At 52.0% G+C, this 143,087-nt stretch overlaps 3 protein-coding genes across 20 annotated transcripts; 2 read left to right on the forward strand and 1 right to left on the reverse strand.

Moving 5' to 3' along the window:
* The first annotated feature begins 4,800 nt into the window (after positions 1-4,800).
* LOC105695213 (CUGBP Elav-like family member 2) lies at positions 4,801-103,240 on the forward strand. 16 transcript variants are annotated; one of them, XM_023432075.1, is made up of 16 exons: positions 4,801-5,002; positions 19,135-19,479; positions 20,419-20,984; positions 68,577-68,746; positions 76,173-76,255; positions 79,726-79,774; positions 90,479-90,684; positions 91,536-91,667; positions 91,947-92,229; positions 92,393-92,485; positions 92,985-93,026; positions 93,978-94,100; positions 94,290-94,337; positions 94,812-95,057; positions 95,230-95,380; positions 96,384-103,240. In XM_023432075.1, exons 3-15 carry the CDS (start codon positions 20,713-20,715, stop codon positions 95,355-95,357), a joined length of 1,875 nt encoding a protein of 624 aa, XP_023287843.1. In that variant the 5' UTR covers positions 4,801-5,002; positions 19,135-19,479; positions 20,419-20,712; the 3' UTR covers positions 95,358-95,380; positions 96,384-103,240. The 16 variants fall into 16 exon arrangements, with proteins under 16 accessions (XP_023287843.1, XP_023287847.1, XP_023287838.1 ...); XM_023432079.1 differs by having other exon boundaries at positions 92,985-93,014; XM_023432070.1 differs by having other exon boundaries at positions 4,803-5,002; positions 92,976-93,026.
* LOC105694574 (KIF1-binding protein homolog) lies at positions 95,303-108,027 on the forward strand. The gene is made up of 8 exons (XM_012415402.1): positions 95,303-95,384; positions 103,661-103,718; positions 105,492-105,730; positions 105,942-106,484; positions 106,589-106,684; positions 106,765-107,153; positions 107,285-107,519; positions 107,679-108,027. The coding sequence occupies exons 3-8, from the start codon at positions 105,507-105,509 to the stop codon at positions 108,025-108,027; spliced, it is 1,836 nt and encodes a 611-aa protein (XP_012270825.1). The 5' UTR covers positions 95,303-95,384; positions 103,661-103,718; positions 105,492-105,506.
* On the reverse strand, positions 103,015-105,462 carry LOC105695229. 3 transcript variants are annotated; one of them, XM_012416608.1, is made up of 4 exons: positions 105,117-105,462; positions 104,416-104,529; positions 104,168-104,304; positions 103,015-104,066 (listed from the first exon to the last, which is right to left on the reverse strand). In XM_012416608.1, the coding sequence occupies exons 2-4, from the start codon at positions 104,513-104,515 to the stop codon at positions 103,470-103,472; spliced, it is 834 nt and encodes a 277-aa protein (XP_012272031.1). In that variant the 5' UTR covers positions 104,516-104,529; positions 105,117-105,462; the 3' UTR covers positions 103,015-103,469. The 3 variants fall into 3 exon arrangements, with proteins under 3 accessions (XP_012272031.1, XP_012272023.1, XP_023287853.1); XM_012416600.1 differs by having other exon boundaries at positions 104,416-104,656; XM_023432085.1 differs by having other exon boundaries at positions 104,416-104,656; positions 104,756-105,462.
* Positions 108,028-143,087: the final 35,060 nt, after the last annotated feature.

A 143,087-nucleotide genomic window follows, 5' to 3' on the forward strand; every position in this document is an offset into this window, starting at 1 on the left:
GCGATAAACCTCCCTCGGCGGATGTTTAACGAGTGCCCCGCGGTCGGTGAAGCGGAGACCGGAATACGAATATCCGACGATATTTACCGGGATGGGCGCGTCCTCGCGGGGGCAAGGCCGACGTCCGCGCCGTTCGCGTAACGGCGATACGTTATTCCTCGGACACGTAACCACGCTCCGTTACATTATTTACCATCCCTCTCTCGTTCCTCCGGGTCCGAATATGCTCCGTTGACCGCTCTCCCTGTATATTTAAGAGCGTACCTCGGAGGTCCGAGGGCCTTGGGCCTCCAGAGACTCAACGATCTCCGGGCATTAAAGACCGATTTCCTGAGCGAATGCCTCCCGGGGTGCCGAGTTGCGGCCGTTCCTGTCCGGGCGCGACGTAGGTCGCCCGTCGAGGAGGGGCGCGTCCCTACTGTATTAAACGCGTTTCATTACGCTCGTACAATAATGGGGAAATTAGCCTTTACGGGGGAACCGGCGCGATTAATTCCCGCATGACGGTCCGCGTATATCTCGTTAAATGGAATCGCGCGCGTTTGGCGGGCGATTCGGCGATCGGAGCTTATCGTCTCGCTCCGTTACGACTCGAATCCGGCGTGAAATTCGCCGAGGCGGGCGGCAGCCGTTCGCGCGTCCTCCTAAAAACGCGAAAGTGCATTTTGAAAGGATTCAAAGAGCGGATCCCCGCTCGAACGAGGCGACCCACGACCCGCCATAAAGCGGAGCCGCCCGCGGAATCGGCCGGGCGGGTCCCGCTCTCCCGTTTGTCCCTCTTCCCGGGACGAAGACGCCGACCGTCCCGTGGACGGCCCACAACGTGAACGGGGAGGCTACCGGCGAGGTCCTTTACGCCCACGAAATTTCATTTCTTGGAAAGGAATTTTAAAAACGTCGAAAGAAATTTTTAAACGTCTAAAATTTTATGGATGTCAGGACTTTCGCCCTTTAAAGTCACTTTAAAGTATTGTCAAAGCTCGAGTCGCGGTTAAACGGCGGTCCCCGAGGGACGACCGGCCGCGTTCGCTGTTCCTCCTCGGTATCCTGCCCGTCGATTCGCAGCGGAAACCGCGCGGCCCACTTCTCCCGGAATTTCGACCCCGCGGAACGACGCCGAGGGGGCGGACACCGTCTTCCTCGTACTCGAGTTACAGAAATATGGCGACGTCCGACGTACGACTCGAGACACCGCGGGCAAGACAGGGCGGAGGGGCCGCGGAGGGATAAAACGGAGGCTCGGGGGCACCGAGTAAATATAAGCGAGAGGCGAGACTTGGCAGCTCGAGCCGAGCTCTCCACCTACGCTCCATCCATTACCGGGACCGAACAGGTGTGCGTATTATTGCCGGGAGTCGGCCGCGGAATCTGCGGTCCCGCTCCTCCCCCGCTCGCCTTAATTCGCTGCGCGCATTCCGCACCCCGCGCCCCGGAATGCCGAGTTCGCTCCTTCGGAGGCGAAAAGTGCCGATTCCGGCGCGGGTCCTCCGTCTCGGACCCGGAGACCCCCCCGATTTCGAGTTCTTTTGCCGCGCGTATATACTTTGTTCCTCCACCGAGATACTTCGGTTGCCACGACCTCCTGGGGTTATCCCAATTCTGGTTTTCCTGACCATTCTTTTATGTCCGTGCGTGGTCCGAGTCGCGGACGATTAGTCGATACGACCTCCTCGAAGGCGTCCGAGCGGTCCTCCCCGCGTCGAGAAACTTTTGCCATTAAATACTAATTTGGCGCCAGCGGTACGTCCGGACGGTATCGGGGTTTTCGCGGAAGGAAAGGGGAAAAGGGGATACCCGGGTTCGCGAAACGCGAGCCAATCCCGGCCTCCTATTCTCCGGGGAACTCGTCTCGATCTCTCGGCCAATGGCGGGCAATTAGCCTCCCAATGCCAAAAGCCGTTCCTCCCGGGCAAAAGTCTCGTCCTGTTTTTTAATTATCTCAAGAGTGAACGAATTTAAGAGGAAAGGAGAGCAGCGAAACGCATCGTCGGAACGCCGATCGACTTAAATACTTAATACCTCGCCACCAATTACCCGAAAAGCTGATTATCCCGAGCGGGGAACGGCGTCCGGAACGGCTGACGGGAATTCGACGCGGTTTCCGCTCGGCGATCGTTCGCCGCGTCTTTGTCCCGGGGGATTAAATATTAACGATCGGCAGCGCTCGTTCGATTATCGCCCCCCGATCGATACCTTCTCGCCCCCTTTCCGAGCCGACTGGCAAATATGGCGCGTCCACGAGGAAAGGTCGCCGATATCGCGACCGTGCCGATTCGACAGCGCGGCCTGTTCCCGCGTTGAAACCGTTGCGTCATTAACACTCGAAATATGGCCCTTCCGGAGCGGAAAGCGTTGCACGGAATGCCGAACGGAATGCGGCGTTCCCGTTTACGCGTGCTCGAGGAGTCGACCGACAAAACGTGCCCGAAGCTCGCGATCCGTCACGGCCAAACGGGGACGGAATCGACGTCGCCGCCGACTCCCTTCGCGATACCAATCGAAACGTTCCATCTTTCTCAAAACTCCGGAGGAAGGAGGGCGGCAGAAAGAGGGGCGAATAAACATTTGTTTTCGAAAAATGAAATTTCACGAGTTTCGAGACCTTCGTTAGGACCTCCGTAATCGCGCGTTAGAGAACCCCATTATTCGGTGCGTCCAGTCTGGAGAGAGTCTTAGAATATGTAGACGTTTTGATATATACGGTATGACCCTTTCGTATCACCTTAAGGCCATCAAAGCGGTCGTTAGCGGTAAATCGATGTCATTCGGTTAGAGGGGTAGGTGCGTCGGTCGATACCAGGAGGGGTGGTTTAAGTCGGTCCGGTGCCGCGGTAATAAATATCGACCCTGGACTCGGCCACGTGGTGCTCGAGGAAGTACGGTCACCCGAGACCCGGTCGTTCGGATGGCCAAGGGGCGAGGTACGCATCGCCCGACCAACCCTTCCGCCTCCGACGGGGTTGGTTACGGCGCGTTTGGATCGATATCTTTATCGGGAGGAGAGCCGCCTTCGCCCAGCTGTCCGGTGCCGATGACAGGGACGACCGTGACAGTGAGGAAGACGCCGACAAAGGGGTGCCTCGGCGATAGTCGATGCCGACGAGTCATTGAGGTGATGGGAAAGCGTCATATATGTATATAAAAAAGTCTATGTATTTAGAAAACACCCACGAAATTTGAATCGTTTAAAAATTTGTTCATTGACATTTTACCAATTTGTTATTAAAAGTGAAATTTCATGGGCGTCAGGACCTTCCTTCCAGCCTCCATTATTCACGGTATAAAGTTTGAAACGATTCGATACCCTCGGTTCGGATAAAAGTTTCACGAACGATCGACCCCTTGTATTTCGCATCCCCTTAAAAGGAGCCGCAATGACGCCGCCGACTCGAAAGAAAAAACGACGGGGACGCGTTATCGCAGTCGCGCCGAAACTCCGCGACAACTGCGCGAGACGGTGCGTCCTAATTTCCGCGCGCGGGTCCGTTCGTTTACTCCGAGATTCGCGAATGCCTCTTTTAATTTCCATGGAAAGCTCGAAGCAACGCGCAGACCCTCGTGGCGCGATTCTTGCTTCCCGCTCCGCTCGTTCCCTTATCGGAAAGGAGACGCGAAACCGTTTTCACGAGGATCATCGTTTTCCCCTATCCCGTATAGACCGCGTCTGCCGCGCAGGCAGGAAAAGCTCGACTCGAATGCGGGAAAATTGGATTTCAGTAGCGGAGGAGAGGGCTCGGCGGAGAGTACCGTGCGTGAAAAAAGAGTCGCTCTTTTCGAGAACGCTCCTCGCTATCGATGCGCTCGCGTCTCTTTTCCATTTGCGTTGCCACGGTCGGTCGATGCGGAAACCGATTCGATTTCCGCGACGGAGACAACGGCCGGTCGTCGCCTTCGCGCGATCCGCGGCGTGCGTCGTCGACGACGCGGCCAGGCCGAGTCGATTCGCCGCCGCGGCACATTTTCCGGAGGTAATGCGGAAATGTCCGCGGCAACTCGACTCGTCCCTCTTTTACGAGAGAAACGTTGCGAAAGTGCATCGATTTACGATTGACACCTCCCATTCTCCTCCGACAGCCACATTTTTCCTTCGGTCGATTCCTTGTCGCGGCTGAATCGGGCGCCTCGAATATCCGCGTCGGAAACTCGCGAGGGAAATGAAAAAGAAAAAAAAATAACCGTGAGAGCGAGGGCATAACGACTCCTTTCCGCGAATCCGCCGCGGTCAAACCGCGTTTGTTGACCCGGACCGGAAGCAAGCCACCCCGAATGGAACGCGCCCGGCATTGCCGATCCATTTTCTCCGATTGCGGCTATCCGGGCCCGGGTGATTCGACCGCGTGGAAATTACTTCCGAAAGACTCGAAGGGCTTCCGCCGGATCCGCGCGTTTTTGTTGTCGGAAGAAACGCGATTTCCCCCGCGGCGTGCCGGCGTCCCGTAATCCCTCCTCGTATTTAAATCGCGGGAAAAGCCGCAAGGGTGCGCACCCTCCGCGGTCGTCGCGCGGCCGAAAAACTCTTATTGAAATGCATTCTCGTGCACGGGCTCCCCGCGGCCCGTCCGTTCCGGTCCGGTTTGGCCGGGGCCGGGCCCGCACGTGCTCGCGGCCGGCGGGCAACCTCGAAGGTTGCCCAGGAGCGCGGCCGGGTCGGGGTGGCCGGCGGCTCGGGGTCGCGGTGGTGGGGCGGCGGGTGGCGGCGGGCGGCGGCGGGCGGCCGCGGGCGGCCGCGAGGCGCCGCTCGGGCTCCCCGTCCTCAGTCGACGTAGAACCGCCGTGGCGTGTGCGCGCGTCCGCTTTCCCTCTCGCGGTCGGTCGGTCGCCGCTCGCTCGCGCGCCCACCCGTTCGCCGGTCCCGGGGGTGGCGTCGGACGCGACCGGACGCCCCGGGGAGGCGCGAGGACCAGTGCGCGAATCGAGGACCGAGGTCGGCGGGGGCCCGTCGAGACGCTCCCGGGCATGCCGAGCGACCCCTCTCTGGATTATGCCTCCTCGTCGTCGGTAGGTACGTACCCGATGGAGACACCGACAGGACCGAAGGGATATTCGCTTGGAAATCGGTGAAAATGATTTCCTTTCTTGAGACCCGACTGCTTTTGGTTTCATCCGGAGACGGCTATGCGAATCGGTAACGAGCAACGTTCGGCCGTACAATTGCGACATCGTTCGGTGGTTTCCTACGATTTTTAGTCATTTCCACGTGATTTCACGTGATTTCACGTGATTTCACGCCATTTCGAGCGTTAAAATACACGATTTCCTGAGCGAATACTCCCCGGACCGGACCCCGGCGCGCCACTTGTTTACGTCGAGCCCGCGAAGGTCGAGGAAGTCGATCGGCGCTCCTTCTTCTCCCGACTCCCCTTTCCGAGAACACGGACTCGACCGCGTCGGCACTCCGAGCACGAGACATTCTTTCCCCGCAAAAAGGCAGGTCGGGGAGAACGGAGTAAACGGTGATTATTATATTTCGGCCGCGGGAGTCGTCGCATCGGGGTGGTACGCGATTCGTTGATTCGCGACGCCGGCGGACCTCGTTCGATCGGTTGACCCGAGTCGAGCGTCCGAAACGTTCACGATTCTCGGGAAACCGCGCGTGACCACGACGTAAAACGCGGACGTACGCTGATATCGCGGAAAATCGGTCCTCCCGGAACCGCGCGTCCATCTCCGAACGCGAGTCTCGTCGAAAATTCTTTAAAAGCAAATTTGACGCAGCCGGGAATAACGTTTGAAGCAAATTTGCCGGGGTTTCGAGTGGCGTGTACGTTTCGCATCCGGCACCGCGTACCGGTTACCCCGGGCCACGTTAAATGGGAGCATCCCGCTATTTGTGCCGCGATTAAAAAGGGCAGAGGCGAATTTAAACGTCCGTGCGGTTTTTTTTCGCGTCGGCGGTATCGAATTTTTTTCGGCCGCGACTTCGCCCGGGAACCACGGTTACGAGGGCGTCAAATGTAATTAAAGACTCGGGGTATTTTGCATGCCGCGAGGGAAGATCCGGATATTTCTGCCGCGCTGAGAGAGCGTAACCTCGAACGCGTCGCCGTCGGCTAGACGCGGGAAATCGGTTGCGTTCCCGCCGCGCCGGCGTCCGGTGGTCCAAGGTGCATTTTTGAAGCGTTAAAAATATTATATACATATATATTTGCCGAATTTATATTTTAAGTTTTTTTTTGTGTCTGCATTTGCTACACAAATTCACATATATATATGTACATATAGAGAAGAGGGTATTATTTTAACATCGATTTGCGCTAGTCATATTTACCGAAACTTTATATTTATTTATTCGGTGCACCCAGTCTGGGGAAAAGTTTAATAAATATTTGTAAGACTCGATATATATGGAATGGCCCCTTCGTATCACCTCGACGTTGCGTTTTGGTCCACCGTGCGGAGGGAGCCGCGCGGTTTGTTTACTCGCGGTCGGCGATATCGCGCGGCGGCCGATCGCCGGTGGCGGTTAATCGGCGACGTCGATAAAAGCGCCGCGCTCCCGGTCCCCGATATCTCGAAGGCAAAAGGACTCGCGAGCGATCGGCCGCGTCGCGCCCCCTTTACATAATATCTATTACCGGCGACGGCGCACGGTCGATCGCGCGCGCGGACGTCGCATCGGCCTTCTTTTTCAGCTCGGCGCGCCGCTCGTAAAAACCGCGCCGCGACTCGTTGCCGCTCGTTAGGCGACGCAGCGGCCGACTCGCGTAACTCCGCGCCGCGTTTCCGTGCTCGGAAGCGGGCGTCCACTCTCCGGGGCGCCGCTATGTTTAGCAGGAAGTACCGAAATAAAGCGGGAACCCGAGACTCGGGATATTCGGCCGCGCGTATCCGGCTTCCCGGGTTTGCTCCGGGATTTCTCTCGGTCGCGAGTCGTTCGACGAAACCGTCGACTGTCCCGAGTGCTCGCGGGTTCCGGATGCGGTCCCGCGTCGCCGCGGGCAGGGTTCAGCCGACTCGAGTCGTTTCATCGAAATCATCGGTCTTAATCGACTGACTTTTATTTTTTCAAACGACCCTCGTATGTTCTCGAAGGAGTTGATTTAAATAATTGCGAGATTTAAAAAATCGTGATTTTAACGACGATGTAATGACCCTGGTCGCGAGGAGGGATCGGGGAATCCGGGGACGCACGCGTGCTCGCACACGTGCCCGACAACTGTGCCAAACTGGCGGCCGACTGCCGCCACGACCCTCTCCGTAGTTTCCGGGATTTCGAGCGAGGTTTTACATCTAGGCGAGTTTTCCGCGGACGATGCGCGTCCCCGCGCCGAGTATTTGCCCCCTCCCCCCGGATGTGGGGGTTTCGCGTCCCGCGCGACGCCGGAAAGCTCGGGGCCGACGTCATAAATAGCGAGGTTGTCCCGGGGACGCAAAGCCCAGACGCCGGATCTCCGTCCGCCCGTCCGCCCGTCCGTCCGAGGGTGCGTTGAATAACCGCTGGACCGCGGCGTTTCCCCCGCGTCCCGCCCCTCCGACACGCGCGAGGACACGTAAACCGGACGCGTTTCCGTGTCGTCCGTTTATCGCATCTCGTTCCCGCGACGTCGCGCCCTCCGTCGATTCCACCCCCGGCGAATTCGGACGCGGGGTCGCCGTCGTCGACGGCAAAGGAGAGAGGTGGCCGCGTCGCGACGCAGGGCGGGGGAGGGCTCGTTCCGCCCTGCTTAGCAAGCGAGTGCTCTCCCGTCCGCGGATATTTCCGCGGATGCCGAGGGGCGCCTCCCGGCACCGCCTGCCCTCCGCGATCTCTCCCCGGGGATACGCCGAGAGAAAAGAACTCATCGAACCGGAGAAATATTTGAACGTTGCCAAAGAATTATTTTGGTAACTGGGAATAATTATTTGAGTGGAATAAATTGTTACGGCTCCGCGGAAACGTTGCATCCTGGTGGTTCGAATTTATTTGAGGGACATTCCTCGAATTAACCAGATATTCCATTGGGAATCTTCGAAGAAATATTTCTTTGACTCGATTAAATTTTTCTCTCGGTGCTCCGTCTTCCCGTGGGAGGGTATTCGCGTTCGTCCCTGTATAAAAAGGAGCCGAATCGGACGTGAGTAAATCGACGTTAAGAGCGAGTCGCGAGTCCGCGGAACTCGAGACGGCCGCTTATCGCGACGAGTCGTGCCGACGTCGACGCTTTCGCGTGGGAAGCCTCCTTTTCCCGTCACCTGACGTCGCGACGCCGCTCTTTCGCGGCCTCTCCGCCTCTTCTGGCACCGGAGGTCGCCGCGACGTCGACGACGCGATATCGCGAGACCCCGCTTGCCCCAAGATTCCGCCGTTCCCGATGGTAAATTACGAGGAGCGTCCGCGTTATCGGCGCGAGATACGCCCTTCGGCGTCGCGTCTCGAATTCGATGCCGTCGGTCCACCGTAACAAGACTCGCGCCGACTCGATATCGTAGGTAAATGCCGGACGGTGCCGGGGGTATTTCTCGACCGTTGCTTAAAGCGGCAGCCGCGTCGCGACGCTCCGTCCTACGTTATTACGACCATGGAGCGTATTAAGCACCACCGCCGGCGCACCTGTTTACCTTTTAACAAAGCCGAGCTACTACCGTTACCGATAAAAGCTGCTTCTGGGACTCGAGAGTCGAGCTCGTGCGACCAACTCTCGCATAAGAAATTGACAGTTTTGAGGATGACTTTTAAACGTCGTCCACTGACGCGACTTCGTAACGATGCGAATCCATTCGTATGAAAAAAAAAAAAATCCGTTTGAACTCGAGAATGGGAGTCCTGGGCGTCGTAATTCCGCATCGGCCGGCGACTCCCGGGTCCCGTTCGCGCTCCAGAAGCTCTCCTCGCCCCCGGGCGACCGACCCCATACTCTTCGCGCCCGTCCGAACGATTCGAAGGATCTATTTCGGCCCCGAGTTCCCGGAGGGGGCGACGACGTAAAAATACCGCGGAGATACCGTCGACGACCTCGCCGCCTCGCGACGTCGCGATCTCCGCTCTAGCCGTTTAATCGACGCGCCTGATATTTACCGCGCCGTTCCGCGCGCGGAGCGGGACGGACGGAACGATACGAGGAACACGTGTTCCTACTCGGTCCTACATGAACGCGACGAGCCGCGACGGGTTCTACGTCGTTTCCCCTTATCGATGGTCGAAGGAATCGAGATCCCGGGAAGGTCGATGCGATGCCTGGGTCGGCGAGCTCTTCGGGACGTCCTCGTAAACGCGGACGTGCCATTATTTTTTCAAACGGCGACGGGTCATTATTCAAATATAAATGCATTTGCATTTGAATGCGTTCTCGGGGAGCGCGAGTACGACCGGAGAACGAGTCGATCAATCGACGGCCGCGGGTCGAGACGAGGAGTTGTGCAAGCTGGAGAGCGGGACTCCGAAGTGGTTTAAAAAAAAAAAAATTGTTTTTCAATCGGGGCGAGAGATTGGGCCCGGCTAACTGGCGCCGTTTTCGGGTTAAGGAGGTACGCGCGGTTAAGATGGGAGCTCCTTGTCGCTTTGACGAGGGAAGTTTCGAGCTCGTTATAAATATTGACCGTTTGCCGTGGAGCAATGGTTCCGACGCAACTCTAATGGATTACGTATCGATCTTTGCGGGTCCGAGTCGAGCGGGAACGCACTTAGTTAAGATATTACTCGGTTCGGTGGATATCGGAGTGGAACGAAAGTTCGGGGAAACTTGCACGCTTCTTGTCAGAGTTTGACATTCGAGGGAGGCTTTCTCGGACGTTATGAAAACTTTGTTATTTCGCTGTAATCTGTACTCGGAGTCTTAAAAACTTTGTACTCAGACCGTGGGAGAGACGCGTTACGCGAAACGACGTAACTTATTTCACCGTCGGATTCCATTACTTGTTAACTTTTATTTCAATGGACCGCGGAGCAAGGCCCGGTCGTCTCCCCGAGATAACGAAAAATGTGTCGAATGCGACTTCGGTCGGTTTTCCTTTCGCTCCCGACGAGCACGCGAAAGTCGATCGAACGAACTCGAGAATCGGGTCCCTGGTCGCGAATCGATAAAGGGACGGGCGCGATGGGTCGATCGAGTCCGGTCGGAAGTGGCCGGTATCCCGCGGTGGAAGAGAGTCGGGCAATTAATTTAACGACCGGGATATAGTTCGGTCCGGGAATTAAGAGGGAAAAGTCCATTAATGAATGCGAACGAAACGCCCGTCGTTAATTTCCTTTATAGATTCGATCATTACCACTTTACGACCGGCCGAGTCGATGGCTCTCCGCGAATCGGCCGGCGCCTCCTCCGAGACCTCCGTATTTCCTTCTTTGAGCCGTAATTTTCCATCGGGGAATGTGCGAACCTGCGTAAATTGGCATACTCCAATCGTTTCTCCTCGTTTTTCTTGGTTTGGTTAGGTCGTCGCGACGCGGGGCCTCGGATAACGCGCTTCTCCCGTGCAGGTAGGTAGGCACAAAGAGCGCGGATTCCGCAACGACGGCCGCGCGGACAGAAATATTGCTCGGTATAAATGTCACAGTCGCGCGTGTCACTCGCACGTAAAAGGCATTCGTTACGAAGGTTCGCGTCATCGCTGTCCGAGCTCTCTCGACGGCGAGCGGATCTCGAGGATCGCCCTCGCCGTTTCTTCCCCGACGAGAGAGAATCGTCCGTTGCAACTCGGACCGATTTAGTCGATTGATCGATCCGCTCGACGTCGTCGGTCTCATCGAATCACTGACCCACTTATTGCATCGACCACCGGTGACCGTCCACTTGTGACCAATAACTGCTCGCCGGTCGAGGGAAGGAGCAGCGGCCACTCCGCGATCGACGTCTCGGCGATGCGTTCGAATCGTTAAGGACGTTCCATATATATCGCAACGTCAAAATGGAGGACCTAACGAAGGTCTTGAAACCCAAGAAAATTCATTTTACGAAAAAAAGAAATTTGTCCACGGGTCTAGTCTGGAACAAATAGAAATCTTTTTTTTTTTTTATTTTGACATTTGACGAGCGCATTTTTTCTTGGGGCTTCCATAATCACGGGGTGAAGTTTCAAATCATTCGTTGCACTCGGTTTGGAGAGAAGTTTTATAAATATTTTGACGTTTCGGTATATATAGAATAACCCCTTCGTACACCTCACGAGCACGGAAGAGAGCTGCCGGGCCCGTTGCGATTTCGCATGCACCGAGAGTACCACCCGAGCCGTTCATTGTCCGATCGTAGCTCCGATATTCAAATATGTAGAGTACACACGAATTAATGGAGCGAAACGCATACACGCGTCATTCGAAGCGGGTCTGCCTGGCTCTCGAGAGCGAAAGTTACCGAGATCGACCGACGACCGGGTCGCCCCGGTCTTTCTCTCTCCGTGTCTCTTGTCCTCTCTCAACAAGTAGCTGGACCGAGCCCAAGCTGCGCTCTTTCGTCCGGGCGTCCCGTTTCCGGCAGTCGCGTCTTATTTCTCCTCCCCCGATTCCGGAATCCATTTCCGCCGAGTTTATCCCGCGGACGCCCGAGATTTACGGGCGTCGTCCTTCGGGACCTTGACGCAGGGTTGACAAAAATCACGATTTTTTAAAGATAAGAGTCAGTTGATTAAAATCGGCGCGACTCCACTTGGCCGTCGCGTTCCGGGGGAGCCGACGGGACGTCCCTTCGATCGAACGCGGAATCGCGAACCGCGGTTTTCCTATCCGGGTTCCGGCGTTCCCCCTTCCTCGGTGCTCGACGAAGACGACCCCCGGGTCAAAGGGATTCCTCGTTACGGCGAAAACGAAGTCGCCGGCGCGGACGCGATCCGCATCGCTCCGAAGGTCTCGCCGGTCCTCGAGCGGGCGCACTCGGGATTCCGCTCGTTTTTCCGTGCATCGCCGGCATGCCCCCGACGCGGGACCGCGCGTTTCCCGGAGGGCTATCGACCGCGCGGGCCGCGCGGGCCGCGCGTTTACGCCGGGGGAAGGGGGGGTCGCGCGAATTCGATTACCTCTCCTTGCCCGCGTCCCGGAGGACGCGCCATCGGGAACGCCGAGAGACGAAAGGCCCGGATCCCGGAATTCCGGACGAGCCGCGTCCGCGTGGTCCCGCGAGCGTCTCGGATGACCCGGTCGACGGTGGGCCGAATTTGGCAGGCTGCCCCTTCCGCGTGCACGGGTCGTTAATCCGCCGACGGCCGTCCGCGACTCGCATTCCGCTCCAAGGTAATCCGAAGCCGATGCGGCCGCGTAGGTCGGGGTCGACCCGCGGCTGTAACAATATCTTTTAATCTCGCGGTTTTCTGGCGATACTTTCTCCGAGACATCTTGCGAGTTTCCTCCTTCGTGGGGTGGCACCCCCGCGCGGGAGACGTTGAGCCAAAGCCAAGTTAGCCGGTTAACTCGGCGAAACGACGGTAGCGAGTTGGCGCGGGGGATTAGCTCCGGTCGCCGACTAATTTCGTTCTTTCGTTAATTGACGCGCTCGCGGTTCCGTCGTCGCGGAGGGGAGAACGGCGCGTTTCCGGAATCGCCCGGGAATGCGCGCTCGGCATTTTGAATTATTCGCTCCCGCGAGTACACCGGGCTTTGATGGCGCCGGCTAAAGTTCGACCGCGTTGCGGCCGTTAAATCATGCATCGTTTTGCGCGGCTCTCCCGCCCGGTGGTCGTGGCAATTACGTTGGATATCGTTATTATTGGCGAGTATCGCGAGAACGGAGGGCGAGGCGGCGATTTATCGTGAATTCGCGGAGGATGCCGCGTCAAGACGCGTTTACCGACTGGGGCGCGCCAATTAGCGGCTGGAATGACCGATTATCGGCCGACAAGACTAATTTCTGATCGAACCGGGTCGCATTGTCGGCGACGCACAATGCGGTATCGACCGACGTCGCCCTCCGAGGGGTCGAGGCCTTTCGATAGCTCGAAATCGATCGGCCACGGGATGGTCGACGAATTTTTCCCTCGGCCTTCGCGTCGCGCCTAGCGATGGGCAAAACTGCGAGGCCGAGACCAAAGGGGCACGATGGTCTTGGTCCTGGCCTTGCAGAAGGCGAGAGACCGTGACCGATTTTGCTCGTCGCTGGTCGCTCCTTCGAGAGCGCCACCGATTTCGACCCTCCTCGACGTCTCTCGTCGAGGTTCAAAAGGTTTCCGGTCCGCGGATGACAAAGGTGGAATCGTCGACGCGACCGCGAGTCAAAGAACGTTCCCTCGCTCGGGGGACGTAAATTTAAAAGAGCGGCGAGCGTTTCGCCCGTAGATCCGTTCCGCGGCGGACGGGAGATCTCGGACTCGGCCCCGGAGGCGACGAGCAACGATCGAGCGGCAAACCGTCCCGAGTCGATTCTCGATCCTCCTCGCGACCGCACCGCGGTGTGCAGTTAGCTCGTATAAACCTAAATACTCCTCAATGGAGCGTACCGAGGAAACTACCGCGCGGGAGTGAACGCATTAGCGAATTGGCGTTTCCTGCCGTAGCAATCACGGTAATGCATCGGCACGGCACGGCACGGGGCGGCGTCTACGATACCGAAAGTATCCTCCACTCCACTCGCGGAACCGACCGCGTAAACGCCTCCCCGCGATTAACGACTGCACCCCGTTCTGGACGGTTCGTCGAGATCGTCGCGATTCCCTCGCTCGAGGGACGGACGCGACCGCGGCGGGTACCGGGTTTGGGCGGGCCGGCGAAATTGAAATTGCCCGTTTCGTCGAGGCGAGGTTTCGTTTTCGACCTTTTACGAAACCGAACACCCCGGCCCGAGATCGATCGTCGCGATTTCCGTCCTCTCTTCTCGACGGGCGACGGAGGCGGGGTGTTTTTCGCTCCTTCCAGTGGATCCGTGCACGTGGTCGCGGAAATAGCGGGGAAGCGATACGCGCCCTTGGACGCCTCGCCGTCTTATCGGCGGCGTGACGTAAGGCGCGCGGTTCCCGGTTCACCTTAATCGACGGAGGTTAACCTCGACACGGCCGTTTCTTTCCGCGTGACCCGCGCGGATCGAACGTCGAGCGGCCCGTTAGCGCGATTTCGTCGGTTGGTCGCGACTTTTCCGCGCGGTTTATGTAATCGAGCGATAATTGCGGCCGCTCGTCCGAAGGCCTCTCCGCGTCCGTCGTGGAATTACGGGTACTTTGCTCGTGCCCGAGGTAAGTCCACCGGTCGACCTTCGCGGGCTATCGATGACGCCTCGATAGCTCGATTCCAATTCGTTCCGGGTCGACGGAGCTCTCCCGTTTCGCCGGAGAGCGCAAAGGAAGCCCGGACGGCGTGCGTCGGAAACGTGCCGCGAAGATCTCACGGGAGGGCCGCTTGTGTGTAAAACTCGGACCTCGGACCTCGGACCGCGGACCGCGTCCTCGGGCGAAGGTCTCGTGCCTCTTCGCGCGCGTGTTATTGGATTTGTTTGGAACTTTTCAAATCCGAGCCAGCGACTGCCGAGAAGAGACCGAGAAGTCCGAGCCAAGTTCTTCGCGGGAGAGAACTCCCCGGTTATCGTCGACAACCCATTAAGGTCGATTGACGCCCGTCCGATCCGTATCCGGTCCGATCGATTCGGCAAAATTGGTGCCACGTTTTGTCCCGGAAACCTTATCACCGGTGCCATCCTTTGCCGCAAGAGCGATCGTCTTTTTTTTTTTTCCGCGCGAATACGGAACCGATACCGATCGGACGTGGGTAAATCTGTCTTTAACCGGTCGTTGTTTTCGAGGGATCCGAAAGGTATTTACCCGTCGTCGCGATTTCGCCCCCCGGGCGAGCAGCCGTCGGGGCTCGGCGGATTTCTTCGGACCGGATACCCGGAAGTGGGTCATCGATCCGGATGTAGGTTATAGGTTACACGGGTATCGCGGTCCCATCGGTAAAACCGCGTACGGCGATTCGGTGCTCGACGGAGTCGAGCTCGGATCGTGATACGTTTTATTGCCCCCGGCTCCGTTGCAATTTCAACTTCGTCGAGCCTTTCGGATCTTTCGCCGAGTCGCAACGTGTCGGGATCCCTCCCGTCGTCCTCGTCGTCCTCGTCGTTCGACCCGGGAATCGATCGCCGATCGACGCCGCTTCGTCGGCGGAACCTCCGCGGTAGTCGGATACCCTCCGCGCGCCAGCGATTCATTAATTTCTCTTTTGATCTTTAATTATGAGGAGCCCTCGAGCGAAGGAATTTGCCAACGAGCGAAACGCTTAACGAGGGACGGACGTTTTGTCGGAGTCGCGCGGACAGGAAGTGCCGCGAGGCGTTTCTTGGGCCCTCGGTTTCCGTTTTCAGCGTCGAGCGGACGGCCGCGCCGAATTCCCTCGACACCGACGCAGTTTATTTCCCGATCGCCTCTCGGATTCGATCGTTGCTTCGTTAGTCCGCCTCGTTCGGCCCGGAGACAACGGTTCCCCCGTGCGTATCTCGTATTCATGGGAGGAAGAGGTTCCGAGCTCGGGAGGAATTTGCATTTATTGGGTTTGCCTCGTACTCGGTGAAAAGTTCTTATTTAAAAAAGACGGAGAATCGGATTTAGCTGGCGTGTCGGGGAACGATGACGATCCGACCCGCTGTTTTCGGGACTCGTAATAAATGACCGCCAACTCCGGCGGCCATAGAAATCTGACGAGGCCGGCCGAAAGCGACTTCCGGGGAATCGCGCACGAAACGTCGAGGTCCGAGAGGTCGTTCGCTCGGAAGATCGCGGACGTTACCGCTGGAAATCGAAGGGACGTTTTTTTTCGAACCGGAGACCGAAAGGGGGCCACGTCGCTCTTTGGGAAAAATGGCGACGATCTCGCGAATCGTCCGCGAACCGCGTCGGGCTAATGCAGCCCTTAAAAGTAATCACGGGCGATAAAGGCGATTCTCGGGGTTCCATCTCGGGGGGACGGCAGTCGCCGCAAAGGAAACCGTAGATTTTTCTTTCCGCGAAGTTTGCCCTTTATCGTCGCAGGCGCAGGGAGACGCCGACGTCGAGATCCAGCGGAGCCGAAAAGTCCCCTAGGACAATGGCTCTTTTACGAGGTCGGGACACTTAAGGAGCATCGTTGCGACTCGGCTCGTTTTCCTGGTTCAACTCTTGCAGTCACGGCTATCCCAGGGTATCCGCGGCTCGCGGAGAAAGACGGACCGACCGCGAGGAGGGCGGGGGTGCCTTTGCGTCGCCCTCGTCGACCCGACAAGAGGTCTCCCCGGATGGCCGCGGCCATCGAGGTTCGACTCGACTTCCCCTGGGTGCTCCCGACCTTTTTCCCGGCTTCTAGACGGGACGGACGCGTCGTCGAAGGCAACGTCGGAAACTTTTTCCCACCAAAGTCCCCGACGGTGCCACCCGGTCGGCGGTGCTCATTGAAATTTCATTCACTTTGCCGGCAGTCGATGCCGCCCTCTCGGAAGGGTCGCCATTGTCCATCGGTCATCCTCCGGATATTTTCGAGTGACTCCCGATATGGATTGCTTTCCGCCCGAAAGTAACGACCGCGATATTAAAGCGTTATGAAAGCGTCATATATATGAAAACTCTTCTCGAAACTCGGTACATGCTCCCGCGTTAACGTTTAAAATTATTCATTCCACCCAGGGCGACTTTTTATCCGCGCGAAAGGCTTGAGGACATTAGCGGATGAAATAGTCGAGATGGCGAACTCGTCGGCAAATAATGGAATACTCGAGTGTGCTCCGGTCGCGAGGGAAGTTGCCGGGGGGGAAGTGGAGATATAATTGAGCAATCCTGTGATTGAAGGTCCCGCAGCAATCCCCGCGGAGAGCACGACCTCTCCCTCCGTGTACCGTCCTTCCAGGAAAGTCCCCTGAATTCCCGAAGGATACATTCTTTATTTATCGGTCGCTTTTCCCTTGATTTCAGGACTTTCGTCCATGTCGAAAGGACTCGTCTTCTCGCGGAATGACGTCGCTTTCCCCGGAAAATCGGACACGGCGACGCGAACGTTCGAGTTGCGAGCAGTTTACTTTTCCGCCGTTCTCGTGAATCTCAATCAACGGAGTAGAGTTGCTCCAATGATACTTTTATTTTATCGTCGATATCATAAAAATGTTTCCGGGCAAACATTTAGCTGGCCCATTTTCAATTGATTACGTTTGTCGAAGCGAGTCAAATTTCTTATTACGACTGTCGATTCTCTTTTCGCACGCGGGAACTTTCCGTCGCCTCGAGTTTAATTCTCGACCGACAAAGTCGAGTCGCCTCTTCGGCGACCGATGTCCACCCTGTCGCATCGTCGCGCCTTCACGGTTTCGCGCCCGCGGAGACGGGTACGACGCCCGTCGGGTCGCGTCGGCACCGCGTCCGTTCGTAACCGACACCGGATTATAAATGTCGGCGGTGCCACTCGCAATAATTACGCCTTGAGTCTCGTAATTAATATTTCAGCGGCGACGTAACGCCCGGTGGCGAGAGTCTCGCGACGGCGGCAGCTGCGCGGCCCCGTTCGTTATTAGGAAAATTGCGCGAGCTAATTGACTAATTAGCGATTAGTAATGGAAGCCGTTCATCCCCGGATGCATTGATGGATTACAGTTTCCGGTCCGCTGCGGAGCCCCGTTCGCGATACCGGAAGCGACCGGACCTCATCGATCGAGGCCGCAATTGTCGAGCGCGTGCCGAGCGCATGCGACGTCTTTATACCCCAAGAAGTAAAATTTCATTAAACCGAAGAAATATTTTGTTAAAATGAAAGATACTTAAAAGTCATTTCCCACATTTTTTTTCTTCAACCGCTCGGTCGGAGCCTCGCGCCGTCGGGGATACTCGGCGCGAAATTACGTTTCAAATGGAAGGTGTTCAGCTCCATCCACGCCGAAGCACTCGACGTTGCGCTTTCGGGGCATTTTTTTTTGCCTGCATTTTCGATGGCTTCCAAAGGCCCTTCGTCCTGGGTTTACCCTTCTTTGCGATCCGTTTCTACCCCTCCGAGCATTAATTGCCAACGGAGACGGGGCGAGCGGACTCGAATGCTAATTATTCGACCATACGTCGGAAATGAAAGCGGGGCTTCGACGCGACTTAATTAGCGGTTATAATTAAGAATGGAATAAATAACGCAAAACAAACTCGAGCGTCGCGCGGCTCGCCCATTCCGCCCTTCCTTAAACCGCGAATTAACGCGTTACGGCTCGGTAATGGTTAAATAAGACGTTTCCCTGATACGGGAGCTATTTTCAATAAGTGCTCGGATTCGTAGAATAAATGACCCTCCCTGCATTTTTTTCAATTCATTTTATAGGAGAGCAGGAAAAAACATAAAAGCTCCGGAGCGATCTCCCCGTTAGAACGAGGTTCGATCGCCGAACGCGACCATTGATCGGAGGGTATCGAAGAGGGCACAAAGAGTTACCGGTCCCGGACTCGAATCCGAGGGGGTGGCGGGGAAGCGCGGAAATGCAACGAGGGTAAAACGGCGATATTAAAGCGATTCGATTGCCATCGATAAGGGCCGGGGATGAAAGCCGAGAGGGATGGAAGAAACGTACAAGAGGGCGTTTAAGTTTTTAATGAAATTCCGGAAAACGCAAGAGGTAGCGCCGATAATACGCGAAAGTCGTCGGGCAATTCCCCCGTAGAATGGCTTATTGAGAAATTCCGTTCCGACCTTGCGTTACCGCGAAAACCTGCTTACGTAGCGCCGTCTAATAAGAGAACCGATTTAACCCTTCCGATACGCGCACGCGGAAAAGTAATTCACGATCGTAGCAAGAAATTTTACACGAGTCAACTATCCTACCATTAAACGGGCCAATTTATTTGATTTCGAGTACCTCATTTTTCTCGGTGCGAGGAATCGAGCAAGTCCTTCGGGCGCCTCTCGGCGGCGCCGCGAGCGTCCCGGCGCGCGCGCGAGAAAGAGAGAGGAAGAGAGGGAGAGAGGGAGAGAGAGAGGGGCTCGGCCGTGTCTCCGGCCGCATCGTATTTTGATACTCCCGGCGTTCCCCGAATTTGCTTTCGAGTCCCTCTTGTTGCGAGCCCGGCGTTGGTGTAACGTTCAGTTAGGCCAAGTAAATAGTGGCCTGCCAGCTAGATGGATTCTACCGAACAATGCCGCTTTGTCGGCCCGTCGGCCGCTCGTTTCGAGCGGGCAAACAAGTGGTGCGCTTAGTTATGCAATAACGATATTCTCCATTTGCACTTTGCCATTTACTCCGTTTACTCCATTTGCTCCATTTACTCCTGACGGCTCCGGCCGCGAGTCTCGCCTTCTAAGAGCCACTTTCCTTGCAGATAGCCGAGGACCCGCCCGACGCCCGGCCAGGACCATGACGAGGAGGGGGTCGCGGAAATAACGAGCAGCTCCGCTCGCGAGGAGGTACGACCTCGACCCGGCTTGGTCCGAACGTCCCTTCGCCCGATCTCGCGTCGACTCGAAGGGGGTTTCGCCTGACCTTAAAGGTCCTATATAAGATGGATGAGTGCGCGGCGCCCGGCAGGTGTGCGGGAGGGGACTCGCATCGATAAGGCTTATCGGAAGATACGCGGTCTCCAAGGGAACGACTCGATTAGGTTCCAGTTGAGTTCAGGTGTCGTTCCGTGAGGTCCGAGTTTTCCGGTTCCGACGTTCCAGCCTAGGTAAGAATCGGGGCGCGTCCACGCGTCGTCGGGTTCGACTCCGCCTTTGACGGCATCGGGGGGAAAGAATGGCCGTATCCCGCGAAATCGTCTCGGAGAGAAACGGAGGAAGGGGAGCTTTTGACTCGTCCGAGGGGCGCCGGAGGGTGACGCGCGGGATCGTCGGGCAAACTCTCGAGCGCTAATCGCCGCGTCGTCTCGAGTTTTTAATTTGACGCTTTAGAGAGCAAAGCGGCTAACTGCGAGGGGCGAGGGCCGGCGACCTCCCCTGGAGAGGGTGGAGGGCTCCGTCCTCGCGGCGAGCTTTCGGCCCACCGGAAGGCTCGGGGTTAAGGGTCGCGGCGTCTCGTTGGGGCAATCGTTCCCGCAGAGAAAGAAAAAATCAATCGGGAACGTTGCCCTTTGCCGGAAGCGCAAATTTCCTTTTTTCCGGCTGGGAGGACAGGGAAGGCCCGTCTCGGGATCCGCGCCTTCGGGAGTTTCCCGGCGAGACGGGACCGGGAGCGAGCCCTGAGCCACGCACATGCTACAAGTTTCTAATTAAACTCCAACTTTTAATTGACTCGATCCAAAGGTGGCTGCTTCTCCGGGGAGGGGCCCGATCCTTTGTGTCGCTCGTTCCCGCCGCGCGACTCCGGATTTTCCGCCGAGAAAGCTACAAGGGAGCTTGCGCGTCCCGACGAGCCACCTCGTCCGCATCTAGCAACGCGTTTGACGCATCCGGGGGCGCGTCCCGACGAGGTCGAGTCCGGTTGTTCGCATCCCCTTAACGGGCTACGTTCGCTCGGTGGACCGATAGAGTCGACTTTGAAAAAATACTTTTATTCGGTTATGCCCCCTTTTACCTACGCTCGTTCGGACCGAGCCGAGGCCCTCCCTAACCCCCCGCTGATCCGACGAAGGCGAAGAGGTCGATAACGAGAACTCTGCTTCCCGTAGCCACGGAAGAAGCGACTCCGGGCCGCCGGCGCCAACCCGAGGGACGGAAGCTGCGGAGTGCCCGCGAGTGTCGGGGAGTCTCGGGTCTCGGGACTCGCCTCGGGTTCCGAACTGGTCCGGGATTCCGGGAGTGTCGGCAGTGGTTCGCGAGTCTCGGACGGCTCCTTCGTGGCTAAGTCGGCGTTTGGGGGTTGACGCCTTCAAACCCCCTGAGGCTCGGCAATCCTGTCTTCCGCAAGCGTGATCGAGGCTCGGCCAATCGAGTACCGGCAGTCGTTCTCCGGGAGGGCTCCCATGAAAATGCTCCAGTCGCTAAACGCTCTAGCGAGCAAGGTCTCGCCGAGCTCGCCGACCGACAGCAATGCCAACAAGGTGCACATGCGGAACAACAACAGCGTCTCGCTCCATCCTCACCCGTATACCAAGCAGCGGCAGCGCCAGCAGCAGCAGCAGCAGCAGCAGCAGCAGCAGCAGCAGCAACAGCCGCAGCAACAGCACCAGCAGCAGCAGCAGCAGCTGCTGCTGTCCTCCCCGCAGCCCGCCAATGGCGACCAGAAGGAGAACACGTGAGTCCCTGCCTTACTTAAACCGGACATTTCTTCGGACGTATTTTTGGTCGCAGGATGTGTACTCGCGATGCATATTTCTTTCAATCGATCAACGTTTTTTCTCGGCTCCGGCCTGAAAACCATTCTAACGTCTCTCCCGCTCGAGGAATCCACTCTTGGCTCTCCCCAATGTTTTCTAAACGAACTTTCGAGCGCGTTTATCGTCGCCCCGCGAGTTCCACTTATCTTATCTCGGGTAAACGCGAGATACGGAATTTTATCGGCCGAAGCTCGACTCCGTCGGTGCCTTCCGAGATTAAATTCTCGACGGTGCAGGTGACTCGGTTAAGGTGAAGCGAAACCTCAAACCTCCCTCAAATCTAGCAACTCGAATACACTTTTTTTTAATGGTATTGGACCGAACTCGAAACTAATTCGATACAGCTGTCGATATAAATGCGAACGTCGGGAAACTAGGTATTTATGGAAGGCTCTTTTTTCTTTTGATCGATGAAATTTTTCCACGTCGTTCGCTTCACCTTAAATTCAGTCCGCGTGCCGGGAGGTGCTCGTCTTCTCGTTAGACGAGGCCGCGAAGGATGAGAAAAATCCGGGGGATGCGGAAACGCAAAATCCCGGCGAGCACGCGACTTCGGCACTCCGACCGAGCGCAAGGGGAGCACGTACCACCTACCGTCGTCCAAATTGTACCTTGACGGCGCACGGGCACGACCGACGCCGGAGACGGCGACGACGTTCGACGCCTCCTCGAATCTCGACCCATCCCCGTCCGCGCGACGTCGTCGGATTCGCGAAAGATACGATCTCGGTTGCGCCCGCCGAGTCTCGCCGGATACCTTGAGAAATCAATTTTCACGGAACCAAAGAAATATTTATTTTGGTTCCATGACATTTTTTTTCTCAGTGCAAGGATTTCCAGCGATTCCGACTCCCTTCCATGTAATTTCGAGCGTTAAAATCCATGATTTACCGAGGGAATAACGTCGCCTTTTTCGCTCAGTGGCAGGAAAATCGATGGCTCCTCTGGCCTCGGTTCGCCCGAAATCGGGAGCGCGCCGTGCACGAGTCGGTCGTGCTCTCGACTTCCCCCAAGTGCAAGTTCAGGCCGAACTTGAACCAAACTTGAACCGAACTCTCCCGAGCCAGCGCGTGTCGCTTATCGCGAATCGAACCTCAAAGAGCCCGGAAGAGCTCCCTGGAGCGGCGGTCGGTCCGACGCGATTGATCAAAATCGAAATATATCTTTGATACCGGTGAAAGAAACATCTCTTTGGTTCGGTGTATCTTTGTTCTCGGGGTAGTTTTCATTTCTAGTATCTAGTATCTCTCTCTTCCTATTCCGCGTATGCCCGAGCAGGGCTCGGACAAACCGCCGAACGCGAACTTCGCGAGGCGGCCAAGTTTTGACTCCCCTGAAATTGCTCGCTCGTGCGGTCGGGACGGTCGGGACGGTCGAGACACCCTGGGAAAGACGGGAACCGAGCGACGCGTCGGACCGTCCCGGAAAGTCAACAAGAGGAAAGTGTCCGAACAAACAGCGAATCGGGCGGCCCGCGCCTTCGGTGCCGAAATCCCTCTCGAGGAAATCGACTCGACGACGTCCGGGGAGAGTTCGAAAATTCTCGGCAACTGGAAGTCGAAGAAGGTAGCTGGGAAACGTACCGAACGTTCCCGAGAATATCGTGAATTTATGAAAACGTTAATTATAGGGTTTTATTTACTTCGTATAACTTCCCGAGAGTTTCGTGCAGTCCGTCGCAAATATTAAAATTTTCAGAATTTCTCGGAAAAAAAAACGACGGAGAAATGACCGACGAGTTGCCTGGAATTTTTCATCGTTCCCGAGGTAACTTATCGCGTTTAGAACTCTATATACAGGCCGCGAAAAGATCAAGGCGTCGCCTCGAGTGGGTCGTCGGAAAAACGCCCGGTCGACGCTTTTCCTCGGCATCGCGAGCGAATTTCCCCCTTCTTCCTGGTCAATGTTTAATGCAAGTTTATTTGCGCCGCGCGCCGAAGTGGCCCTCCCATCGGTACTCTTTCCAATTATTTCGAGCGCGCAAACACGTGATACCGTTTCGCAAATATTTGCGCGAGACAATTTCATCGCACGGATTACCCGGGGAAACAAAAAAAGGAAAATAGAGAGGTCCGATCCGGTTCTATGGACGGTGGATCGATTCGAATAGACGGTAACGTTGACGTACGGTAATCGAAGCGTGTCCGCGATCTGACGAAAAATATTTGACGTGCGATTTAATTGAATAATCTCGATGGTTACATCGGTACGGCGGGTACGCCCGTTCGAACCGCCGACATGTATTTATTTTATCGGCAGATCGAGGGAAGGAAAGTACGTACACGCAGGAAAACGAGAGAAATTCTACTTGCTTTTGGACCACCGTGGTCCGGTACGCGCGCGAAGGGCCGAATTTTTCGATCGCCATGGATCGAAGGGAAGGGGTCCGTAATCGGTCGGCGGCGGCGCCGGTGTCACTCGCTCCGGCGTGATGGATCGAGCGGAAAGTTCTCCGCCTTGATGGGCGCGACTGCGCGCGGCAACTCCGAGTCTGCCGGATAATTATGAGCGATTGGCTCGTTCGGTTCCGACGCTTACCCTCTTACGGCGTTCGAGGGTGGGAAAGTAGCTGACGACGTCGCGGGACGGGGACGCCACTCGGAGGGGACGACCGCTCGAGGGTGCGCGCTGATGCAGCTTCAAAAACTAATCGGGTCGAGGTCTCCGCTGCTCTCGGCGATTGCGAGGGTTCGTGGATTTGCGGATTTGCGGACTCGCGAATTCGTCGATCGGCGACGGTATCGCAATTTCCGCGCGGGGACAAATAAATGGCCAAAAGTACGCAACGATTTGCCAAAACGCGCCGCCATTCCGCGAGTTACGTAAACGGTCGACGCGTGGAATCGAAACCTGTGAAAATATCCAGGGCGCGGAGACCCCGCATCCGAAAATGACATCGGGCGGAAAATTCATCCCCTGCGGACGGTGACCGATAAATAAGGAGGCATCACCGGGGGATCGCCGTTAAATCCGAGTTCCCCCCCTTCAGGGTTTTCGGGAAAACTCGGGATCTCCGAATCCCGGAAACCCGTTCGATGAGTAATAACGCGCATTTGGATCGGAACGGCTCCCCCGCCTTCGCCCCGCCGCGGCCGTGCGGTCTTCCCTGGAAAAGCATTCCGCCACCCCCGCATTCGGGGTCCCGCGCACATTAGCATGTTATTGGGGGGTTGTTTACCCCAAGTTAATCACCACCTCTGCCGGCTGACGTCGCAATCACTCCAGGACCGGACGAATTTACCCCAACTTTATAAGCCGTCCGTTTCTTCCCCGGTCCTCTCGAACTCGGAAGAAAAATTCTACGGCGACAAACTTCTTTTCTCGGAGCACCGACCATTCGATCTCGCGAAGGAGAGGTCGCGTGTCGCGGAGATTTAAAAATCGTCGAGCATTCCCCGGGAGGTTTGTTCGAGAAGAAGGGAGTTAATTAAACGAATAAATAATATGACAAAGCCCGAGCACCGAAGCGGAGAGGCCTAGTATCCCGTCTGACCCCTTCCCACCACCTTTGTCTCCCGGGCAATTGATCCCTCTCTTTCACCCTCCGGTTTCTTTTTTTTTCTTCTTTTCTCCCTTTCTCTTCCTCCCTCCCCGCCTACGTTTCCAGCAATCGTCGATTCCTAAAGGTGCAAATTACGCGCCGAGGGCCGCGTTTATCGACGGTTCGGGTCGCGGATCGCCCTTCGGGCCGGAACGACTAATAACGGGATGCGTCGCGGCCGGGCCGCTCGTTTGCATATCCGTCCGTGCACGGAAAAGGAACTCGGGGGGTGAAATTACGGATCGGCGTCGCGTCGTGACGCGGAGGCACGCAATTCGAGAAACCGCAAAAGTCGCCCGCTTCAAAGGCCGCGGCGGAAGGATCGGAGGGCGATAAAAAATCTCGAATCGCTCCCCTTACCCCTACTTTCGGGTCATGGATCGGGGGAGGCGTCGACGGGCGGTGAGCACGCGAAATCGCGAAAGCAGCCGCCGACTCTCCGACGCCGTCGCGGGGAAAAAAAGACATTTGCACTTTTGGCAAAGGACGCTCGCAGGGGGAACAAGAAATTTTACTTTGCGAGGCAAATGCCAATATATACAGAAAAGACCTGAAAAACAAATTCACTAAGCATACGTAACGTTTTATATAGCACACGTAATGTTTTTGTCGCTCTAAAATTGCGCTTTGGACCGCCGCGCGTATCGCGAATCCGAACGCGGGTGGGAAAGAGCGAACCATGGAGCGCGCGCGGCTCCGCGTAAATCATTAGCCTTATCGGGTTCATCCAGTTCGTATTTCCGCTTTATCCGCCGGGCCGAACGGCTCGTTCGTTAAAAACAAAACGGCCGAAAAATACCGGCGAAACAATGGCCGATTCGACGGCGGGACGCGGCGTCGAGGACGACCTTCCGTTTAATTATCTGCGCGCGGCGAATCTCCGCGCGGAATCGCCGCTTCGACCGGGAGAGGCTCGTTTTTCCTTCGGCCGGCGACGTTTCGAGAATACGCGAATTTTGTTTACGGATGGTCCGGTCCAATACCCTTAAAAAAGTGTCTTATTGGAATCGGCCAATTTGGGGCGGAGTTTCGGTTCACCGTAAAGATCGAGAGGCTGAAAAAATTCCGCGTCGCGACGCCCGCGCGAGAAAGGACGACGACGTATCGGAGGAACGATCGCGACTCGGAGGAGCGACCGACTGCCCCGCGCGATATTTCACGATAAGAACGTCGCGGGCCGGAAGAATGTAAAGAGCGCGGGATAAATGTCCGCTAAGGGAAATATAACGACGACGCTTTCCTTTCGCGCCCTCTCTCTCGCCCTCGGCGAAGGGAGCGACCCGTCGTTTATTCGTGTCGCTGCTTAAAGCTTAGCTTTAAAGGTACCCCGGAGAGACCTTTGGAAGAATTACATCCCGGGCAGGGACAAAGCCCGCAACGGCGCCGCGGCGCGGGAGGACGCGCGACGCCGACCAACGTCGGACGAGTTCTGCTCAGGGTTGGGTAATTTTGTGTTTTTCGTGCTTTTATTTTTCGAGAATAATAAATTCATTTGGCGCTCGCGTTCAAGATCATTTCGATTTAACCCCGTTTAATATCAAACTTCTACCTGGATTTATTATTTTCTCGTCAGAAATAGAAGGGCGTAATTCCCTTCGCGCTCGCGGAGAAAAGTAGAGACGTTGCAATAGACGGGCAGAAAATCACGCGTTATATCCGTCCAACTCCGGTCTCGGGCCAGGACCGGCGGAATCCGCAGCGACGAACCGGGGGCGGTCATCCGGATCCGCTCCTAACGAGGTTCGAGATCCGTAACGAGCGGCCGACTCGGCCGCGAGCGATGACGCGCGGAAATCGACACCCTTCGTTCCGTGCCGGCCGGGACGCCGCCGTTGCCGGGGACGATGACGCCCCCGCGGGTGGACGCGGCCGACAACCCCGCGCGGAAAGGGCGCCGTCCTTCTTCCCTCGTCGCCGAAGCGGCTCGAGAGTCGCGGAAAACAACGGGCCGCGTCCGCTCGTTACTCGCAATTAGACTCGGGGCAGTCGCGTTTCCGCCCTCCGCTCGACGGAACGCGTGCCGTTCCGCGTCGGCACGCGAGGTCGAAGGTCGCCGAGACGGTAGACGCGTCCCGCCGTCGACGACCGCGTGCTCGTCCTCCCTCTCGCGTGCGAGGCCCGGAATCGTTACGTGGAAAAGTTTACTCCAAGAACTGCATGCACGACTTCGTGACCGGAGACGTCGTTCCCTTGTCAGCCTCCTTCGCTTTCAGCCGAGCCGGGCCGTTCCTTTTCCACGTTTCGCAATAATTCTCTTCCGTGTCGTTTCGTTTTTGCCGGGAGGATCCAAGGACGCACGTAGGGGCGACCCTTACACGCAGGACCCGCGACCGGCCGCGACCGGCCGCGACGCGGACGGCGCATCTTTCCATCGGAGATTGCATCTTCCGCGATTAATCTTACTAAACGACGCGTTAACGGTCGCGTGTCGACTCGTAAGATTAACTATAATTGATGCATTTTCTACCGGAACGAAGCGTCGCTCGCGCCCCGCACCGGCGACGGTTCATTTTTCCCCGTCCGCGGAATCGCGGGTCGCGGTTCACGCCGGACGCCGCGCGGTGATCCTAGGCACATTTTGAAAGCGTAACAAATATTACATATGCTCAGCGAATTGGCATATCGGAAACGTAAAATTCTGTACGATTACGAAGGCAAGCGCCAAATGAATTATTCCTTAAACTCCTTCGCACGGTCTAGGGGCAACTCGCGACTCGCCGGCGAGCCTTCCGTTAAGCGCTCCTTCGGTATCGGATTTCTGCATTGTTGACAGCGGCGCGCGCGATACGGCTTATCGCTCGCTCGGAGCTAGCCGATACCACCTTTGATAAATCCTGTATACCTCGCGGTGGCGGCGTCGCCGAAGAACGCGGCGGCCGCTCTTTCCCGTCTCTCGCTTTGACTTTGCCCGGCCGGATTCCCGCCCGGCGAACCGGAGACCCGCGCGCGGACGAAAACCTCCGGATCGGGTTCCGCCGCCTTCCGAGAACGGATTTTTGTCCCGCGCGACCGCCCTCGAGAGGCTTATCGGGGACGGAATTTCTTTGGGGAGCGCGGAGGAGCGCCGACGATCGAGGAGCTTTTCTCTGTCCAAACGATATAGGAAGTTCTTGCCGCGCAAGCGTAGCGAGCAAATTAATTCTAATCGAACCGAAATTAATTGTCATAATTCCAAAGAATCCTTGCGTCCCATTTATTCGAGTTGGTTCGAGTGAAATAATTATTTCTTGGATCGAGAAAATATTTCCTTTCTCGGAGTACGAGCTCTGCGGACTCGGGAGACGACTCGACGACCGGCCTCGCGTCCTCGAATCGATCGATATCGTTTCGCTTCCAAAATGGGTCGAGAGGACGCAATCGTGGCTATTATAACGGCGCTCCGCGTCCCAATCGTTTGTAGTCGAGGCTCGGCCAAGTTTCGATATATCACGGGGAGTCCGAGGTAGGGGAGGCCGGCCAGAAGCCGCTGCCAACGTTGCCCCCTCTCGACGGCGGGTGCCGGCTTAATTAAGAATTAATAGCGCGCTCTTCTCCTACGAATTAGCGTACTTCCACCGCGGACGCGACGTGCGTTTCCCGGAGATACCCTCTATTTTCGAGCGGCCACCCCCGGCCGCGCCGATTCGCGACGGCGCCCGACGACCGCGAAATTGCGGACAAATTCGAGGATACTCGGTTTCAGAGAGAGAACGGCGACGCGCGGTTCGACAAAAAGGCGAGGAGCGTTCCTTCCGAGTTCGGCTGATTTTTATTTTTATTTTTTATCGATTTCTCTGTTCGCGCCGTCATCCCGGAAAACTAAAAATTAAACTTAGCTTAAGGGGGTACGAACGGAGAGTCCGTTTAAATCGTGTAGACATTTAAAAAAATCGTGGTTTAAAAAACAGGGGTCTTTTATTTTTCTTTTAATGTAATAATGATTTTTATCGACCCTGGTTCGCGAACCGCCCAACTTCGTCGACGGAGGCGGAGCGTTTCTTTTTCCGGCGGGGTCGTTCCCCGAGTTCGAACCCGGCGCCCTTGTAACGCGTGTCAAAGGGTTGCGGGCACGCATTACGCGTCGGGAACCTGCCAGACGCCTCGAAGTTTCGAATTAATCGGCGGCCGAAGTTTGGTAAACTCGGAGCGGAAGGGAGAAATCGGGGCGTCTAGTTCCCGGGGAAGGCGACGACGAGCGTCTTCCGGGTCCTTGAGTCCTGGCGAAACGCGTCCCCGAGTCGAACTCGATTAAAATCGAAAGGAAAAACGTCCGAGAAAGCGCCGACGCCGACGCATCTTCCACCGCGACCTCGCCAATACCGTTTCGCTTGACGTTTAAACGCAACCGCGTTTTGCCCGGAACCGGTAATTAACGAGTGGGAAATTTTACCTCGATATTAATTATCCACCGCCCACAAAACGCGCACGGTTACCTCGGTAGACGGCCGGAAAGTGCATTTCGGCATGACGCGGGTCGGCGGTAAACAACCCTTCGATCGAAACGTTCGTTTTTAGGGGCGGGCTTTACGAAACGATCGCAAACGATCTAGCCACTTTTCCGCGCGTCATTAATGAAACTTTTCCCCGAATTGGGGGTACCGAATCGTTTCGAACTTTGCAACGGGAATACTCAGACTACAAGGAAGGCCCTGACCCCTGTGAAATTGCCTTCGTGCGAGCGATGCGCAACGTTTTACGCGCGATGTATAATTGAGTCGCGATCGCTCGAATAACGCGCAACCGGGTGCACCGGAAAGGCGGAGAAGTGCCTTCTTACGGCGAGGGCAAGGTAATAAATGCAATAGAGACGACCCCCTTTCTCGTTCGCTCCGCGCTCACCCGACGCCGTCCCGCCGGCTGAAATATTCACGCAAACGGCTGGAAACGCTACGGGTCCACCCGTCGTTGGACTCGCGCATCGCCCGGCTGGAAAACAAAACACAAAACTTAATTTTTTAAAACAAAATTTCTTTTTTGTCCGGGACATATACACATTTTATTTTCCAAAAAATGAAATTTCGCGAGGGTCGAGACCTTCGTTAGGACCTCCATAATCACGCGTTAAAGTTTGCGGCTCCTCGCCAAGACGGAATCGAATTGCGGTTTAAAACGTTTTCCGCGAAGGATTATATTTAAGCTCAATGGCCGCAGCGGCGGGTCGACGACGGTAATACATTAATCGGTGGACAGAGCTCGAAAGGCTAACGGGGATCGAGTCATTTGATCGCGATTCGATTACTTGGCACGACGTCGACGCACCCCGCGGTGCTTTAATTACTTGGGCAATTAAACAATTTGCCGCGAAATCGACGCGTTCGCGACCGCGAAATGTTTGTCCGGTCGCATAATTTAACGTCAAAGGGATAGTTTACTCTCATCACTTATCGACACACCGGATCGTTTACCCTGACGGTTTGATAAATCCGCGTCTTTAATCCGCGTACCAAGTGATCGGGGTAAACCGAGCCAAAGGAATCACCGGGTCCTTTCCGAAAATATGGCGGGGCGAAGGAAATCGCGGAGTTCCCGATCGCGGGACGTTGAGATATTTAGCGGGCGGGGCTCGATACGAGTCGACGGAAAAATCGCAACGAGTTAAGGGGGTTGGCGGTTCGCCAGCCGCGTCACGCGTTATAGCGTTCCGTCATCCGGCCGGGCTAACCGGGATGCATTTGGTCATCGCGAACAAAGCCGCCGTGTCACCTTCCGTTATTTACCGCCGGCGTTTTTGCCAATAACGCGTTTAATCGAGTAGTGCATTACCCGGGTAGACGGTAAATTTCCCGGATACGGGGAGTCGGATTTCGGCCGCCCCTCTGGTCGCTCGCGGAGGTTTCCCGCCTCCCGAGATCGGCCGCGTCGGTCTCGAGAGGAATCGGCGAGACGTCGACGACGAGGTTGCGCAATCGGCACGCGACCTACCCGGAGGACGGTCCGCAGAGCTGCCGATTCCGCTCGACGAGTGACGTCTTCTAAAGTTAGAAGAACCTGGCCAGCCGAGGTGCGAATCGGAATGGCGATGTCGCAAGCGGGATTAAAATAAATGGTGATTTCTTTTATAAAATAAAAAATCGCGATTAAAGTCGCGCGGATTTTATTTGTGATTTTAATCATGATTTAAACCGGCTCAATCCCAGTCGCGAGACGGATGGATCGATGCGCTCCGAGGAACCGCGTCTCTCACCAGCGGAAAACGAGAGGTGGGGCTCAAGGAGAAATCCCTTCTTTCTTCGAGGGGGGTCGACTCGGGCCGGCAAGGGTGCGACAACGAGCTCGCGCTGCGCGGCACAATTTAATAATTGAAATAATAGGCGCCACGAGGCAAGAAGGCAATACCGACACCGGAGAGACCGGCGAGGGGAGTCAAGGGTGAACGGAAGAGGAGAGGGACCCGGTGCTCCACCTTGGCTACCTAAGTGGAAAGTAACGACCGGTGGTTGCATTAATGCTATCACCGGAGTCCAACAAAGGGGGCCGGCGTCCCTCGGCTCTCTTGGCGCCCTTGACGCCCCTCCACCCCCATTCGGAGACTTCCGCGCCGCCATTCGTGCCCGCGTATCTTGGTCTTCCGCGAGCTCCGCCATTGCGTCCCCGTTCGACGACGTTTCTCGCGGATCCCGGACGCGGGGATCGATAAGGGATTTTTTAATACTTTTTATCCACCGCAACGGCGACGGCGGGAGGGGCGGCGTAAATTTGGCAACGGGGGAAAGCGGCGAATGCGGGAAACGGGCATACGCGCGTATTTATCCCTTTCCCCGTGCACGGGGGCGCGTGTCGATCATTTCGGACTATCGGTTCGTATCTCTGCCGGTCGTTCCGCCACGTTTTCGCGTCGCTGACGCGTGAGGCTCCGCGGCGATAAGATAACGCCCGCCTGCGCCGCGTTATCGGTCGCGCAATGGAGCGACGTCCTTTTTGGCAGGGCGCGTCGCGCATCCGCGTCGTCCCTCCGTTAATGCACCCTGGAGGGCGCACGGTTGATAAAAATCCAACCAAACCGGCTCAACCCTGACCGGAAGCGACAAAGTGGGACGAGGGGCGGAAAGAGACTCGCAGGGGCGTCCGGGGATGTTCCTGGGTCTACGCGGCCGGAACGTCACGTAAAGGAATCCGAGCGTTCCTTCCGTGCGACGTACCGACGGAATTCCAAGCCAAATATGCTTTTAAGAACGCGCGACCGTCCCCGCTCGCCGGCGCGGCATTCTTAACTCGTCTTTGTGTCTCTTTGCGAGCGTCCTCGCTTTTTTGCCAGCGACGCCGAGGGGGGTACCTTTGGGCTTCCTCGGTTCCACGACGAGAACGCGACTCGATTTTCCTTATACCTAACATTGTATGCTTACAATATTGGGGTATTTTGACTTGAATCGCCCGCGGATCGCACGCGACTCGGCCGGAGGCTTTTTTTAGCGTAAATCACCCGGAGAGGTCCCGCGGGACGGCGCGCAAATGCCTGAGCATACATCTCCGAAATAAGGGTTAGTCGATCGTTACTTCCGCAAACTGGTTTCAATTAGTCCGTAAACTCGCGGCGTGAGCAAACGCGCGGGGAAGCCGACTTCTTTCAGCCGGTAAACGCCGAGAGATCCCAGGGGCGAGACCGACCTTAAACGCGGAAGGCTTAGGATAAAGCTGTCCCTTAGGCGAGCTCTTACGAGCCGCCGTTCCGCAACGCCCCGTTGCCTCCCGACCCGCGAACGAGGCGCGAGAATTACGCCGCTAAAACCTGGCTCCGTTTTACGAACCGGTGGACGCTTCTCGACTCGCGGACCTCTTCCTGCTTTTATCCATTCCATGCCGTTTTCCGCTTCCGGGCCGCCCGGTACTCGAAGAAATACTTCTCCGGTCCAATGAATTTTTCGTGCCGAGGCGAAATGAACGGTCTCGCGCCCCGGGTACCTCGAGACCGGAGTGGGCCCGATTAACGAGATCAACGATCCAGGAGTCGAGCCTCTCGCCGAGATCGGGGACGGTTCGCTGGACCGGGTCCTTTGGGATCCGATTAGAAACAGCCGAGTGCCGGAACGCATCGTCAAAGCGAAACTCGAGTCGCGACGTCCCGCCGCTCTCTCGGAATCACGCGAGAATAACTCAAAGAGCGGTTTCCTTTTCCCTTGAGCGATCGCTCGTGCTCGCCTCCCTTCGTTCTTTAACAAAACGAGGACATACCGCGGGGCCTTTTTCGTATTTACTCGAGACGCGTTCCTTGCCTTCCGCCCGAAGGGACGCGTATCGAGCCCACTTCGACTAATCGGACCGCTCCGTCCTGGTCCGAGCCGGACGGCATCCAAGGACCTTCAAAGAATGAACTCGAATAAATTGGATGCCGCATTTCTTCGGAATTATGACCATTCTTCGCAATTATGACGAACCGGAGAATCGCATCCCGGGACGTCGCGCCGAGGGCTGCCGGCTGCAGCGTCGTCCGTTTGACGAGCGACTGGGCGAAATGGCTGCGCATCCTCCCTCTGTGGCGAGACCATTGACCGAGGTCAGGGCAAAGGGAGTCGGTAACGATCGGGTCCCGATCGAGAACCCCGGAAGGAGGACGAGTCCTTTGTGCGGGACCGCCGTCCCGAACGCGTCGAAACGCCGGTCGGGACTCCGAGACCCGTTGCCGCGTCCGATCGACCGTTCGCGGTCCAGATGCGGTCGAGGAGAAGCGTCTCCGTGGGACGGACGCCTCGTGGCCGACGATCGGTCGGGGGGTCGGCGGCCGCGACCCGTGGCGCATTGCGGAAGCGCGGAAACGCGTTGCGCCGTGGGTGCCCCTCGGCTCGGCGTCTACGTAACCGCGTTCTACGTCTTACGTACCGCGAATTACGCGAGTGGCCGGAGACGCCGAGCCGCGCGACGCGCCCCGGGAAGATGGATACGTCGGTGTCGGGCCGCGGGCCGGCCGCATTAATTACGCTCCCTCGGGTTGGCCGGCCGACCGGTCGACCGGCCGCGATTCCAGCCGCCTAATTGGACGCCGCCACCGTTCTCGTCTCGTGCGTTTAAGGCGAGGCGAAACTCCCCTCGAATCGATCCATTCGAACGAGACACTTTTTTTTAAGTCATTGAACCGACCCGTGCGAAACTCAGCGCGTTTCGCTTCGTCTTAACGAACGAGCGCGACCACGCGTCCCCGTTTTTCTCCCGCTCCGACGGGTCGCGTGGCCGCCTAAAATCCCGGCATTTCCGGAGCGCGGGCGGTCGCGCTTCCGGCCGGCCGGGATAATAAAGGAAGCTCTCGGCGCCGGTAATGGCGCCGGCCGGGTAATTACCGGTTATGCTCCGATGGTATATGGGCTCGCGCTAACCGAGCCGTACCGGCCGGATCGAGCGCCATGCGTCACTGTCATCGGAGACTACGGCTATCCGAATGGCTATCCGAATGCTATCGCGGGGACTCGCCGGGAGGCCTGCGGGGTATTAAGGTGATACGAAAGGGTCGCCCTGTGTGTATCATAACGTCGAAATATTTATACAAGTTTTCTCCAAATTGGGTACATCGAATAATCCGAAACCCTCGCGTAATTACGGAGGTCCTACCGAAGGTCTTGAAACCGTCGCGTTTCTCGCGCGAGCGCAGACCTCGTTGACGCGGCGAATATCAGGTTCTCGCGGAAGAAACGCGTCCCATCGAAAATCCGTAGGAAATCCGCGGGAAATCCGCGGGAAATCCCGGGGATGCGTAAACGAGTGGCGTCGCCCCACCCCGGCGGAATCCATTTCGGCCCCCTTTTGTCGAGCTACACGCGTATTGCATTACGATTTTAATCAGAGCCTCGGGTGCTCCGCGCCGCCGCGTTGTAATAATAAAGGGAAACCCGGGAAGCTCTCCCGGCCCTCGATCGCGAGTCGCGGGGATCGCGAAATACGAGCCGACCGGGAGTCGCTCGAGGTACCGTATTTTCCCATTAAAGACGCTCATTCGAGAGGGGATGCTTTTTAACGACGTGTCCGGGCCCCGGCTCGTTCGCGCGGTTCCGCCGCGGCGACGCCCCCGCGGGCGCCTCGCTTCCCCCTCGCTCCTTTCGGTTAACGGCGAATCCCGGTCCGTCTCTTCCTTTTTAACCCACTTGGGAAAAGACCCAACAAAGTAGAAAGTAAATCCGCCCGATCCCGGATGAATATTCGCCGATGCATTCGCGCCGAAACGGCCGCAGCGACGTGGATGGCCCTCGTCGCTTTTTGCCCCTCGGGGTCCGTCGAAGGAACGAAAGTCGGAAAATCGTCGGGGCTTTGCGGGGTCGAGGGGATCCGACGCAGCCGGCAAATATCTCCCCTCCCGACCGGAAAATAAAATATCGCCGTAGATGCTATCCATTTCGTATAAGCCGATCGGAGAATATATAGGAAAGAATGGCGAGGTGAGGCGCGGCCGACCGCGCCGGAGGGAGGAAGGAAACTCTTCCGATTATTGGGATATTTCTTCCGCTGTATCGTTTTTTTCTTTCCTCTCTTTTGCGATCGTACTTTATGGGTCGATTTTATCCCTATCTTCCATTTTCGTGGCCGGGGGAAGGAATGGAGTAACGATGGAAAGAGATTACTCGCTGCCCACCGCTCTTACCGTCGAGCGACCATAATGGACCTTCCTCTTATGTTTACGAAGTGCATTCGGATCGGGCCGGGTCTAGTTTTCTCCGGGAGATCGAAACTTCCGGCCTCTGCCCCCGGTTCGCAAAATGCATCCAGATGAGACGCCGCAAACTCGTTTCCCCGTTTTCCCGATAGACTCGACTCGACGTCGTCGACGGAGACTCGCGAGGCTTTCCTTCCCCTCTCTATAATTGCAGGAAACGAGCGGAGGGACGGTGAATGGCCCATTTTTTAATCGACCGCAAATTCAAATAATTATCGGACGTTGCAGCTTTTATTTTACTCCCCGAGATTGGAACTTGTATTTTTTGTCCGTCCTTTTGCGGAGGCGCTTCGCTCCGCCGAGAAAAAAAAATTGGTTGACTCGAAAAAATATGCAACGCTGCAACGAAACGTTCGCAATGCCCGTCGAAAACCTCGAAAAAGTTGAAATGACTGAAACTACCTTGCTGGTATCCCTGCTCGACTCGCTTCCTCCGACGGGATTCGCGGTTTCGGCGAGAAACCCGAAACCGGCTAGCTCCCTAGCGTGCGATAAATAAACAATGTCGACGGGATTAGTCGGGTGACGTTGATTCCCACCGCGTTTTGGTCTTACCGCTTCGGGGGAGATCCCGGCATCCGAGTTTCCGATCTCGGTTGGCGCAAGAAACGCCACGAGAAGATGCATTCCTCGGTCGAGCTCGGCGCCGTCGTGACGCGGGAAAGCCGAGTTGCCGGCTACTATTTTCACGTTCTTTTTACCCCGGGAACTTGAACGTTCACGCGGAGGCATCGATACAAATTTTTCTGGACAAATATTTTGCTGGCCCATTTTCGAGGGTCCGCATTCGTCGGGGCAAGGAAAATTTCTCGTTACGACCGTGAATTCTTTTCCTGCGCGAACTTTAGCGTCCGGTCCGGAGTTTCGGTCGTGAGACGATCTCCGGGAGGGAGGCGATCGCGAGACGGCTCGAAACTTGGTTACGTCGACGATGTCACTTTGCATCCAGGGCGTGCTAAGCGCCTAACCGGATTACCGATGCAAATAACGTCGCTCGCCTAAGGCGCCAAGATTCAACGGATCAGATTTTGGGCTAACTTCTGGGGCCACTTATTGAGCCATTAATTCCCAGGACAAACGGCGCCGATCCGTGGTTAATTTCCGGGATCCAATAAATAATGGCGGGTTGAAGGCGTTCGTCGCCATAGAAAATCGCTCCTATACAAACGACGTTATATTCTTAAAACCAGCACTCGTTGAACTCGATCGGTCAAGAAATACGTTCGGTCTCGTTCCCGTCGCGGACGGCGGGTCGGAGGTCCGTCGATTTCGATAAATCGCGGCGAATCGAAGCCCTCCGCCCCGAGGTTCGGCGACTCGGCGTTTCCGGTGGCCGCGCGGAAATGCCGAGGACCGATGTTGTTCCGACCAAGTTTATTGCGCGGATAACCCCGACGGCGCCCTCCCCGTTCTTATCGAAGAGTCCTCGAGGTAACTAACGCCCGGATGGCGAGCGGGGCCGATCGATGTCGCGACTCGGACGTTAAGGTGATACGAAAGGGTCATTCTAAATATAAGGACACGTCGAAACATTTATACAAATTTTCTTCAACCTGGGGGCATCGAATCATCCGAAACTTTTGCACGTGATTACGGAGGACCTCCATGATCACCGCAGAAGTTTCTAACGACTCGGTTCACGCGGTTTGTAGAAAAATGTATCAATGTTTTGACGTTTTATAAACATAGAATTACCCTTTCGTATCACCTTAAAGTCGAATAAATTCATAGGACCGGCGTCTCCGTCCCGCCTCGTGTCCATTTATGTATGACCCGGCTCGGTCAATTCGGGACCCTCCGTACCGGGGGTGCTTACCGCGCTCCTTTCGTATTCCCCGTATAAATTTTCAAGAGATACCGACACGGGCCGGCGCGCGTCCGCCGGCCGATACGCCCCCGGCCTTCCGTAAATTTCATCTCCCCCGCCGGAAGACCGCGCTCGCGGATATATTCGGCAAATCCGGGTATACGTACTCGCGCCGCGTAATTTACAAGCCAAATGCAGGCGCAGCTTGCGGCCGGTTCGCGAGATCAAACTCTCGAATAATCCCGGCTAATCGGCCGACGTTAGGTGGCTCGGCTCGGCCCGATGCGCGCCCAGCCTTAAGTGCATCGCTGGTCTTAAGGTGATACGATCGGTCGTGACTCTTTTCTCCGACCCCGGTGTTCCGAATCGTTTCGATCTTTACAACGTTAATACGGAGGCTGTATAGAACTACCTGACAATCGGGACGCTCTCCTCTCCTCTCCTCTCCGCGGGGGGGTTCGATCGCATTTTCCCGACATATCGAGCCGGGAGTAATTCCGACTAATCGACGTTCGTCGGCTCGGCCTCGGAGCCGCCCAACGCGAAGAGGCTTACGTGTAATGCGCTCCCCGTGCACGTATCCATTCGATCATCCCTGCACGAGCGCTTCTCTGCCGCATTAGCTTAATTCTTATCGAGTTAGCGACGACGGCGCCGGAGCCGGGAGTAATGCGTCGGGATGGCGGTTTCACCGAGAAGATGCACTCGATACGATTGGTCGTTAATATTCCGATTCGTCGAATTCACCGTCAAAGCAGACGCGGAACGTCACCGGTCGTCCGTCGCCGATTAATGCGGAGCGAATCGAGTCGACGTCCTTTCCGCGCGATCGAACGATGTTTTCGCGCTTTCCGTCATTTTTGCGTTTTCTTTTGGTATATTTCGGTACACCGAGAAAATGCTTTCGTAACACCTTAATGCAGACGAAGGCGGAGGATACGAGCGAATTTCCATAACGTTAAAACGGGACGAAACGACATTTTCTTCTAAACCTTTCTTTTGGTATTTTACTTTAGGAAGAGCAGAGCCCACATTTTTGTTAAGGAAACTGCCGGGGGCATATGGACTCCGTTCTCCCTCGTAGTTAGAAGTTCTCATGGCCGATTAACATATTCATAAAGATGACGGCGCGCTTGCTTTCTTAGCCCGAAGCGCGCTTTGAGAAATAAGAAACGAAAGCTCTCCAGCCCGATGCACGCGTTCGGGTTATTGGCTTCTGTGTACAATTTCGACGTACAACGTCGAAGGAAAAATTATTCCGTGTCAGAGCTGCCGCCGCACAAACCGTATAAAACCGTGTACAAACCGGAGCCGAATCGGAGGTGGGTAAATGGACCTTTAAACGGAGATTTCCCGTCGCGGGGGATCCGGCCCGTTCCGGCAACCGTCGTCGCCGGACGCGGTCCGGTTCGGCTCGTTGGAACCGTCGCTACGGGGAGATTTTACTGCCAACATAATCCCGGAAGAAAATCCCTGATTTATCCGCGGGAACGTTTGCGACACGTGGGCGAAGGGGGACCATGTGGAATGACTAACGCGGATGTAACCCCTAAGTGATTAAGCGTAGTGTCTAGGTTGCCATTAATTCGGCGGTACGTTATATATCCCACAAATTTAACACGCGAGACGAGCCGTTTCGAACTCGCGATATACGTGATTTATTTTACTGACTGCGGACGCGATTATTTCGAGAGGGCTCATCCCGGGTTTGTATTACTCCGTGACCCGGATCGAACCGGAGACAAGATTCGTTTTTGACTCGGAAACATTTAATTTGACGGTAATCCCGGAAAGCCGCGACATCGGTCGTGGATATAGAGCAGATCGCTGGAACTTGCGGATAATTCGGAATAATCTGAAGACGCATCTTTCCGTGCAATCGAGTCGATGGATCGTACCCTGGAAAAATGAAATCACAGTCGTAACAGGAAATTTTCCTTGCCTCCTTTACATCGGGATTAAAATCCACTATTTCCTGGGTGAATACCCCTTCGGTACCGATTTTACCGGATCGGACGGATCGGACGGGGGTAAACGGACCTTAAAGGACGCGGAACCACCCGGAGAGGAGAATCCCGGGCACGAAACCGCCCGAGTTAGAAATCTCCGCTCCGTCTCGAACCGTAAAACCCGTAGTTTCCGTCTCCCGGCGTAAAGTTCGGCCGAAATCCAGCCGGCGTATCGATCGTATCGGCGGGAAGGGCGTCGGAAACGCGGCGTCGGTGGGACCGAGCAAGACGGGCGGACGAATCGACGCGTACTCGAATCCGCCGTATTTCCGTCGGGCTCGATTCACTTGCCAAGAGCTCGTTCGACGGAGAGGGACGCGAGGCGGTGCCAAGGGGCGGGTCGTTCCGCCGTCGAAACGCGCCGGACGGGCCGCGTCTCGAGGGTCGGTCGAAGGACGAGGCCGTTTTTAATCGCTCGCCACCGCCGGATTAATCTCCCGCCGGAGTATTTGATTGCGGCGATTAGTAACGTGGCCCCGCTTTCGGGGACGCCCGCGACGCCCGCGACGCCCCCGCTACTCTCGGCGTCGGTCTCTCGAGAGACCCTCCCGCTCCGCGTCGACGAGTCCTCTCTCTCTCGCCTTTGCACCTGCCCTCTCGATACTTTCCCGTCTACCCGACTCCCTCGTGTTACTTTGAAAAGCCTTGTAATTGCGATGCATCGAACCGTCTCTCGTCGGTATCTGGGTCTTCCGCCGAGTAACTCTTGGAACGCGGCACATAATTTACGGCGTCGGGACGCTTCGACTCTGCCCCGTCCGCTCTCCTCGAGGAGTCTCTCTAGGAGGAAATCGCTTCCGAGAGGGGCATTACCTCTCGCGAGGCGGTCGGAACGTTCCCCCGTTCGGCTAGCACCCTCGTAAATGCGTAATTTCCAGGTGGGAACGCGACATGTGGCGGAAAAAATATAACGATAACGGCGCTACTTTGTCCACGTCGGCCGTTTCCCTTGGCGAGCGTCCGGGGCGTCCATGACCGACGCCCTGGACGACGCCCTGGACGACGCCCTGGACGACGCCCTGGACGACGCCGGGCTGGCTCGACGCGCCCGATCGAGCGTCGCGATAATGGCCGACATTTTTATCGTCACGCACGTCCCACCGAGGCGGACGAGTCCCCCGATGGATCTTCCGGAAAGACGACTCGCGTCGTTCCCCAAACCCGGAACCGACGACCGATACGGAAGACGGAGGGTCGAAGTCTACCCGGGAGACGTTAACGGCCGATTTAATGGACTCGATTTCATCCGGCCGGGATTTGGGAGGGCTGGGCGACCGATTGTCTCGAACGACGAGGATAAGCGGACCTGGACTCCCTTCGGCCCGGCCGGGGATTTGGCTAGATCGCGACATGTCGCGCAAAATTCACTCGAGGGACGATTAACGCGCGGACGGACCCGGGGGCTCCTGCGATGAATATTCGTTTTTATCCTCCCTACCCCGAAAGTCCGACTCTCGGTGCCCATCGAGCGGGAGGCCAGGTCCGAAAAGTACGTCGAGGAACGCCGGCGTTTGCAGACTTCGACGGTAATACCGAAGAGGTGGCGTCGTCAAAGGACGCGGCGCCGAGTACATTCGGAACGAAGGCAAAGAGGCGGGAAGGAGAAGGCGAGGCGGATAAGAGTCGTTTATTAACAGCCTACAGGACTCTCTCGCCGGCTTCTTTGTGAATTTTGAGCGGAACGATAATAAACACAAAAGATAAATACGGACGCGTCGAGGAACGGGAAATTAATGAATGGAGAGCGCGGATGAAACAAAGGCTTTTCCCGGGTCTTCGCCCCTGCGGGAAGTCGGGGGGCAACGAGGCGCCGCGACGCACGTACCGATCCGCGATTACGCGTCGGTCCATTAAAGTGAAGTGAAACTTGCGTCTTATGTCGTTTACGTCCAATAATTATAAAGAACGCTCTTAAAAAAAGTGTCTTCGAATGGACCGATTCGAGGGGGGTTTCGCTTCACCTTAATTCCGACAAACGACCGACAGGGCGTAAATCCGGCGGATCTCGCGATCGGCCGAGTAATTTTGGGAAAATTCCCCCGCCGGGGCCGGGATAATCTCGACCCCTCCTCGGTGGGCGCCCCGTAATAAATTCGTCTTAGGCACCGATAGCGGCCGGATAGCCGCAGGTGAAGGCGGCCGCCCTCGGGTCGCCGGAGACGGATGGGGTAATTACTACGGGGTGTGCCGATAGCACCCGGCGGGTCGGGTGGCGGAGGCTCTCCCGAGGGACCCCCCGCGAGGCGCGTCCTCTCCGGTTTTTCGCGAACGGCCGCGCGTATCGACCGTCGGTCGCGAGGCGCGCGGCAAAAACGCGCAAGAAAAAGGATTCCGCGGCGAGAGTTCCCGTTTTGGTTTATTTCCGCGGAACGGCCGCGACGGCCGAAAATTTGACGAGGCAATCGGGTTGGCCGGTTACGGCGCAGCCGGACGAATTGCCGCCGCTCGTTCGCCCACCGTTTTGTTGCCGAAAGTACGTAACGTTATTACGAATTTCTGCATCGAGCGCTTTGAAAACGACACACCGCCGGAACACTTGGCGGCAGGTGAAATTAGCCGCGTTCCGCGAGACTTAACGAACGTTCGGCATATTCATCCCCGGCATGCGTCGCCCCGACGAGCGGTTAACGTCCTCCGCCCTGTACTGGTTTCAGCGCCATTTACAGCTGGCATTTAATATCATCGCGAGCCCGAACGTTAATACGCGAGTCGAAACGGGAAAGTTATTAAAATTTCCACGGTCGAACGGGACGGCGAGGGCGCGAGGCCGGACGTCCGTCCGTCCGTCGAGGAGCGTTTGACGTTTCGTATCGGCCGTTTCCCGTCCGCGGAGGATCCGCGCCGGTCCCCCGATGGTGGACCACTTAAAAAAATTGCAGAGTGCCCCTGCCGCTTCTCCGCCCTCTGTGAAGTTCCGAAAGGGCGGAAATTAATGGAAGAGAATGGCGTTTCCGAGCCGTTCGCCGTTTTCCTCGGCCAGGGAGAATAGACCTTTACGCCGGGCGGCCGCGTAACGCGCTAAATTGTAACGAACGTACCGAACTTCGAGACGACCGTCGAGATACTTCTTTAAAGTTTCGCCAGGCATAAATTCCCGCGTTGGCGCCCCGAAGTTCCGCGCCGCGCAGACTCGGGCGAGTCCTGATCTATTCTACGACGGAACGGCCGCGTCGCTCCGAAAACGTAAATCCGGACCCGCGCCTCCACTCGTCGACCGCTCGAGACGATCGCCCGACGCCTCTTCTTCCCTCGGAGGAATTAAAACGACGAGCGAAGCGAGCCGAGCAAATCCAAGAAAACGTCGGGGGAGGCGCCGGAGCAATCCGAACCGAGGAGCGCGCTCGAGGACGAGGCAAACAGCTGGACCGGATCTCACGAGGAGCGCCCCGCCCGAGGGCGAGGCGAGGGGCCGGAAGGCGCTCTTGATTGTCGCATAAATTAGCCACTGTTTAGGTGCAAACGGGCCGTGCCGACCGCTTGGCATTTAGGTTAACTCGGGCCGCGAGTTAAGGCCGGAGGGGAATTTCGTCCCGACGCTTTTGACCAAAAATTTCTCCCAACGAATTCCGGGCGGAACCAGCCGGATCAATTTGGGAACTCCCCGAAAAAGCTGCGCGTCGAAACGCATTCCCGTAATCGCGGAATAACCACGCTCGAGGAGTCTCCCGAAAACCGCGGCGGAGAACGCGGATCCGAGGCGCAAAAAAGAGCTTACCCCGCGTGAAGTTGAACGTTTTAAAACTCCATTACGATTTTCATTTATGCACCGCCGAATCGAGGAAGAACGGGGGGAGAGACTCTTTGAAACGGCTCACTTAGGAGTGGCCATAACGACTCGAAGTTAGTTCGGGGCGCCGGCTGCCGCGGCGTTTCCGCTCCGGCCCGAAAAATCGCGCCCCTTTAAGGTGAAGCGAAATTCGTCGAGAAATTTGAGCGACGTCGGTAAAAAAGATTCTTCCAAATACCTACGTTTCCGACGTTCGCATTCGTGTCGCGCGGACGGAGGGATCCGTTATCCCCGGTGTAATTAGCCGGAGATCGCATCTTCCGTCGCGGCGACGAGGTGCGCTCTTCCGCTCTTCCCGAGTGGATCTCCGAGAGCGGAACTTCCGGTTCCGCGAATGCCCGCGTCGCGTCTCTCTCTTCTCCCGGGTACGAGGGGTTCGTCGAGGGGGCGGCGGCTCCGGTGGTACGTGCCGGGGTACTCGCATAACCTGGCCAGAGGTGGCCGGGTCGGCCATCCCGTGGACAATGTGCCTGGCGAATAGCCAGCGGTACCCACCCAACAAACCTGCCCATTGTCCGAAACTCCAGCCACCGTTAGGAATATCGGATTCGGATTCCTCGGTATATAATCCGCAGTGGTAGGTTCGCTTTCCCCAAATTTCGAAGGGGATTCGCCCCTGCGATTTATTTGACCCGCGAATATCCCTCGCGATGTGCCCGATTTTTGCTCCTCGGAGTGGAGCCCGCCTCCGTGACCCTCGACCCGGTGGACGCGTGCCTTCCGACTTTCTCCTAAGTGGAACGCCGAGCGTGAGACGCGCGCAAGAGACCTTCGACCTTTTCGTCGATCGGGTATCGCGATCGCTACGGATCGGCGATTACGCGGTGGAGGGGCCTCGAAAAAATCTAATCCGATTCCGGCGAGACTCGGTTTGATCCAATTGACCCGTACGGGTTCGACGAAATTCGATTAGGGGATAGGTAATCGATCGAGTCGCGGGTCAGCGATTCGGCCAGCGGGGGGAACAGGGAGGTACGTTCGCGCGTTTCGGTAGGAATTTCTACCGTTCTTCCGTCCATATCCTCGATTAAAGTTCGGTTAATTCGACGGACTCTCGCGACTGCGCCTTAAAGCGGCGACGCTTTAAGAAAATTTTTTTGGTTGGAACTATTCGGTGCACCTAGTTCGGAGCGAAGTTTCCCGAGACCCCTTTGACGCCAATTTCGTATCACCTTAAAGGTAACCTCGACTCGGACGTCGCCGCAGCCGCTGCGGCCGCTGCGGCCGCTGCGGCCACCGGTCGAGTTTCAATCGGCGAACTCGGCCGCGAAAGCGCTCGAACAAAGTTACGGTCGATGAAAACCATTAGCGCGCGATACGATCCCGTCGGACGTGCGGGGAAAAAGCGGGGGAAGGCCCGACGCCGGGAAATTAGCGTCGAGCAATCGGCGCTCGGTCGGAACTTCCGCGGCCCGGGACCGCCGGCGCTCGGAACAAACGCGGATAAACAGGAGGGAAGGTCGATTCGCGCGTTCGCATCTTGAAAGCGAACGAGCGGGCAAACATTGCCTCGCGAATCCGCTTTGACGTCCCGGGGCCGCGGCCGAGCGGGTCGAGCGCCGCGTCAACGCGTCGCTCGATAAGTTTGCCGGGATAAGCTGCAAGGAGAGCATCGGAGAGCGGACGCAGCTGCGCCGCTTCTTGCGCTCTCGCGAGGGCGATTACGGTATTTCCTCGGATTTCCGCCGGCACGGCGCTCCGCTTTTTCGCACCCTTCCGGATCCGCGGATCGGCGCGATGGCGTCCGACGAAACGGGGATAATCGTTATCGATAAACCCGATCGCCCCGAGATTTTCTCTCTCGTTAGGGCGTTACGAAAGGGTCGCTCTATATATATGAAAACGCGTGATACGACCCCTGATCGGGATCGACGAAAAAGCGCGGAAAGGTCGGGTCCGCGGCTCGTCCGCTCGATGGATCGCAGGTTAGGCGCGCAACCTCGCCGTCGATGAACTTATCGACCTCTCAGCCACCGCAACTTGGAATTCCTCGGAGCGCTGCGGATTTAATCCGTCAGAAGTTTGCGGGCCCGCAGCTAATTTCTCCGCCGCGCCAACTCCGGGAAACTCTCGAGCGGCAAAGCCGTTGCGTTCTCCCGGTCGAGGACCGAACCGTCGCGGGGGTCCCGTCATCGAACGCGAGAAACTCCCGAGGGTCGCGGTTTAATCCGTCCGGGCGCGGAAACAATATTTCCCCCGACGGCTAACTGCGGCGGATTCCGGAGACGGAAGCGCCCGATCCGGGATCGTTAGGATCCCCGACCGCGGCGGCCAAGTCGGGCCGAGTTGGCCGCCCGCGATCGCCGCCGCTCTTATCGGCCACGTAATCGGAGCCGGGAACTTCCTCGCGACCCGCCGATAACGACTCCGTTAATTAATACCGCCCGCGTTTACTCGAAATCCCTAATCCGTCAGAAATTGGTGGCTTCCTCCGGTCTTTATCTACCTCCCCGGTAGAATTCGAAAGTAACGGCCGCCAGCCCCGAGAATCTTAATTAATTAACTAATTAATTCCGCACGCATTTATCAGATAACCTCGGCTCTGCCGCGCGGGCGGAAACTCCGCAGACGCCGCCCGGCAGGATATATCGGTTTAGTTGGCGGTCCAACTCGAATCCTTCCTCGCGCCCGGCCCGACTAACGAGCATCTGGGTCCTCGCTCCCGTGGCCGCCCACCCACCGCCCACGACGCGTGCGGCGCGCCCTCGGCAGTCGCCGTTAAACGCGAGCGAGAAGTCCGAGCGCGGAGTAACGGTGCCACTTAGCTGGCTCGTTTTAGTGTTTACGGGCGGGAACTTTGGGAAGAGAGCTCAACTTTTAAATGCTTCCTTCGTTAATGCTTCGACTAAGTGTTCATAACTTCTTCTCTTCTCGAGTAGCCGCATTACTCGTCCGACTTGGCGCGGACGCGGCGATACCGCTTCGACGTCTTTTCCAGCGAAGGGAGGGGAAGATAGCGTCGAGCACCTCCAGCCGGGAAATCCAACGAAGTCGCGCAAACGACGGCCGCGTCAAGGTCGACGGGAGACGCGTCCGTCATTCCGCGTGCCTCCGGCAGGCGGATCGACGATCTCGATAAATCGCGAGGAAATTACGGACGCGGCCCTTCGCACTCCCCGCGGGCGTCGCGCTCGTCAAATTTCCCGGCATAATGGAAAACGCGAGCGTCTCGACGCTCCTCCTCCGAAGGGTCGCGCACGACTGCCGGAGACGTTTCCGTTCGTGCCCGACGACCGGCCAGTGTTGCCAACTTCGCTTCCGTTTACTCTAACATGCTAGAAATATATTTCATTGAACCAAAGCAATATTTGGTGAACTCCAAGAATAATTATTTATCTCGAATAAATTGTCATAATTCCGAATAAATATAGTATGCACTTTATTCCAGTTTCAGCGGAATTTTTTTTCTCGAGATATGTACGACACTTTCGGACACCCGAATTAATCGAAGCGATCTAGTTCGGTCGAGTCAACCGAAATGATTTTGTCAGACGAGGAAAATTTTTTTCTGCGTTTTTTTCCGCTTGGGCCCGGATGAACGGCGTCGCGACGGCGGTCGGGGAACGAAACCGCGGCAAGAGTCGAGACTCGAGTCGGAGATCTCGGTAATAAATACCCGGCTATAATGGATATTAATTAGGGCTCGTTTAATAGAGGGAAGGTGGGTCCGCAATTAAGGAAGTGGGTCGGGGCGAGCGCCGCGAACGCGACGGCGACCGGAGAGAAAAGTGTCCTCCGGTAGTCAAGATTTACGTCGAGTGGTACGTAAGAGTTTTACACCGCGAATCCCATTATCCACTTGGCGTCGGCCTGGGAGCCTCTTTGACGGCGTAATAGGTGGCCACTTTCCCAAATAGAAGCGGCATCGCGAAGTCACGGGCCCCTTTCTTCGTTTTCTTCGTTTTCTTCGTTTTCTTTGTTCTCCCTCCGGCGTTAAGGCGAAGCGAAACGCGTCGAGGAATTTGATCGACGTGGGTAAAAAGGGTCCTCCCAAATACTTACGTTCCCGACGTTCGTGTTTATATCGACGGCTGGGTCGAATTGCAGTAACGGTTATATTAATGTCACGTAACCGTGTTTGGTGGAAGAGGGATGTCTCACGGAACATCCAGAGAGTAGCAGAGTACACGAGGAAGCCATTTATGATCGCCAGTGTACATAGAATGACCCTTTCGTATCACCTAGAACGGTTTTCCCGCGATGACGCAACGCCAAGGGCAGAGCCGGACAAAGGACGCGTCGCGACGCAACGGGCACGCGTCCAGTCATCGGCGTGGGGGCATCGAATGGGAGGGGGTTCCCGCCGTCGATTATCCTCGACTCCTCCTCCCCTCAGTCGTATTCCCTCCCTCTCTCGACGCGCGTCGTTATCCGCTCTTCCGATCGCAATTTCGACCGGCCGGCCCGCGGACGGCCGAGCTCATCTCACGCGCCATCTCGTACGAGCCGCATAATGAAGCCGTAGACGAGCTTAATGTATTACACCGGTCAATTCGGTGGGATAACGGTCGCGCTCGTGTTACACGGCCGGGCGAGTAATCCCCTCGTAAACGCGCGAGCATGCGCGGGCCCCGCTCGACGCCTTCCGCGAGATGGCCGTTGAAAGTCTGAACAAAATCGTCAATTTAGTACGCGGAATTTATTGTACGAGTTCGAGAATCGGGACCACGGTTTACCCCGTACCGCGCATTGGAGAAAAAGAGAGAAGAACGCTCAAAGACTCGAGTCCGGGGGACAAAAATGGCCCTCGAAGCCGGTAAACGAGAGGAATAACGTCGAGGAGGGCTCCCTCTCCTCCGGGGGCGCCACTTGCGAGCGATCCGGCGGAGAATGCTCCAGGGGTCGATTCGGTGCCGAGGGGTGGAAAGACTTAACGACGAGTGCGCGTAACGAGACTCGGCAGCGACGTCTCGCGGGGGGTTCTTGTCGGGCGAGTACGGTTCGAGGGAGAGGTCTAAATATACTTCAGAAATTCTCGGTAACGGGAAATTGAAGAAAGTAACCGCAAAAAGTACCGCGGCTACCGAGAATATCGAGGGTATACGAGAAGGTTAATTTTTGAAATACATCCTCTCCAGATTTCTTCGCTTAAGGTGACATACGAAAGGACTCGGAGAGGCGCCGGGACGCGACGTCGTCACAGAGCGACGCACGCTGGCGGGGTTTATTACCGATATCCACCGTGGACGGACTAATTGAATCGACGCTCCGCGTCGGGGCGCGCGCCGCCCTGTTTGCTCGAGGGAGACGCGCGCGGCGAGAGTCAATTTCGTTATTGTTTGATCGGCCCGTGTTTGCCGAAGGACCGCCGCGACGCGTGGGAGGGCGACTGCGCCTTTCTTCGCTCTTTCCTTCCCGGACTCGGCCCGACGACTCGACCGAAGTCAGGGGCCGTTTACTCCCGGTGTTCCGCACGTAATCATCCGTGAAACGCCGGCCGCGAGTCGACCGACCCTGCCGTACGTAAACGAATTTCGGGGCTCTCGTCGTTTGCCGACCGATCGCGACAACGACCGTCGTCCACCGCGGAATCGTCCGCCCCGTATCGTCGAAGAGGTCGGAGGTCGGAAACGCGTCCAAGGCCTTCCTCTTCCGATGTCCCCCGGGTGACGCCCGCGGGAGATCGGCGCGGGCAACAGGTTGCGGAGGGGCCGCTTCCCCTTCCTCGCGCCCCCTGGTCGCGTCGATCCAGACGAGTATCTGAATTTTGGAATTACTTCCCCTTGAGGCGTTGCGAAAGGGTCATTCCATATATTTAGATCAGGCCGTCAAAATGCTTCCAAAACTCTTCTCTTGGCGATTTTTTGGAAAAACCGAAACGATCCACTTTTTTCTCCCATGGACGTAGTTTGGAGTCGATGCGACCAAAGTAGTCGGGCCGTTCTTGTCCACCGATTTTCTGACTTCACGGGGACAACGAAGTCGGCGCTCTCCGGCGACGCCGCGGAGGTGACGAGAACGCCCTCGACGAGGGATGGAGGGACGCGCTCGGAGAGGGCCCTCCACCTCGTGGAACCGGGAGTCGAGGGTCGAGATACCGATCGCCGGTATTGGAGAGCGTTTCAACCGGCAGTCCTCCGGGCCCTCCGAGCCCTCCGAGAGCCGGAAACGCGCTCGTTTGATCACCGCGAATTCTTCGTACAAAGCGAGTCGCGCCGCTCCGGTCTGCAATCAACGTCACGTCCGTCTATCGGGGCTTTTTTCGGAGGAAAAAAAGCTGCTCCGGGCGTTTACGCGCGTCCCCGTAGGGGATCGACGAGTTCGAAGGCTCGCAAGAGCGAAAGCAAGGGGAAGGTCACCACCGGGGTGCTCTCTCTTCCCGAGACCCGTTGACGCGTCTTCCCATTGGCGATCGGTCGACGATCTGGATAATTCGATCGACGCGGAATTATAATACGGCGCTCTTGGAAACGTCGAAGTTAATCGACGTTGCCGAGCAGACTCGGGTCGCGATCCGTCCGCGTAAGCACGGCTTCAGGTTGTCGAGCGCGTTTCGAATCTTCGAGCTCGTAACCTCGATGTAAACAATCAACGAGGTTCAAGGACTCCCCTCCCTGATCGGGGCGTTCCTTGTCTCCAGGCTCGGAACGAGCATTCGCGGTCAGTACGCCTTCGACTCGACGTCGCGACGATCGCGTTTCGGAATTCTTCGATTTTACGCAGTTCACTTCTCGTTTTATCGAATCCCGGAGAGAGGTGCTCTACCGATTCTCAACGCGAATCCGTAAATAGGCATCGCGTATTGCGTCTCGGTGGAAAATCAACGGACGGTCTCCTCTCGTCTCTCTCGCGCGCGAAGTCCGTCCAGTGGTTGCCTCTTCGTCGCGCATTCGGACCCAGGAAACGTTACGAGGTGCCTTCGCGTTCAGCAGCGGATTAAAGTATCCCAAAGAGGAGGGATATATTCACGGTTAGGATGAAGTACCCGCCACCTTACACTCGTAGTCTTCGCCCATCCCAAGCTGGCCTGTCGCGAGATTTGGACCAAAATAACAATATACGGATGGACTGGTAAGCGACCCTTTTCAAATTCAAAAAACGACCGCGTCGATCGCTACAATTCTCTGCGATGAAATACCCGATCGTTATTCCGCACTCGAGCGGGCGATCAAAGTAAACGTCATATTTCTATACCTCGATGTATTTATCAAACGTAATGTCACGCTCGCGTGTCTCGAAGCCCTTACCAATTTAGCGCAGAGCGCGATTGTCGTGACGCGAGTCGTTGCGGGCCGCAATGGATCGAGTAATTTGGCTCAACGAGTAAAGGTAATCGATAGAACCGTCGATTAGGCCTCGAGGATCCCCTTTGTTGCCGAAGCGAAAGGGCACCGGCGGCCGCCTTTCTTCTGGCACCGAAAACATTGTTTACGTCCGAACTCGAATGCCGACCTTCTCGAAGTTGCTCGAATCGAGTCGAGAAACGGACTCGACGCAACCCGATAGGATTTTGCGCGGAATTCTCGCAGAATTTTTCAGAGAAGTATACGACAGTTGGTTTTCGTCGGTCTTTGAGCGTAGAAAAAAAAATGTAATCGAAAAGCTCACCAATTTATTTCAATTTATCCTAGTCAAATAATTATTCTTTGAATTAATAAAATATTTCCTCGGTTCGATGAAATTTTCTTCAGCGTATCATCCAATGAATTCGGTCACGTGAATGAAATATTTGGTTGTTCAGGTAACGACCCTATTCCATGATCGAACCAACGAAACTTTTATGGATTCAACAAAATATTTTTCCGCGGGTGGAAAGTACATGCCCGGTAGAAAGATAAGGCCCGACATCCAGGTCCTCCCCGATTTTTCCGCGTCCCGATTAATTTCCCGGAGAAGCGTTATCGGCGCGAGCCGATAGTCGTCCCGAACGGTCGGACCATCGACCCCCGAACTATCGCGGGGGTGTCGAATCCGGAAGAGAAAGAAAGGGAGAACCCGGAAGTGCGCGTGCTCGCTGGCTGGAATGCAGATACGGCCGAATCCTCCGGATAGCGCGAATCTCTGGCGAGGAGGGTCGCCCCTCGGAGGCCATTGTGTTCGGTCAATGATAAAACGGCGAGATATCCGGGGGATCGATTCCGCAATAAGAGGAAACGGCTCGAGCGTGAGCGAGCATTTCGCTGCGTAATTTTCATAGAGGGAGTCTAGTCGGCGCGAACGGCGTCGGGGCGGAGGGGGCCGGAGATAACGCGTTATCGCGGGCACATCGGCCGCGCCGTCTTTTTGTTAATCCACGGCGAGGGGGCTTCGAAGTGACGGTAAAGTCAAACTTCTCCCCTTGGACCCCCCGGGTCCAGAGAAGCTGTTAACGGAGTCGGCGAGGCGCGCGAAGTAGTTATCGGTTTGGTTATCTCCTGCTTAGCGCCATTGTACCTCCGTCGCGTAAGGGGGCGCGGCCGATAACGAATCGTCCGCGATGGAGGCGACCGGGACAATGGGTGCTCCGAGGCACCCCGAGGATCGCGTAATTGAATTACACCCCGGTAACCGCTTATCGAGGAGACTTCCGCCGAACCGCAGAAAATAACTTTCTTCATGCTCGTGGGACGGGACTTCCGCCGCGGCTCCCTCGTCTCTCCTCCCAATCTACGCGGGAAAAAAAAAACACCTTCGCACTTTCAGACAGAATATCGCAACCGTAAATAAAATTTGGGTTGCCCCGGGGAAGTAATCGTTTACTTTTTGTTGTCGGTACAACGAAAATGATTCTGGCCCATTTTCAAGCTCACGTCAAGTTCACGTTCGTTGCGGCGAGTAAAATTTCCTGTTACAGCCGCGAATTCTTTTTCCGCGGGTAGACGAAGGAGAACGTATTCGCGGCGAGGACAACGCACTTTCCGCGCGTGGCCGAACGGCGCGGAGCGAATCGATGATTACGAGCGTTACGTCGAGGTGCGAACACCGCGAAAGTAAATAACCACCGAGCGAGAGTCGTTCGAGTTTTGACGAAATTATTATTTCTATCCGAATTGGCCGGGGCGCAGTTCCATTTCCGACTCGTCGCGCGTAACTAGATGGCAATTTGCCGATCGAGCGAACGGCCATCCCGAAAACGCGGACTCTCCCCGGCACCGGGAAATGATTCCTGGACAAGCGCGCGCGGATGGGAAATGTCAAACGATTTTTCGCTCGGGCAGCGAGGAGATGAACGAATTCACAAATTCTTGACTGCCGGAGTGACCCGCATTAGTTGGACCCCTGGATTGCTCCTCTCTACTACTAGGGGGTACTTCGGCCCTCCGAGGTGATAAGTTGGTCATATCTTTGTCGAAATTTTCGATTTTGGACCGTTCCCCGGAAAGGGCACCGAAAATTATTTTTCATCGTGTACCGTATCGATGTCGTATCGTAATCACCCGCAATAAATAATCACCCGGATCCTTAATACGCGCTTACCGGTATCGATGCGTCCGATATCATCGGCATTTACAGGAACTTCGTTTGCGCCATTGGACCGGACGCGGTTATATCGGAGATCCGTTTACCGAAATTAAAAGTTATTTATATCAATTCGTGCCGGCCGTTATTTATCGCATTCCGCCCATCCGAGAACCGTATCGGATATTATTTTCAAAATGGAACGCGTTGTAAATTCGCGGCGCGTCCCGATCGAGGCCGCGCACTTATTGATAATCGCTACCATACAGGCCCCCGTCGATTCTTAGTCTTTACGTCGAACCGTCGATAGACTCTATCGGTTCGGAAATACGTTCGCAATCGTTGTCCCCGCGAGGCACCGCAGATCGCGGGGGTGGGGAGCGCCCATAAATATTTTTTTCTGCGGGTCCTTCGCAAGGTTTCCTCCATCGGGCCGGGACGAGGACGGACGGGAGGAGGCACCGGACGCGTCAAAGAGGGACGGCCCTCCACTTCCGGCTGAACTATGCGCCCACTGGGTCATCCTCTGGGAGGGATTATTACCGCAAGGGGCAGCTGCCTCCTCCTCCCCTCTACTCGCGATGTTCGGTTCAGGGCCCTCCTCTGAATTTACGACTCGGGTCGTCCCTCTCGTATCCTCGCGACCTGGAGTCGATTCCCGCCTTGAGTCCTGGGTCGATAAAAATCGTGAATTCTTTTAACACTACCGCTACCAAAGATGTCATCAAACCAAAGGTATATTTCTTTGAACGGTGTACCAAAGAACTATTTTGTTAATTCAAGGAATGATTATTTGACTTTGGGTCTCCCTTTAATATCGAGATTGCATAAGTTGCGATCGAGCGGGGGAAAGACGACGGAAGGTCGCGCGCAATTGACGAACTTAATTAACGGCGGTGGACTCGGCGAACCGGCGGTAACAATTGATCGAAGTTTCCCGAGTCTAACGCACGCGGGACTGGCGGGCGCGCGAATTCGAAACTCCGCGGAAATTCTGTCCCAATTACGAATCGGTAATTGGACGCCGGCGAGCGCGTCGCGGCCAGGGGCCTACATTCGCCGATTATCGAAACCTCGATCGGCGCGTGCGGCTCGTTACGCGGATCGGCGGTTTACGAAATTCCGCGTCTTCCGAAAACTCGGCCTCGTGGGAGCGGTTTACGAGTTTACCGGGGGAGGGGCACCGGTATTCATCGGCCGCGTTGCGGATCTAACGGCGGCTCCACGTCAACGATGCCAACCCGCGCCGGTTTTACGCGTGCCCGAATCTTTATGGCAAATTTGTTTACGGGGAATTTTACGCGAAAGAATGCCCTCGCCTTTATGGCCTTCCGATAACGCGCCGTCTTTTCCGCGTGGAAGGGCCGCCAGGCGTAAAAAAACGTCCTTCGGCGTATACGTAAAGACGTCGATGTGTTTAAAAAATAATTAATTTGGTGCTTGGGGTAATATGCCCCGCGCATATTACGGGACGTATCGTACATAATCAACCCTGGACAAAATCGAGAGTCGTCGCGACGTTCTCCGACTTTTGACGAAACGGGTACGTTCGGTAGATGGCAGGTCGGCTCTCGAAGTCCTTTCCGTCTGGTTTTCGCAATTAGTCGGGACGCGGTAAAGCCGCCGCTCGTCCCCCTCGTCACCGGCGTCGTCGTCGCCGCCGCCGTCGACGTCGACTCTGGCACAATTAACGGAATCTTTAAGGCGGATCATTTGCAAGCTCCAATTTGCGGAGTTGATTCGGCGGAAAGCTTTGGACGTCGAGATCGCGACGATGACAAAGGGGTCGACGAAGACGAGCGAACCGATCGAGAGATCACCGGCCGAACGAGGAAAGGATGGAAATCGATCGAAACGCGACGCCGGATTTTGGACGATCCGTCGATCCCGCTATTTCCTGGCCCCGCGCGGAAATTCCGCGCCGTTTGGTCCGCGGGGGAAAAAAATGTCGAGAGAGAGTGGACGCGCTTTGAAGAAAAAGCTCGTCCCGGCGGGAGCGCTTGGCACGTCCACCGCCTCGTCGAAATTCGACCCGCGACTCCGAGTAATTTGGCATGGCACGCCCTCTGCCTCGAACGCCGAATACGCCGCGTTTTAAACGCCGGACTTTTTCCACCTCTTCCCGCGGCTTCCCGACCGACGCCAAGCGTCGTCCCAACGCGATTCCCGCCGGAGGCGAATTAAAAAAAAAATAAAATTTCACGAGCGTCAGGATCTTCCTTATAGCCTCCGTATTCATATCGTGCAGTTTGAAACGATTTGGTATACCGAGTTCGGAAAAAAGTTTCACGAACGATCGATCCGCCGGATGCCACTTTCGCGTCCACTTAATTTTCTAGGGCAAGGAATCGCTTCGACGTATCGGCGGATAGGGAGGACTCGCGAAGGATGCGCCAGGATTGGCGACAAGGGGTCGAAAGAGTTCGGTATGCAACTCGCGTCCCAGTGGACGCCACGCGTGACCGGCCTGGGGCCGCGGGTTTAAAACGCGCCCCTTCGGCGCCCCGGGGGTCGCCTCGACCGTCCAACGCAAAATCAATATGTCCAAACTTGTTACGGGTACGGACACGTCGGACCGGCAACGCTCGATTTACCCTTTTCGTAATTTGCCAGGAGTCCACGTCATACGCAGGAACGCCGCGTTCCCGACTAAGGCGGCGCGGCGCCTCCGCTTATGGCCGCATCATAGGGTAAAGCAGGAGGGTCGTCCCGTCGGTCAAATTGTACCTATTACGATATTTAAGAAGATACGTTAAGAAATAGCCATTGCGCAGAATTTCTCGGATAAATGGGATACGAATTCGTACAGAGAAATACCCTGCCAAAAACGTTTCCACTGGCATTTTCGTGAACCCGGGACAGGTTACTCGACTTTACCCTACGTCGCCCTCGACGTTTTCTCAAGGGGCGAAGAAGCGACGACGGAAACCGCGGGAGAAAGACCGCGAACGCTTCGAGAGAGGGAGACGAGGAGCCACCCGTTTTCGATCGTTGCAAAACCATCGGCGCTCGCCGTTAACGCCAATGGGCCGTTCATTAATTTTACCGTTGAACCGCGGTCGTGCAATGAAAACCGAATCGTAAGCTTCCAGTTTACGGCGCGTCGCGCTCCCGCGGCGCGAATTGTTATTTCAGGCTAAAGTACTTGTACGCGTTACGGACGACATTTCCCCTTCGACGCTCCGGCGAAATAATTTCCGCCCGTCCGTTTCGATGCGCCGAAAGTGTTAAATTACATTATACGCCGCTGCGTCCAATGATCGATGGCATTGGAAAATTTGCTAATACCGCAACTGGGCCGGGGGAAGGAAGGGGGCGATTCGACGCTCGCGAATTGATCCGTGTCGCGCTCGTCGATAATTAGACGAGAATATCCGCTCGTCGGGTTAACGATTCGCGCCGTTCCCGAGGTGACGGTCTCGGGGATGGAATCATTAGGGTCGATCTTTCGTGACGCCTTAATCGATAGATCCGCATTCGTTGCGCGATCGATAAATCGATTTTAGGCGTACCGTTCGCGGGCGCGTGCCGGAAAGTTCGACCAGGGTGAGGCGCGACGTCCCCGTCGAGGACGTATTTTTCTTCGTTAGCGCGAGGTCGCGTGGATAAACCGAAGACAATTATGCAAATTCGCGTCGCACCCCTCGACCGGGAACCGCCTCGGTTTCCGCGCCGCGGGCTAGGGGAGGACGGGGTGAAAACGAGCGGAGGCCCGACGACGGCCCGAGATCGGAACCGAAGGGACGCCCCCCATCGGATAAGCGTTTTGCCGACCAAACAAATATTTTGCCGACTCGAGCGAGTAATCGCGTTATCTCGCGCCCTCCTCAAAGGGTTGGCGGGGCCTCTGCCGCCCCGGCCAATCGGCGTCCGGACTTTGGCTCTCTCGTTCCCCTCTCGAGCGCGACCGGCGGAATTCCCGGGGCGGCCGCGGCGAGCAAACTTCGGCCGCGAGGGAGAGCGACGGGGCGCGGCTCGTCAAGTGGGACGGCCAAGGCGGGTTAAGGGCGAGCGGTCTTACGAGCTCCTGCCCGCCGGGAAGTGCACTCGAGTAATTGAGCTTGCGGCTCGACCGCCTCTCCCCGCCTCTCCCCGCCTCTCCCCGCCTCTCCCTGCCTCACCCGCGATTCCGAGGGTAAGAGAAATCATCTAAAAAAGGGAGTAGATTACCTGTCAGCGGCGCCTGCGGGATTGGTTCGATGAATTTTTTTCTCACGGTGCAGTCATGTCGAATCGACGCGATCACTTGAGAGCTTTCTTTGGACAAGATGCTTCCGGGTCGGAAACGGATCGGACGCGGGCAAATTTATCTTTATTCGGAATCGATCCTCCAGCTCGGAGGAGCCCACCTGCGCGGTTATCGACACCTCTGTCGCGTCTTCCGAACTCGATGCGGCGCCCCTTTGACGAGCCGCGATGGCCGCCGGCCGGCTTCCGGTTTCTGCAGTCGGACAATGGTCGCCAGTCGCCGGCAAAGGGATCCCGCGGTCAATGGTCGCTCGACAATGCTCCGACCTAATTGCGTTCCCACCCTTGCCCGATTCCGCCCCACAGGCGGAAACGCGACGCGGAGATTTTCTACGGTGAACTACGCGGGGCAACTATGTCTGATTCGGGCAACGATACATATTCGTTTCGGTCCACCGATCTTTTTTCTCGGGGCAACGAGAGAGCGGAACGCGTCGAGGCGAGCTCGATTCGGACGGAAACGCAGCGGCGATCGATCACCGGCCCCGAAGGGAAAAAGGGGAAAAAGGGGAAAAAGGGGAAAAAGGACGTCCGCGGCGCGGAAAGTGGACTCCCGCGAACGGGTCGAGACGCCGGGCGCCGTTTGGCGGCGGCGTTATTAAGCGAGGGCGTCGCGAGTGCGGCCCTCTTTACGATATTAAGCCTTCGTTAATGACCGGGTGCACGCGCCCCGTAACGGGCCGGTCGATCGATCGATCGGAATTCGATGGCGCCCGGGTCTTAGCCGCAGCTCGCACCCGTAATAAAGTTAATGGTATCGTAAACGTCGCCGGTTGCGCGCTATAGGCGCGATGGCCACTTTTGTCGCGGCCGTAATGGTTTTCCACGGCGGCGGGGCGGTATTTCGTGCCGGCTCGGATGCGGCCGAATCGACGTTATTCATTTTGCGCCCCGCCGACTGCCGGGCCCTCGTTTGCCCCGGGCGAATCGATCGCGCCCGAGCCCGAATCCCGAGGAGCCGACCCGTTCGGCGGCCTCTCGGCGGACGTCCTCCGGAGCCGGTCGACGGCGAGCCCGTTCGGCCACGGGAACAAAGGGCCGCCATTTGCGCGATAGGTTAACGCCATGCGGCGCCCGGTAAATTATGCGCCACCGCGATGCGCGGAAAGTATGCCCGATCGAAACACCGACGCGGGGAGACGGCGCTCTGCACCGAGGGAAAAGGTTGGTTAATTGAAATAAATATATGTATCGTTGCTTGAATCATATACGATCGCAAGAAACGATTGCTTTGCCGAGATGAATAATTGGGGTCGATTTAAACGAATTTTGGTTACTCGATTTGACATTTCTTTGGATGTCCTTGATCGCAGGATTTTGTTGCCACCCCGCATATTTCTTTGGGTCAACGAACGTTTTTTCTCAGGATGGAGGCACGATCCGGATCGGCCGCAATGAATTTCCGGGGCAAACGAGCCGCGCGCCGATTATACCGAATATTAAGGGCGATCCTCGCGCCCGCCATTCGTCAGGTCTCGAATCATCGGCACGTGCCTACAATATTTAATGCCCCTCCTCGAATTTACGTCGCCGTTCGACCCGATCGATCGGCAATTAGCCATATCTCTAACGCGCGTTTTGGGCGAGCGAGTTATCGTAAATTCCTCGGGCTCGAGTTTTTCCATTTCGACTCCCAACTTCGGGAAACGGTCGCCATCGGGGCGTTTGCGCGTAAACGAAAGATCTACGGGGAAGTGTACTTCCGGCGGACCACTTTGGCCGAGTCAAAGAGCACCTCTCGTTTGAATTTTCCACGCGCCGCAAATTACCCGAGAACGTCGAGCCGCTCGTCCGCGGACTCGTTAACCGCGCGGAAAAAGGAAAATCTCCGAGAGGCGGAACGGGATTAGTTTTGCGACAAAGCTGGCCTCGCGGCCCGAGCGTTTTCCGCCTCATCGTGCACGCGGTAAGAGATACGTAATTACGAGTTACGTAGGCCCGACCGGGGTGACTTCGTTTCGCGGCTGTTTAAAATACTTTTCGGTTAATTCCGCGGGCGGAAAAAAAAATTCGGTCGTCTAACGAAATCGTCCGATTGGCTGCATTTCGTTCGTTTCAGAAACCGTTTTGGTCGAGCTTATCGAGTTCGCCATATTTAACTCGGACAATGAGGAGAATTAACTCCATTTTTTCGGTGTAGTTACGTCAACCAAATATTTGGTTGTCCATGTAATGACTACGTTCCATGATCGAACCAACACTAATTTTATCGACTCGACCGAATGTTTTTCCGCGTGCGGTACATTCTCTGTTACGGCGAGGAACCCGCGTTCTCGAATCGAGGACCATTCGACCGCCGTTCTGGAAATTGGGAGAGAGTGGGCCTCTTCGTCGAGAGAAAAGCGGACGAATCGAAATTTAGGGATAAATTGGAAGGTATTTTCCGGGCCGCACTCTCCCCGTCCTCGCGCCCGGGCGGGAGGGCCGCGGCGAGGTAACCCCGAGTTATTAAATTCATTCGCCGGCTTGATTAACGCGGCTCGGCGAAATGGGCTAAAATATTGGAATGTTATATAAAAACGGAAGCTCTCGTCCCCGGGCGCACTTAATCCTCTTACGCGAGTACCGGGACAAGGGTGGCGGATTCGACGAGGGAGGACGCGGGCTGTATCGCGGACTTACGCCGTTAAATTGATGACCGCAACCCCAAAACCCGTGTGTCCGGAATTTACATCGGGGACGTTGACGCGGAGACCGTTTTTTCCGATGGATCTCGAAACGGTCACTCCGGGTTTCCGGAAATTGTCGTTTTCAAGGCGGAAGGAGGAGAGGAGGACCACTCCGAGGAGATGGTCGGAAAGTAGCGAGAAGCGCCGGGGATCGGAATGGGCTCGTTGGCCGATTCGATGCAGCCCCGTAAAGGCTCGTCCCATTCGCCGTTATTATATCGCTCCCTGGTACACCCCGTACTATTTACATTGATTACTATTTCGCGTTCGCCGATTAATCGTGCCCAATTGCCGCAATTTCGAGCGTAATAGCTCGGAACGCCCGCGATTCCATATCTGGACGCGTTTCGTTCCCGGCGCGCGAAGCTATATTTTCCAGAAGCTTCCTTAATTTATCGACTATTTTTGATCGTTAGTTATTTCAACGGTAAGCTCGTCGCTAAATTTTCCGAGGAGTTTAGGACCTAATGCCGCGTTCCTTCTCGTCCGAGGAGCTGTTCCCTCGGAAATCGGTGAAAACTATTTTCTTCGTTGAAAAACAATTTTTCCTTCGATTTCGTATGACACGTAACGATGCGACTCGACGACTCTTTGACGACGCTTTTGTATCGGCTTAATCGCTCGAACATCCGGTCGATATCGAACGATTTTTTGGCGACGTGACGCCGTATTTTTAAAAACGGCGATTAGATTACGAGGTATTCTTGGAACGAAGGCGTTCTACTCGGTTTTACGACAACCTGAATACACTCGGTTGACGTCATCCGAAAAAGTGGCAAATTTCCCGCATCGTCGATTAGCACATTTTTTTTTTCCCGCGACGATTTTATTACCCGATCAATGACACTTTTGTTCTCAGCGGGGAATCGGAAAAACAATTTCTCCTTCCTCTCGTTCTCATCCGCGTCGATAAAGATACGGAGTTTCTCCGCCGTCCGCGTCTAACCTCTTGGGAAGAATCGGGCATCCCCGCAGATAAAAGTTGCGAGAGGCGGCGATACGTCTTCGGCAATTACGGGAACCGAGAAATTCCGGAAGTTTACACATAAATCTCGGATATATTTTTATGTGAGAACTTTCCCGGAGGAAATCCTACCGTAGCTTATGGAATTTCTCGGAGAGCGCAGGCGCTCTCGAATCCGCAGTTTCCGGCCGGCGACTGCGGCGGACGTGATCGCAAATCAAGGAGTTATTTAAGGTGAAGTAAAATCCTCCTCGAATGGGTCGACTCGACTAGGACACTTTTTTTAAAAGGGTACTGGATCGAACACATGAATTATCTCGATACCTTGTCAATTTGGATTTTTGCGGCGATGTACAGTCTCGATACGGTCGAAACGACCATTCGACGAAATAGTAAGCGAGCCGTTCGCCGAAAATAGCTGCTCCGGTGGAGAAGCCGGTTCCTTGTTCCATTGAGTGCGCCGCTCCGAAATTCGCCGGAAATTTTTGCGCTCGCCAAAATTTGCCGCATAAAATGGAGGTCGGCAGCTTAACTTCGGCTCTCTCGTTTTACCCGGCACGAGAGCGTATTGAGGGCGAGCTTACAAGGGTGGATGGTCTGGTGCACGCGTAGGATCGGGCAATCGAGGGGGATTATGTTCCATTTAAGCCGAAAGGGAGTCGAAGACAAAGACGAACGCGCCGCCCGCCTCGAAGCTTCCCGAACGTGCTCGTTAAAATTTCCTAAACCGATCACGTAATCCACCGGTACATTTATTACCCCACCACCTCGATCTCCAACGACGACGAATCCTCGGAGAAGCACCTATAAAAAAATATATATAAACGGGAGAGAAGTCGTCAAATTTAGATCGCGATCTGCTCGCGCAAAATGTCTACGAAGAATCCCATTAATTAATGACATTGTTATTTCTGCCTGTTGCGGGCAAGTCTCGAGTCTTCGATGCCTTGAAAATAACGGGCGTCGCGACGACGACGAGTAAGTCGAGATTTTCAAGACCCACTCGAATCGCTCCGCCTCGGTGGAGTGCCTCTTCGTTAAAATCGTAGGAAAAAGTCGGAGAATCTGGGAGGTGCCGGCGTCTTCTCGAGACCCCGGCCCTCCCGCGAGATCGAGGTCTGGTATAAATTCTGAAATCCGAATCTAATATAAATCGAGGCGGGGGATCCTCGTAGCCGTCTCGTTGAAAGGAGTCCTCCGACTCCACGTATGGGTCGGCAACCGGTTGCTCCCTCGCAAGTAAAACTTTCGGTCCCGCGCATTAAGGATTCCCCTTCGGGAAAGGAAACCCTTTTGACAGTTTGATGATTATTTTAGTAAGGGCTCCGACCCTGACACGAGGCAGAGGTTTCTCGTTTGCCGCGGCGTACAGGGGCGAAAACGACGAAAAGGCTGGACCGAAACCTCAAAATAAATGTTGTTTGGTGTTTTTTTTTTTTTTTTTTTTTTTAAGAAACGTCGCATCCTAATTTCGTAAATGATTAGTTGTTTACATAGTAACCATATTCTACGGGTGAATGAAAAAAAATTTGATCGATTCGCCAAATATTTTTCCGCGGGCGTTTACGGCGTTTCTTGGCCACCTTCTTCCCCTCGGGGAGGAACTCTCCGCGTCGAGACTCGCAAAGCCCGTAAGTCTTTCCGCTTTAAGTTCGATAACGTTAGACTTCCGGCTACGGGGCGCGCCGAGATCGGCCCATTAAATTTCCACGGCCATTGACCGGCCCGGTAAGTTTTCGCTTTAAACGAGCCGAGCTTCGTACACGGCAAAGAACCTCCGGCAAACGAGTCACGCGCTGAAACCCGCGAAACGCCGGGACCTCTCGAGTCATCGGGTTCGACTTAGGTCGCGGACCTTCCGGCCTGCCTTTTAATTCGCCGCCGGTCGACCGATTTAATGCCACCGATATGGCTTCGCGGATCAAAGGCCGGAAAGCAGTGGGCTCGTTAATGATCACCGCCGGCCGGATAGAGACCCACCGGGGCCGCTTTGTAAAGCGAGTCTCGACGGGAGCAAACCGATCTTCGAGGAAACCGAGGGCGAAGCCCGACGACGGGGCGGGAAGAAAGGGACAGGGGGACGTCGCTCGAATCAATTTTCAACGATGCTTTGAACCCACGCGCGGAAAATATTTGGTCGAATCGAGGACATTTTTGCTGGTTCAGCCACAGGATACGGTTGGTATCCGCAGAAAAAGAATTCACGGTCGCAGCATTTTTTGGCCGTTCCTGCGAAATTATTTGCTAATTTAGGAAGCATCTTTTCTAAAGAAATAAGTGGGAATTTCTTTTTTTTTTTCCGTGCATGGATCTCGTCGCGCGTCCCGCTGACCGAAAAGGGAACCGTTCCGAGATGGGACTTTTTGTGGGGGGCAAAGGGGGTCGGCGCCCCCTTCGATGGACGTGACCTTTGTCGCGAGGTCGGGCATGTCGGGCACGTCGCCGGCCCGGTTTTTCGCGTCGCTTTACGTGCGGCTAGGAGGTAGCAGAGATCGGAGGAGGTCGAGAAGTGGCACTCGTGCGATTCGAGGATTCAGCGAGAGGGGCGAAAGAGGCGTCCTTATCCGCGCTTTCAATGGACCGGGGAGGCTGCGGATCCGCTGCGCTTTTGGCGCGAGTCGACCGAATCGAGAAAGGGCACGTCGATCCGCGTTCGCTTCGCGGGACCGCGAAGGACTCGTCGAGGCGACCCCTGCTCTTGGGCAGGACCTCGTCGGATCCGCTGGGGAACGGCGGTCAGTTCCCGCTCGGCCGAACAGGGACATCAAAAGCGTTGGGTCCCATTGAAATCTTTGGTCGCGGGACGTGGGTGGAGACGCCATGATCAAAGATGTCGCGCGACTCGGGGAGGCTCGAACCGGAGATTTCGAGCGGCAGGGACGAAGGGATTGAGAAACGGGAGCTGAGGGCGGAGGTCGAAGACGGAAACCTGAAAAGAGGACGCCTCGAATAATCATTCCGACACGGGCTCCGGAAGGAGGGGCAGGAAAAACCGGGAAAGAGTCTCCTCTCCGTGGTTCTTTTTTTCCTCGCTTTCCGCTCATCCTCCGGGCGAGGACGTGTCGGACGAGGAGGGGCCTGGGGGGAGCTTGATTTTGATTTCAAAGCCGTTGATCTTCGGGGCGGGAGAACGAGTGGAGCATCTTCAGGGAAGAGGATTTTCTGCGCGCAGAAAAAAAATTTCGTTCGTTCGAGGTGATCCCAAAGTCTCGCGTATACGTTTCAAAAAGTCAAAATATTCATACAATTTTTCTATAAACTGGGTGCATCAAATAATTTGAAACTTTAACACGTGATTATGGAGGAAATCGCGAAATATCATTTATCGACAAAAAAAAATGTATTTATCCCGTAGAAGAACTAGAAACCCTTTCGTAACACTTTAAAAGCGCAAATGTCTTTTTTTTCCGCGTGGGAAGCGAAGTCGTACCTGGGTGGTAATAAGCGGCGCCTCGTCCTTTCTCGAAAAGGACGTAGAACGGTCCCGGAATGGACGTCGGAAGGGCGGCTCCGCGATACGGTCGGTTGACGAGGGAGTTGGACCTCTGCCAAATCGCCCGTCAACGGTCGGGCGAGAAGTTAAGGGGCGCGAAAGGGAGAGGTGGACGTAGGGTGGATTTCCCTATCGGGCCGTACGTTTGGAATCATCCCCCGACCCTCTTGGAGGGAGTTGCATCCCCATTAACGGGGCGCGAGACCGTCCGGGAGAGCACCCTTGGAATTTGTGCTCGCGGATTTGAATCGGCGAATGCCTCCCCGCGACCGTGTATTGAATATTACAGATGCGACTGCCTCGCTGCGAGCATTACCTATTTTTTCCCTTTTTTTGTCGCTTTTTTTCTCCCTCGTTACATGGATTATGCACCCCGAGCAGCGAGCATCCAAGATACGCGAGGGTTGCATCGATCGTCGGTTTTCGCTTCCCGAGTGCTATACGGGCTGGTGGCCTCTTGAATTTAATTCTTTAAAAATCGGCTCGCAATGCACGGGGAAAAAAAGAGGGCACCGACCTTCGAGGGGGCGCAAGCGTAAGAACGCGGAAAAAAAATTTGCTCTTCTAGCGAACGGGGTTGATAAAAATCATGATTTCTTTAAAAAATAATAGAGCCGCTGATTTTTTTAAATCGCGATGATTTTAATAAACTCCTTGTTTAAATGATTAAATTAAATCGATATTACCGTTTCTGGATACAAATTTTGCCGGCCCACATTTCACGTGTTCACGTTTGACGAGGCAAGTAAAATTTCCTGTTATGCCTGCGAATTCTTTTTCCGCGTGTACGTAGGAATGGAGAAGCGGTCGTACCGCGAACTCGGAGGATTCCTCCCCTCTCTCTCCCTCCAGGAAGGTGGACTCGCGAAGGAGCACTCGAGGCAAAAAGAAAATCCAAGAAAGCAGTCGCGAAGTTCGACACTTGGCTCGCCTCCAAAGTCGGCGACTTTTAGCGCGTTTCGGACCGTTACCGTTAATTGTACGGGGGCAGGGCGCGCTAAGAGGCGTCGGGGGCGGCCGAGGAAATTCGAGTAAATTCTAATTTCGGATTAAGGTTTACGTCTCGGGACCCAAGATGGCCTCCGAGTCGACGACCACCCCGCTCGATCCGACGATGCTCGGTCGTATCGGTGCCCGAGGCGATTAATCGATCCGCAGCGGACCGCGATACGTAACGCCATGCATAAAAATAACGATCCGTACCTCGCAAGACGAGCCGTACGTCGAGTGCGCCGTCGCGCGGCAATTCACGGCTGCAGTCGATTTCAATTTTCCCCGGCAATTACTCAAGTGCTCGCGTTCAATTGGCACCCGCGACGGCGAGCGGTGAATGCGAATGCAGGGGCCGGGCATCGGGCCGGTTCGACGTCGTAATTCAAAAGTTGGACGCGCCTACGTCCACTGGCGTCCGTAGTCGGTTCACGGGCGTAGCAGCTATTTTCCAAAAAGTAAGAGAAAACGCCCGGCCCGTCGTTGCGTTCCGACGTCGCCGGGATAATAACGGTGCCACGTCGGAGAGCCAGTCGACCTCGTAATCTCGCTCGAGAACGTTGGACCCCTTCCGTCGCGTAGCCGATGAGAGATCGATTCGACTATGCGATAAGACCGTTACGAGTGCGATCCCATTTTTACCCAGCCCCGCCCTTAAGGCTACATGCCCATTATGGTAGGATTCAATTAAATTTGATACAACATTTTTTCCTCGTATACTTTTTCGAAAAACGGCGGCCGTGCCAGCTTTCTCGAGCGTTCACGTCTTCCGTGAGTTCGTCGGAGAGAAAGGGCGCGGCCCTCGCGAGCCGTTCCCGTCTTGGTCCGCGTAACTCGGACTAACCCTTTGGCGACTGGGGGAAGCGGGGCCAGGGGCGAGATCGCGGAAACCGGGGAACCGGGGGAACCGAGGAAACTCCGGGAAAGCTTGCAACCCGCGGGTGGCACCATTGTTCCCGAGGCGGCTGCAGTCACGCGCGCCCACCGCCGAATTCAATATGCATTGTCGGCAGAAGACGTAAAGATGCGTCTCCCCCATTGTCCCGGGTTTTAGTTAGGTCGCGACGCGATTAATCCTCGACCCGGCGGCCCGGAGTCGAACCGAGGACGCGATGCGGACCTCCCGAACGGGAAAAGGTAACGGGGGGCCCCGTTATCGTTTCTACTCGGGCTGCATTTTGACTACGAACGGCATTTTTGCCCCGCTGGGAAATCACTCATTCGGCGCCGCATCTCGCGTACGATCGTTCATTTCATTTGCCACCGGCCCGCGGCGCTGTCGCCTCCGCCTATCCGCCTATCCGTCAATCCGTCTCCCTCGGCCCGCCCTCGCCCCTTCGCGTGCCCGGACTCCGACTCTTCGGTCGCGAGGCTTCCTCCACGGGGGCGAGAATCGCGAGGGTAATGTCCGATTCACCGGAAGGTGGATCTCCTCCCCCTCCTGCATTAGGCGATTGCGGCACCCGCGGTCGGGCGGGCCGAGTAAAGCCGACGTCTCTACTCGGAAACGACTCGACTTCCTTTACGCCTCCGTGCAAGTTTTATGGAACCGCGCGCCCTTTCCGCCCTCCTTTCGCCCTCCTTCCGCAGCGCGGACCGGACGGTGATGGCTAAAAAGTTAAACACGGATTGGAATTTGCCGTTTCATATACGAGGGCGCACCTCGGAAAGGTATAAAATTAAGGTGACGCGAATGAATCCTTTTTTCGCGCGGTAACGGCGGAATCTCGAATGCGGCGGTAAGTGATGGACGAGTCCGATAATTTAGCGAAATAACGCCTCCCTTGGAGGCTCCGGAGAAGAATGAAAAGGCAAACGAACGGCGATCACCCCCGGCGCACTTGTCGGCTCCGATCGGTTCCCTTCCAAGATTCTCGTTCTCGAGCGGGAAGAATTGAATTTTCCGGAAAGTCATTAGGGGACTTAAGCCTAGGCAAATGGGCCAATCGAGCAGCCCGTCAAGCCGGCCGACCTTCCCGCGTTTTTCTCCCCGTTCGACGGCGGAGCTCCGAGCCCTTTCAATTTTATGCAATTTCCTGCAAGCTTAAGGCTCTCGCCAGATTTAATAGGAGTTCCGCCGATCAAGCGACCGGCGGAACCGGGGCCCCCTTCTCCCGACACGGAGAAAAAGGTTTAGTTGCCGTTCCAACTTTATTACTTCATTATTTTCTTAGTCTAACGTCGCAAACAGTTTTAGGAGCTACCCTGAGAGAAAAATGCATTAAATAATTATTCTTTGAATCAGCAAAATATTTCATTGGTTCAATGAAATTTTTTTTTCTCAGAGTATAAACTATGATTTCGACCTCGGCGGAAAGACCGAGTCGAGGCCGCGAGGTCGCGAGGAAACGACCGGACGACTCGACGTCGAGGTCGGAGGAGAGTCGAAGTGTAAGGTTACTCCTCGGAGGTCGGGAAAGGGAGGGACGTCGAGAAAATCGAGAGGGCGTCCAAGAAGGGGCCGACGAGGCGAGGAAGTCGGTGGCACTCCTTTGATGTACTTTGCGTCTACTCTTACGGCCATTATCCGCGTCTTCCCTTCGACCTCGACCTCTCTCTCCCCCTTCTCCCCTCTCTCCCTTCTTCTGGCTTCGTTAATGGACGAGGGCGATTAAACGCACTCCACGATACCGAGTCGATTCCGAGTTGCCTTTCGGTTGGGAGGGTGAGCTGTCCTCTCGGGAAGATATCGTGCGGAGGATCGCGGACGCGCAACCTGCCCCTTTCCGTTCCGGGGTTATGGTGAAGCAAAACCTCCTCAAATAGCTCGATTCCAATAAGACACTCCTTGTTAAGATTTTTTTTTTTTAATGCAACACCCAATATAATTCGACGCAATTATCGACGTAAATACGAGCGTCGAGAACGTAGATATTTGTTAGAATCTTTTTTACCGGCGTCGATAAAATTTCGCGACGTGTTTCACTTCACCTTGATCCGAACCATCTTTGCGAAGAGCGAGCCGAGGGAGTTCCTTATGTAAGGAAGTCCCGAGCCAAGACGCGATCCCCCCTGTCCCCATCTAGCTTCTTCTCGACCACGATGGGAAAGATGAGAGGAGCCGACCGGGTGGAAAATCGCTTTAAACCTCGTCGGCCGATATTAACCTCCGAGAGCGCGGGTCGCGCGCCGAGTCTTTCGGCATCGCCGGCCCTCGGTTGTTTCCCCTTTCTTTTTTTTCTCCCGAGGCCGCTGCTCCTTCGAGAGCCGATAGGTTCCCACCCGGGAAATAACCGGCAATCCCGGACGACCCGAATTCCCCCGGAACCTCGCAACTTTGTGCCGGCGCAATTTTATGGAGCAACAAACTGTCGCGTCCGCAGCGTGAAGCGGTAATGTCTTCCGCTCGTATAAACCAGCCGTACTCGACGGGGCACATAACTCACGGCTGCCGGTTAACCGAGCCACCCGGTTCCGAGTCGGTTCCGAGTCGGTTCCGAGTCGGTTCCGACTCGGTTCCGGCCCAGGCTCCTTCCAGCTTCTCTTTCGATCTCGGAGGCGGCCCGTCTCGAGCTTTAAAGCGGTTCTTTAACCGCCCGTTTAATTTTTCTTCCCCCGGAGTCGCGAACTCGAGCTCAACGGGGACTCTTCGGGCGGATCGAGCAACGTCGATGGCGGAAGTCTATGAAAATTAAACGCGAACCGGAAAGGACCGGCCACTTCTCCACTGGAGAACCATCGAACGACCGGGGAAAGTTCGAGTGGGCAGCTCACGGCAGGAACTAACTTTGCGAATGAAAAACGGTGCCCCCACGAGCGCCGAGTGCAAGTAACGAAACCTTGTCCGTGGCAGAGGCTGCACTTTACGATTCGTAGTGGATGACTCGTTATCGAATTATTCGAACGCCGCCGGGGAACTTGCGCCCGCAGAAAAAGAATTCACAGGTGTAACAAGAAATTTTACCTGCTTCAATAAACGGGAGCACTTGAAAATTGGCCATTGCTAAAACTGCAAATGTCCTTTTTTCCGGACACCGAAATTTATCGGCAATTCCGATATTGTCTGTTTCAGCATAATGGGCAACAATAGCGTGGAGCAGCCCGACCCCGATTACATAAAGATGTTCGTCGGGCAGGTTCCCCGCAGCATGGACGAAAATGACCTCAGGGCCATGTTCGAGGAGTTTGGCCGTGTCCACCAGGTGAACGTCTTGCGGGACAAGGAAACCGGAAGCAGTAAAGGTGAGCACCTTGCGACATCCACCCCGGATATTTTTTTTTCGTTCGTTTCGAATGCCGTAATCGCGTCCCTCGCGACTACGTCACCGTATCTATGGAGAGTCGAGGGTTTCCTCGGTAGAGAATTTATTTCATCGTCTTCCGTAACACCTTAATCAAGGGATGAAGCCCTAACTCGAGGCGCTCCTTAGTTCCGTACGCATTCTCCATGAAGGAGAATAAGAGCAAACCGTGGGATCGATTCCGAGGAGCGGGGAAACGCGAGCGGGAAGGAAGGGAACCTCGAACGATACGTCGACGACGGTGACGGTTCCGAATCGGGAACCGTCCTAACGACCCGGGTCTTGAATCGCGTCTGTCGGCTCGTCGTTCACCGGGAAAACCGCCCAGGTGAGAGGACGTAACGAGAAGGAAGCCCGAGAAAGCGCGGTAACGAGGCGGGAGTAAATTGGAAGAGCATAACTCTCGGAGAAGTTGTTTAGACCGACGCCGAGTACAAGGCCAGGGCGCGAAACGAGACGGATGACGGCCGTGAAAACGTCCCGTGGGAAATCGTTATCGACGGGGACGCCGATGTCAGGAAACGACTTCGTTCCCTCGCGTCTCTCCCGGGATCTCCGGAACTCGAGATAAAAATCTGTCGATCTCCCTTTCAAAGGCCTCGTCCTCGAGTGGCACGCGGAAAAGAAGTTCACAGTCGCAACGAGTTTTACTTGCCGCATAAACGTGCGCGGAAAAAATTGTAGAATCCCTGGAAGTGGATCCCGGAGGGCGTCCTGGCGAGTAATCGGGCAAATCGAGGACCGGATGTCGCGACTTGGACCGATCGAATTTCGCGCACGACCGGGGCGGCCATTGTAAACCGGGCATTAGAGATCGGTGGGGTCTCGCGGTCCGTTTGGCGATTCGATGAATATCGATGTCGTAGGGGTCCTGGCGAAAGGACGAGCAGGACGAGCAGGGAAAGGCACGGATACCCGGCTTAAGGATCGATGCCCAGACAGCGGTCGTCAGCCGCTTCCGCGGCCCTTCCTCGGTCTATTGATCGAAGCTAACCTCCCTTCTCGTGTCCCCTACGCTCCCGCGAACCTGCCTACATGCCGAGGCTTTCGCCAATCCTTTCACCGGGAGAAAAACCCGACCTTTGTCCCCGGGAATGGAAATTCCTCGCCGGGGAGGATTCGCTCCGGCCGCGCAATTTCTGCCGCGTCGGGAATCTCGACGCGCGTCGACTTCGAGTCGCTAATCGAGGCCGCATCGATGGGTCGGATGCAACGCGTAACGTCAAGGTTGAAACTTGGATTTCCTTGTTTCCGATTTAGCGTTCCTTTATCGTTCCTTTGGTTGCGCCTTCCGGATGGTCCACTCGAGTCGGTCCTCGAGGGAAAAGTTGGCCTCGAGGATTTTAAGGGCGCCTATATCGATTGGGAGGCGCGGCGCTCCGCTCGAACGCGAGGTTACACGGAATGGCTTTAGCGGTACTTCCGGAATGTTGGTTCGGATCGGAAGTTTTACTTGGCGGTCGAAGCCAATCGAAGAGCGGGCGTCCTGCACTGGAAATGGTTAAGCCGCGTTCAGAGAGCGCTTTCGCCGGGAGGACTCACACGGGCGATTACGACCAGGAAACCCTCCTGGGCTTAGCGAATTTTTCCGCCTCGTTGGCTCTGCTTTTTAAGCGCGTTAGGGTGACCCGGGCGAGAAATCTCCTCCTGTTCCCGAACTTGCCCTTCCCCCTTCGGATGCGCCGCTGAAGGCGGTCCTGCGTCCTGCGTCCTCGCAGGACCTCTCCTTCGGGTCTTCGCCCTTCCCTGCGAGTGCCCAAAGTTCCAAAGTTCGCGAGACACTCCTCGCGACCGAAGGGAAACTTCCTCGATGGGCCGATCGAAGGTTGCCAGGCGACGATTTCCAGGAGACGCCCTGGGCGTCGCGACGATCCCCGCAAGACGTCGAACCGATTCGGTATCGATGTCCGACCCGATCGAGTTCTCCGCCGCGGAAAACGGGCGAAGAAGACACGCCAGAAGAAGCGGCGGATCGGAAAGCTTCCGCAAATATTGACCCTCGACAAACGTCGGACCTCTGGCGGATGGCCGCGTCGTAACCCCGGGCATTCCGGCGCGGAGACCACGCGACCGGCCAAGAACGAGACGATGGACCCTGGCCGCCGACCGAAGTCTCGAATCCGAAGTCGGTTCCTGTTCGAAAATACCCCCGGGCGATCTTCCTGGCAAGGTATTCGTCCACCGGAAGGTCGCCCCGGGCGAGAGCGTCGCGACGCTCCAGAAGCTTCCCCGCGACGCATTCTACCGGATTAAGATAAAACAGCGGTCTTGGATCAGTCAACACTTTGTTTCCAAAAATCCACATTTTGAAAACGTCGGGTTAATTCTTAGGTGTTCGTGAGTCGCGTGTCAAAATTTCGGACAGTTCGGTCCAACGCTTTTTTTCTTAAATTTCCGGGCAAGAACCCCTCCTTTCGCCCCAGATTTTACGGCGTCGCGGCCCTCGGCTCTTTGAAACAAAGTTTGGATTTCCGCCTCCGCGTTTCCTCTCCCTCTCCCTCCATTAATCTCAGCCGGACCCCCGTAGTTTTCTCACGGTGTCGGTGAAATAAAAGAGCGGAAAGGGGCGATGCATCGAGAAGGTCGCAACTCTCGGGAGTCTTAAATCTCCCGGTCGCCTCGTCGAAAATACGGAGCCGAGCTTCCGAGCGAGGTTTAAGTAATTGCGAGGCAATCGGGAGATTATCGCCGAAGGAAAATATTCGGGAACTCGGTTCGGGCTCTGTTTAAGTCCTTTGGGCCGTTTTCCTTCCACCTTCCTGCGGAATGCTCGGCGAATGTTAAGCGGAAAGTCGGTGGGCGACTTTAATTTAAACTTACGTGGGGGGATTTGGACTTTTACGGCGTCAATGTAAGGATAGGGGAATTGCGTTTCTCGCCGCAGCGAAAAGTTCCAACTTGGGTTGTACGTGGCGAATCGGGCTCGAAAAAATTCTAGGCACCGCCCGCGGACACTCAGCGCCTTACCGTGCGTTTCTGCGCGACCCGCAAAGGCGATTCGGTTTACTAGAAATTATAATAACGCCTGCACTGAGAAAAAATGGTGATAAATTGTGGGGTAAATGTTCAAAATAAGTGGAAAAAGAGATCCTGCCCGGACGCGTTCGTTTCCAGAGATAATTCGGTCGAAGACTACTCGCGCGAAATTCGCCCCCGATCGTGGAAACTGGTCCGCGCGAATTCCGCAGACGGGGCTAATTCGCCGGCGGGATTATAAGGAGCCGGATCAGCGAAGTTTCGTTACCGAAATCCTCTTCGGCGCGAGTCCCCTTTATCCTCCCATTTACAGTACGCCGCCCCGTTGGTGCGGTTCCACCGCCATTGTAGAACCGGCGTCGATTACGCAAATATTTGACCGGGCCAAGGTAACGCGTAACCGCGTTCCGGCCGATTCCGGAAGATATTCCGGGGAATTTGCGCCGAGCTCGCCGAACCACCGACCGTCGTCAGGGATCCGATCAACTTTGGCATGCGAAATTGACAGGGTGAATTTTTTTCCTGCGGGTGCATCTCCACCCCGAGAAAAAGATTTCATGGAACGAGCGAAACGTTTCTTTGGTTCGGTGACATTTTTTTCTCAGGGTAAGGCAGGGAGGTCGAGGTCGCTTAATTCTCGACCCCTCGCAAGCTCGCGACTCGATCGCCTCGATATACCTCTCGCTGCGGAAATCTCGGTGATCCGGAGGGACGCGTCGACAAACGGTGTCGCGCCTATCCGCAAAGCCCGGGGTAAATCCCGGCGTCGGCGAGGATTCCTTTTCCAATTCGAGATCCACCCCGGCGCGGAGAAAGTGGAGCCCGACCCCTTTAATGGCGACAAATCCCCTCCCGCGGATTGGCCCCCGTACTGACCTTCGAGATACGTGCTCGAGTTTCCCTAACCCGCCCCGTCCAATTCCGGCGCCGTCGAACGCCATTATATTCGCCCTTCCGCTACCTTCTTCCTCTTGTTCCTCCTCTCCCTCCTCTCCCTCCTCTCCCTCTTCCTCCGCCCTGGTTCTCAGAGGCCGCCGCTCGGCCGCGCTCCGACAATGGCGGAATTATAAAATTAACGAGCGGCATCCATCAGCGCGCATAATACCTAACGCATTAAGCCGCGCGTCTCCGCGAAGAGAGGCTTCCTTTTTTTCCACGCTGGCCGTTCAATCTTGGTTAAAGCCTACCGCCATGCGGCTGTTTTGTATTCCGCGACCGTTCCGCGGGCAGCCCGGGAAAAACTGTCGGGAGGGTGCGGAAAATCAGCCCTGGGCGGGTCCGAGCTCGGGGCGCGAGAACGGAGATTGAGACCCGGATTTATTAATAAGCTCGAGAGCGAGACTGCGAACAGACAGGGATATTAAATCATATTTGGTTATTATATACCATTCTTCTTAGAAGTAACAAAATATTTCTTTCGCTCGATTAATGTTTTTTCTCGATACGGTCGCCCGTTTTAACGGAGGTCCTTTGCCAACGACTTCTCTCCAGAGGGGATCCCAGAAAACGACGCGAATACCGAGGGCGCGATCATCTTCGCGTAATATCGCGTGATATCGCGTTCCCAAGAGTGCAGCGCCCTTAAAGGTTTACGGCGACGACAGTGCCGCTCGCGGGTCCGACGCTCCGTTTCCGCGCTGCGGATGGCCGGTCCGAAGTGTCGCGCGGATGGCGACCGGTCGGCCGTTAAACGGCGGTCGTTTCGAGCAGCGCGTGTCCTCCGAGCCTGGAAACCTCGAGACCTCGAAACCTCGACATCCCGGGATCCTCGCCACCCTCCCCGAAGGGAAGATCCTGCGTCCAAGGCGCGGGGAGGAAGGAGGATCCTCGACGTCGAGCTCGGGAGGAGAGACAATGCGGTCGACGGCAGATGCGGCAAATTGCCCGACCGTAATCCGGCGCGGCCGCGCCGTCCCCGCGGGATGCCTCACGGCGGACCGACGCCGACGTGATCCGACGTGATTGCGCCAGTCCGAGGGATTCCAAGAGCCTACCGACAAAAATGTCGGAATCGATATCTGCCATCTAGGCGCGATCCGTAGGGGTGTATAAATGAGCGTCGAGTCCCTTTTGTTATATCGAGAACGAAAAAAAGAACGTTTGTTCCTGCAAGTAAAGTTCTTCGTTATGCCTGTGAATTCTTTTCCCGCGAGCGCGGACGTTCGAGGGAGACGGCGAGATCGTTACCGCCGGATCGTGACCCGGGGTCTGCGGAACGAGGAGGCGGAAGAGGACGCGGAAAGGGTTTCTTCGGCCGATAACCCGGTCTCGCTCGCTTATCCTCGGCGAACGGGTCGGAATTGTCGGTTGTGCGTGTTTTACGAGCGAGCTTATTAGGCGCCGTCGTTCCGCCTTATCTGCGCCGCCACCCCCTTCCGACCTTTTGGAAGGATAAAAACGCGGTCTCGCCCCCGCTCGTTTACCGCAGCGACGTGCGGCGGCAACGAGGCGGAAACCAATTTCCGCGAGGATCCGGATCGCGGAATCGGCGATCGACGTCGATCGACTCTCGCCAGTGGACGAGGTCGGCGCCGCGACGTTGGCGTCGGGTCTTACCGGCATCTATCCCGGGGGATAATATCCGCAGGGGGGGAGCCATCTTTTACGCGGCCGGAATACCAATGGACCAGGCCGGGTAAAAATGTATCGCGTTACTCCGCCGAGGCGGACGCCGGACGGCTTTTGCATGGAACGCGACGCGGAACCGCTCGCCGGATTACTCCGGAACGAAGCGGAAGCGGGAGGTAATCGAACGCGTTCGCCGGGGCTCCGGCTGGCTGCGGCCGCGGCCAAGACGCGCCGGAGGAGCCGCCCCCGGCTTGTCCGCGCAGATTTCCCGCGGGACTCTAATGACGCAGCGGCCGCGGAGGACCCAAATTCATCCGCAATTTCATCCCCAATTTCATCCTCTGCGGCCCCCGCGTCCGATTACTCCTCGCGAGCGGAATCGCGAGGAGGGTCGTTGGGTCGAAAAGTTCGACCTCGATCGAGAGATCGACCCTAAACGGCCGGGGCGAGGGGCTATTCTCTCGGAAATCGGGGAAAACGATTTCCCGTTCAAACGCGAGTTTCTCGATTACGAGAGTGGTCCAAATTATTGGACGATCGTCCTGACATATTTTTTTCTCACATCGGAGTCCTCGATAATTGTACATCGATCTAAATACGTTCGGGTAGTGCAATTAAAATAAGTGCCTTATTCGAGTCGACCGATTCGAGGGGTTCGCTTCACCTTAAAATCCATAATTTCTTAAGTAAATACTCCCTCGGCTCACGGTGGAGCAAATATCGGATAGAGAGGCGAATTTGTTCGAGTTTCCCCGACCCGCCACGAGCGACGCTCGCCTCGGGTAAAAAATGGCCGACAAGGGCTGCGAGAACGATATTCCGGAGTACGACTAATCTCGCGACATGATCGCTCGATAGACCTTTAAATCACTCCCGGGAACTGTCGCTCGGCCCTTGGCACGGCTCTCGTGATACTCGTGTCTACAAATGGCTCCATTCGTCGAGGTGCCAACGCACCCTCCCCCCGGCCCCCGGGGACAACCTGGACGCGGCGGGCGAACCGCTCCGGTGGAAACGCGCCGACGGAATTAGCGACTCCTGCTCGTCTCGAATCGACTCCGCTTTCTCCGCTGGACGTCGACTCGGACAAAGCGTTTCGCTTCCCGTTTTCGTTCCCTTATAGCGCATATGTTCGCGTTGTAAAATTTGAAATAATTCGGGACACCCAGCTTGGGGAAAAGTTTCACGAACGATCGATCCCTCGGATGCCGCTTTCGTATCCGCTTAAAGCGCTCCTCGGGAGATCCATCTTCCTCTATGGGAAGGACAACGGGGCCTTCGTTAGAATTCTCATTAGAAAAGTCATCCCCTTTCGGGGGGGATTTCGAGTTTCTGGCTCCCGTTCCTCCGAGTCGAGTGGAAAAGTTGCGGAAGCCGGTTAACGCGCGTTACTTTTTTTTTTTTTCCCTCGGGATAGGGCGTCCTATTTTCGGCCCGCCACGACGAAAGTTCACCCGGGATGGAAACGCCTCCGAATAACCCCGTTGCGTTTCTTCGACGAGGCAATTCGACGGGGCCATCGACGTAACGGGACTTTCGCCCCGGAATATTCGAAAGTTCCGGAAACGCTTCGGACTTTAACGCCTCTTTCGGCTCCCTTCCGGCCTCCGCCGCGCGGTATTCGTAAACTAACAAGTAAGAGGTAAGCACCGTCGACTGAGACCCTGGAGGCCCGATATTACGTCGTATCGAACTCTTGCCAATTTCGAACTATCGATCCGAACCCCACCTCCACCCCGATCGCCGGCGGACGCGTTCTCGCGTCGTTGCGATTTCCACCTCGAACGAGGACTCGCACTATGGAGATTCCTTCTCTGTTCCAGGTTGCTGCTTCGTCACCTTCTTCACGAGGAAAGCCGCCCTCGCCGCGCAAAACGCTTTCCACAACATCATCAAGTTGAAAGGGGTAAGTCCGTCGAATTAATCCAAGGGGTTTCTGCGAAATTACTCCGCAACGGTCGCTAAAGTAGAAAGGAAGGACGGAAAGATGACCCGATGCGCACGGAGTCGGGAAGAAAGGGCGCGATCGGGAAAAATAAGAGAAAAAAATGGATTCGTCGGAATTTCCAAGAATTTGACGGCAGACCGTGGAAATGTAATAACTCCCTCCTGCTTGAATCCGCCTCGACCCTTCTCGATGATTTTGGAATTCGAGGGAATTTTGGGTCGGCCGGCCGACTGCTCTCCTCCGGGTAGCCAGACGGACGAGCTTCCGCCCAAACGCTGGCATATAAGATAAATAATGGGCCGACTCGGTAAATGTTTGTAAACCCGCCGGCCACTGTTCGTCTTCCGGCAAGAGAGCCACCCACCGTAGTAACCACCCGAGTAAATACCCCCCACGGACCCTCGGAGTACGACCGGGATCGTAGATGACGCGCGGCGTCCCGACGCCGAGGGAAAAGCGAGCGATAATAACCGTAAGAGGTCGCAGTCGAGGCAGTCGAGGCAGTCGTTAATTCCGTTCGCGTCGACTCGAAGGGGTGCCTATCGAGAGAAAAGGGCGGAACGCGCGCGGCCGCCGCATGGGTCGCTAAGAAAGAACAGAGCCGAGAAACAATGGCGGCGGTGAATGCGGCTTAAAGTCTACCGTAATGGCCGTTAACTTTGCAAATAGGAAGAATTCGTGGGGGCGGAAGGAAAGTGACCCAGAGGAAGTCGGCTCCGGAATCGCCCCAGGACCGGCGCGAAACCCCCGCAGGGGGGCGGCTCTCCGGGAATTGACTGGAAACAAGCGCGGGTACAAACTTCCGTATCGAGTTAAAACTCGAGTAATCGGGAGGGACGGGCTCGGGACTCGCCGGATCGAATTCCTTCTCCGTGACGAGACGTTTGCTTCCTCGATTACGCGCGCGGCGCCGCCGTCTTGGATTCCGAGACCGCTCTTTCGTCGATTTCAAAACGAAGAAGAGATTTTTTGGGAATCGTCGAACGAAGCGAAATTTTGCGGTCATTCAAGACTTTCGGTAGAACCTTCGCGATCACGCGTTAAAGTTTCGGATTGTTCGGTGTACCCGGTTTGGAGAGAAGTTTGATAAATTCGTTTACGCGCTTATCCAACCGACTTTATCTTCGAGGGAAGTCGGCCGAAATAGACCCGGGGTGTTTAGACCTCGTGTCGGGCGTTCGGTATTAACGAGCTCGAGAGAAAATGTCCCGCGGTTCGGGAACGAATCGGGCGAAGTAAACTGGGTCGCGGAAGAAAACTGCGCTTTGACGCTCGTTAACCGCAAAGTCCACAAACCGAAAATAAATCATTGTTCTTCGACTGGAGCGGCTAAGGTGGCCGGGCGTTTACGACGATCGTCTTTTAACGGGGCTCGACCCACATTTCCGATTTAAATAAGACAATTCTCGCCGGCCCTCGATACCGCATTTCCCTTCGTTCCCGGCAATTCCATTACGATCTCGCTATAGATGCCAAGATCGATAACCGTTCTCGTGCCTCTTCAATCTCGTAATATTTATCAGTTTCGATACCTACTTTTAATTGGGCGAGTCGTTTTCTCTCGGCGATCCTCCGGAATGGATTTTATTGCTCGACAACGCTAATGAAAACAAAAAGACCACGCCGAGTCTTACCCGGCTCGGATTAAGTGAAAGCAATTTCGAGCTGAACTTTTCGGACGAAAAAAGCGGAAGCAATCGACGCTGAAAACCGGGGAAAACGAACCAAGGGATCGATAATCGAGGAGCGTTTACCTCCATTTTGACCGACTTGAAAATCGACGAAAACGGCGCTCGTTGCTTTTCCCTCTTTTCCCCTCTCCGTCGACGTAGCCGGGCGGGCGAAGAGAAGGCACGACTAGCGTCCCGATGTCGGGAAACATCGAAATTTCCAAAATGCCGCTCGAATTTTCTGACAGTTTTCTCCATTCGGGCGGAGAACTTCATTTCCTGATACATCGCTCCGTCTACGTCAACGCCGCCTCCGTCACCGCAGAGGCGTGTCGCGTCATCGGGTCCTCGAGAGTCCGCAGTTGCCGCAACGCAACCGCGATCACGTTTTGTTTAGAGATGACTAAATGACTAGAGAGATGGAATTGCGCCATCGTTGCGTCACGGAGACGTCCCGGGACGTCCGACCTTGCCGAGATCTCCTCGAGAAAAAGGGCGGTATCGGCGTCGACGACGCCGACGGCGCCGACGGGGCATTTCGTTGACGTCGAGGTAAAAAGCGTCGAGAGCGTCGAGGCTGTCTTCGGGGAGGCGACGTCGGAAGGATGACCCGTGGTGCTCGGGGCGGAGGGCGCGTTGCCAAGTGCAGTTTCGCGGAATCTTTCAAATCGATTCCCATTTCGTGCCCGTGCCGGTAACGGCGTCTCGTATCGCCGTCGAGGCGAACAGGGCTCGATGGAAATGGACGCGACCTGTAATCCGTTATGTCGCGGCTTCTCGACGCGAGTCGAGCAAAGAAACATATTTTAAATTCAAAGAATAACGATTTGGCTCGAATAAGTTTCCACCATTCCGAATAAACGTCGCATCCAATTTATTCGATTTTATTGCAATCAAGTATTTGTTCTTCGAGTTAGTCATTTTTTCGCTCGGTGTAATGAGTGCGAGGCGAAAAAGCGAACCCGGGGGAAGATGTCGGTCGGTCGGTGCCGACTCCTCCCTTTTCGTCGGGGACCGACAATAAGCCGGGACGGAAATTAAGACGAGATCGCTGGCCGGATAAATTCATGGCAGCGACCGGGATGCGAAAAGATCCGGCGTCGCCCCTTCTGGGGGAGGGGAGGCGTCGAATGGATGGATGGGTGCTATCGCGGAAATTGAATATCGCCGCTCTCTCGCTCATCGGTGGCCCTACTCTTGGACCGCGAGAAATCTCGACGAATCTCCGCGAATTTGGAGGAATCCCATATGCGGTCGACGCGATCGTCGCCATCTTGAATATCGGCGTGGACGCGCACGCGTACCCCGGAATCCCGGCAGATTTTTCACGAGAATCCTGCCCGACGTTTCGCCCTTGACTTTTTCCTCCGTTTTGTCGACGCTTCGCGACGCCTCTACGTGGAGCGAATTTGCGAGGGACGCCACGTCGACGAGGTAAACGTTCGAGCCCCGAATCCCCCGGGACTTGGACTTTAACGTCGCTTTTTCAAGCTTTTGCCCTGAAACTTCCCCGGCTTTTCGCGACCCCTTCGTCCACTTCCAAGGTCTTGAAACTCACGAAACGTCATTTTTTAATAAACAAATTTTTTGGTTCTTGTTCGGGCTGAAGAAATATTTTTTTAACGGTTCGTGTGATGCGGTAACCTTGCGCGGAGCTCCTTTTGCGTTTTTTTTTTAAATAATCGAGATGAATCCCGCGCATGAGCGTGCTTTGAACGCGGATTCTCCATTAACCGAAGTATCATTTTCTGTTTACAGATGCAGAATCCAATCCAAATGAAACCTGCCGACAGCGAGAACCGGAATAGTAAGTTTTTACCACGTTTATCACGTACCTACAGAAAAAAGCCCCTAAGAAAATCCGACACTAACCGAGAATTTTCAATATGCGGCACGGTGGGACAAACGTGAATACACGACACAAAAGCGTAATTTATATTCCACCGACAGTGGATGGGACGAGTAGAGCGTGACATAAAATCCTAACATCTCCCATAGATACCAGGGTATTTTTCATCCGGGCTGAAATTTCGGAAAATTCACGGTCCGCGTTTTCGAACATGGCACCGTTGTCGGCGTGGGATCGGAAGCGCTCCAATTTTGTTCCCGACGCGGCATTATTTCCCCGCTTCTGCGGTTCCGTGGCCGCAGGCGGAGACGTTTACCCCGGAGGACGTCTTTCCGGTGTTTTGTGAAGGGCCACTTTCTTCGACAAGTTACGTTCGTGACCCGAGATTGGACGTTTCCTCGCGGCGGTCTCGGTCGGGGCAATAAACGTCCCCGTCTCAGTCGGCGAGGCGTAATGAGTTATTCGCGTCGCAACTTCGGCGGAGAATGCAGTGCGAGGCGGGTTCATTAGGTGCAAATTAATTGGCCGAATTGAGGGGCCGTCGAGATGACGGTATAGTCGAAGAAGATGTAATCGAGGGTGAGCAACCGGAAGGGAAGGGACTCTCGAAGGTGCACCTCGCCCACGTAACCGCACGTAGAACAACGTTTGATCGAATAAATACAATTTTTGTTGGTTGAACCGTACACTATGAAAAAAAAAAATGTCACCGAACTAAAAGAAACAACAAGGACGCTCTCGGTCCTTCCTCCCTTCCAGAAGCGAAATATGGCCTCGGCTCGGCCAAACGAGCGAAGCGGATACGCGAGGCGTCGTCAAAATCGAAGGGAAGGCGTCGCGGCGCGTCGCGACCGTAACGAGAGGAGCCACTCGAGGCTTTACGATACGACGAACATAACGGAGCCGGTAAACGCGTTATGCAAGGAGGAGATTCCCGGGTAACGACTCTTGGGAGTCGTCGCCGTAAGAGGAGCGTTAACGCTCGCGTCGGTGCGTAACGGCGACGCGCCGCGACGCAACGCATGCGTAACGCGAGGAGGGGGCTCGATGATGCGTCCGTCTATTATTATTTCGGCCGATGGTCGTCGTAGGTGCGTGTAGGATTCACCGGTCGACGGTTCGGAAAGCGTCCCGACGACGTCCGTCACGACGGAAGCGGCGAGACGTCGAACGGCGCGACCCGATCCGCCTGGACCAAAGGGCGCGGCGGGAAGAAAGAGGGAGGACTCGAGGGAGGCGAAAGCTTTATTTATACCGGTGACATTCTGTTTATTTTGGCTGACAGGCCCGGTCTGCGCCCAAATGACGACCGCCTTTGGCATACCTGAACACCTCGACTTGCATACCGCTTCTCTTCGACGTCGTATCTCTCCTTCCCTCTGCAAGAGGCAGACTCGTCTTCGGCGGGAATTATTCGCCGATAAAGTACAACCCAGGGATACCGACGCCGACTCGGAGGCCGCGATCGCAGGAACAATTTTCAACAAATTTTGAACGTGTCGGGATAATTCCTAGGTGCTCGCGAGTCACGTGTCAAAGTTTCGGACGGTTCGGTCCAAACCCTTAAAAAAAAAAAAAGTATTACTCGAATCGACCGATTCGAGGGGAGGTTTCGCTTCACCTTAACTGCGCTTTCTGGTGGGGAGCGGACGGTTCGACGAGAGTCAGTAATTTCCCAAGCAAGCAGCCCATTTGAGCCCGTTCGAAAGCTCGCAAGAGCGATAATTTTTATCTTACCGACTCGCGAGGTAGAGCTTAAAGAGTGCCAAGCAGATGGCGGGTCGATCGTCGGACGGATAAATTATTATATGCAAGTAACACGTAGGTACGGAACCGGGAGTTAAGTGCAAGAGCTTTAAGAAAGCCGTTTCGACTCGGGGAGAAGAAAAAGAAATGCCAGGTGCGGAGCGCTCGCGTTTTCCGTAAAACCGCTCGTTGCGTTTCTTTCTCGGTCAAGCGGAATTCCGCCGTGGACGCGAGCGGAGACAAATTCGATCGTCGCGCGTGCGTGGGCGAGTGACGGAAATTTGCGAGCTTCCGAAAAGCTCTTCGCGAGCGCAAAGAACATCTTTCGCGTAAGGTAAAAAAAAAACGTCTCGCTGTAATTACCGGACCCCGGTAAGTTTTCTCGAGAGAAACTCCTTACCGAGGCCGCTCGCCCGGGGAGACGGAGGAAGGTGGCGGGGTCGCTGCGGAAAACGCAAAAGTCGGAAAGGAAGGGCGGCCGGGCGCTTTTAATTGTCCTTTGACACGGCGAGTTGGCCGATTCTTTCGAGCTGTAGAGGCGAACTCGACGAGAGAAAAGAATGGCCCGTCGAGGTCGGTCGTTTCCGCGATTAACCGCGGAAGGTTCGGCCGCGATTACTTTTGCACGGTCGCTTTGGCGACGACGTTCGCTCGAAAAATCGGGGATCGCCCTCGGAAAATTGATTTTCCGGTATCCTTGGACCTCGCGTGGTCCACGTAGCCAGTGGGCTCTGAGAAATGAAATGCATCGAACCAAAGAAATATTTCTTTGAACGGTAAATTGGATGCAACGTTTCTTTGGAATTGTGACAATTTATTCGAGTCAAATTTTTTTTCTCAGAGTACTAAAAAAAAGTGAACCGTCTTATTAGGATCGACCGATTCGAGGGAGGTTTCGCTTCACCTTAAGTCATTACCTGCGGAGCCGACTTCCTGGAGTCGACCCGGTCTTGGCTCGACGCGTGCCAAGCACGTGCGTGCCCGGTGACGCGTCCAGTGATCGCGATCCTTGACTTTCGCGGGAGCATCGGCCCTGACGCGCGGCGCGCCGCAGCGCCGCCGCGCGGACGCGCCGCGGGCACGGTAATCGCCGCGTCGGCCGATCCGCTCGAAATAAGACGAAAGGCCCACAGAAGAGCGCGCCAGGAATAACTCCGCGCGTTCTGTCGTACCTGGTACCGCCGAAACGCGCTCCTGGTGCGCCACCGACCGGCATTCGTCCCGAGTCGAATCGTCGATCGATTTAGAATCGACTCCCGAAGCCGCCGAGGTGAATTCGAGACGGACGCCGCGCTGAATAAGTAGCTCGGCCCGTCGACAATGGGCATAAATAATGCATCGTCTACGGGGTCCCGACAAATCGCCGTCGATTTTTTCCTGCGATGGACTGCACCGATTATCCCCCCACGAGGATACGCCAATCGCGGGAGTCACCCCGTGCCTCGGTCGAGGCGTCGCGCATGTGTAGCGTTACATAGCGTTGCATGCACATTGAGAAAAAAAAAAGTGAATTTACCTCCAAAACTATAGGTGAAAAAAAAAGAGTCGATTCAACTTGGCATGAATTACCCCAACTCGTTATCGATTCGAATCAACTTTATGGACGAGTTTAACGTAATATGAACACAATTTGAGTTGAATTTACTTTATCTTTCAGTGTGGCGCTATGTGGCGTTGCGCAGCAATGCGCGGCGTTGCACGGCGTTGCACGGCGTTGCACGGCGTTGCACGGCGTTGCGCGGCGCTGCGTGGGAGAGTCGCGAGCGGCGGACAGCGCAGTCGCGGGAGAGAAGCGCGGCAGCTCTCGGGGGGAGTGGGGGTCGCGAGCGCTCCGCGGAGGAACGAGGTAGCTGCGGCGACGGCGGCAGTAGTGGTAGCGAGGCCGGCGCGCAGGAGGAGCGCGGAGAGAGCTGGCGCTCACTTGTTGAGTGTCGCGCCTCGAACGTCGGGTCCCGTCGTGTCGTTCGGACGCTCGCGAGTACACCGGGAGCCGCCGCGAAGTGCGCGAAGTCCTTCCCGGGAACTCCTGGACTTGCGCGCGCAACTCTTCGAATCCGCGCCGGTTGCGCGCGCAGGTAGGTCGCTACCGACCGGTGAACCTCCATAGCGTGGGGCGCCGGAGGAAGGAGAGGCAGGACCCAGGGGCCTTCTCGGCTCTCTCGAGGAAGAGCGACGGGAGTCGATCGACGAGGAATCCGCGCTTTCCGCCATTTAACAACGGCGGGGAGCGCGAGGCATGACGCATCGCGTGCCGTCGACCGCGCTATTTCCGAGGCACTCGCTCCAGGAAGTCCGTCGTCGACGAAGAACCCCCAGGGGGCCTCCTCGAGCGACCGGGTCGATCGGTCGAGCCGCGGGGGCAGAAGCCACCGAAGTCGCACCTGCGACGACCTTCGCCGTTGTAACCGCGCGCGGTTGCGTAACGCGTCCTCATCCGATTGCGTAAGCGAATCCTCGAGGAGCGAGGACGAGATCTCCCTTGTCCTTGGGAAGACGATCGTTCCCCGAGGCGCCTTCACCGGGACCCGACCGCGACGTCGCGATGTAACTCCGGGCGCGCGAATTCCGCGGATTCCGGGCTATCCGAGCGGCCGACCGCGGCCTGGTTCTCCCGGAACGAGAAGACTCGATAACGGGACCTTCGCCTGGATCTCCCTCGCGGACGGGGTACCCAAGGAATCTGGAGGATCGACCCGAAACCCCTGTAATTTTGGGTAGAATCGAGCGACCCACGATACGGGCCCCATGGGCGAATAGTCGGGGACCCCTCGTGCGCCCGAAGACGGAGGTCGCCGTTTCCGGTCGACTGCCGCGGCGATTAAACCCGCGAGTGGCGCCGGCCGAAGTGGAAGTCGAACCCACCGGAAGTGCCCGGAGGTGCAACTCTTCGTGGTCGCGGACGATGGCGATGAAAACCAGGAAGCGGTACGGCGGCGGGGCCCAACTCGGGTCCACCGCCGCGCATTATCCAGCTATAAGCCAAGCCTATTGGGCACCGCAACCGCAAACGACGCCGTATTCCGTCCCAGGTACGTTTACGGCTCTCGGCCGCGCGCAAGGAGATCTCCCTGGATGCGGCGCGGTGCATCCCGATGCGTCGGGTAATATACGTGCTTTCCTCCGCGCATTCTACTACGTACGATGTGTCCCTAGTTTTATACGCCCTTCCGTTTTTAAATAGAAAATGATAATCCAAGTAGAAATTGGATATTAAACGGGGTGAAATCGAAAGAATTTTAAACGCAAGCGTCAAATTAACAGGTTTGGAGAAAATTTTTATAAATATTTTGACTTTTTGATACGTAACCATTTCATGACACCTTGACGGCGCCTCCCGTTTTAAGTCCCGACCGTTGCGGAGACGCGCGGCGACCCTCTCGTTCTACGATTAGTATCTCGGATGGAAATCGATGGTAGGCGCGGAATCGCGGATTGCCTCGGGGGCGATAGCTGGCAAGAACGTCGCGCCTCGTCCCGCGTATTTCTAAGGCCACTTTTATCCTATCTTTAACCATTGTGCTCACTTAGTTGCGCAACGGCCACATGTGGCTACGCCGTACGCCGCGTCGAGCGCTCGTCCATGTTTTAAGGTGAAGCGAAATCCCCCTCAATTCGTTCGATTCGGCGAATCGATCGATATTTACTCGACAGGGAGAGGATCGATTTCGGGCTCGACGCGCCATCGTCGCCCGACGTCCTTGTCTCGACGACGTGACGAGTAACGCGATCGCTGTCGTCGCGACGGCGGGAACGCTTCTCGGAACGGACGCGAGGCCGCTGCGGAAGAATTTCTTCGGCCGCTGCGGAACGATTTCTCGGCCGCGATCGGCAGGTACACCTGTACACGGCAGCGAAAGGAGCGCCTGCTGGAAATCGGGCCGGCAATTCTTCTCCGCGCGGCGCGTCGAAGAAAATGAATAAATGCGTACCTGCATAAATATACATACTCCTTGCGTGTCGACTGAGCCATCACTATTAATAAACGGAGGTTCTCGTCTCTTCGCGAGTCTCGACAGTCGATACTCGAGTCCGTTAGCGGCTCGCGCTAATTCGCCTCGGAGAGACCTCTTTAAAAATATATTCCCGGTCGTTACGCCACCAGGAGTCGCCATTTTGCGAGCCGATTTCTCGAGCCGTGGCGGGGGTTCGCGAGGAAATCGGCGAAAACCGATTGACTTTGGTTTCTATGACGAACGGTAACGGGATTTGGGAACGAGTCCCGCTCGACCTTAAAATTCTGACGTTTCGGTGACTTCCAACAATTTCCAGCTGATCTCGAGTATCGAAATCCATGATTTAACGAGTTAATAATCCCTCGCCCCGAACAATAAGAGAAACGCGGACGCTTTGCGCCGATAGTTACGAGCCGTTGGAGAGATCGGTGACGCAGGTGGGAATTGTTTCGCTTCGTTTCCGAGAACGTTTACGTTCCCGAGCGTCGCGACGTCGACGGCGGCCGTTCCGCGTAATCGCGACCCGCGATGCGACCGCCACCTGTTATTCCAGTCGGTAATTCGAGCTCGCGTGCGCGATTCCACGCTCGATTCCACGCTCGATCGGGTCGGCATTGATCGTGACATTCGCGACCGGATATTTTCGCGACGGGCGAGTCCTGGTTATTCCGCGGTTCGCGACCTACGAGGAACGTCGCCGTTCGCGAATTCCGTGGTGAGTTTCGCGATGCGTCTCGCGGTCGTCGCGGGTTGCGCAATCCATTAGCGGCCGTCACCTAACCTCCCTCTTCTCGCCGCACCGGCCTAGCCGAAAGGTGATACGCCTACGACCCGAGGACGCGTTTTCGAGTTCGACGTTGCCCCGATATCGAACACCTGCCGCGCGTCCTCTCCGGACCCTCGAGGCCGCACTCCGCGGGAGGAATGCAACTTCACCCGTTTGCCTTGTCCTAGCGAAACGAAAGTGACGTCAAAGCGTTCGTGAAACTTCTCTTTCAAATATCGTTTTTAATCGGTATTGGGAATGGGCTTATAAATTGTCGGGACGTTTAGTTTTAAAAACGGACAGTTTTGCAGCTTTGAAATTTTCGAGGGGGGAAATTACCTAAGAGTTCCTTGACCCCCTATGGTGACATTGCACTCCCGCGACCTTTAACTCGAAGCGTATCGAAGCGTTCCATGTGTAATCGCATCCGGTATGCGGACGCCTGACGACCGCATAAAGCGATCGACGCGTTTTTAACGCGCGGTCGACGGGGGCATTTACCTGTTATATTTAAGACAATCGTAAATTCTTTTAAAAAAAATTTTTTCGACGCTGCAAAGCGATTCGCAAGCATCGTTCCTCGAATCAACGTTCCGGAAATAGATGGGGAAAAAAATAAAAAAACGCGTCACGCGAGGCGGCAGAGCCTATACGGTGTTACCAGGGGTGTTAACCGTACCGTTGTTATAAAATTTGTCCTACTATTTTTAATCCAACCGTAGGCGAGTAAACGGAACCCGCGACAGGATCGTAACCTCGCGCACCTTCGGTCCCGACCTGTCCCAATCGAATCCTGAACGATACCGGGATTCCAGCGTGGATGTTCGCGGTGGACGGTCGTGAAAGGTTGCCGCGGGGCGAAATAGAAATCTCCGTCGTTTGCGCTCGAGGCGCCTTCGTTACGGCACCGGGAGAGCCGTTTGCGATACTAACCTAACCTCCCCCGATTATGGAATCGAGTGGATATTTGATCGTACAGGTGAATTTCCGTAAGGTTTCGAGCTGGAAAAATGATGCGACGTTTCCGAATAAATTCATGCCCATTTTCACGCGTTCGCCCGAAAGTTTCTCGTTACGACCGTGAATTATTTTTCCACACGTAGGCCGGAATCGAATCGAAGCGGACCGGACCGGTCCATGGGCGCGGCCTGGCCGATTCTTGGCCCCGCCCAAACCCCATGGTCCACGCCATTCCCTATGGGGACGGAAATTCCCTTGGACGTCTCCCCTCCCGAGTGCAACCGATCTTTCTCGCGCTCCGGGCGCTGTTCCGTGCCGTTTCCCCCGCCGGCAGCGCTGGCGGTTCCGGGGCGATTCCGCCGCGGTCTCGGCTCCTCTCCTTGTCTTGGCGCTTACGTAACTTCCCGCGTGCCGCGTATAAGGAAGTCAAGGATGTTTGAAAGTGCAGTCATTACTGCGCCCGCCTAAGTGGAATTCTTTGAGGCCGTAATCGCCCTCCTCGCGCCATCGTCCACCCGCACGGGAAAAAAGACATTTGCGGCTTCAGCAAAGGACATCGTTGCCGATCGATTTTTGCGAGGAGTCGCTTCTTTTTATGACCGTGAATTCTTCTCTACGTGCAACGAGGCGCGACGCGATTCGCTTCGATCGAGTTCGGCAAACGTCGCCTGGAGAACGCGTTTCCTCGCCCTCGACCGTTTGCTCCGAAAGGGGGCCGTACGGAACGCGCACCTGTTGCGTCGAAAATTTTTCCCGCGAGGACGGATATACTTTGTTGACTCCGTTTATTTTCGGCGGGATTCACTAGGCGGTTTCCGAACGCTCTCGCTCTGAACGTTCCCTGCGCGAGTTCGGGCCCGGTACCCTTAAAAAAGTGTCGAGGAGGTTTCGCTTCGCCTTAAGAGGACGCTTCCGCGGACGCCCCCCTCGGGCGATGGGGCAACGAACGGCTCGCCGTTGGACGGAGGAACGGGAAGTCGGTTCACCGTTTCTCCGAGAGGCCGCAAACTCGTTCTCGGTCGACCGATCCACTGACACGGTCTCCGGCCGAGGATGCATCGCTCCCTCCATTTTGCGAAGGCATCTCTTGACGAGTCCTCGTCCTCGTCCTTTGATGGAAACACCGGCCGGTGACGTGACGTGGACGGAACGCGGGACGAACACCGACCGTATCCGTATCCGAGATTCGTCGACGCGGTGAAAGTTTTCCCGCGACCCTGACCTTGTCGAGGTGGATGAAATTTTCGCAAGGAAATTAATTAAACGCGGTTAACGTTAAATTCTGAGGCTTTCGTCCCTTGAGAAAAAAATTCATTTAACCGATGGAACGTTTCGTTCATTCCAAGAGTAATCATTTCTCTTGTTATTGACTCGAATAAACTGAAATTAATTGTCGAGCTCATCGAAAGAAATGAATTGGGCGTGTTTCTCGTAAATTTTCAATTTGTCGGTAGCCGTTCAGTTCTTGAACGGTATCGATGAGCTCGTTGTCGATCGCTCGATCCTTCTGGTCGCGATGTCAATGCCAAGGTCCGATTCGTTTCGCGGAGGACGAGCGGACGAAAGTCTTGACGCAAGAAGCAATTACTCGAGATTCGCGGCCGACCGGCGATGCGGAGCGCGATGAATCGGCACCGCGAGCGTTTCTCGATTTGCATTTGACCCAGTCCCGGCTTGGCTGGTCATTGGCCTCGTCCCATCGTTCCGCGGGCGGCCGTTTACGCAAACCCGCGTCGGCCGCCCACGTAACGCGCGTCGAGGCGTCGCGAAGACTCGCGACGACGCTAATTGTCGCGTCGACCCGTTCGCAGATTTCGGGTATCGTCTCCTGAACGCGTCCATGGACGACGTCGGAAAGTGGAGAGGGAACGGACCTCGAGAAAAAAAAAATTAATTTCACCAAAGAAATATTTCTTCCGCTCGATAAAATTTTTCTCTCAGGCTAAAAGAGAATATCGCAGCGGACAAATATTTCGCTGGCCCCACTTTCGAGCGTTCGCATTCGTTGCTGCAAAATTTTTTTTTATGACCGTGAAATCTTTTTCCGCGGGGACGGGTTTCGCTCGAAACTCGGCGAAGTCGGTCGACGCCGATCCGCGGGTACGTGCTAGAACGCGCCCGACGACGACTCCATTTGCAATTGAAATGGGTACCTCGAGACGAGACCAAGAAGCATCGGGAGGGTTTCTCGCGTTCGCGTACCTGACGTTCCCTTGTCATTTTCGAATACCTCCAAAAAAGGGTACTATCTACCTGGAGGACAAAAATTCATCGGCGGGACCTTTGACGCCACTTTCGTCTCACCTTAAAATCCATGATCTCCCGAGATAATAATCTCGATTGACGGCGCGCTCCATTTTTTTTTTTCTTTCCCCCATGGCGTAGTGGTCCGAATTATTGATCAAATCGAGTTAAGTCGAGTTAAATCGAGTCGCGGCGGAGGATTCGGGAAGGCATGCAAGAGGGGCGGACTTGCCAGTTTCACTAATCAGAGATTCTTCGCTCGACCTCGGGGCTTTCCCGTGTACCGCTCCGCCGCTATTCGGCTCCGCTTCCTGCGCGCGTCGCCCCCGTCCATACTAATGAAAGAAACCGCCTCGGGCCGCGTCGCGTACTCGCGGCCAAGCCCGAAGCCGGAGTCGAAAAAAACCGCGAGGAGCTTCTCCGACCGAGGCCCCACCAGGCGAATATTCGCGCGCGAGGTTAAGGTGAAGGGGAACGCGTCGAAACATTTTTTCGACGCCGGCGACGACGACGTATTTATATCGACAGCTGGGGAGAATTCCTGAATCCAGGGGATTTCTGGGGTTTTACTTCGATTTCTCCATAATTATTCTACGGAAACGACATATGGAGTATGCCATTTAGGGCAGTACCCGATGTCATTCTACCCAGTCGTCGATATGAATTCAAAATTCGGCAACGTAGATATTTATAAGTTCGACTTCACCTCGACTCGGGGTAGGCGATCGCTAATCGTAGGCGCGCGTGAATTATTGCCGTTAAACGGTTAACGATGCGGCCCGCATACGGGGGTTTACGCAGCTGCTCGCGGGATTTAATAGTCCGAACTCGAGTAGGAGGTGCGCCGTGGGCGGGTAAACGGAGTCGGGCGGTCGCGGGCCGGCCGAAGTCCCGAAGTCAGGGCTGCCACCGTCGCGATTCGGAGGGTAGGAGAAATTAGCGCGTGGACGCTCCTACGTTTACTCACGTGGAACTTGGATGTTTTTCTTACAGAACGCAAACTCTTCGTCGGCATGCTCTCGAAGAAGTACGGGGAAAACGACGTGCGAAGCATGTTCAGCGTGTACGGGGCTATCGAGGAGTGCGCCGTCTTGAGGGATACCGCGGGGCAAAGCAAGGGCTGTGCCTTTGTCACCTTTGCCAGTAAGCAGAATGCTATCAACGCCATTAAGGTCCTTCATCATTCCATTACGATGGAGGTAAATGATCAGTACCGAGAGACCTCGGTCTTAGCTTGTAACGACGCGAGCGTAGCCGTATAATTACCCTGCACCGAGAGAAAAAATTCATCGAACGAAAAAAATATTTGGTTGATTCAAGGGATCGTCATTTGACTCAAAGGGAATCGTTAGAATTCCGGAGAAACGTTCGGGCCTGGTTTATTCGAGTTTTTGTTCGAGTGAAATAATTATTTCTTGAATGAAGAAAATATTTCGGGTCGTTTCGAGGGATTCGGGCAGAATTTTCCGTGGGACGGGTCGTTGTATCCTCGAAAGGTGTCACGTCGGGCCGCTAATTGTTACGGAAAAGTCCGCCTTTGCGAGCGGGACGTTAGTCGAGGAACAGGAGGTGAATACCGAGGGGGAGAATCTGGCACCACCCGGAGAAACGTTTATTGCGTGCAAATGGCGACACGTCAGCCCCGCGCGAAAAATATGCGCGTTGTGCACCGGATGTCCAACCGTTGGACGAAAATGTCTGACGTCCGCGGATCGTTCCCAGGTCGGATTTAGCTTGGAAGCCCTCGGAATATTAAGGGGCAGGGAAACGCGCCGAGAAATTTGATCCACGTCTGTAAAAAAGGTTCTTCTCGAGGGGACTGTTCACTTGGAAATGTTCCTACGATTCCTAAAATTTCTTGTTACGAGGGTGAATTCTTTTTCTGCGGGTACGTTTCGTAAAAAGAGCTGCTTCGTTTCGAAGTTGGGATTATTTCCGGCTGGCTCCTCGGTGAATCCTCGCGGAACTCGTGCGCCCCCCCTAACGAATTGGGGCAATTGGAAACTTGGACGATTTTAATGTCGTAGCCGAACCTACATTTCTTTCTCAGGGATGCTCGTCGCCGCTGGTCGTGAAGTTCGCCGACACGCAAAAGGAGAAGGACCAGAAGCGGATGCAGCAGATACAGGCGAACCTCTGGAACATTGCAGGAGTTAACATGACGCCTCACTACCTTGCTACCGTGAGTTCCTCCACCCAGTCTTAAGGTGATACCAAAGGGTCATTCTATGTATACGTTAAAATATTTATAAAACTTTTCTCCAAACTGGGCGCTCTAGTCCGTGATAAAGAAAAAAAAATGTTGTCACCCGATGAAGTTTCCAACGAATCGATGCATCCAGTTTGGAGAAAAGTTTCATAAACGAGAGACCTCTTTGACGCCACTTTTGCATCACCTTAAAATCCACGATTTCCTGAGTGAATACAACCTCCTAATTTTCCCGCGTGAACTCGATCGCAGAACGACGCGCCTTCGCTCGCGCCAACGTCCCTTCAACTGCTGCAGCAACTGCAGGCAACTTCGAGTGCAGCGACGCCGGTGGGCGCGAGCGCGGGGGCAGGTGCAGCGGGCACTCTGTCGAGCGTGCAGCATCAGTTGCTGTTGCAGCAGCACCTAGGCCTCGGGGCTAGCACCCTGGCGCCGGCTGCACCCCCGCCAGTCCCGAGTCCATCCGAAATAAGTCCCGCGAACCTGCAGAGTCTGGCCACCCTGGCATCCCTCGGTAACTCTGCAGGTGAGTACGGTCAGTACCGATGTTAACAGCTACCTACATTGAGAAAAAACAAATTCACCGAACCAAAGAAATATTTTGATAACTCAAAGAATAATTAAAGTTTCGGACAGTTCGGTTCAATACTCTTGAAAAAAGTGTCTCATTCGAGACAACTGATTTGGGGACATTACAGCTAATGCCGGAGTGTCGCCTATGAGTATGCAGAACCTCGTTACTCTCGCTGCGATGACGGGAGGAAATGGAAACCTTCAAGTGTCGCCTAATAGTGAGTATCGATGATAACGGTCGAAGCTTCCTTGCGGATTCCGAGACGATTAACGATTAGCAGCTTCATCTAAAAGTCGACGGGATCGCATCCAGTATTGCCGTTAACAGTAGTTTAAAATTAGGTTTACTAATATTAACGGACTTGCCTTTTTGTTTGCATCGCTAAAAAATATGGCTCGATATTTTGGCTCGTAACGTTCTTAAGGTGATATGAAAAGGGTCATCTATATATATATCAAAGCGTGAAAATATTACAAATCTCCGTAAAAATTTCAGTTCGTAGAAAAGTTTCACAATCGAGACCTCTTTGACGCCCCTTTCGTGTCACCTTAATCGCCCTTTATCATCCGCCTCTCTGAATTCGGAGATGCACCTGTGCCAGGTACATTTACTCGTACCACGTGTCGAAACGTAAATGGGAGTCACATACGGCGTGACGTTGTTACGTGTACGATGCATATTGATATCAAGATCGAATGCTTTTGTATGTGTTTCAGCGCTAAGCGGATTGGCGAATTCGACAGCAGGTATGTCGCTATGTACGTGTCGCATTGCCTGGTACAGTATTAACCATTACTAAATTTAGTATTATTAAACCATAACCTACATTGGGATCCCCTCCAAGCTCGATTATCATTTTGTAATCCGCTTTATCGCTATTCCTTTATGTGCCTGGTGTTAACTTTTCCAGATGCCACTTTGCCGTTGTGACATCTGGATTTGATCTTTTTATTATCTATAAGTGTATCATACCGAATGAGTTATTCGTTATATAATAATTCGTTTTGCCTGTAGAACGAATTTATTAAATATTTGTAGTCGACGTATATGGGTTACGTATAATTTATATAACACTGAGTAGCGATGTCTGTACAAATCTGTTGCCGTTATCAGAGCTGGGAATATGTCATAGTGTAACGGTTGAGGGGCTGGTACTTGTACATATTTAAATTTTAGTGGAAAGTCACAAAACGATACACGTGCACCAGTAGTCACTTTTAATTGGACATATCATGCATTTCAATAGCAACACATTATTACATATTTTACACGTATTTGTAATCACTCGGTCAGATAATCTCAAATATGAAAAACAGTTTTAACAATGGAAACATTTGATTTTCTTCCTGCTTAGCTGCCCTTCTTGGAAAGACAGGCAGTACAGGTGAGATCTCTATGTCCTCGTATGCTTGTTTTCAATGACGTCCTTCTCAATCATTCGATTCAAAAGGAATTCAATGAAACGTTGCAATATATTATCGATGTCTGAAAATGTACAAAATAATGAAGTGTCCGTAAATCGAATCTACACTGAAAAAAAAAAATGCATTGCACCAAAAAAATATTTCTTTGAACAGTACCCAAGAAATATTTTGATAATTCAAAAAATAATTATTTAACTCGAACTCACTCACGACTCTTGTATATCTTATTTTATGTTTATCACTTTTTTGTCCATTCGGTAAAATTAATATTCGTAATTTTTTCAGGGTCAACCGGAGGAAGCCTAAGTCCGGTGACGTCCCTAGCTCTGAATTCCTTAACAGGGACACCTTTAAACGGTTTTCAAGACTCCCTAAGCAACGCCTATTCGAGTTTGCAACAATATGCAGGTGGGTGTCACGGAATGATTTTCTTACACTGCAGATCCTCGCGTCTTTTTTTACTCGACGGACAATAGAATTAGACGTTCCACGTTGTACGCAGACATAGAGAAACTATTACCTGTAATTCTATTCGACACGCTGTCATGCGTATTATCGTATCAAGTATTTTCTAATGCTTCACTGTGCGCATTAAAGCTCTCATTGGAAAAACAACGGTGACTGTGGAAAAGAAAGAGTTACATAGTGAGTAATTAATAATGAAATTTAGCGAGGAGCTGTTCCCTCGGAAATCAATGGAATTCCTTCTTTGAAGACAGCAATCCGATTCGGTAACGAGTAACGTTCGGCCTTAAAATTGCGACAGTATTTTGGTGATTTCCGTTTGCGTTTTCCAGCTGATCTCGACATGATTTCGAGCGGAAAAATCCATGATTTCCTGAGTGAATACCCCCTTGAAATTTAGCCTGCTTTACGTAGACGTGCCGCTGTTGCGCGAGAAATTGCTACTGCAGACAATGAAACATTGTCTTTTATAATAGTGGAAATATATAGCGAATTTTTATTAATTTAATTAATCGTTATTATCGGTACATATAGCTTTACTCTCGTAGCGGCACAACTTTGTACCTTGTACAGAATAAGCCCTGCATCCGCGAGTATTAGTCAGCTTTATCCGATAATTTGGTCCCCGATGCGCTTACGATCATCTTTCCTCAGGGTTTCCTGCCTTCACGGGATCGAGTGCAGCAGCTGCAGCAGCTGCGGCTGCTGCTGCAGCCGTGCAAAATGCCAACTCCCCCGCCGGTAAACAGATAGAGGGACCCGAGGGTGCCAACCTCTTCATCTACTATCTACCCCAGGAATTCAGCGACAACGACCTCACTTCTACCTTCATGCCATTTGGCAACGTCCTATCTGCCAAAGTATTCATTGACAAACAGACGAAACTCAGCAAGTGCTTTGGTACGTATGAAGAATTATTAGAGAATTAAGGTGTTATGGAAGTGTGATATACGTCGAAAAAAGGAAAATATACAATTTTTTCTCAGACTGGGTGCACCCGATCTCTAGACTTGCTAACGGCGTTGGAGGTTAACTTGTCGGCAGTAATATTTAAGCTCGTTAACCTTTGCAGGATTCGTATCGTACGACAATCCAGCCAGTGCACAAGCTGCGATCCAGGCGATGAATGGCTTTCAAATCGGCACGAAACGACTAATAGTGCAGCTGAAACGATCCAAAGAGGGTAACCGGCCATATTAGTCAAGATCGACGTTTGATCGTTAGTAGGTACTAAACAAATTCAGGGACTTTCGATAATTTAGGTGCAATCCTTCCGTCCAATATGTGGATATTCCGCATCGAATCGAGTTCGCTCTTCGAAGCGTTAGGAATCGATGGTTCCCCGTTTGCATTACCGTAACCTTTAGTATCTCCGGAACGGTATCAATCGACATTTTCTAGTCAACTCGTAGCAATCATTTCGACGAGAAACGCGTTGTACGTAGACTTTTAAATCGTGGAAGCCGTAAGCAACGATCGAATCGCCTTACGACGTCGACGTAAGCTCCACTTCCTCGGTGGAACGTCCTTTACTGTGATATTTCCGAGACTGATTTCTTCAGATACGACGGTTGTCGTATACATATATACCCTTCCCTTCGAGTTTCCGCGTCGGTAAAGGGGAAAAGATAATTATTTGTCCCTCGTCCGCATCGTTGGGCTTTGTATTTCTTTCTCATTCACTCGACAGCGAGTTGCCTGCACATTTTTATATTGTCCTTTAACCGCACGAAAATGTCGACGCCAGGATCGGAACACGAAATTAACGTCTTCCCTTTCGAAGTATCGCTTCCTTGCTTTCATTTTTGGCGCTTTAGTAAAACCGCGGAATCGGGGATCATCGTAACATCCTTCACGTTCGGTTCGTCTTGTTCCTCGCGCGATTGACGTCATGGCCAGGAAAAAATTAATATTTGAACGTTAACGTTGATTTTCCGGGAACGTCGACAGTCGTCTTTTTTTTTTATGCTGCCGTTTAGAGATCGATGCTGCTTCGGACCGATCGAATCTCGCTAAACTAGACTCGATGCCTTCGTGATTCTCGAAATGTGGAATGGGTAAATTACGGTGAAGTGACATCGCATCGCACGGTAGTAGAGGATACGTCATCGCCGACGTCGAATCGCGTAGATTCAACGTCGACGACGACGCCGCGCGATACTTCCGCCGTCGGTCCCGTTTATTCGGTGTGGTGGTGACTAACCTGTCCACGTGTTTGTGTGCCAGCAGGTGGCCTGTGACGTTGTGACCTTGTGCTCTCGACCGGAGTCGCCGTGCCATGTCTGTCTTAGTCGATCGGTCCCCCGATGGACCGACCTTTGACATATCGACCGAACATCTTCCCCCGACACGGACTACCTTCGTTCCCACCACGGCTCTCATCTCCCGCCCTTGACCGCCGTTGAATTCCGCCGTGCCATCGTCAAGTTCTTCGCCGTCATCGATCCCCCCCCGAATCATGAACCCTCCGCCACCTCCCAGGACGAGCCCTCTACCAAGTCGCACTCCGACGTTCGCGACCACCAGTCTCCCTAACCTCCAAATCCCTGCAGCCGCGATGCACCGTCGTCCGGGCCGCCCCTCTTTCTCAAACTTCCGGCATTCTTGTACAGTGGACCCCCACGAACCAATCTCTCCCGATTGCGTCGTTTACTCGGCAATTCGCGGAACGGACAAAAAACACGGACTTCGTTTTCCCCGACCACTTGGTACCCGGACTGAGAGCTTGTTTTATTCGATTCTCAGGGTAAACGATGGGGTACCAAGACGGTGTAATACGCAAATTTCGAGCGTACCATCCGAAGGCAATGCCCGATCGTTTAGCCAGGCAGTTTAATAAATCCACGCCTTTGGTACGCGTACCAAGTTATCGGGGTAAACTAAGCCAGGGACGGACGACAGCTTCGGAGGGTAGAAAGAGACGTTTACCGTGTCGACAATCAAGCTAAACGTGACCGACCGCATAAACGGCTCGACCGATACCACCTCTGTATCCGTATTTACATATGTGCACCCATGCGTGTGCATGCATACGTATTACCGCATATCCGTGTCGACGACGTTCGTGTACGTACCTCGAGTGTATGCACGCGTATGCGACGCACGCACGTGTCTATGCGTGTATGGGCGCACTAACGATATCGCCATGAGACGGATATATACATGTATATATATATTATTTATATATATATCTATATATGTACACACGCGTTGAGAACGAAAGAGAGCTAATGCACATACGTGGATCTTACGAGGAGGTGGAAGATAACATATATTATTGTACAAGATTTAGATATATTAAACGTTGACTGAAAATTATTTTTATCAGACGGATATTGGGTAGACGGTACCCTTCGGGGAAGTAGCGCAATTTAACGCTGCGAGCGCCGCCACGTTGCAGCGCAGTATTAATCGACGGCTCGAATTATCGTTCGATCGTCCGTAGAGAAATCGGTAGCTTACCGTCGGGCCCCTGCAAGGAGATACCAAAAAAAAAAGAAGAGTATAAGAGACATTTTGTAAAGACTTTGTAATAAGGTTGTAACATAACATTGGACCCTAGTGATCGCGTTAACGTAAAAAGGCATGCGTGCATGTGTGCGTGTACTTTGTAAGGCCCTTTTCTTTCTTCAGTTTTTCTCCTCCTTGTCTTTGCACGAGAACGGAGAGGGAGCATCCTCGAACGGAAACGTCGGAATATCTCCGAGTTCCGGGCATTAAGGGGATGCGAAAGTCCGAAGGGTCGATCGTTCATGAAATTTTTTCTCCGAACTAGAGGTACCGAATCGTTTCAAACTTTACAACGTGGATATGGATGTTGTAAGAAAAGTCCCGACCCTCATAAAATTTTTTTTTTATGAAACATTTTTTAAATGTCCATAAACATTTTTAAGAAATTGAAATTTCACGAGTATCGGGACTTTCGTTATAGCCTCCATATTCACATGTAAAGTTCGAAACGATTCGGTACACTAAATTCGGAGAAATATTTCGTAAACGATTAATCCCTCGGATGCCACTTTCGCGTCCCCTTAACTTCCGGTCGAGGAAGCACTTGCCTTATGACTTAACGACGCACGTACATCGCTTCGTATAATAATCCTCCTTTACCCTCGTGCGACGGCCATTTTTCCCTCGTCGCGCTTAATATTCCCTTAACTGTTTTTTTTTTAACGCGCTCCTTCGGTTCCCAAAAAATTGATAACCTCCATTTTCTTCCCCCCTGTATCTTTTACGTTCCTTCTTTGACTTCTTTCGTTCTTTTCCTCCTTTCAATTATTCCTTTGCGTCTCTCTCCGCCATTTTTTCCTTCGTATCCTCTCTCCCTTTGATTCCAAAGAGTGTCGTCATCGCCGCCATTACGTCGCCGTCACCGTCTTCGCTAGTGTCATCAGCTTTGTAGCGAGGCCTGTGGACATCGAATCGCAGAAAAGGAAAGGGAGACCACGGAAACGACACATCCCGAGTCTTGCATGTGCATTCTCCCGGTTCTGGCAAGCCGAGAAGAACTAGCTTCCTCTACCGACATTTTCGAAGTCGGTCGCTACCAGAGGAACGATCTGCTGACTGGACTCTGTGTCGTCGTACGCCAGTTCCCACGTTCAAAATCAAATCTCACTTTCTGTACTTGTATATGTATTTGTGCGCAATATGTACCAAAGCCAGTTCTCGGCATCCCCGATGCGTGTTTAGCCTTACTTGCGAATTTCGAATGGGAAATCTCCCTTAAGTGTCGTCAGGTTTTCAAAACACCGAAATGCGAGTAATTTCAAAATTCTTTGCAATATTTTGACTATATACATGGGGCACTTATAACACCTTAAGATTTCGACTCTCGCCAAGGAGTAGCTATTTTCAAGAGGAATGAAGAGTTCACATAATTCGCCAGTCTCGTGCCGCCTGATTATGGCTGACCGAGCAGGCGACTTCTCTTTAATTCGACTGGCTCGGCAAATTAAAAAATAGGACAATAACGGACCAGTCGAATTAAAGAGGTAAACTCGAGAAGTGAGTCAAAACATGTTTTTCGAGGTTATTTTCAACGGAAGTGTTCGCAAGCGAGGCTGTGCACCCTGAAAAGAAAAAAAGAGTAAATCCACCTCCAAAAATTCAGGTGAAAAAAAAAACAAAATCGATTCAACTTAAAATGAGTTACATCAACTCGAGTTGAATTGTATGGTTGATTTAACCCCACATGTGATTTAGCTCCAAATCTAAGTTTAACTACCTGGTTTATCGAGTCCGCCATATTTAACTCAGGAAATGAGAGGTGAATTTACTCACTTTTTTTTTCAATACGAGTTGATTACCGTTGAAGGGATGTCCGTACGTGCGACAGCCAACTGTGCATTCGGTTCGGCCATTGTTGGTTAACCGAGCTCATAACAAAATGCCAAAGACACGTCTGAATTAACTCGATGTACTTACGTTACGCAAAGACCTAACGACTAACCCACGCGTCGATCCGACCGACGAATATTCGAAAGCCGAGCTCGCGCCAAGTAGAGCCTAGTCATTGCTACCATTTCTTTGTAAAGACGTACTAATTACGGTCGCGAGTGGCGTAATAATTGTCACCTCGATATTCGTTCCTGTGAGAACCGTCGTTTCGTCACGGTACTTCAATTTTTCATTGTCGCCGTCGGGATAGTCACAGCTGCGGCCATTGTCGTTTGCCGCGTCGCACCACTGTTGATTTTAATGTTACTAATGTTTTACTGTTACTATTGTTATTATTGCGAATATTATCCGAACTAATATAACGGCTACGGTAGGAGCGCGTCGAGAAAAATGTTTCTTTTGGTTGGCAGAAATTCCGCCATCTTTCGTTTTTCCTTGAAAATTCATTTCGCTTCGTTTTATCCTACTTGATGAGTATGCAAGTAATTTAATTAATTTAGGAGAGTGCTGCTCCAATTAAAGCGATCGTTTGATAAATCTTGGTCCGGATAAGGGAATACGTAATTCTTTGATTTTTTGTTATGTTAGTACGGACCAGATATATTTCGAGAGAAACAATTTTATTTGTCAATTAAACGAGACATTTTTCGTGCTCGTCAGCGATGAACGACTCCGACGACGTCCTCTTAAGGGGATGGGAAAGTGGCATCCGAGGGGTCTATCAGTTTGTGACACTTTTCTCAGAATTGGATCTATTAAATCATTTCAGACTTTACAACGTGGTTAGGAAGACTCTAAGGAAGATCCTGACATCCATTTAAATTTTTCGAAAATTTGTTTATGGGTGTCGCGATCTTTCTTAAGGTCTCCATATTCATGTGGTAAAATTTCAAATGATTCGATACACCCAGTTCAGAGAAAACTTTCATAAACGAGAAACATCCATTTTCACATCACCTTAAGGCCGGCAGTCATTGTATATTTAACTCGGAATTGCGGATCATGTACTTAACGTTGCACGAAGTATCGATGTACAGTCATGCAAGTTTCGAAAATATTCGTCGCTCATTCCGCATGGAATGAAATTCGAATTTTGACGTTTCGGCCGGCGTGAGACGCATTTAGCGAGATGTGTCGTGATGTTGGTTAGGGGCGTATTACACGTGTTACATTGCACATGTTACAAATCGTTCATTCCTACCTCAGCGGACGAGGAGGGCCACTTTTGCCGTTGAAATCGTCTGTCCGTACTCGCCCTCTCCTTGTCCTCGTTGCGATGCGATTCGAGACACTTAGCGAAAACTTGACAAAATATTTCCCGAGGATCCGTGTTCTTTTTAACGGTCTTTCCCTTTCTTTTATCGTTTTTATCTTGCATCACCTTCAATTCTACCGCTGTTTTAAGCGTAAAAGTGATTTCTTAAAACAACCCGAAGGGAAATACGCGTAAAACTGAGAAAAAGAGAGGACGCATCCAACGGGCTGAACTGCCAAGTGAGAAGGGTTAAGTGGATGTGAAAGCGACGTCATAGGTCTCGTTTGTGAAACTTTCCTCCGAACGGAGGGTACCGAATCGTTTGAAACTTTACATCTTTAATATGAAGGTCACGAGGCAGGTCCCTTCACCCATGAAATTTAAGATTTTTCAAGATTTGTCTATAGACATTTTGGAATTTTTTGTAAGAAATAAAATTTCATGGGCGTTGAGACCTTTTTCAGGACCAAAAATGTGTATATGGTAAAGTTTCAAACGATTCGGTATATCTGGTTTGCGAAAAAGTTCCATAAACGACTGAAATGCCACTTTCACTCCCCCTTTAAGGATAGTTTAACCGGTTGTCGCGCTTTCGCTGTCGCTCGATGTGAACAACGATTTTACGTATTCTTTCGCCCTGTGCCTAGGTGATTTTTTACGAGATACTTTGTGACGAGAGTACGCGCATCGATTCCAGGCCTGTAGAAACGAACCTGGGTTTGTAGGCCTTTGTCAATTTTTCTTTATCGTAATCAGTACCGCTGTAATATAGATACCCTTCCATCCGTGCGAATCAATCGGTCGCATCGGTGAATACATTATTGCACCGAGAGAAATGGATTTCTGGTTAACTGGCTCATTTGCACTCGTAAAAGATTCTCGAGTTTTTAATTGGTCGTCGGTGCGTTTCGATATCCTGGACCTCGGTTTAGTTAAACCGACTCATGAGTCGTTTACATGCAGCTTTCGGGCAATCACAAACGTAAGAGTCGCCGTCAAAAGTGGAATACGAATTAGTTGAATGAGATTTTTTTTGGTATGTGTCTTTTACGATGTCTTTCGATTTAACAAGCGAATATTCCTAGTATTGGCTCGTTTGGGATGCTTAATGCTGTTACCATTGATGTTTAACGTTTATCGCGACGATCACGTGGGATTCTATTAAGGCGACATGAAAGAGTCATTATATATGGTACTTTCATAACACCTTAAGGATTATCGCCGAGTTTACCTACAGAATTATATTATTTGTGTGAAAAAGATGTAAATTTTGGTTACCGCCACTTGAAAACGGATTTTTGTTTATTAAGAGCAATGTCTTGTGATACGCTTCGATCGAAAGTTGCTGCTCGATCGAGATTCGATCGTGTCATCCGAAGTGAGTCTTTAAGGTGATATGAAAGAGTCGTTCTATATATAAAACGTCAAAATATTTATAAAACTTTTCTCCAAACTGGATGCTCCAAATCATTCGAAATTTCAGCACGTGGTTATGGAGACCTTGAAGAAGAACGCAATGCTTATGAAATTTAATTTTTCAAAAACGATTTTTTTTTTGGATTTATCCCCGAGTAGAACCAAGGACACTTTTTATTTTTTTTATATTGAAATTTCGTAAGCATTGCGTTGTTCCTTGGAGCCTCCATAAACACGTGCTGAAGTTTAAAATGTTTCAAAAATATTTTAACGTTTCGATATGTATAAAATGACTCTTTCTTAGTACCTTAAGCTACCAAAGTTAATTATCTAAAATTGGAGAAGACGTGTCTCTTCCTATATTGTTCCTATCTACAGTTAGATATATATTATTTAAAAGTATTATACCAAAAGTCATGTAACAAGTGCAGTGTTCATTTAGAGTATAAACTACTCGTGTAAGACAAAAATGTAGTCCTAAAACGAGCCAGTTACATTTCTCTCTGCGTATAGTCATCGTGAACAAGCAGTTAAGGTGTTTAATAATTATCGTTATTGTTTCAACTTTAAACAGATTTACAATTATATACTATATTATTGCTCTTATCAGGATTACTATTAATTTCTAGATTCGTAATAAAATCGTTATTGCCGTTGTCGCCGATAGAGAGAGAGAAAGAGATAGAGTGAAAGAGAAAGAATGAGCTCATACCCCTTCCCACGTTTTCGTCTACTAGAAAGTTATTGCGATTCGTTCTAATTTTTCTTTTTTTTTTCCCCCTTTTCCTCTGAAAGTTTATATAAGTGGGTGAGTTTTGGTCTTCGCCCTCAATGTTTTCGGTGCCTACGTAAGCACAAATGCTTAAAAATGAGATACTTTGATAAAACGGAAAACTCGTGATGATTTTTGTAAATGTGTAAAAATGTGAACAATGTAGGTAAAAGAAAATCCGCACGAGCAGCGTCACCTTTTGTAAAGAGGTTCCAAAAAATAAATCATTTTTTTCAGCCTGTTCAGGATTTCGGAAAATGCATGACGGTGCGCCACTTTTATGCGAACCATTAATTTACTTAACGAGTGGTGTCCAACCGATGTAGTAGTACCCCGATAACCCTTAAATTTCTTCTATATTTTTGGGAAGATAAATGCATGCAACACGGTTTCTTCCTGAAACTCGTGACAACATACCGTCAGTCTTATAAGCATAACATAATTATTCATATAATCTGTTAGTCAATAGTCATTCATAGGACGGGCTAGAGGTTTGATTGGCGAGGATTTGTGTTAATAGGCGGCAGATTTCCCTGTCAATGCTCAATCTTTCATCCATTTGCTCAAGCTTCTTTTTTGTGACTTTTTCTCTCCACAGAAGCTCCCTCTCTCTTAATTCTACCATTTTCATTTTTAACCGTAATTCTTCCTCCTTTATAGCTCTTTTCCACTCGACGGTACCATCCTTTTCTTCATTGGTTTCGTCAAGTATCTTCAAGTGAGTACGAAGCTGCCGCTCAAATTCCAACTTGTTTTCGGTTAACGTCGAGCTAATAGTAGAGTCTTTAGCACGTGGACTTCGTTTTGAAATATCTGTTGAAGATTCCTTAGGCAATAGTGGACGATTAATGGTCGTTCCTCTTGAAATGTCCAACGCTGATGAAGTATGTGGAAGGAACATAGATGTTACTGTGCATGTGACATTTCTTCGCTTTCTAAGAATGCTTTCCATTTGATCGAACCAAGGAAACCGAACAACCCCTCTACCCGTTTTTTGAATGCTCTCTATTTGTTTGTAACGGCGGAGTAGAGCACTGAACTTCCATCTTGCTTGATTTCCATTTATCTAAAAATAATGAAGCATTTGTAAAAGCATTCTTAGACACGATTAAGCTGATTTATGTAATTTTCACAATCAGTCATATTGTTTGATCAAAATTATGTTACCATATGACCGGTTTCTTGTAAATCCTTTGCCAGATTATCCCAAAATTTGGTCTCCTTTTTTGCTCGAATGTCATCTCCTGTTCTCGATTCGTAAGCTTCGAGGAGAGCCAGAACAGCACTGCTCGACCATGCTGCACCTAAAATAAATAACGTCTTTGATAACGTAAAACTTTAAAGATTATTTTTGACTGATTTAATGGTTACACTGGTAATACTAATTTAAAAATTGAATTTAAAATGTAACTTACTTTGCTTTTGCGGTAACACCTTTGGTTTTTCCGAGTTTTGCAGAGTCGTCTGCGCCGTATCTTCTGTTTTAGAGATATCTGACGAGGTGTTCTTTTCCATAACTTCAATGTCCTCTGAGTTGGAAAACAGAAAACCCTCTTCATCACAAAATACTCGGAGACCATTGAAACAAGAATGATTTGGAACTTCATCCAATGTCGTCATTTGTGCCTTACACATGGAGCATGTGTATATTTTATCCTATAATGATGGCAATAAACTTGACTAACCAACTAATTGAACTAAGTAAAAAATGCATTCAAGAATACACATTGCTTAGTTCATTTTCTGATATGGTACCTGAATAAGATGTGAATATTTACACAATGTACAGGTCATTAAACGAACATTTGCCTATGGCATGTGTCAATAAAATTTAACAGAGTTACAATATACAAATTTTATACAACCGATTATATGATCTTTCTGTAATTGCACACATTCTAACACATTAACTGAATTTGACAATGATTCCATTGCTCATCCGTCATAAGAAACAAAGAGGTTATGTAGATCACGAAACATAACTTTCAAAGCATAACAAGAAAGAAAAATAGAAATAAATAAATCATATCGGCAAATTAATATTTTGACAAGATGTGTACGATATAAGTCACGCGCATTTGTACATTTCAAACCAAAAATTGAATTTAATACGCACTTCATCCATCTTGAATCAAGGTTTTCACCGATGAATTAAAACGTAATGAGAAGAGCATCTCTATTGTGAAAGATAGGATCGTTTCATATTTTAATACAGATTCATTTCAACAGAGGAGCTCAAGTAATTTTCCTTCTTTTCTCTTCCTAAATTTCTTTATCTTTTTCTCTTTTTCTTTTTCCCTCCACTCGACATATGATTTTTTTTGTCCTTCATTGCGCTCTCCATCTCCTTTCCCATAAGTAGATATCGCTCAGGTAAGACTGTCAAAATAAACGAATCTCGTCTGTCAGTTGTCAAAGTTTTTATAATCAATGTATAATTTTTGTATAACATTTTACAATTGTGGATTTAGTTTAACTATTTTTCTTGAAGGTAGTGAAAGCAGTGATGGAGGAAGAGCAATCCCTTTTAAAATCAACGCTCAATGATTTGCACGTACAATTTCAAGAGATTAAGAAATTTAAAAAGATTGATAACTTCCAAGAGAATGACACTGAAAGTGTCAACCTTTCAAGTCAGATGAAAAGTCTTATCGATGGAATGTATGCAAAAATTGAAAATATTATTTATGAAAACGATCATTCGCCGAACCTGTGCTGTACGAAGTTAAGGTGAATTTAAATAAAACACGTTATCACGGCTGTTGAAATGACGATTATTTTCTTTGTTATATTTTAAATAAAATATATACATTAGTATTGTATTTAACATAGTATAAGAATTATACTACATTCTTTAGAGCATTTGGTATTATCTATTAAATACGTATATTTTCAACATTCACCAAATATTTATATACTGTCTTTTGTGTATAACTTACAGTTTACGATTACTGGCAATGAAAACTACGTTACTTTATGAAAAATCAAAACTACTCGTCAATTTAGGAAACGAAAAGCTAGCCGAAGAACTTCTTTTCAAGGCATTCAATGATATAATCAAAGATATAGCGAAACCTCATATCGTCTTCCTAGCATTTAGGATAATTAATCACTATTCTTATTTACTAACCAAACGAGAAGATTTTGAGAAAGCAAGGGAGCTTTTAGAATTGGCTGAGACAATTTACAAAGAGCTAAAAAAAACAAATCCTGTCATAGTGTTTTATTCAAGTGATGACCTGTTTTTTCCTGATATCAATGCTTTACATTCAATTGATTCTAACAATAAATTGGAACGTCTTGTGACAAACAATCTGCAGATGCTGGGATTTATTTACAATAAGCAAGAACTGCACGACAAATTTGCCGAGTATCACCATGAAGTTCTTGAAAGACAGATCGTGATACGAGACGGTAATGCCACAATGTGGGCAGTTAAATGCGCCAGATTGGCATCGTACTTTTTGACAAAAAACAGATTTAGGTAGGATGCTTTTTAAATCGTGTGTAAATATCAATTCCATGTATAGATTTGATTAATTATTGATATTTGAAATAATTTTAACATCGAGTTCTTCCGTTCTAAAGAGAAGCAAGACACCATCTAGCAGCAGCTATGTCTGTGCTTTACAGCTATGAAAAAGAGCTAAAAAAAATGGAACCATCGAATAACACGATTGTTAGGTAATTAGACTCACTACTTGCACACTGGAATATATAAGGACAAAAAATTTATTTTGATGTTGACGGTGTTGTATTCATAGTTGGCAAGAGTTACAACAAAAATTGGCTGACATAGCTAAGTACTGGGTGAAATATGGACTCTTTCTCTTTGGTGCATCTAAAACAAACATAGTATCCCACTTCTGTGGCGACTCGAATCAGGCTTTAGAGAAGGTCTGGGCTGTTCCGTTCAAATTCAATGACCTAAATAAACCATCCACTTTGAGGGAAACATATTTCAAAAACGCATATTTAAACGAGATTGCCTCCAGTGGTATGAGATTAGGCACTATCCATAGAAACTTAGAAGACTCAGCGAACGAGAAATTGAAATCGACGAGCTGTACAGAGAATGAAACGTCACACACTTCACCAGATTTAACAGAAGATGCTGTGGAACCTGAAAAGATAATCATCGAAAATTACCAAGGTATTACTGTACAATAAAATATTGTAACATTTAAATTCTCAATATTTCCCTACATTATAATTTTTCCTAAGCCCATTCTACTTTGAATACAAATTACATATTGATTATGTGACATGACAAATTACTTTCAGGACCACTGTTATTTTTTAAACAATTAAATCTATCAAAGTACGAAGATCAGGTTGCAGTAAACACTATCGAGACCACTGCTCAAGCTAGATCACTTTTTCTTTATACGCATTCGTGGCTTAAAAAAGCCAAGGATTTCTACACACTGCGGGAACATCCTGTAGAATATGTTAACGCAATCTTAGATCTCAGCGAGCTCTACAGATACCTAGCATTCTACGAGGAGGATATAGAAAGGTAATTTAATAGGATTCTCATAAGAATATGTGAACAATCAAGGCTTATTTACTGTTAGTATTAAAAACCCGGAAATTTTAAAATAAAATTTATTTCAAGGCTTTTCGGGGCTGTTATTAAAAAAATTATTAAGAAGTGTCTTTTCTTTTAATTTATCAGCCAATATGCTGTACAAAAGCTACGGGCAGACGCTCTGGAAACTCTCAGCGCAGTTCTTAGAGAAGTCCGACCGCAATGTTACATAGCAGTATCGGTGGAACTTCTCCGCGAATTGGCGGAAGTCCAGCTCGAAATGACGGGATTAAATTTACGGCGGATTTATATAGCTCAGGATGCTTCGCCCGATAGCAGTGAAGCTGCTGTCCACAAAATGGAAGCTCTAGCCGATATCCACTCTAAATTGGAACACTTTGGCGACACTCTAGGAGGTAATGAAGACACTGCTGATTTGGGTTCGATTCCTATATCTGACATGGTGGAAGATGCTTGTCAGTACTTTAACGTGTAGGATACTTCAATTAATAAACAATTTTATGAACAATTAGTAATATACAAATTATTTATACATATGCCCCGCACCATTCCCTAAATTGCTCACGGTGTCTTATCACCGTGGCTTATGCGGGGCAACTGCTGGTCCGCCGTACCTNCGTCATGCCGTCGACTCGCGCATGCTCGTAATCAAATCTAGGGGTCTTACTACCTGAACCTTTTGGAAAAATCCAACGATCGCGGCCCGAAGAGCCGAGAGAAGGATGCATAGATAACGTGGATTACCGAGTTGGGCCGTCGTAGGGGATATCGGGCGGCGATGCCCGAACCTCCTGTATTCTCCACCGAGGGCAGCGCGAATGCATTTAGCGAATGGTGCGGGGCATATGTGTACATAATTTGTAGATTACTGCTGCAATATTGTTTATAACTGAGCCATTAGACGTAGTAAGTTTAGAAAGTAAGGTGAATGCACAGCTATAATCAATTTGTTGCCTGCCTCCGCGAGCTTTTCCTTTGCGTCCGCCAGAACCCCAACTTTTTTATACAACTTTTCAATGCTATCGGTACTCATATTGTGTAATTGAGTAAGTCGCTGTGTTTTGAAATTCGCNACTTAATTACACAATATGAGTACCGATAGCATTGAAAAGTTGTATAAAAATTTTCGGGTTCTGGCGGACGCAAAGGACAAGTTCGCGGAGGTAGGCAACAAATTGATTATAGCTGTACATTCACTTTACGTTCTAAACTTATAGCGTCTAATGGCCCAGTTATAAACAATATTACAGCAGTAATATTGTTTATACATATGCCCCGCACCATTCGCTAAATTGCTCACGGTGTCTTATCACCGTGGCTAAAGGGGGGGGTAACAGCTGATCCGCCGTACCTGGCCGTGACCCCGGGCTTTCAGATTAGTCGAAACCGCGTTCTACGTCATGCCGCCGACTCGCGCATGCTCGTAATCAAACGGTCTGACTACCTGAGCCGTCTGGAAAAATCCAACGATCGAGGCCCGAAGAGCCGAGAGAAGGATGCATAGATAACGTGGATTACCGAGTTGGGCCGTCGTTGGGGGATATCGGACCGCAATGCCCGAACCTCCCGTAGTCCCCACCGAGGGCAGCGCAAACGCATTCGCGCGAGCCAGCCTATCGAGAGTCTCTCAACTCATCACTATATTTTCTATGGACACCTTTCTCGGGACTGCCCGGGACGACAGCCATATCTTACCGTTTCCTAGCGTGGTGCGTTGCCGGTGTATTATAGGCGAATCTGAATTTCCTCCGGAAAAATAGTTCATGTTCCGACTCCCCAACGAATCGCGAATTTCAGAACACAGCGATTTACTCAATTACACAATATGAGTACCGATAGCATCGAAAAGTTGTATAAAAATTTGTTCGATAACAGATGCATGTATTGGTGCCCTAGTTTCTGCTCTGAAAACATGTAAGCTCATTGTTTATTATGTTTCTCTCATTTTGTACTAAATTTCCAATAGTGTGTATGAACAATGAGCATACGAAACACCTAACACAACTTCTAACAGTGCGTTTCAGTATCTTGGGTTTGTTGGGTTCTTGGGTTCCATTCCGGTTAACGAAATAACAATTTCGACGTCTTCATGGTGATATAAAATGCATTTCGCCCTCTTATTAACCTCTGCGAAGTGCAATCGTTTGTTCCATCTGCAGTGCAGAGCCGTTTTCCAAGTTTTCAGGATTTTCAACCACAAAGATGCTGCGCCATCCCCAGGAAGGATACCCCCAGCAGCGATTTGTATTCATCAGAGGATACACACAACCGTCTTCTCCGTATTACTCCGGGGGCTGACGCTTCCGAGGAAACTTCTCCCTCGTTACCATTCATCAAATTAATAAACCATTCCGCGTCCCTTAACAGGAAGGTACCTACTTTGCGCACCTACTCGGCCCTCCAGCTTCGCAACGCGCAACTTCCTTGTGTGGGTTTACATTCACGACGACGTCCGTGTTCCCCGCGACCAGCCTGGTACTCGCAGACGGGACTTAACCATTTGTTGCCTTGAATAAGAAACATCCAGCCCCTTCTTTAACGTCCCCTCGACCCCTGAAAGGACGGAGTTTCTGTCCGGCTACTTAGGAGATGCTCCTCTTCGTCCTTTTGTCGCCCTGCTTTAGCTCGAAACAAACGCCGTCGAAAGCTCCTCGGTACTTTCCACTGTAATCGCATTCGGATGTCCTGGCTGGGAGAATATCGGAACTTATTCTTTGCCTCTTCCTTCGTTTCCAGATTTAGGTATTTAAGACCTTTGACGTCAATCATACCGGACGAACTTAGAGGGGTTACTTGCTCCTCATCCCTATTTTTCTAGTTGGGATCAGAAAATGCAAAACCACGGCTTTGATCTTGGCCCTGGTCTTGCTAGCTTGAGTTGCGATGAAAGGGTTATATCTGAGAGTTCAAATTGTCCATGAAAGTATTCCCCCAATGCAGACTTCAACATAAATATAAATGTCGATAGCATGACCAACCAGCTAATGTTCCCACCTGACTATTCAAAATGGCATTGCTCCCAAAAAGGGAGCACATGAATTTCATTTCCCCGTCGTAGATTAAATGTCTCGGCGCCGTTCATATCGTCTTTACTACCATGAAACAATCGAAGACCAATTGTAATGAACACGTGGCGAATTCTGGAACCTAATGGAAAGCGACGAAATGAAATGTCGTATGATAAATGAAATAGGGAGTCCCTGGAGGGAAGGCGCCGTTAATTGAAACCTAGTCGGGTGGGGAAATTCACGCTTGCCGTCCTATTAGTACATATCGACTGGTAGATGCATCCTTCTGGAGGTGCGCGAAGCGCGACAGTGCAGAACAATGGTTCCGAATCGAATCTAGTGACTCGTATCATGGCCGCCAGCCACGGTCTCGCGTTTCTCGCCTTCTCTCTACCGAGAAGACCGCAATATTTCCGCGACGGGACCACCCTCCGAGGCGATACGGAAATGCTACTTTGGGAAATGGAACGTCATCCCGCCGAAGAGCCCCGGGTGGAACGACTGGGGAGTCCCCTGGCTTTCCCGGGGATCCCGAGAGATGGCGCTGGCTCCGAAGGCGCGACCTCCAGGGGATCGGATCGAAACTAAGAACAAACTGTCACGCCCCCAATCCCAAGCCGGAATATCCCTTAAACCTGAGTTCCCTCGGACGGAAATTTACGCAAATATGGGCTGGACGTATCCTTCACGTCCTTTTCAGTTTTCCGACTGGAAGAAAGTCCAGATAACCTCACTTCTTTATCCTAATGTCCGTCGCAACACATGTTATAGGGAAATTACCCAACCCTGGATATGGCTGGTCGGTTTATTAAACGATAAAGTGCTTTTTGTAAATAAACTCAAGTAAACCGACCATCTATCCGTGTTATAAAAAATGGCTGGGAGTTGTAGAAAAGTCTGAATTTCACAATCTAGCTGCCATATCAATTTTAATAACCAGAAAGGGAATAAATCTTCGGGCCGAAGGGATGAAGACTTGTTCTTGGGGATTTTGCTGGAGGTGGCAAGTGAAATTTGACAAATTGCCCCACATCAGAGGCGGTTTTTCCCGACTTGGCGCAATTATCGGAGCGCGGTGCAATATTTTAGCCGAGCTTTTACGAGGAAACATGGTCGTGCCATTTTAGCCCGGAATAGGGTCTAAAGCGACAGGTGTTGCAAAGCGAAGGAGACCCATCAAGATGGGTGATACCGTGACAAAAGTACGGTCCCACCGATCCTGACGTCTCGTGGAAGTCGCGTCGAGGACCTCGTCGCGTTATGGCGTCGTAAAGAAGACGTCGCCGTCGAAAGCTCACTAAATAGGAATAAGATGGAACCGGTCGAGGAGGTAGAGAGAAAAAAGAGCGCGATGTAATGGAACGGAGCTTAAGTGCTAATAGGTTCTAGATCGAGGAGGGAGATTTTGGACGAGGTCCTTTACGGAGAAGAGATCCTCCCTCGGGACTCCCGGGACTTTTAAGGGATAAACGGGATTTAATGCAACGGCCGAGGGCCCCGATTTACTCCGCTTAAAAGGAAAGTATAACAAGATATTCGGGACCTCTTAGACTGGCCGACTTAAGGTGAAGTGAGACCCCCTTCAAATGGGTCAATTCGAATACAACACTTTTTTTTAAGGGTGTTGGACCAAACTCTCCGAAACTTTGACACATCACTCGTGATCATCTAAGAATTGTCCTGACACTTTTAAAATTTGGATTATTTTTTTTTTTTTTTTAATGTCGAGCTCTCATATTTCGATCAATATACAATTATTGGCGTGCGCGTTGAAACGAAATTATTGAAATAACAATCACTAGACTGTCATTCTCCGTATCTAAATGAACTTTTTACGACATGCAAAAAACACGCGACATCAAATTTTAACAGACTGTATCAGTGGTTTGGTCAAGAATTATTTATAATTTATATATATTTCAGAATTGGTTACAGAAAGTCACGTTGAAGTTCCAATTACGTGGGAATGGTTTAAAGATTCACGGCGAGAGGTGAAGAGAGCAGCAGACAAAGATGTGTAGGTGTTGTTTGAAAATTGTCACTCTACTCCGAGCCAGCGACGTCATGATTATTTATAAGCCCATGCAAATTACAACGCCTCGGGTGGAGGCGCCTCGATTAAAGCGCCCGCAAATGTGGAATTTGTCCCAGCCATTACCCTATTAATCAAGTAAAATGCGCCCTCTTTTTCCTCGTTTTCAGGATATTAATCACGGCATTGAAAGTACACCAGACTAGGTACAAAAGAACGCCCTGAAATTAATGTTGAGGTTGCCGATCACATCTCATGGCACAAAACATCAACCAGGTACAAAAGAACGCCCTGAAATCAGTGTTGAAGTTACCTATCACATCTCATGGTACAAAACATCAACTGGAACGAAAATAACAAAAGTTAAGTCCAGATATGAATTCAATAAGCTGGTAATGATGGATCGCCAGATCGCCCCGGTACCCAAAACAGCACCACACCACCGTTCATCGCTGAATCCACTCTTAAAGAATGAATTTCACAACAAAGTGATCTTTCTTCGATGAAACGAGGCATTGTTAAAGAAAGCCTAAGCACTCAGCCACGTTGGAGCATCTAGAAGTCACACGGATGCACTCAGGGACATCCCAAAAGTCTGGAGAAAGGATCAGGCCAGAGTACGAGCTGAAAGCTCGCGCTGGAAACAATTTTAAACGGGGACAGCAAACATTTCTGGGAGGAATTATAATAGAAGAAAGGAATGGATATAATGGCGGGGGGCAGAAAGAAAAACCGGCAAAGGGTCGGTGGTTTTCCCTGCACCAATTCATCAACCGCCACGACTCCTGTGCAGCCAAGGTGGGCGCGGGGCGGGCCATTTCATCGTTCATCCCCATCAACAATGCTTGCCAAGAATCGGGGAGCAGACCAGAGATAGAACCGCCGACGGAGAAACAATCCTACGTTAGGTCCCTAGGAGATGCATTATTCCTTCGGAGTCTGGCGACCTCAAAAAACCTCTGCGATGCCGCACCCAGTGATCGGCGCAAAGACGGACGGGTAATTACCCTAGACAGGGGAAAAGAGATATGAAGAAGTGGAGGCAAGGCGAGGTAAGACCGCGGGAGGTCTCCATTTTCCGGGACTCATCAGGATTCTGCCTCTTTTCAGGATGGATAAGGAATAGAGGTGGTACCTGATGAATCGAGTGGGAGGACCATCGTCCTTCTATCCGTTGATGATCGTATGAAACACATTCAACGAGCACTTCGTCCTCGTACGTTTTTTCCTTCGTGGGAAAGACATGGGATCATGAACATCTCTTATGACGTCTTTAGTCCGCACAATCCATGTGTCTTGGATCACTTGCATTTTGTACAACACAATCGGTTTAACGTCTGCCATTTGACCCCATCTTCCTAATGAGAGGATCCCAATGTGAGTTATTCTCTCGGAGATTCAAAAGCGAAGCGTGCGTGGCAAGAGCAGACGAGGAGTGGATCTTTTTCCGGAAAGAGGTCGAGTCCATCCACTGTTCCTGATGAAGTATAGCTAGCGACCCTCGGAAAACGTGTACCACTTTTGGAACTGACTTAATGTACTATTACATGACGTAGGCATGCAGCGGCGTTTAGGGTCATCCTCCGAGTGGGTGGACCCCAACAGATAGCTTAGGATCCATGCAACAATTCGGTACGGAGCTGATGCGCACACTGGATCAGTACATACAAGAAGATGGCCCTACCATTAGTTGTAATATCAGTTCCAACTATAAAACAATGCAAAAGTCCCACCGTCGTCAACATTTCCCTTATCAGAAATAAATTATTAACATCACATAAGCAGTCTACAATGTTCGGTACCACCTCCATAATGGATTCCCCTAGGAATGCTTCTTCCAACGATTCGAAGGCAACAATAAACGAACTTCTGAAAATAGAGCCGGACTCCATCCACTGTTTCCGAAGAAGAGCAGCAACTGACCCTCTACAAACACACTCCACTTTTGAGAATGACTTAATGTACTATAACATGACCCAAGCAAGCGGCGGTCATCCTCCCAATGGGCGAATCCCAACAGATAGCTTAGGGCCCCGCGCAACAATTCGTGTACGGAGCTGGTGCGAACAATGGGATGGTGCAGAAAGGGAGGGTCCAAAGAAAGGCCGTAGGAGAGCATTGTCGCCAGTTCGGACGAGGTTTCTGGGAGTCCTAGCGGCGTGGAGCGACGAGGGTTGGCCCGGCTGATTGAAACGGGTGACTAGCCAAAAACCACCGCCGAGCATTGTCGACGGACCCTCGTGGGCTCGTTGGTTTATTTCCATTTTGCGGCCGCGTGAAAAATGAGAGAACGAATTCAATCCGACTTCCCTCCGCCCCCGGCCATCCCGACACTTTCTCTGAGTCCGCCACCTTCCTCTGGCTCCTCTCATCAAGGGGCCGGGTAAATAATAGGAGGCGGAGGAGACGCGAGAAACCAATCCAGCCCGGAATATCCGGGGAAAAGTGATCTCCGATCCTGCTGTTCAACTCTTGAATGGAAACTAGGGCGCGAAAGTGACCATCAGATCAGCTGATGCCGCGGTTCTCTTCGGTGTCAGCCCTACCTCAACTTCATGTGATTATATCGTTAATTAATCATCTTCATTTCATCTATACGGATAGAAATGTTCAAGATAAGTGTACAGAAACTGGAGAGTGAAATTTCTCATTTATCCTCCGTGAAAATACCCACCAGTCGGAAGTAACCCTCGCACTTGTGCGACCCTCAGTGTTTCAAACCCGTCAACAGAAGAAACCACTTACTCCCCCAAGGAAATGACCGGTCCAGTCATTTCATCAATCACCGGAATGTCTCTCCAATACATCAGCCTTCAAAACCAAACACCGGCCCTATAAATCACAAGAAGAGATCCTGCGAAGAAACATCCATCGATTGCTCTTCAGCGTCCGCTAAGCATCAGAAGAACGCAGAAGTCCTTCGACTGACAAGAGTGTGGATATGATTTTCCAAGAGAGTCGTAGATCTCTCAGGAGAGACATTTTTTAATAGAGACATCGAAGGGCACCACAACAAATAGTATTAAACCCATGATACGTTTCAAAGCATGATCTTAGAAAAATGTGACCTAACGCACACTTTATTCTATATTATTAAGTACCAGTTATTTATTCAGAGTCATCGGATATTCTTATACGTTCAAATATTTATAATCGAATGATCGACACAAACTTTTCACTTTCCCCTGTGCATATTTGCAGTCCGCAGCGAAAGGGTTAAATGTTGCCGATTGGCAGCGGAGCAATCGCGATTGCTTCGACAGCTTCGCGATCGGTCCACACCCCGAGGGTGAGAATATAACACTGGTTCACCCTTAAACAAATACCGGGAATAAAATTGAATTTCCACCGGGCACCGATTGCGGCGGAACCGGGGCGTCACATCCGTCCGGACGGCACCGCAGTCCGTGGAAAAGCTCGGGGATGCTTTCGAGGTGCGAAATAACGAACTGGAAAGCCCCCCGCGAGCTGGGCTCCGCTTTTTTGTCTTTACCGACGTCCTTTGAACTCCAAATATTTCTGAGCTTCGCTCCCCAGTTTCCCAGCCCTTTTTACTTATTCCGCGACGTTCGAGGCTCGCTCCTCGACAATGCTCGGCCCATCATAAATCAACAAAGCCACCTGTGAGTGCGCATTGCGAGCTGACATCCTCCCGCACCCCTACACGGGGTTGCACTTATCCCGACACCCCACGAGTAACGACGCTTTAACAAGGGTTACTCGTAAAGTGCACACATTTTGGGGGATGATGCCTGTTAGGGGTACTGTTATACCTTGAGGATTGTTCAGGGTTGATGAAACGGGGTGCTCTTCCAGCCACCCCAAGACAGATAGGCCTAAGAACGTAGCCAGAGGCGGAACACCGGATCCGAAGAGACGATTTTAAATAATTACTTTCCCCATTCCCAGGGATTGCTGAAAGAAATACAGAACTCGAAGGAGAGCTTCCAAAAGCGAGACAGCGGTCGCACTCGGGGTGGCAAAGAAGGGTTGAAAGAGACCAAACGGGAAGAGGATGAGCCACTCCCTTAAGGGCGTTCCTTCCGGCGCAGCGCTTTGCTCCCCGAGTCGGCAGATCGAGCAGAAAAGATCCAATACGGCGCGATACAGGGAGCTTTCCCAAAAGCAACCCATTCAGGGCGAAAAAGCTGCCCAGCGGAAAAGCTGGCCTGCGGATCCGCCCGATGGCCACAGAGTGGGGTTTAATCTCCGCGGATTTAAGGGCACGATTCGACGAGCTTTTTTCGGAAGCTCGGAAGCTCTCAAGGGCTCTCTCAAGAATCGCTATGGAAGTTCGAGGGTGAAAACCAGACTGGGAAAGGTCGAAAGACCGGACCAGTCGCTTGGGGAAGAGTGCTGATCCTTTTCCCGGATCCCGGTTCGGAGTTGCTTGCTGCTGATTACGCCTTTGTGTGGTCCAACAGCATTGCCAAAGAATCACTGGGCAGGGTGGTGCACTTTGATGGTGCACTCCACCCGGAACACACGACCGGAGACGATTGGAACACTGCAAGGTGTTGGTTGGAAGTGGAGTAGGCTGACGAGTTAGACCCGGCCGATTGACGAGCACTTGCTTCTCTGATTGGCCATTTGTAATTATAGGATATTTCTCCACCTATTCTCAGAGGCGATAACTAAATACAGCTATAGGAACTCTACACATCGTGGAGGCTCTTGGAGGTGATCACTCGATGACCCCAGCCTACTCTAACTCTACTTCACAAATTTTCTATGACACACCCTGCCGCTTCAAATGCATGTTCCTGTTGAGGACTATTGTTGCGAAGTCTGCCGGATTTCCACCATCAGCACTGAATAGAACCATCATCGCAGAGACTCTTGAAGACTGCCTGTGGAACCAACCGCACATTGTTAAACGACAGATACCCCGTGGTCTATCGGACTTCTACCATCAGCACTGAACAGAACCATCATCGCAAAGACTCTTGAAGACTGCCTGTGGAACCAACCGCACATCATCAAACGACAGATACCCAGTGATAGCGAGCCTAACGAATGCCAACAACATTGACAAGGTGTACCATGCAAATTGGCCGAATCGTTGCAGCCTGGTCAGCACGCCGGCACGGCAGAAGTTCGATCCAAGTTTGCACTTAGCCAACCTCTAATTAACTGAAAATTAGCTGCACTGCGGCCGATAGCCGTTCACCCTCTCCCCTCGGTGCAGTTTCTCCTGTCAGTTAACGACGGTAATTGGCACAATTATTAACGACGCCGCGGTACGGCTGGTTCGGCCTGGCACGTCGATGTTGGTCGCGGGACCACCACGCTTTCCACCAACTATAACGAGACCGGAGTACAAAGTAAATCCTCTGGGAACGTCTCAATTAGCCGACCGATTTCGTCGGGAATTTCTCCGGCCCGGGAGCTTTTCAATGGCCGCCGCTGCTCTACAAACTTATTACTTCATTGCTGCTAATAATTATTTCTTAAGTGTTTTCCAAGCCGATTTCATCCCTGCTGAGGTTACCCTCTTTGTCTAGAAACCAGGGCAAGGAGTTGCCAGGATCTTCGCTTTTTAACTGGAGAAAAGAATGATTTTTGTATCTCTTGTTCGTCGCCAGGAAAAGAGACGAACCATCCCTTATTTGACCATATCTAGACTAATTCCAATAAGAAAAGAAATACCTTACGGTGTATCTTAAATCGGCAGCTTCCAGTAAACCGCGGATTAAGACTCGAGGGAATTAAGACCCGAGCTTGTGGACAGATTTTGGTCCACCAGTATCTCGCTAAGCGGAGGAGCTGAAAGCGCCGCCATCTTGGCAAAGATCCTTCTCAATCCGGCTCGAGTCTTCCTCTTTTAATCCGCTGCGGTTGTCTTTGCAAAATTCATTACTTCCGGTCCGCCCTCGCCCATGGGCAAACTTCTCTCTGACCGAAGCAATCCACTGTATACCCTGGAAATTAACTCCACCAAGCCCGGTCCGGGTCCGCATTCAAATTTGTTGTCCCAGAAAAGGCGGCGCTGCTCCTTCGAGCCAGTTTACCTCAAAACGCTATTTCCTCCCCCTCGGGGCGACACAGGACGGTATTCAGCCCAAGCCTCGACATCTTCGCGTAACATCCAGACTCGAAACCCCGAAACTGCACCGAATCAAGGGACCACTTTCCCGGAGATGCAACCGAGCTACCGTGAATGTGACTCGGTAAAGTTGCACCGCCATCTTGGATAACCGCAGCAGAGATGAACTACTATATGAATGTTGATATTATCGCAATGATATACCGAAACGAGACTGGAGATTACTTATGCAGTTCTGTTTATTAAGGGGATGTAAAAGTGGCGTCAAAGAGCACTTTCCGGAGATGCAACCGAGCTACCGTGAATGTGACTCGGTAAAGTTGCACCGCCATCTTGGATAACCGCAGCAGAGATGAACTACTACATGAATGTTGATATTATTGCAATGATATACCGAAACAAATTTGAAGATTACTTATGTGCGCTTCTGTTCATTAAGGGGATGTAAAAGTGGCGTCAAAGAGTTCTTGTCCATGAACCTTTTCTCCAAACTGGGTGTACGGAATCGATTAAAAAACCACGCCATGAATATGGAGGGCACATGAAATGCCAATTTTCTTTAAATTTGTTGATACAGACATTTTTTCATTTGATACAAAAATTGAAATCTTAGGAACGATTGACTATGATGCCACTTTCACATCCCCTTAAGGTGTTATCAAAGGGTTATCATGGATTCCACTCTAATGATTTCTATTCCCACGAAACCAGTTCAGAAGAAACATTCCGTGGGAAGTTATCAAACAAGGAGGGAAACTCGAATAAGAACCGAAGCCGACTCGAGTTCAACTGGAGAGAAGCTCGACATCTCTATCGAAATCTCCACAGTAATATTGAAACTCGAAACCCCGGAAATGCCGCAAAATCGAGGAAGCACTTTCGCCGCATTACATCCAAGTTCTCATGAATAACGTGCGCGACCTTACTCCGCAACTTTGTGAACTCCTCCACCATCTTGGATAACCGCGGTGGAGGTGCAACTCGATTTTCCCTCCTCGCATTTAATTAAGAACGGCATTTGCGGTGTTTACGTGTTTCCGGAGAGTTGACAAGAATAAACACTTCGCAAGTTTAAGGTGATATGAAACGCACTGAGAAATTTAATCGCCATCGGTATAATAAAATTCCTCTACACCGTTTTTGGTGGTAACGCCATTTTGAATACTCAATAGTAATAAGGAAAGTCCTGACGCCCATGAAATTTCAAAATTCCATCTTCTGAAAGTGTTAAGATAATTTCCTAGGTGCTAGTCACTTGTCAAAGTTTAGGACGGTTCAATCCAGGACCCTTAAAAATAGTCTTACCCCAATCGACTGATTTGAAGGGGGTTTCATTTCGCCTTAAGGCGATGGAAATAATTCCTAGGTGTTCCTGAATCATGTGTCAAGGTTTCAGACGGTTCAATCCAGTACCCTTAAAAAAAATGACTCGAATCGACTGATTTGAGGGGGGTTTCACTTCGCCTTAATGCACCTCGGGGCTCGTTTGCGATGCAACCTTTCCAGGTTTGATGGTTCCACTTCGCCTTAAGATGATGGAAATAATTCCTAGGTGCTCCCGAGTCATGTATCAAAGTTTCAGACGGTTCAATCCAGTACCCTTAAAAAGAAGTATCTTACTCGAATCGACTGATTTGAGAGGGGTTTCACTTCGCCTTAAGGCGATGGAAGTAATTCCTAGGTGCTCCCGAGTCATGTATCAAAGTTTCAGACGGTTCAATCCAGTACCCTTAAAAAAAATTGACTCGAATCGACTACCTTGGGGGAAGGTTTCACTTCGGGGCTCGTTTGCGATGCAACTTTTCCAGGTTTGTTGTTTTCACTTCGCCTTAAGACGACGGAAATAATTCCTAGGTGCTCCCGAGTCATGTATCAAAGTTTCAGACGGTTCAATCCAGTACCCTTAAAAAAAATTGACTCGAATCGACTGATTAGCGGGGGTTTCACTTCGCCTTAATGCACCTCGGGGCTCGTTTGCGAAGCAACTTTTCCAGGTTTGTTGAGCAGCTCTAACGACCCCAAAGGGATGGATGGACGGCGGATTACCGGGTGGATGTCGGTGGTCTCGTTATCGCATCCACCGTCCCTCACGCTCGACTCTACGCGCTTTTCATTCTACGCCGGTTATCATCCGCTGTCAGTGAAAATGCGATACATCGACCGGGGGCCCGATCGAGCGATATTCTCGATCGGCAATAGAGCCGACCGTACACCAGCCCGACAGCTCCAATTTTTTTCCCCCTTTTATTTTATATCTCCAGTTCCGAGCGCAAATTCCTCCCGGGGCTCGATAATCGACGAGTCATTACTTTTGCGCAATGCCGACGCGTGTTGAGCCGTTCATTGCGTTTGTGTGTCGGAACCAATCAACCCACGCTTTCGATCCCGTAATACCTTTGATAAGCGTATGCTCCGAGGATGATCTCTCTATTTCGGGAAAAAGTCGACACCAGGTGACGAATCGACATCAATGATGATTGAGCCATTCCTAAAAAGTGTGCTCGATCTCCATGGCCTTCCTCAAGCCTCCCTGATTTTCATTTTTCTTTCTGTTAACCGGGCATGACGACAATTCCCCATGAACCCAGTTGTACAAAAGTTAACTCCCCGGTTAGCAGGCTAGTTAAGAAATGGTGCGGTCCCCATGGAATTATTTATGGGTGGAGTGAAACGCCGAAGTCGAACGACGGCCTTCACCCCATCGATTTACCATTGAACGGATAAATCGAGCCATCACGTGTTCCACGAAGCGATGCTAATTGCAAGTTACATGTGTAATGAGTTAGCACTAAGGGGACAAGCTTGCGCTATCATCTGTGTTCGACGTGCATCGGCTGATCAGCTGATCGCCGATTTGCGGACATTACACACGGTCCATTACGTGGATTGTCTGGTGACTTCGATGACTGCACAAGAGCAGACAATCTAACTAAAAAATGCCCATCAGTAAGATCATACGCTTTGCGCTCTCAATTTGAAGCTCCAACTCAGATTTCAGGGAAAAAATTGCGTTTCCTTGAATACGTCAGGCGCATCAGCGATTTGTGGACATTACACACGGTCCATTACGTGGATTGTCCGGTGACTTCGATGACTGCACAAGAGCAGACAATCTAACTAAAAAATGACCATCACTAAGATCATACACTTTGCGCCCTCAATTTGAAACTCCAACTCAGATTTCAGGGAAAAAATTGCGTTTCCTTGAATACATCAGTCGTTGACTCCGCTCCGTTGGTGCCAACTAACGTCGGAAGTTTCCGAACGGCGGCGCTGTAAGCTGCGGCGGGAACTTTGAAATTCCTCGGCGCAGAGTCGAGCGAAAGGCGAAAGGGGTTGGGAAAGAAGATCGAATTTACATGAAAATGCCGTAGGGCTTTCCAGCAGCTGCTACGTATATGCCGTTTCTAAACGAATGCAAATTTTCCTTTTCTCTTTTTCTTTCGGAATCCCTCGCGACGTCTGCCGCCTTGAGATTTACTCACGTAAATTACCTGTTATTGCAAGACGAGTGGGGATGTCTCCGTAGTCTTTTCTTTCTAACAACGCTGCTTCGTAAACTTTAATTGAAGTGAAGTCGGTCGTGAAGTTCCTATTTACTACTAGACACAACTGCCCACTCGTACATTCACATACGTACTCTGTACCTTTAATAAAAGCCTGTAAGCGACACATTATATCCTTTGCTTACCAGAAACCTATATAATAATTACTGTTTTCGCAAGTCTCACTTTAAAGTGTTGATCAGACAATCTAGCGAACATAAAATGAACAAGTGACCCGTTGGACTTCCTGCCATCATCAGCAGAGATACGCAAACTAAGGACCTACTTCCAGCAAGAGTTCATGATGCACATTCTATTTCAAATTCAAATTCGCAAGTCTCACTTCGCGTTAAAGTGATGATCATACACTCCAGCGCACATAAAATGAACAAGTGACCCGTTGGACTTCCTGCCACCATCAGCAGAGATACGCAAACTAAGGACCTACTTCCACCAAGAGCTCATCACGCGTGGTCCACAAAATAAGAACAGATCGAGATCCATCGAGAGCTCATCAAGGTAGGAAAGGAAACAATTCCCGACCGAAGCATTTCCCGTTCCGATATTGCAGCGAGGTCAGCCGTGGGGAGCGACCCGTGTCCATTCCGCATGGTAATCGGACAATCCAGAGACCATCGGGGGCATGGATGGAAGTCAAGTGCAGTCACGTGTCGCGCGACCGTAATCTTCCCGTCTGGGTGAAATACGAGGTGGAGGCGTCCCGGGATCAGGAGACAGGAAGGGCGAGGGAAGAGGAGCCCCGCAAAGTCCAGGACCTCCAGGGAAGGACCCTCGTCCGAGTCGGGGGAGCGATTCGACAGGTTCGATTCCTCGAGATCGGTGAGCGTGACTCCGAGATCGAGTCCTGCCCAGATATTCCATCCTCGAGTCGAGTCCTACCCTGAATTCGAGCCGACTTGGCCGAGGGTGACGTCTCATACTTATTCTTTAGGCGTCCTTATCCCTCTTATAGGGGAGGAGATCGCGCCAAAGGAACATGTCCCGCCAGGACGACGTCCGGAAACGTGTGGAATCGACGCAAATCAGCTCCCTTCTGAGACAGGGACGTGCGCAAGATCTTTCCCACGATTTCCCCGGACCTCCCGAGACTCCTGCACCCTCTCCTCTGAAATCGACGAAATCAACCCTTTCCATCGCCTAAGCGAACGTCTGCCAAACTTCGTTTCGAGATTTCAGTGAAATGCCGAAGTTCCGAAGAGCAGTCCTTTCATGGGTCCCTTCTTTCACTGCAGACATAAAATGCACAGCTCCCGACAATTACGATTCATTGAGACCCAGAAGCGAATGAAATGTTCATAAAGGAAGAAAGGCAAAATAATCGGAGCACTTTCTCCTATAAAATCGACGTGATCAACCCTTTTTATCGCCTAAGCGAATGTTTGCCAAACTTCGTTGCAAAATGCCTAAGTCCCAACCAAGCAGTCCTTTCGTGGATTCTTCCTTTCCCTGCACGCATGAAACGCACAGCTCCCGGCAGCAATTTCAAGTGAAGAAAATGTTCATGAAGGAACAAAGGCAAAATGATCGGAGCACTTCCTCCTATAAAATCGACGTGATCAGCCCTTTTTATCGCCTAAGAGAACGTCTGCCAAACCTCGTTGCAAAATGCCTAAGTCCCAACCAAGCAGTCCTTTCATGGATCCTTCCTTTCCCTACACGCATGAAACGCACAGCTCCCGGCAGCAATTTCTTTATACTCACAAGTGAAGAAAATGTTCATGAAGGAACAAAGGCAAAATGATCGGAGCACTTCCTCCTATAAAATCGACGTAATCAATCCTTTCTATCGCCTAAGCGAACGTCTGCCAAACCTCGTTGCAAAATTTTCGTGAAATGCCTAAGTCGCAACCAAGAATCGACGTAATCGACCCTTTTTATCGCCTAAGCGAACGTCTGCCAAACCTCGTTGGGACATTGGAGATAACAGCTGATCGGAGGAGTCCCAAGCCATCGAAGCTTCCAATCGAGCGAGCCGCAGGTCCCGAGGGAAGCGACTCGCAACCCTATCCTGAGTGCGTCTTGGCACGCGATCGTCGCCTCCCTCGAGCGTGCAAGTACGCACGAATGCGCGCGCACTCTGGCGCGTCCAGCACGCGAGTAATTGTTTTTCTACCCCTGTCGAGCGATTATCGAGTGAGGCCCACATCGTAGGCAGATGTAATCTATTATTTGCCAGTGGCGGCCATTCATTCTGGAAATCTAAAGCCTCGCTCTCTCGTCCGCCCCATCTCGCGCCCTGTAATTCTATTATCCAGCCGATTCCATCGATGATGGACGCCACAGCTAAGGGTAGGCGGTCCCGCCGCGTGCGTTTCCGCCGCGGAACGCCCGCTGAGCGCCTCCGCCTTCCCGGCTCCGCAATGAAAACGAACCACCCCGGTAACCCCGAGTCGGGTCGATAGGACCTTAAAGAGGGAAATAACTGCCCTCTTAACCGTACCCCTTAACCTCAACTTCCGAAGTGCTTCTACGCGTTCCCTGTCTTCAATGTTGATTTTTGTTCCAGGGATTGTATGACTGTCACGAATGGTACGTGAACGAGTTACTGGCTGAACTAGGAAAGTTTCCTCCTAGAAGTGAGCAAATACTCGTGCCGAAACTTTATCGAGGAGTGCTGCTGATGACGGTCCATCAAATTGGGTCTCATCTCCAAGATTCATTCGATGTATGTGCATTTCAGCTAGGAAAATGTGCTTCGCTCGTGATCTTTTCATGAAGGACCTAATTTGTATGGCCTGTTACCTGATGAACTTTCCTCTGCACAGCTGAGCGAATAGTCGACCATTTAGCGACCTTAAAGAGGGAAATAACTGCCCTCTTAACCGTACCCCTTAACCTCAACTTCCGAAGTGCTTCTACGCGTTCCCTGTCTTCAATGTTGATTTTATTGTTCCAGGGATTGTATGACTGTCACGAATGGTACGTGAACGAGTTACTGGCTGAACTAGGAAAGTTTCCTCCTAGAAGTGAGCAAATACTCGTGCCGAAACTTTATCGAGGAGTGCTGCTGATGACGGTTCATCAAATTGGCTCTCATCTCCAAGATTCATAGGATGTATGTTCATTTCAGCTAGGAAAATATGCTTTGCTTGTGTTCTTTTCATGAAGGTCCCAATTTGTATGGCCTGTTACCTGATGAACTTTCCTCTGCACAGCTGAGCGAATAGTCGACCATTTAGCGACCTACATCAAAGTTTCGTGATCGATTAACCTCTCAGGTGGGACTTTGACATCGCCTTAAAGCTCCGCAAAGTACAGGGGTAAACTTGTACGATAAAAGCCAGGAAAGATGTGCAACTTTCAGCAATTCCAATAGAAACGGCGCGTTGCAGAATCTGACCTTAGTGGCCATCCTTTCCCAAGAGGGGTGGACGCGTCGTTCGAGTGAAACGAAACCGGAAACGGAGGACCAACAGCGTAGGGACATTTCCCGAGGACTCGGAAAGATTTCAGGTGGGCGTCTAGGGAGAAAAGTTTCTAATCCTCCCCAAGGGTCGGGGTTTTTTTCCCCAGGTCTTGCTCTGGGGTGGATAGAGGCAATTTGTCCTACCCTTGGAATGTCTCGAGCTGGGCGAGCATTGACAGCCAATAAGCCATTCTGCCGAGGGTTGGCAGACTTGACCCATTAAAGACCGAGCCCTATTACCGTCCTGGCGATCCTCCGAATAAATTGGACCCTTACTTGCCAAGGGAAAAGAAAAAACGCGGAGCCAGAAGGGCAGTGGGGCTCGCTTCTTTTTCCTCGCCTCCCCTCGTCGTCCGGTTTCGTCCTAACCTACTTTCTCCGCAGGGTGAAAAGGCGGAAACAGATCGACGGATATGTCCGGGCTTAATGCCTATTTGATTTCCCGGAAGGCTCGGAGGGCTTCCGTCAGAAAATTAGAGGGTGGTGCAGCCATTAGCCCAAATTCTCTTGCAGGAAAAAACCGATGACCGATGGTCTCTCGGGAGAATTCGGCCAAATCTGCATTCCACTTAGGCAGAAAGTCAATTCAACTACCACCTAGTACTATGATACATTAATTTGCCCAACAGAATGAGATAAGGCATGCTTTCAGAGCTAATGATCACTCCGTTCTTGAGAGGATACGTCTCGATCCGGGAATTATAGTCATTAAGTGTCACTAAAATTACCCAGTCACTAATCAAGATCCGTGTAAACAGAAGAAGGGGCGATGAAATGAGTACACACGGAGGATACAACAAAATGGACATTTAAATCTGTTACACTTTTCGTTTCAGACTTCCCATTTGTCTGGAGTCGTGCGTACCGTAAGAACAAAATTGAATTTCTCGGCCTCCACAAGTCCGCAACTTTTAAACGTTTTGCAACCTTTTTTTAAATTCAAATTCTCCATGAAACAAAGTAAATCAGCTCCATGAGCAAACATTTCCTGCGCCGTTTCACTCTGTTTTAATTTCGTTTCGATGAAAACCCATTTCACAGCCTTAATGGGAATTTGATACCCTTGAAGGCATCGGTGTGGTCGTCAACAAATTATGATACAGTGCAACTACCACCTCAAATTATCATCTTGAATGCCAAAGGAAACAGCTCTGAATGACGAGTGATTACCGAAGCGAGAATTTAATTAGATCTTCGATCAGTGCCATGGGGTATTAAATTATGGCCTGTTCTTAGACACGGCAAAATACGGAAACAGATCGGCAGATACGGCCGGACTTAATACAAACCTGATTCCCCTAAAGGCCACAAAGAGCCCCCGGTTGAATTAGAGGGTAGTGCAGCCAGTAATTGAATTCCCCATTCAAAGAACGAAGGGGACATATTGCCGGGTGTCTGATGACGCCGCACGCCAGAACTCGTACCTGATCCCACATCCAAGCGAAGCAATTACACAATTAGGGTTGCAATTACATCCGAATTAAATCAAGCTCGACACACAGATTTAGCTTCAAGAAACTGGAGAAAGTAGGAACAAGCGAAACCGACGAAAGAATATACATTTTTACACGAAATGACAAATGACAGAACCAAAATAGGGACCACGCGTACGTACACAACAAAATCCAATGTAGGGCAAAGTTAGACGAAGAGCAATCGAAGGATATTAAAAGTATCGATATACAAATGCAGCCAAAGTTTAGTTTAGTTTTTTACTTATTAGCTGGACTTAGTTAACCCAAAAGGAAATAACAGCAGCACATGACGAATGATCAACTACAAAACAAGACCAGATCAGATGGGATCATCGATAGAGCCACACCAATTCCAGCGATCATCAATAAAATAGGATTATGCTAACAAACCCAACGGCGACGTGAAAACAGGGCAAATGAGAAGGAAAACCACCCAACACATCACAATAAAATGGGACTAATCTGCCCTATCAAACCCGAGAACGGGATAAAAGATAGAGGCGAAGAACAATCGAGGTGTCGAAGTATCGAAGCACAGAACACAGATGAAATTTCCGCGTCTCACGCCTCGAGTTTAATGAAAAAGTGAAACCCTTTCCAGAGTGTCCTTTCAGACGTGCTCGTAATTAAAGCACGGCCCTTTCTTTCACAGGAACTGTAACGACACACACGGTCAGCGTGGGCTCTTTTTACGGCGCCTTTACGCACATTTTACAGCCCTCCCTTGGTCGTTACCCGTTAACGTCGAAACGCAGGGGAAAAAAACACGGAGAATAATAACGACCGCCGGTCATGGCCGCGGCTTTTGCGACACTCGATGAACCTCCTCGGCCGATTGGCCGACCGACGATAGCAAATCGCCCTGGAATCATCCCATTTGCGTTAACGCTGTTTAACAAAGTGGCGCAGCCACTTTGTTATATCTCATTAACGCCGTTATCAGCGTCACGCGTGGAGGCGCTGCGACCGACGCGATGTTCATTGCACAGGATGATGCTTGGTGCGATGCCAAAGTCGGTTGGCTTAATGACCCCTTTTTAACGTTTCCACGGCCCAGAGATGAGATGTTCTAGAAATGTTTAACAGTACAGCGACCACTGGTCCTTATGATCCCTACAAATGTAATTAAGGAGATGTGAAAGTGAAGTCTGAAGAGTCAATCGCTCATGAAACTTTTGTCCAAACTGGGTGCGCCGAGTCGTTTCAACCTTTACGACGTGAATATGGAATTTCATGTTTTACAACAAATTAAAAGACAAAATTGACATTTCATGAGTCTCCGGACCTTCCTTACACCCTCCATATTTATATTGTAAGGTTTGAGTCGATTCGGTACACCCAGTTCGATGAAAAGCTTCATAAGCGAGGCCTCTTTGACGCCACTTCCACATCACCTTAGATGGAGCACAAAGGGATGACCACTAGAGTTGAGGATTTCTACAAAACCGCCGTTTTTAACTGCAGCTATTCCTTAATGCAGGTTCCGAACAATGACTTCTTCTGCCTCGGGGTAATACCCGAGAGTAACAACGTGCAGTCAATCCAACAAATGCATTAAGAGCTGAAGGGAGGAGTAAATGAAAATGTTTCGGCCACCGTGCGCCTCGACAAGGAGGCCAGCTTTATACACGTCAATTGTCTGGGCAGCCTGGTGGACCGTCGAGATTGCATTTGGTCCTGGCCGAGGATTTCTTTCCACGTGCAATTAAATAATGGCCCGCCGAGTGCGGGGCGAAGGAAGATTTAAAAGCGTCCGCGTGGAGCTGCCTGATAAAAGCGGGAAAAGGGGATGATAAGTCGTGGAGGAGAGAGAAATAGACTAACGAAGGTTGCGACGGGACCTCGCTTTCGTTAAGTGCCGCGATTCGTCGAGTGTCGGCCGGGAAAAAATGCAGGTCGTCGAGAGCACCGTCCTGTGGGAATTGGATGGGAGCACGCCATTCTCCCTGGCTCTTCTGGGACGTGCCTTAATTAGACGCGCCTTCGAGCCTCCAAAAGGCTCCTGCCTCCCGACACACTAAATCGGAGCTGTGCTCACCATTATGGCCGATGATCACGCCGCTTCTTTCATGGACGAGCATTTGCCCCTGTGGCTGGCTTATCACTTACGAAATGATACCCCACCCTGCTGAGAAACCGCTCCCTTTCAAGATCACGCCTTCGCCCTTCGCCCCTTTCGTCAGGCTGATAACGATGATGATGCTGATCAGCCAATAGGCAACGCGATTTTCCAACATCCAAATAGACAAGGCAATGCATTACTAGGAACATGATCTGATCAAGGCGATGATTTTGCTGCTGCTGATCAACCCTGTTCAAGATCATGCCTTCGCCCCTTTCGTCAGGCTGATAACGATGATGATGCTGATCAGCCAATAGGCAACGCGATTTTCGAACATTCAAATAGACAAGGCAATGCGTTACTAGGAACATGATCTGATGAACGGGATGATGATCAATCCACAAGTAATGCGATGTCATGAGAGAAGTTCAGATAAACGAGGCAGTCCAAAATGACCTAACGAAGATTTCATAAAATGGCATCAGTTTGTCCTCCACTTCAACTAACAGTTGAATGTAAATAGAAACTATTCAAGAGATCCAAACAGACCAGCACAAGTGCCTCGATAGACTAAGAAGATCCTAAAAGATGTCCTTCTCCAGTTTTAAGTGTCATTAAGATCCAGACACGACCATTCTGGGCATGAAATAACAAAGAGTTAGGTTGCGTTAGGTTAGATCCCTTGATGAACTAATGAATTCATTTTCACAAAGGCAAATCCCATCAAGTGATCCGCTCACCCACCGAACAGCTTGATACCATTATCCAGTGAAGTAGCGCAGCTTCCTGTCTCTCCATCCACGTACTTGCGGGTGCAGAGACGGTTATAATTGCTATAATGAACAACAAGCACCGCCAGGGACAGCCGGGTGGAGGGAAATTAAGGGAAAATAAAGCCGAGGAGACGGTGGCCGAGGCACAAAGGATCTTGATTGTCGGTAAGCGGCTGCATCAGCGCCGACATGTTTATGCAGACACACAGCGACTTGAGTGGGCGGAAAGTGCGCCCCGCGAGATGCGGCGTTTCCGCAACGTCACCGCATCGCGGTAACACTGCGGAATACTCGGCAGAAGCGTAACGTGTCGGGTGCTTCGCTCCGGTCCGTCAATCATGCGGCACACGAGGGCGCATCGAGCTGCGAACTAATTACGCCGACGTAATTAAGTAATTAACTATCTTGCCGGAGCCACGCCGGGGCGCGAGCTGAAAGGGAAACGGAGACTCTTTGAGAAATGGAGATTCGAAGGGTAGCTGAGCCAGTGAGAGTGATCCTAGGTGGGTTCGCTCACACTTCCGTGGATGATGGGTTAGGCCAGGACATGTATTCATGCCCGATACGTCCTGGCAAGCATTCGATTTTGGGACGTGAGGAGCTGGTGTCGACCTCGCATTATAGTCCATGAACACTGGATCGACAGGATGGATAGACATGGGCGAATAATTTGGATGTGCACCTATTTGTTAACAGGACAGACACGGTTTAGACAAGAAGGACGTTGGTTTTCCTGTTTCCTATGTCATGGCAAGGATTCGATTTTGGGATGTTCTGAGCTGGTCCGAAGGTGACGTGGAACTCCTCTCGAATCAGTCGATTCGAATAAGACACTTCTTTTTTAAGGGCTTCGCATCGCACTGTCTGAAATTCTGACCCACGACTCGTGAGCACCTAGGAATGAACTTGAATGTGTTATCACGTTTGCATCTAATTAAGACATGTACCTCCGATATGGAACGGTGATGCATGTCTGGATGACCCTTCCCGCGGGAAGAACCAGGAAGATGGAACCCCTCATTTGGCTTAAGCGAGCAACCGAGTAGCCTGACAATTCTGCGCATTCGGGCGGCGGGTCGCAATTAATTCGCCTAATCGCGCCGCGTGCGTGCCTGCCTAATTGCGCAATAATTATGTCTCCCTTTCATGATACAATTACGAAAGGCAAGCGCCTGGTGGGCGCAACACTGCACCAAGATTCTCATGGGAGGGAGTAAAACGGTGGCGACCTCATTGTTCATAGATACTCGACTTCCTGGCTCCGTAGTGGCGCTTTCAGCATCACACGAAGCGCAAAGTTAAACCACCGGTCAATCCCACGTGCAACATTGTTGTATGCATCGTTTTATCCCAGGAACAACGTGCACGTCTGCTCAAAAGGGTTCAGCACGTCAACCGGAAAATCAGAAATAATCGCAAAGGCATCAGCAAAACAAAGAATAAAGCCAATAACAATTGATAAGCCCCCGATAAGGGGCGCGATCGTAATCCGATTTCCACTCTACGCGGGTCTTAGTGTTCCCGACGAAAGCTGCAAAGTGAATTCCCAAAATGACGACCAAGTTCGAGCCACGCGGCGAAACTGGGCCGCGGACTCTTAATCGCTTCGCGGTCGATTTTCGCAATTATCGCATCATCGAATCACCCTCCAGTCGGTTCGACTAGCCTTAATGGCTGGACTAATCTACCCTAACTTAACTTGCCCAAGTCGAACAGATCGCCACCGTAGCAAAAGACGAAGTGCGCCTCCAAGTGAGGGGCACTCACCAATTTCTATACTAACTTGATAACTGGTACCCCACAAAATGGTGTGGCTGATAAGAAGCGACCGTAGCATCAGCAATTGGATTCTGGATCCATGAACTGATACCGCAAAACTTGCGCATGTCTCGAAAGTAGCTCCTTGGTCAAGATAAACATCCATGGGCTGGTTGCACCAACCATAATTACCATAGACCTGCTCAACTATGATTAATTAACACTAGAACTACCGGCTATCTGAATCCAGTCACTTGGTACTCCTAGCGTTAATCTCGGATTAGTGAAATTCCTGCTGTGCCTGATCGAAGATTAAAATCCATTAAGGTGATATGAAACTGGCCTCCAGGGTCAAAATATTCATAAAACTTATCTCAAAACTGGGTACATGGAATAATTTGATACTTCAACACGTCCTAAGGGAGGTGTTGTCTTAAACGGCGAAGTAACCCTTCCTATGTTCCTCTTACTATGTTCCGCTGGTTACCGCAACCTCTTATCAACGTTGTCCAGCACGCCTTGCGATAGGGTTAGGATTGCCACAATTGGGGTTTTCCTACCTATACTTTTTTTCTCTCTTTTCATGCTTTCTTGCCCGCCACTATACTTATCTGCCCTTACCGCGTCTCTTGATCAATGGCCGCCCAGAAAGTGGTGCACCTGACCAACTCAAACTAAATCCGAACAAGTTCTGGGAAAGGGGGTGGATTTTTAAAGCCGTTTTGTCCGTCTCCGACGTACGTGTCGCGAGTGGCACGCAGCCTGACGACCACGTCGACGTCGACGTCGATGAATACGTCCAGGAAGTCGACGTCGCGTGCGACAAGTCGCAACTGGGTCTTGTAATCGGGTCTTTGACCACCCACGATCATGAAGGACGACGACCACGTCGACTGTGAAGCTCGTTCATGTATGTCAAATTCGAAACCGACGAGGGAATTTCGAAACTACTAACAATCCGAGGAAGGACTTGCTTCCGATGTTCATCTTCCTAACATCTGTATTACCTCGAATCGATGGGAAATCATTTACCGGGAAAATGTATGCATGTTCCAAGCAAACGACCACGCGTCCTACCAAATGCAGAATTTTACAATCTGGCTCCGGCATTTATATTTCTGTAACAAGTGGCGGCATTTCTCCACTCCATCAAAATATCAAGAAATAGATAAGAGTCTATAGAATTGATAAAAGATAAAAGAGTCGTGGATTGAAGCGAATAAGTGTACCCCTGGTCGGCGGGTCCACACCACACATTAGTTTGCCCAGATGGAAATCTTTTTCCATTACTCGAATTGCCTCGATCTTATTGAATTGTTAACAGATAACGGAAGTCTCGAGCCATCCAATCTATTTCAGTCTTCCGTAAGTCCTCCGGAAACAGAAGCGAGGCCCCAACCATCCTCGATCAATCGATCCGCCTCTCCTGCCAAAGCCACGTGTGCCGACCGAAGATACATGGCGGGTGCACGCCTGTCGGGTGTAATAGCGATCTAAAACGATTAGGGTCGTTAATTCGAGGATCGAAGGAGTTCGTGATCTGCGCAGACAATAAAGTGTTCAAGCTCCTAACCCCCTAGGTGCAGGGTGCACGGCATGCACGCGTGGAAGCCTTTCCCCGATACGCGTGCACCCTCGTCGAGTGGGGGCGAGTTTACAGCGGACCTCCACCTCGTGCCCCAAGTCACGGAAGCTTTTCACGCGAATCACTGCCCGGCACGAAAGCACGCTCGACGGCTTCTTCTCGAGCCCTGGACGCTTCTAGGCGGAATGCTCCGGTAAAAAGTGCTCATCAGGACTGTCTAAAGTGAGCGCATCTCTACAACTGGACCCTGGATCAGGCGCAAGTGATGGCGCCTTCATGAGAATCACTTCCCTATGTGGTTAGTACCAACACGAAGTCCTAAGAGCCACTTCGACTTCTATTGTACCGTTTTCAGCTGAAGATGCAGTTACGCGGTTCGTCAAATATGTACAGAAAGAACTTCGAGTCTGATACCGATGCAACATCTCTGCGGTTGTTTAGTGGTACTGATGACCATGAAGAGCAAACATCCCCAGCGCTTTTCAACGAAGGAAACATCAGATGTAAAGAAATGATCCGAGAAGAATTAGAACGATAAGCCACCAGCGATAAGACAAAGTCTTGGACAAGGGTCCACATAGCGGTGGTGCATCACGCTTCGCCGGCGACGCTTCCAACAAACATTTCCAACACCTCTCACGTGGAGCAAACAACGGACGCAAGAAGATCCTGGAAAACAATTCCGCAAGTCCGAAACTTCCATCATCGGAATGAAATAAAGGCCGGAGGTCGGGGGTCTATATCCGGCGATTTTCCAAGTTTCCCGGCTGAGTCACGACTTCCGGCGGGCGAAGTTCTCCCAAGGAAACTTCGTCTCTGGCGGCTCCCGCTCCAGGACGCGAAGGACTCGGAGGATTCCTTCCGTACCGATGGCACGTGCTGGCGCGAACTTATCGACGGTCAGAAGCGACCGGAGGGTGTAAAGGGTGCCGGCGATCAGGAGGGAAGCGCGTTCCCGAGGGAAAGGGTGCCGGTGATGGGGAGGGTGCGAACTTTCATCGGCGAAGGGACGAGCAAAAGGAATCGAAGCCCCTCCAGCTTGCGGCTTGTTCGGCTCGCCGATGTAATCCAGATCTCCACCATCACGGTCGCGGATGCCTCTGGCTAGAGGAAGCTCCCTGGCGAAACTTTCGTCCATCGATATTCCCTAGTCGCGGGCAAAGACTCGCACAAGTTGATCACGAAAGAGATGAAGGGTTGAACCCGTGATCTCCTGGAGCAGATAGTGTTACCTTTCCACGGTGGTCTCTAGGTCCATCACCGTAAGATATACAGACCAACACCCTAATCTAACTCCATAGTCAGATTATACGATCATAGTATGAGCATTGATCATAAATTCCCCTCATACCCTGGCAAGACCACATCCACATGGAAGTCATTTACGACCAAAATACCTAAAACATGTGATCGCCATCAGGCTATATGCCCAAGCGAGTAATTTTGTCACGATTCCAGTATTTCAAAAACCAGCACGGTACTTTCTCGTAACCTACGTTCATGCGTTTATGTCTGACAAATTAGTCATACAGGCTCCAATTTTCTGCAGTTACGTACAAATGATCCAGCTTTAATTAGGGCTGAACCGATCGGCTCGGAAGTGACAAAATTACGGGCGGCGATTCGCAAGACATTACTCGGGGTGGACGCACAATACGGAAACGTATGCCCGTCACTGAGGATGGTAAATAGCAGAGGTATTACCGTGACGTCCATAGGCGCGAAACGTTATGATATGCGACTAAATTGGTTCAACAGTGCCGGGGGTGTACCTAAGCAAAGCCAATTTCACGGGACGCCGCCTGCGTGACGTATACGCACGTGCGTCGTGCGTGTCATCCGAAGCGGATCGCCAGTGGCGCTGCGGCGATGCTGCACCAGGATTTCGAAACAAGTGGTATGCACCGGTACAAAGAGGCCGAAGCATCATTGTATCTCTAGGTCTAGTGATGAACAAATGCGAGACCAAGACTGCAAGGACTTGTTCACAAAGGGAATTTTCAAACGTGCGTTAGAAAACGCGCCATGTGAACAGGTCCTAAGCCCAACACAGATTTTGCTCATCACTACTTAACACTTAACCCACACTGAGAACTGATTTTCACTTGATTGTCGAAGTTAGGCGAAGTTAGGCTAGGTCAGTATTTAGATGGTTGGGCGCCGGGAGCACCACATGCGTAAATGGCAAAGAACAACGACCACAAATATAACCACAATTACCACACAGTTTCTATTTGTTGGATCTTTGTCTCTTGGATATTATCTTGGATCTCTTTTATTTGTATTCTTTAAATGATATCGCCAAGTAGTTTCAATAGTAGTACACCGAAGGTTCCCAGTACCAGTCTCGGCGGTTTGTCATCACTCTAGCCAATAAACCCAAAATAGTGGAATAAGGTCTACTTAGCACGGTTGCAACATACTGCACAAAGTGGTTGGTACCGAGGCAAGTGCTGGTCGGAAACGGAGCTTTAAGGCAGATGAACGATGTCCGCGGGTCTTGCGGGGTGATGGATCGACCAATACCAGCCAATATGCACTATTGCCGGAGGAATGGCAAACTAGTGTCCATGTATCAAATCGTTCATGTCACGGTGCACCCCCGAGATGCAACTCCCAGCACCGGAAAGCGCATGTCGTGCATGCTACCCAGCATATCGACTAGTTGCAATTAACAGTTCTTCTAGGATTAGATTAGCTCCAGACTCGATGATAGGTAATTAAACGCGAACGAATCATAAACACTCTGAAGTAAGACAACGCAAAGGGAGTTCATAAAAAAGATGAAGATGAATCAATTGCATCTAGGCCCTGCCCCTCGACTAAAACACCCCTAGATAGGAGGTACACATCGGCCTTGAACTTACCTGAAGGTAAGGGTGGTGAGTGGGCGATAACTCTTGTGGCTGTTGACGTCGTGCATGGGCGTGCCCCAAAAGTCGTCCTTAAGGATGCTGGAGACGTGACTCTGGGCGAGGACATCGCGGTTCCTGACGACCGCCGGGATGTCGTCGTGCACGAAGCCACCGCCGAGGGCGTTGAGGTAGCATCCAACGGCTACGAGGGTGACGGCGGTGTAAATGCACCAGCCGGGTGGTTCGCCATTTTCCGACTCACCGCAGGAGGATCTCGAGGACCTCTTGCTGTGGCAGCAGCAGATCCCGTTGTTCCTGCGTTTCATGGCGACGGTTGATGGGCGCAACGACGACCGACGATGGTCAAATATATCGACGGCCGGTGGCACTCTGCGAGCGTGCCGATCCGACGCATCGATGCATCAGGATCTGCCTGCACCGGCAATCGGCAACTATCCCATCAGCAAAGTCGACGTGCCCCATCAGCAACACGGCCCGTGCATCTCCATTTGCATCCCAAATCCTTTCGGCACACTTCGAGGTGCGTGGAATCGTCGTCAAATCTGCACCTGCACTCCTGGCAAGTGCTGATGGACAGCAATTGGGGCCCCTAAGTGCAAACAATTGCGGCAGTCGGCGGTTCCCCCGTGGACTTTTACGCAATTATAAAGTCTCGTTCCGTCCAGCAGTACCTCGAAGTGCTGTGGCTAGGAGCAATCTACGCAGGGTGCCACTCGAGTCCCAGATCCCCGAGGCAGCATTAGAAGTGTAGATGCAGGTGCAATGCGACGCCCATTACTTGGAAAATGGGACGTGTATGTTCCGTGAAGAGTTTCCCTCTGCACTCTCTGGTGATTAAATCCAATTTCTCCTTTTTCCCCGGTCGCAATCATGCATGAGTTACCGGGGAAGGATCAGTCACTCGCGTAACGAGCGTCTTCAGCCCTTAAAATGCACCCTGGACAGATGCAGCGACGTCCATCCGTCGGGGATGGCGAAGGGGGCGTCTTGTCGTTTGGAGGGCACTTATTTCCGCTGGGCTCAATCGCGGACGTAATCGAGACCATCCCTCGTCTCCTCGGGATCTGGGGTCCTGGTGCACTCAAGATTGATGACACGATCCAGGATCTACGAAAGATATCAATTACCAGAAACTGCTACAGCCGGTCTTTCTTTCGTCCGCTCGCCGAGGAACTTCTCTCACCGTCGAATCACACACTAGGTAGCTATCGTTCAACGATTCGGAAATCTAGATCCTTCGACATCCTGACTTCCGTACACTATTCCAACCTCCGACGGTGCGCGAAACTTCCGCGGAATACGCACACAAGGAACCCGAAACTACGGAAGAACAGGGTCAAGGGGTGTGTCGCTAATGCACATTTCCTTAGCACTCTCTTCAAGTAAGTGCCCGAAGTTGGGGCACGAGATGAAGGAAACACTGAGTACAGTGAAATCCTTCCAGAGGATCAAACTGGATTTTCGCGATCAACCATTGCTTGCACTTGTATGTTACTCGCTGCACATCTCTCGGATTTGGTTCAACGAAGCATCATTTGACCAACAATGACGTTTGAAGTCACTGCTAAAGGTTATGGAGTATCAGACCGTGGAAACGACGACGAAGACGAGTAGCAGGGAAACTTCACAAACTGGAACATGGACCACCAATCTCGATCCGCTATTCTTGCATATCACAATACGCTAAGAGAGCAAGATGGGCACTTAGTTTAAGATTTTCCGATTGCAACAAACAGCGGCTTTATAGAGATGTTAGGAATTGAGAGCGAGACCGACATGGTCACCTAAGATGTGCTCTCGGCTTCTCTGCTAGCTTTCTCATCGATGGCTATGTGCACGTATTCAGGTCCAAGTGGATCTCCAGGAAGAGTGGCCACTAAACCCGGGACCTAAAACCGATTCCGAGGATTGCAAGCTCTCTAGTATTCGCCCAGTTATCCAATCCTGTGTGTATCCTGAAAGCTGATCGGCTTCCGGGGAGCTTCTAATGTCCTGATACATCCAGGGCTATTCTCCGTTCTCCAGTGTCCCAACATGAAATCAATTCTCACTCCCAAGCGAATCTTCGATGATCTTCCCCCATTAGTACTTCCTAATCCTCCTTCACTGACCCTCCATGGAATTGGAAATCCGAGAAACTTGCATCCAGCGCAACCAACTTTTCTGGATGGTCCAACTTCTTCGAAAACTAGTCACTTCGTGGTATTTAATATTCCGGCATCTAATCAAAGCCCAGGACCTAGTTTCCTTGATTTCCTCGGATCCTTTACGGAACCAGCAATCTTCTCAGCATACACCGCCTTGCCCAGCTCTGGTCACACATCTGAAGTTCCAGAATCACTCTTCGGCAACTTTCACGCCCATCCCGCTGCCGAGTACGTCCACCTAAGTAGATTCCCTGGCAATATCTCCATCAGCACCTAACTCATGTGGAAAATATATACACGACTTCAGCATGTGGTAGTGTTTCCAGACCTAACCGAGCATGTGGAGTCCCAGCAATTTCCACACCTCTCACGTTACCAAGTACTTCCGTCTAACTAGAGTAGCTGATCACCATTTCCCGCTGCCGTTAATATCTCCATCAGCACCTAACTCACGTGAGAAATATACACAGGATTTCAACGTGTGGTCTTTCCTCCAGATCAAACCGAACCTGTGAAGTGCCGGAAATTTCCACACCTCACGTTACCAAGTACTTCGTCTACCTAGAGTAGCTGATCACCTTTCCCAGCCACTGGGACTCCCGACGACGTCCCTCGCAAAGGGTACCTAACATCCATAAAAAATATACATCTCGCTTAGAAACGAGCCCTCGCGGGATTTCGCGACCACGTCTCGACCGAAGTAGGAACGTGCGCGTCCACCCGCACTTTACATCACTCGGACGCACGGTGTCCGCGCTCCCGGTTACCCCGGCAAAAGTCCTCCCGTCGTGGACTCCGCGGAACTGAAGAACGATGGCATCCGCCCGGTTATATACCCGACACTCTCTGACCTAGACGGAGGCGCATGCGCGTCGGGGCACCCCGTCCACCAGGACGCGTTAACCCCGGCGTTGCAGTCTACTCGTGACGTCCCTCTCGCACCTACCACTCCGACCGGGACCACCCTGGCCGGCGACCTCCTCCTTAAAACTTGCATTTCAATTGATAACCAGTATCTCTTCGAGCGTTATCCTTGATCCTCGTCAACGTGGAACTTGTCAATGATAAATGCAAACTTGTGGAGTACACGTTTAGAAGTAGGGCGAGATTGTTGATTGTCTATACTGTGTGAAATTGCTGATTCCTAGTCGTACAAAGTGGCAAACCTACACGTAAAATTGAACTTTCATACGAATATATATATTTAATGTCTGAATAATACTCGTGTTGTCTACTTCGCACCTATAATTCCGACAGGTAATCTCACGATTCTTAAGAAGACGACAAGCATCCGTCTAATTAAAGCAGGGTTTGGGTGCAAACTGCAGGACATCCACAGGACGAATTTCAGGGTTTACCAGGTCGTTCATGAGGAAACTAGTCGCCCTGAACAACACCGGTTGGAGAAGTGATACCCTGCCTACAACACTGCCATCATAAGAACAACACCAGTCGGAAATGAACGCCCCAAAACTGGTGGAGGGCTTTCTTCTCCCCACAAGCATCCATCCAATTAAGGCAGGATTCGGGCGCAAACTGCAGGACATCCACAGGACTCGGAGTCGAATTTCAGGGTTTACCAGGTCGTTCATGAGGAAACTAGTCGCGCTGGACGACACCGGTCGGAAAAGCGGGCCCCGCAATTTCCGGTAATGTCGCGACGCGGGACACGTCGGCAGGGTGTCCTCCAGAATTTCGGAAATTCGGGAAAACTCCCCGGCATGGCGGGCTAACACGCGAAGGGCGTAGACGACAGGGTCCTCCGCCAGGACGAGAAACTCCCGCCAAGGAGTGACGACACGTCGGGGGGCGAGGCCTCGATTCTTGTTCCCGAGGGAACACGTCGATGTCGAGGATGGGACGGTGGAATATCCGATTCCACTGACAGGGTCCCGATGAAAATCTTCGGGAAGGTACATGAAGAAGATGCAGGAAGATATGTGCATAGATATAGACGAAGGATATCAAGAAACGCGGTAGAGTCTTGGACAAGATCATGGCCCTCGACTGACATAGCTGCTACGTCTCTATACTCTAAACATCCCATTGACAGAAGTGTAACAAGAAGATGCAACATGAAAGACACGTGCTTAAATATATGTGAAAGTTGATAATAAACGCGGTAGCGTCGTCAAACAAGATCATGACCCTAGACCACTTGTAACCGCTGTGTATCTTTACTTTAAACGTCCCACTAACAGAAGTGAAATATCAAGATGCAAATTGTAGGAAATGCAAATATAACAATGTTCCCTAGGGAGAGAATGGATGTCAGGAGAAATCCAAATCGATCTCGTGGCTAGGACGGGCTTTTGGCTTGATCCTTATTCCCTTGATATCCAACCTAAGGAATGAAGAGGAAGGAATATTTGATCCTGCTGACAGGAGTAGGATTAGAGTCATGAAGGGTTTGTTGGCAGATGGAGGATCACGAAGGAGTATTACAGGATATTACAGGGAAGGACCCTATAAAGCCCATCGCTAGATCAAATTCGTTCCCTCATGGAATCCAATACTTAATAATTACTCTTAACCATTATTTCACGAAATACCTTTACACATTCCCTATTGCTACTGTTGAGGGTATCTACTTTACATTTGCATTATTTATATTTCACTTGATACAAAAATAGTATAAATTAAAAAGCACCTAACACATCCTTCGAGGAGCATTTGTTACATCTAACTGAGAACAGGAAAGGTTCGCACTGTATATATAAATAAACACTACGTAATGTTGATGTTACCATGAATGTTACAGAGACCAGTTACCAACATCGTATCACCTAGCAAATAATCATTTGTTGTGTCTTGTCTGAATTAACCTCAGTCTCCCTTACAAGTACCAACATCATATCACCTAGCAAATAATCATTTCCTGTGTCCATATCCGCCTCGATAGTTCCATAACCTTAAAAAATAGAAAGTAGCCACAATGTCGATAAACCTGACCAGCAAAAAGCCCCATAACCTCAAACAGGGTGCAGTAATGGTGCAGCTGATTTCAGGAGACCCTAAAAAAGCCATCACTTCACCAAAAACCTCAAAATTGTCTGAATTAACCTCAGTCACCCTTACAACAAGTACCAACATCATATCACCTAGCAAATAATCATTTGCTGTGTCTTCTCTGAATTAACCTCAGTCTCCCTTACAAGTACCAACATCGTATCACCTAGCAAATAATCATTTCCTGTGTCCATATCCGCCTCGATAGTTCCATAATCCTAAAAAACAGAGAGTAGCCACAATGTCGATAAACCTGGCCAGCAAAAAGCCGAGGGGGAAAGCCCCATAACCCCAAACAGGGTGCAGTAATGGTGCAGTCGATTTCGAGAGGGCCTTAAACGCGAGCGTTCCGACTGACGGCGACGCGAGCGCCACATCGGAGCTTAAAGGTGCGGCGGTTTCGCGCAACCGTGACACGTGGAACTAACCGAAGCTGACCAAACAACGATACCCGCGGATTCTGGTAATAAATTCACGACATTGGCTCGATTGGCCAGCTCGGCCACGAGCCAATCTCGGATCGAGGGCTTAAGACTTCGATTGCGGTTCCTCGGGGAAGTGCCGGGAACCTGGGGACCCGGCTCGAGGAGAGACAGGGTCCAGCTCCGGTCCTTCTCCCTGGAGCTCCCTGTAAGCCGGATTAGGGACACTCTTCCCAGGACTTGCTGAATTACCCCGACAACTGCGAATCAGCCCCGACACCGGCCTAATTCCCGGCGAGCCGATGTCGGAATCCCGATTTCTCATCGGGTTCTTACCTCTCGGAGTCCTGGCCTTAATCGGGGACTCCCTGACTGGCGGGAACGCTTTCTAAAGAGGGCTGGAACGTCTTGGATTTTATTGAAAGAAGTTGATCTTAATGAAATTCTATTGTCAAATTACAGGGAAGATAGATGAAATGAGGAATTCCTTGTTGATGCGGCGTGATTCTGATAAGAGGCCCTGTGGCCGAGTTTAATCCACACTGTGTGTATTTCACTTGTGTGTTGTGAAAAATGAAAGAAGTTGATCTTCATGAAATTCTTTCTCAAAGTTACAGGGAAATAGTTGAAGAAATGAGGAATTCCTAGTTGGTGCGGCGTGATTTTGATAAGAGGTCCTGTGGTCGAATTTAATCTACACTGTGTGTACTTCACTTGTGTATAGTGTGGAGTGAATGAAATTCTTTATTTCAATTACAGGGAAGTAGATGAAGAAATGAAGAATTCCTAGTTAATGTGGCATGACTTTGATAACAGGTCCCGTGGCCGATGTTAATCCACACAGTGTGTACTTCACTTGTGTGTTGTGAGAAATGAAAGAAGTGGATCGTAATGAAATTCATTATTAAAATTACTTCTCATAGTCCAATAGGGCATACTTAGAGCAAATGAGACATACTCTTTCGATTGTAATTAAGGGAGCGGGTCTCGCAAAAGTGTTAGCGTGAAATAGGATTACAACATTTTGGTAATAGAATGTCGTAAAGTCGGGGGATTTACGCGCATAAGGGTTATTGGTGTTGGTAACCAAGGATTTTCCTCCCTGCCGCCTCCAGGAGACAAGGTCTGGACCAAGTCCTCCTTAAGTGGTTCCCAAGAGCAAAAGTTCCCCACCCGATAAGCCGGATTAGGAACACTCTTATCAGAATTTACCTCGACACCCCTAATGCCGGTCCGATTCCCTTCCCTGTACTCTCGGAATCCCGACAGCTCGTCGAGACCTTACCCTTGACCCTTGAGCAATCCTAACCTCAATCGCAATTCTACACCTAAGACCTAAGACAAGAAACCATGAAGACAAAAACCCATAA

Source organism: Orussus abietinus, unplaced genomic scaffold, assembly GCF_000612105.2.
Source record: "Orussus abietinus isolate OABI.00-Male unplaced genomic scaffold, Oabi_2.0 scaffold142, whole genome shotgun sequence".
Classification (NCBI taxonomy): Eukaryota; Metazoa; Arthropoda; class Insecta; order Hymenoptera; family Orussidae; genus Orussus; species Orussus abietinus.

What these genes read in the sequence shown, in the direction of transcription:
- LOC105695213 (XM_023432070.1), top strand. Translation starts at nt 20,713, where the DNA reads ATGAAAATGCTCCAGTCGCTAAACGCTCTAGCGAGCAAGGTCTCGCCG. An exon ending in CGACAGCGAGAACCGGAATA is followed by an intron (nt 79,775 to 90,478) that starts GTAAGTTTTTAC and finishes TTTTTCTTACAG; the next exon opens with AACGCAAACTCTTCGTCGGC. An exon ending in ATCATTCCATTACGATGGAG is followed by an intron (nt 90,685 to 91,535) that starts GTAAATGATCAG and finishes TTTCTTTCTCAG; the next exon opens with GGATGCTCGTCGCCGCTGGT.
- LOC105695229 (XM_023432085.1), bottom strand. Translation starts at nt 104,794, where the DNA reads ATGACCTGTACATTGTGTAAATATTCACATCTTATTCAG. An exon ending in GGTGTTACCGCAAAAGCAAA is followed by an intron (nt 104,305 to 104,415) that starts GTAAGTTACATT and finishes TATTTATTTTAG; the next exon opens with GTGCAGCATGGTCGAGCAGT. An exon ending in TACAAGAAACCGGTCATATG is followed by an intron (nt 104,067 to 104,167) that starts GTAACATAATTT and finishes CATTATTTTTAG; the next exon opens with ATAAATGGAAATCAAGCAAG.
- LOC105694574 (XM_012415402.1), top strand. Translation starts at nt 105,507, where the DNA reads ATGGAGGAAGAGCAATCCCTTTTAAAATCAACGCTCAATGATTTGCAC. An exon ending in CTGTGCTGTACGAAGTTAAG is followed by an intron (nt 105,731 to 105,941) that starts GTGAATTTAAAT and finishes TATAACTTACAG; the next exon opens with TTTACGATTACTGGCAATGA. An exon ending in AATCATCGAAAATTACCAAG is followed by an intron (nt 107,154 to 107,284) that starts GTATTACTGTAC and finishes AATTACTTTCAG; the next exon opens with GACCACTGTTATTTTTTAAA.